The sequence below is a fragment of the Taudactylus pleione genome, unplaced genomic scaffold, assembly GCF_031769625.1.
Source record: "Taudactylus pleione unplaced genomic scaffold, aTauple2 ptg000205l, whole genome shotgun sequence".
In the NCBI taxonomy this organism is placed as follows: domain Eukaryota; kingdom Metazoa; phylum Chordata; class Amphibia; order Anura; family Myobatrachidae; genus Taudactylus; species Taudactylus pleione.
Window position 1 is genome coordinate 3442538 of NW_028284607.1, and position 144179 is coordinate 3586716.

Sequence of the window (144179 nt, forward strand, 5' to 3'; positions counted from 1 at the left end):
GGGAATGGACTCTTGGGGTAGGCCCAGGGAAGAGATAGGGGAGGCCAGGAGATGCTGGGGATGAAATAAGAGGAAGCTACAAGTGAGAATGATAATAAACAGATATTTGATAGGCCCAAACAGCGCCTCCTGACCTGTGGTGCACTGTGCGATGGCACCGGCCACACTACCCTAGCTACGGCCCTGCCTAGAGGCATCTGCTGTGCAACTCGGACACATGCACAGTTTACCAATAATCACTCCACTGCAAAAATATCTGCTTTGCGACATGTCTGAATCAGATCCAGTGAGTCTATGGGTACATGGGATGTAGTCAGGTTGCTGGCGGACGAAATGCCGACCGACGAAATCCCAACAGTGAAAACCTGGCATGGGACTAAAGATAGGCATCTAAATACCATGGCCTATCATTAGCCCCACGTTGAAATCCCGACGCCCGGCATACCGAACTAGGTAAGCCGGGCGTCAGGAGCTGTTAACTGTGGGGGGGGAGGGTTAGGTTTAGGCACTCCTGGGGAGACTTAGGGTTAGGCACCTCCCCGGTAGGGTTAGGGTTATGCTAGGGAAAGGGGGGGTTAGGGTCAGGCACCCCCCCGGGAGGGTTAAATTTAGGGTGCAGGAGGGGGGGTTAGGTTTAGGCCCCTCTGGAGGGAGGTTAGGGTTAGGCACTAGGGGGGAGGTTAAGGGTTAGGCACCACTAAGGGAGGGTTGGGGGGGAGAGCGGAGAGTTAGGGCACTTACTTACCCTAGTCGGGATCTTCATCTGCCGGCCTTCCGGCATCGGGATTTCATCTGCCGGGCTTAGGTCTGGCGGTATTACATACTGATTCCTGGTAGATAACCCCTATAAAGCTTAGAGCTGTTATTGCTGCAGAAAGTGGCTCTAGGAAATATTAAAGTGTGTACTTCTCAGTTTTTGTTTTGTCTTAAGATATGTTTGCGACATGAAACAAAATAACAGAGTAAAACAAAAATCTTCAACGATCAAAATGTGTAGACTTTGTTAATCACTAAAGCTAGAAAATTGGTCAAGAGTCTAAATAGTATCTGTAGTATACAAGACGAGTGTTTGAAATGGGAATTTAGAAGTGGCGCTATAATATGCTCCTTCCTCACTATCTAGCCCATCTGTGTCACCCCTGTTTGTCTGACCCTACCCCTTTTGAATGTAAGCTCTCGCGAGCAGGGCCCTCTTCCCTCACGTGCTTCGTCTTGCCTTACTTTTACTTTCATTTACAATGGCACCTAAAACCTGGTTACTGACACCCTGCTGCTTATTTAGGTGTTATGCAGCATTGTTTTTAAATCATGTACTTGTCCTGCATTGTCTGTACTGTTAATAACTTTTGTCTTGTGTTCTCATTTGTTTCTGTACTTTGTAAGGCGCTGCGGAACCCTTGGGGCGCCATATAAATAAAGGCTAATACTAACAATAATAGTGCATGTACCTGAATATCCAAGTGCCGCTGTGGATTCGATAGGGGTAAATACATTTTTACCCTAATTTTAAATGCTTTTTAACATTAAATAATAAAATACAAAGATACAAATAGAGGTTGATAGTACATAATGCATACTTGTCTACTTCCAGAACATTCGGGAGGCTCCCAAATTTCAAGGAACCCCAAAGATTCTCGGGAGAGCAGCTCAACCTCCTGCACCTGTCCACTCTCCAGTGAATAGGAGCGAGACAGAGGGGTATGATATAAGATTCTCAGCTAATCACGTCATTATGGACCCACCCCTCTGTGACATGACATTCGCTGCATTGCGTAATGGTGCGAGAGGACATCATGATGCAATTCTGCCAGTCCTTTGATTCCCCTGCTCCCCCTACATCTCCTCTTATTGAGCTCCTGGAGGGGAGAAAAAAAGTAAGAGTGGGGAATTAGCCACAATAACCCGTTTTCGAGTGTTAAAGTGCGTCAGAGTGAATTTCAGGTGGAAAAAAAACACCCTATTCAATTAGCCTGCAAGTTAACAGGCGATAATTCTTCATGAGATTTAACGTGAATTTCTTTTCCCCACCTCCTGAGCAGTTTAGATGATGGGGAAAATAACTATTTTAAGGTAAAAATGTCAGGTTCAGAACCACTGGGACACCCTTCTTAATGACTAATTAGGCAAAGATTTAAAAAAATGGGTTAATTGATGTGAGCCAGGTATAAGGGGGTGCTATATGAATGGGTCCAAGTGTTTTTAAGATTGCAGGTGGGCGCTATAGACGTATTTTGAAGGTTCTTTAAAAGTGTCTTTAAATGACACAAATATATACTTATTAGCATTTTTATGCACCCCCAATTTAAGTACAGTAGAACATTTATTTTGAAAAAAAACATGAGAAAAATGCATATAACAGCCATTTGATACAATTTAAGAACCCTAAATACTTTATGGCAACAAAAAGCCTTCTATACTGTTATTCTATATAAGTTTGCCTTTTGTGGGGGTACAGATTTCCCTATTTTCACCTATACTTATCCAGGATATAAAATCTGCAAGAATTCTTGTGCAAATGCCGGAAGACAACTTTTCAGATTGAATTGTGCAAAAAACAGATGATAATTATCGGGTTCAAAGGTCGATAAGTTAACGCAAAAAATGTTTACTTTTTTTCGCACCTAATTGAATTTTCCCCTAAATGTGTCTTTGTATTCTAGTAAATAGTATTAAAGGCCTATAATATGATGGCTTTGTGTCACCCACGTTTCTAATGTCTCAAACACATGGCTACAGTATATCACAAAAACAAAGACTCTAAAAACCTGGCTTCAAAAATTGGTCCTAGGCTCAAATCACATTGAAATATCATATTCACATCACATACAAGTGCTCAAACATTATAAATACGCTTTGTTCTGGAAAAGGCCTGCAAATCACACTGCCATGAACAAAGGAGCTGTTGCAATTGTTTTGTGTACTAGAAATGACAGTACTATAGTTTCTTTACATATTTTATTAAATACTTATGAATTGAAGGAGAATCTGTAATCCCCCATTACCGCATGCACTCACCAATGATATATAGGATTTTTCCCCTTCATATTCAAACAAATGTGCAAGCTTAAATTGACGTTTAAGATATAAACAATTAACTTTATTAAGCAATCCATAATAAATACCAAAAAGACAGACATATTACATATGGGTCAAATTAGTTAATCATACAAACCACAGTGTGACCATATGTAGGAAGTTGGATAAATGATGTTGAAAGTTAGGGGATGGTTTGAAATAACTTTGTATCAAAAACAGTTGTTGTGTATATCAATGCCAACATTAGAAAGAAGTACTATGGTGAAATGAAATGAGAGACCCTAGAGCACAATGTAGACATTGGGGCTGAGCTGATGCAGAGTGAGTACAGTACTATACAGTAGCATATCTTTTACGGGCTTAGGGTTTTCATTGTTTTTATTGTTTTTTCTTGAAAACATTTATATGTTGTTAAAGTGTTTCATCCTATATCTTACCTTGTTTTGCTCTAACACATGACGCCATGTGCTGATAGATGACAGAGATATGTTGTGCAACAAAACCCTGTAAAGAGGAAAACACATTTCAATTATTATGCTTCTTTATTTGAAAAAATAATTAAATAAAATTAAAATCTAAATATATTACCAGAAGCAGGAATAAAGCAACAGTAGGGGGGCTGCTGATATCGGTCTCCCGTTCCCTTCCCCTGAGGCCAACACTATGGCCCTGATTCAGAGCCAGGCGCTCTGACCAGAGCGCTCGCTCTGAATCAGGGCCCACCTCCATTAAAATGGAGCGTCCTCCTGGACGCTCGTATAGCTGTGGGTCACCACCCACAGCATATACGAGCGTGCAAAAAGATGGTCGCGATGGTCTTGACCATCGCAACCATTGGAACATGCGAGTGAAAGCCTGCGCTTGGGTTTCCCAACCGCAAGGCCAGGAGTGATTTTGGCTCTATCAGAGCCAAAATCACTCCCACTGACATCACTAGTGATGTCAGTGGGGCCGGCTTCAGACGGTAGGCGTTCCCTTGGGAACGCCTCCGTCTGGCAGGCAAACCCCCGGCACGCCCACCAAAGGGGGCGTACTGTCAGTCACCATCGACAGCACGCCCCCTTTGATGAGACACTCCGAGCAAAGGAAAGTCCTTTGCTCGCCGGGTCTCGCGCATGCGCACGATGGAGCTCCATCGACCCACTTGCGAGCGTACTGCCGCTCGCGAGTGGGTCTGAATGACCCCCTATGTTCTCAAAAGATCAGAGGCCTCTTCTAAGCATGCTCCATGCATGGCCAGATGAAGCCCTTGGGGGGCATGCTTAGTGGTGGCCCTTGGAAGCATGCTCAGAAGAGACCAGGAGGCTAGAAAGGCATCCCTGGGTTCTTCATAAAATTTTGCTATGGGATCCGGCAATGCGCTATTCTGACCCTGAATACATACAGTATATTATTTTTTTTGTGTTTGACCTGATGCTTATCTATTTTCTCATGCAGTTTTATATTTATCACATAGGTAAATTATTATTTAATATAACCTTTTATTACATGGATTCCATAGCGCTGTACCTATTATTATGTCACTTGGTCTTTGCCAGCCACTCACCATTCCCAGGACAAAAGGCAGCACCAGATGTACAAATATCTATACCATTCTACCCTATTTTGACATACAATCCAAGCTATACCTTTCCAGCATTTGCTATCTACTGATTAACAAACATCTCCGATGTGGAGGGGTCTGCACATGCACAGGACCCATTCTGCGCATGTGCAGAATGGGTTCTGTGATCTCGCTCACAGGCCCCCCCAAGCCACAGCATTATTGAATTGAGTCATTTGGGGGGCAGAGCAGGGGCATGCTTGGTCACCGTTCCCGGAAACAGGGACGTGTGGTCCCCATTTTCCAGGAGGGATGAGGTCAGGGTCTGTGTCAGTGGATGCAGATTCCTGGCCTCTCAAATGACCAGCACCCGGTCAGGCTGGAGGAAGCTTCTGCTCCCACAGCCTGACCAAAGGAGCGACCATCACGAAGAAATGTCGCAATGATTGCAATGGCGATCCCAGTCTGCAATGTCGATTGCAGCGCTGGGATCGCAAATGCAGCAAGGAGGTGTCTGACACCTCCTTCTGCATTTGTATTTGAGATGGACAGAAATGCACAACCAATCGTGTGCAGCTCTGCAATTCCATCCATCTCTGAATCAGGTGAATGAGTCACCTCTCATTTACAAGTGTATCCTGGAAACATCAAATAGAAGTGTGATCTGGTTACAGTCAGACAGAAAGCATTAAGCATTGCAATCACATACATGCTTATAGGTCAGGATAACAGGAGTTCTGAATTATTACCGTATGACTATTTCTCTCAAGCCTTTCCTCTGAAGCAATCTACTGTTGTGATATTATTATACAATACTGTTTTACTGTATCAATTGCAGCAATCTCTTGATATGTGTCAGACATGCTGAATGTGTTTTGTAAAACAATTGTTGATTATAAAATAACCCTGGAACTGTATGATACAATGTGGCCTCAGTGTTTTCCCTGTGTTTGGCAACAGACTGAGAAATTGGAGGATCACCATCCTAACAGCAACATGTTCAGACATCCCCAGAATACGGAAGCCCAAGGCAAGGGGGGGAGGGTGATATCAAGTACCATATTCATATACCTGGTCCTGGGCATAACCCAAAGCTTGCCCAGCAGGGAGCAGGACCAACACATCTGGAACAGAGAATGCCAACCTGTGACTTTTTGAAAGTTGTAGAACTACAAGTACAAGCAGGCTGTTTATTTTTCACAACATCTGGAGAGCCACAGGCTTCCGAACCCTGATCAATCGTATCTAAACCACAAACTTTCATTGGTAGTATGTTCTGCAATGATAGGATTCTTTGTTGTTTTATGAGACCAGTTTCATCTTATTAAAATTGAGAGCTGTATACAAACAGATACCTTTACTGGGAAGTTTATGGAGCTGAGTCAGTCATTTGTAAGACGTCTCAAGCCACAAAGCTGGTGCCCTTACTGAGTAATGATGTTATACAGCCTGTTTTTATACAGTGGAAACTCTATATTCAGCACTTTGTAACAAATATACAAAAAAAAAACAACAACAGTGAATAAAGAGCAGAATGTAGGGGGTAGGGACACAAGCTATCATTTCTGTTATTAAAGAGCTACATCAGGGAGAGCAGGGAAGTGCTGTATGCTTTGTATAAATAACAGCACTTTCATGTCTCAGAGCTTTCTCAGGATAATCTCTTGGCAAATCCAGCCGTTTGTCATTTTCCATAACAATTATGTTCTATGTGTTGTACTAAAAATTATATTTTTACTTTCTGTGTCTGAGCAGTCAGAAAAAGAGCTACCTAACTTGCTATATAGATTTATACAGGAGGGAGGCTGAGCTAAATGCCACAAATCGCTCCATATATATATATATATATATATATATATATATATATTTAACTAAACAAAGGTATACTATACCTCTGAAACACTGCTTGTCATCAGCTACATAGCACCTGTTGGCAAACATACCATAAGTTTATTCAGACCGAGGCCGATGTAACAAGATGGATTCCGCAGAAAAAGTATAATATAATTAATGCATTATAAATGCGATAATGTAGCATTAGTCAGATGTATTAAACAAGAAAGAAATTTGATTTTGGGGAAAATGATGGTGATAAATATCTAGTGAAGATTGCAAAACCTCTGTCTTGCATACAAATTTTATATGTATCGTTCAAATATCGGATTTTTTTTACTCCTGTTTATTGCAAGTTGGGGGGGGAATCTGAGTGCAGTGGGGGCCTGATTCAGAGCTGAACGCTCTGACCAGAGCGCTTGCTCTGAATCAGGGCCCTCCTCCATCAAAATGGAGCATCCTCCTGGACGCTCACATAGCTGTGGGTGACCACCCATAGGGAACGCCTCCGTCTGGCAGCCACGCCCCCGGCACGCCCACCAAAGGGGGCGTGCTGTCAATCAACATCGACAGCACGCCCCCTTTGGTGCGAGACCCGGAGCGACGGAGAGCCCGTCACTATCCGGGTTTCGCGCATGCGCACGACGGAGCTCCCTCCGTCGTACGCATGCGCAGTGGGGCAACATTGACCCGCTTGCGAACGTCCTGTGCTCGCGAGCGTGTCTGAATGACTCCCTGGGTTCCCTCCCCATGGTGATACCCGATATGGGGAGGGTTGTAGTGCGTGCGGCAAAGCCACACGGTGGCAAAAAGGGTCCTCGCATCCTCGCCAGCAGGTGGCGTCTCCTAGCAGCCCTAATCCCCTGTTTTTAGTCACTCCAGGGGTCCAGGAGATGCGGACTGCCCCCGGGGAAGGATCTATGTTCAGTGCAGGCTCCCTCATTGTGCCAGGAGCCGAGTGTTGCATGTAATGCTGCAGTGCAGCACCCGGCTCCTGTCACTGAGGAGGAGTCAGCACTTTGATGTCACTCCTTGGCGGGTGACACCCGGGTGCGGTCTGCACCCCCTTTGTGACGCCACTGTCTGAGAGCCCATCCGTGTGGGGGGAGACCTCTCATGTAGTGTATCTACTCCTTTTTCTTGGCCTACTCAGTCATTACTAGTGAGCAGGAGCCTTGATCACAGACCACTTCAACTGAATCTTTAATACTTATTAATTATTCTACACAGGTAAGTAAATGGATCCACAATATATTATATATTTTAATTGAGTAATTGTAATCCTATCTCATACTTGCCTACTTTTCCAGAAGGTGCGTGAGTCTCTGATTTTTTGGGTTGTCCCCACACCCCCAGAAGAGTGGTCTGATATCCCGCATACCGCCCTATTCCTACTGAGGTGGGCAGGATGGGGAGATAACTGCTGGGAATCGCGGGTTTGTAGGAAGGAAGCTGAGCCATATGCCGCAAATCACTTTCATTTAGCTTCTCCCCCTCCCTGCGGGACCCACGATTCACAGCATTTTTCCATGACATGGGTGGATCATAATGAAGTGAGAGTCTGGTCCCGCCCCTAAAGTGGTCAGCTGCGTCTGCTCTCCGGACTTCTCCCTGAGAGGAAGAACCAACAGTAGGCAAGAATGTCCTATCTTACTGGTAATGGGTAAATGAAGTATGTAGTTTGTGGTTTGGATTACTGTGCATGCTCCACTTCTAGGCACAAGCGCAATGCCTCAGATTCCAGGCTGTTGGACTACAAATTTGAAAACCCTCGAATCTCTAAACTACTTTCGCTTTCCACAGTGGTTTTCGCATTGAATCCATTTGTTACATTCCACCAATTAAATTTGTTTTCACATTGTAAAAACCACAATAATAGGCTTTTTTATGCAAAATGACCGAGGAAATGATATATTGGCCCCTTTATTACACTTCTGTTAAAGAACAAGATTACAGACAGGTACAGTAATTGTCATATCTTATTATGGGTTTTCCTTTTTTTTTTTATAAAAAATGTACTTTATTGAACAAAACATTTTAAAAGAAGGGCTGTACTGTTTTAGCCACTGATAATAGCAGAAGTGGAACATTTTATTGATTAATGCAATTGATTTTAAGTGAAAACTTTTGATATTACTGGGGTTTCTGTATTGGTGAGGTATATAGTTTGCACACTGATATTTTCTATTGTCCTGTTATCTTTATATCAATCAGTAGAGTGGTGTCAGCTTGTCACCCTTTGACTATTTTATAGTAAAGCCACCCCATGTATTTGTTTTTATTCAGTTCATGATGGGCCTGATGCAGAGTTGGAAGTAAATCAGGAGTATGTTGCTCTCAAACTGGGTACACAGTAAAAATGTATATAAATCACCCCAATGCAGAGCTGTACCCATCTTTCCGCGCACATCTAAAAAATATATATATATTTTCCCTTATTATATTAATGTTTTCCTGACCATTGAGGGAGGGGCCGGAGTGGCTGTGTATGTGGCATTGTGAGTCAGAATAAGAGGGGACCCAAAATGGGTTTGCCAGCAAGAGGCACCCTGCATAGGTCAGGCATAAAGCTGCAAGGATGGGAGTGGGCGCCATGCTTCAGAGAGGAAGGAAAGAATTATATGAGGAGGGATATCTGTGTGAGGGATGAGATCTGTGTGAAGAGGGAGATTTGTGTGAGGGGGGGAGCTGTGTGAGCATAAGCAGTGTGAGGGTTTTATATATATATATATATATATATATATATATACACACACACACATTATATATACAATATATCAGGGCCGGCCCGAGCCTTATTTCTTTGGTAAGCGAAGATCGATTTTGGCGCCCCATGGTGGACTATGGGCGTACAGAAGACACGAGCCTGAAAAAAGGAAAGGGGCATGGTCTCGTGGGAAAAGCTGCTTCTACGAGCCATACATTTAATCATTTAAACTTGGGACACAGTGCGAGCTGTCCACAAAGGGAGCATGGCCTTTCCTCAAACCACCGTTTCTTCACTCTGGGGATGTGCCCAGCACTCCCGGAGATGATGGGCTCCCCCTAGAGACACCCAAAAGCATCGGGTTTAGCCACACCTAGCGGCTAAACCCGACTAAAGTGCTGACCGCAGTGCGAAATTTGCTGTTTGGTCCTAGTGTGTGCATGTGGTAAGGCTCCACTGGGGAAGGTACTGATGCGAATGGCCAAATATTCTCTGTAAACGCGCTGTGGAACATGCATGCGCTATATAAATAATTAATATATAATTATAAATTGACCTCATAGAAAACCTCTATTTGAAGTGAAGTATTTCTATGATAGAAATACATAGCAATATGTCCACTTTAATAATAATAATAATAATAATAATAACTAACAAAAAACAGCAAGATATCAACAAACATTATCCACTTTCAAAACAAATATATATATGGTGTTGTTGGACTGATACACTTGATGCTGTGTTCGTCCACCAGGGGTTAGAGCACTGCACAGCACTAAAGGACTTGGAAATAAAGTTTTTTATATGCTTCAAAGTCCTGTAGAGCCATGCAGTCATCTAACTCCTGGTGGGCGATCACAGGGCCCTGATTCAGATCCGGACGCTCTGACCAGAGCGCTTGCTCTGAATCAGGGCCCTCCTACCTGTTTTTGGAGCGGCCTCATGGACGCTCGCACAGCTATAGCGAGCGTCCATGATGATGGTCGCGATGGTCAAGACCATCGCGACCATCGGGCTTGCGACGAGACCCTGCGGTAGGGTCTCGGTGACCGCAAGCCCTGGAGTGATTTTGGCTCTATCAGAGCCAAAATCACTCCCACTGACATCACTAGTGATGTCAGTGGGGCCGGACCCAGATGGTAGGCGTTCCCATGGGAACGCCTCCGTCTGGCAGCCACGCCCCCGGCACGCCCACCAAAGGGGGAGCTCCCTCCGTCGTGCGCATGCACACTTCGGCACCATCGATCCAATTGCGAGCGTCCTGCTCATTACACGTTGTAATGTAACAAAAAAGGTAAAAAGCCAAGGGGGTGAATACTTTAGCAAGGCACTATATATATATATATATATATATATATATATATATATATATATATTGAAACTGCTAGGATGCGGCCTGGGATCAGCCGCTACTCACCGCTGCACCAGCATCCTTGAGATTAGGTGTTCAGTTGCTGGGGGTGGAGGTGAGTGGTGGGCTGAGTATTCTCCCCGGGGTCTGCTAGGGCTTCCTTGCATGCGTCCTGGTTCCCGTGGTGGCGGGCATGGGCGCAGCCATGTTGGTCCGTATCACCTGACTAGTCTCTCCCTATGGTAGTCCTGCGGTCACTCATCTGATCCAATGACCAACTACCTAAGGGTATTTAGTCTAACTTCAGGAACAGGAAGCTGCTGTTCAACTTCGCTTTTCCAGTGACTGTGATTATTAGCTGTTGCAGCTTTCCAGGTTCCACATTATTTCCTACCAGTGTGATATCATAGTGTCTGTATTCCCTGTGACTTCTCCAGTGATTTCTTCTGTACTTGTTTGTGTACTACACTCCAGTTAAGACTTCAGCACTAATCAGCATCTGGTTCTCCTGTGTATATTTCAGCAGCTGTCTCTGTGCTGAAACTCTAGTTAGACTTCAGTCAGCATCTGGTTCTCCTGTGTCTATCGTGTGTCTGGATCACCAGCATGTGTACTCAGTAGAGCATCCGCATACTGACTCCTAGTGCCAGTCTCCTGTGTCTATCCTGTATCTGGATCACCCTCATGTGTACTCAGTACTGCATCCGTATACTTACTCCTAGTGCCATTCTCCTGTGTCTAACTTGTGTCTGGATCACCAGCATGTGTACTCAGTACAACATCTGTGTACTGACTCCTAGTGCCATTCTCCGTGTATACATTCCATATTGTTACACTGCGTATGCAGTCTCCTAGTCATCTTACTTATAGTGTCAGCTCCCGGTCCTCATCACTTCCAGATACCTAACCAGAGGGCCGCGACCTGCTCACTCGGTGTGGCATAACCCAAATCTCAATTGTAGGGGTCACTGGTGAAGACCGTCGTTTGGGTTAGACTCCACGCCTCTGGCTAGGTCTAGCCAACACCTGGGTTTGACCTTTAAGGAGGACATTATTACTATCATCCCATCTGTTGCTTCCTAGCCACCCTAACCCCCCAGCTCCTAGTCCTCCAACTGAGGAATCCCTTATACCGGATCATGACAGTATCTTGCTTAGGGCAAGTACAGGGTTGGACTGGCCCACAGGGGTACAGGGGAAATCCCCGGTGGGTCCTGATGCCAGAGGGCCCACCCCCTACTCTAGGTAACATGTTCCAGACCTCAAATCATACATTGTTACTCAATTTTATGGTCAGTTACCTGGTGGAGTAGTACCACTGATCAACATGGGTGCTTGGCTACTTTCTATAGAAACTACAACCAGATTTGCCTATTGGTTAGCCAAGCATCTCTGGTGGCTGGCCATACCCTCTCTGGGGTCTGGCCATACCCCTTAAGCATGGACCCCTACCACTGCATTCCCCCGGTGGGCCCTTTATGCCCCAGTCCGACACTGGGCAAGTATGTCTGATCGGCACCCGGAAGTGTCGGAAATTACATCTGCGGTCCAACTAACATGTGCCCGGAACTCAATCTTGCATGCCATCCTGGGCAAACAGCGATGGCCGGAAAGCTTATCACGGCCACACGCTGAAGTATACTTGCTATACTCTCTGCAAACAGACATATACAACCAAGCATTTGTTCAACTGTACATCAGCCCCAAAGTGTCCTCTTAATTAATATCAAATGTGGCTTAATTTTCTTATTTTGTAATAATCCCCAGCAACTTTCCCTTTTCTTTGGAAGCCCTTGTATGATGTAAAACAGGCTGTTCAGTTTCTGCTGTTGTGTCATTGGTGTAGAGTGTAGTGCTTTTGTGCTGGGTGCACGTTCAAAGATTGTCAGGAGGTGGAAATAATCAGTTTCATTTTTCTTTTCTTTTTTTTCTTCAATATTGAATTATTATTGCTTTTCATCACAAAATTTTACAGCAAAACATATAATAAGATAAAAATCAAATAAACCAAAAAATAATATACTATTATATAAACAACAAAAAAAGGGTAAAAAAATAATAAATAAATGGCCCTAAGGCCTGGGTACATCAAAACATAATTACCAGTAACATACCGTAAACATTCAGTATAATCATTTACAGGTAAACAATATAATGCAAAACCCATATCAAACATCAGGCATTACATTAAATATCCAACAGAGGCAAAATAGTGTTAGTAGTACTTTTATTATATTGAGATTCTGCTCGATAGTCACTCCAACTGAACCGAATCAGTAGTAGATTATTGGCCGAGGAGGAGTAAGAGACTCTTGCTTTCTCAAAATCATAATGGGCTTGAACCTTATCCTCAATATTGTCTAATTTTGGTATTACCTCTGAAAGCCAATGATATACAATAAGGGACTTCGTAGCAGTTAAAATATGCCCCATCACATACTTATCCCCAGAAGAAACATTTTCCTGGTGAACATGGAACAATGCTAAAAGAGGATCCGGATTTACAGTAATCCCCATCACTTTGGAGATTAACATAAAAACCTGGCGCCACAGCATATATAGTTTGGGACAAGCCCAAAATATATGATAGATGTCCCCAATTTGGCCGCATTTTGCCAACATTGGTTGGAAAGAGAAGGCCACATTTTATGGAGCCTATCAGGGGTTAAATACATCTTGTGAATGAGTTTATAAAACATTTCCACATTTGAGATACATTTAGAGATACAAGAACACGATCTAAAAATAGAGCTCCAATCATCCTCTGTAAAAGGACCTTGAGAGATCTGATTCCCACTTTAAAAGAGCAGGGAAAGTTACAGGTTTAGATGCACCTACCAATAAATTATACCACCAAGAAATACTATTTTTATAAACCCTTGTAGAAAATCTCTCAAAAATATACTTTGGAGTAGCTTGCAATAAATGAGAGCCAGAATGTAAACTAAGCAACCAGTGACGTAACTGTAGATATTTATAAAAATCCCTTGATTAAACAGAAAACAATTCTTGAATATGGGAAAAAGGGAGAAGTACACCATTAGACATAACATCACTCAGTGTGAGCACCCCCTGAGCCGCCCATATATCAAACTTTAAATCAGGGATCAAAACAGCTATACTGTACAAACTAAGATTAGTAGTAGGAAGTTGGAAATCATTTAATCTAGATATAGCTTTATGCCATGCAGACACAGAGGCTACTACTGCCATGGAAGAGGAGGACAACTGACTCTTGCAGACCTGTGATAACCACAATAAATCAGATAAGGGAAAGGGATGAGACATATTACGTTCCAAAATCACCCAAGGTTTAGGGGCATCTACCTCAAACGAATCTCCAAGCTGACATAAAATACATGCCCACTGGTACAATTCTAGGTCCAGAAACGCAATGCTGCCCTCCGTCTTAGGTAAAGACATAGTACGTCTAGACAATCTAGGTTTTTTAGACTTCCAGACACATTTTATAAAAACACCATCAAATTTAGTTAACAACGATAAAGGGAGTAATTTAGAAATGGTGCAAAATAAGTACATCAACTTAGGTAAATGAAGCATTTTTAAAGCGGCAAGCCGCAACACGACCCAGTCATGAAACCTCCTGTAACATCCAATCAGTTGTTAAAAGTGAAAATTTTGGCAAAAGGGGAGGTTAGTTACATGTTACAATATCAGCTACCCTCCTTGGTATCTGAACCTCTAAATAAGTAAGACTTTTAACTTGCCATATATAGTTATAACTCTCTTTAAGTCTAGTCAAAAGCTCAAAAGAAATATTTATCGGGAGTGCTTCTGTTTTAGCCATGTTTAATTTGTAATAGGACACTCTTGAGTATTCTTCTAACACTTTATGTAAAGACGATAATGAAGATTCAGGGTTAGTAAGACACATTAATACATCGTCAGCAAATAGACAGATTTTATGAGATGAGTCCCCCAACTGAGGACCCTGTATAGCGGTAGTTTTCCTAATAGTTTCCGCCAGAGCAAGGACGAAAACCAAGGGGGAAAGTGGACAACCTTGGCTAGTGCCATTTGATATAGAGAATGCCATTCGCAAAAACTTTAGCTGAAGAATTGGAATAAAGAGCCAATATAGAGGACAAAGACCCTCATTCAGAGTTGATTGCTAGATACAAGCGGTCGCTCTGAATGAGGGCGGCCGCTTGTGGTGTGAAGTGCGGCCTCCTGGTTGCTAGCAAGGCTGTGGGTTACCACCCACAGCTCTAGCGAGCGACCAGGTTGATGGTCGCAATGGTCAGGACCATCGTGACCATCAGGGCTTGCGACGAGACCCTAAGGTTGGGTCTCGGCAAGCGCAAGCCCCAGGGAGCTTCCTGCTCTGATCGAGCAGGAAGCTCCCCACTGACATAATTGCTGATGTCAGTGGGGCCGCCCCCAAATGGCAAGCGTTCCATCGGGAATGCCTCCGTTTGGCCGGCCACCCCCCCTGCCCGCCTCCCATCGACAGCTCTCCCCCTTTAGTGCAAGACCCGTAGCGACGGAGCGCCCGTCACTAGCCGGGTCTCGCGCATGTGCACGTCGGAGCCGTCTCCGACGTGTGCATGCCCAGTGGGCAAACATCGACCCAGTTGCCAGTGCTCAGCGCTTGTGACCGGGTCTGAATAAGGCCCAAAGTCCTATCTCGCAGTCCAAACCATCTCAAAACAGCAGCCAGATAGTCCCAATGCAGTCTGTCGAATGCTTTTTCGGCATCCAATGAAAGCAATAATAATGGATCTCCAGATGCAGCAAATAGGTCTACAATATTAAAAACCCATCGGGTGTTGTCTAAAGATTGTCTGCCCTCAACAAATCCAGTCTGATCTTGTTTCATTAATGAGGGTATCAACTGCCCAATCTTGTTGCTATCAATTTGGCATAGACCGTAACATCGGTATTCAAAAGTGCTATTGGTCTGTAATTAGTAACTAATGAGGGGTTCTTCCCAGGTTTGGGAAGTGCCACAATTTGTACTTCCAACATTTCTCTTGGGAAATACACTACATACGAGGCCTAGTTATACACTAATGTAAGAACTGGAGCCAATTGCTCTTTAAAGGTTTTATAGAAGGCATTAATATAGCCATCTGGACCAGGAGCCTTATCTAAAGGTAAAGATTCTATAGCTGCAGCTATTTCCTCCTCTGACCAATGATTACTAAGATATTGAATCGAATCTTCCTGTAATGATGGAAGATTAATATCATCCAAGAATTTAGCAATCTCCCCCAATCTAGGCTGATGAATTTGTGAATCACTAGATAGATTATACAATTGTGAGTAGTAATCAGCAAAAGCATTAACTATATCCAGGAGGTCTGACATCTTCGCACCAACCTTATTAAAGATCACACAAATTCTCTTTTTGGCATGTTTCCCCCTTAGCTTTCGTGCCAATATTCTGCTCTTTCACCCTGAACATAAAACTTTTGTTTTAGCCTAAATAAATTCCAAAACTATTCCATTCAGCCCTGGCCCTAAATAGGTCTTTAATTATAGTGGTATCAGAAGGAGAACATTTATGTCGCTCCTCCAATTCCTTTATTTGAGCTTCCAAATCAGAGTGAAGTTGTAAATTGGCCTTCTTAATACGTGCCGCCGATTGAACAGCCGTCCCTCGTACTACCGCTTTTAGTGCACACCAATAATTAAAAACAGAAGTGTCTGTTGGTTGATTCGTTAGTTTCCATATACAAACACAGAGTTCGGGAGTGGGCCTGTTTGGATTCCAAATCAGATAAAAGATAAGCTCCCAAATGCCAAGGTCTAGATGACTTGCAAGGTGATCCCAAAGCCCATTCCAAGCTAAGAGGTGCATGGTCTGACCATGACATATGGAGGATAACAGCCTTTCGGATCTATTGTAAAGTCCACTTATCTGCCAAAGCTAAATCAATCTGGGAATATGACCTATGGACATGTGAATAAAACGTATAATTACGTACCGTTGGGTTTTTTGCTCTCCATATATCAAACAGATCATACTCTGTTAAAAAATGTTTAAAGGCCTGAGAATGGTCATGATACGATACTTTGACCTTAAACAGGGGAGAGGACCTATCAACCTTGTGATCAAGGACCATGTTAGAATCTCCCAGTACCATAACAGCTCCCTTACAACATTTTTGCAAAGTAGTTCAGAATCGTCTACAAAATGCCAACTGTTTGGTACTAGGAACATAAATGGATACTAAAGTAACCAAATGATCATTTTGTTTGCCATTTAAGATCAGTTAACAACCATGGATATCTGCAGATTGAGAATGTAATACAAAATTACAGGAACGAGAAATCAGAATGGCTACTCCAGCCTTTTTCTCTGGCCAATTAGCAGTGTAACAATTAGGGTAATTGTGGTCAGAAAACCTAGGCGGTGAAGAAGCAGCAAAGTGTGTTTTCTGCAAGGCCACCACATGTGCCTTGGTTTTAGCAAAATATCGCAAGGCAAGGCTTCTCTTATTCGGGGAGTTTAGACCCTTTATATTCAGCGATAGAACTTTAACCATGAATAACTACAATTAAAATAAAAAACACTAGTATGTTAAGCAGTACATACAAAACACAAAAAAGTACCCAAGGGAAAAAAAACTGAAAAAAAGAAAAGGGGAATAAAAACAAACAAACAATACAAAATAAAAAGAACTGAAATAGCTCCCATTTGGAACTAGAGAAGGTCACTGACTAAAGTGACACTAACTAGGTTTAAGGGGGTAGAGGCCCCTCTCCCACCACTCTTAACATAATAACATATTTGACATTTGAATAAAATCGTGTAATGACACTATAACTCTGAAGAGAATAAAATAAAAAAAGGACTAACTGTATTCAAACAGATTGTAGTCTCTGAATCCTGGAAAAAAAAAATTGACAAGAAATACACGGTCAAAAGACTTAACTTCTATATATGCATCTTACCAGGAAAAGTCCAGAGTCCCAAAAATTACATAACCCGATAGGGTAATGTTCCAGAGAACAATAGAGGTGAAACAGCAAAAAACATATGTAATAAAATACGACAACCCGCTCACATAAGATGAAACTGAAATAAGGGATGATCAGATGGGCCCTCAATCATTAGACCCCAGAAGAGACCATTCTTTTTGAATACGAGGACTCATTGAGGTCTGTGCAAGAATATCAGATATAATGTTCTAGAAGGGAAGTAATTTAATACCGTCATCCGGCGTAGAAACTGTGACTGATGATACATTGTGAGATATAATCAGCTTTGTCGGGAAGCCCCACATATAAAGAATTTCAGCCTCCGAAGTGCACTTGTAACATGACGAAACGATCTGCGCTGAGCTAGAGTGGCTGCAGAGATATCTCCAAAGAGTTGTAGGTCTCCCAACACTTCCACAGAAGAATCAGTTGCGCGTGCAGTTTGAAGTATGGCCTCTTTAACAGGGCCGGATTAAGGCTTGAGGGGGCCCCAGGGCAACTAAGTTGTGGGGGCCCCTTCAAGCCACACAGTGGAGCCCAGCCATGCCCCCCAGTAGCAGTCTGCCCCAGCAGTGCCCCCAGTGGCAGTCCCCCCTCAACAGTAGTCCCCCCAGGAGTACTGCTAGTAGTAATCCCCCTCTATGCTGTGTCCCCCAGTAGTGGTCCCACCAGTGTGCAGTGCCCCCAGTAGTAGTACCCCCAGCAGTGCCCCTAGTAGTCCCCCCAGTAACCCCCCCAGCAGTGCCCCTAGTAATAGTAGTACCCCCCCAGCAGTGCTCCTTGTAGTACCCCCTGCAGAGCCCCTAGTAGTAGTAGTACCCCCTCCCCAGCAGTGCCCCTTGCAGTACCCCCTGCAGTGCCCCTAGTAGTAGTACCCCCCCAGCATTGCCCATTGCCCCTTGTACTGCCCCCTGCAGTGCCCCTAGTACAACCCCCCCCAGACACACACACAAAAAAAACAATTTCCACTTACCTTAATCCCCGTTGTCGTCTGCTCCTCCATCCTCCCGGGCCGGCCCGCTCTGCATGATGGGAGAGACGTCATGGCGTCTCTCCCATCAGCCACTGTGGGAGCCGGAAGATGGAGGCTCCTGCAGTGGGCCGCAGCGCAGCAGCCGATGAGAGTCTGACTGACTCTCATCGGCTGCTAAAGCAAACACACAGCTGCCAGCACCGGCGGCTGTGTGTTTGTGCTGTGTAGTGCGGATGGCACTTATGTGCCGTCCACACTACCATCCTGCCCCAAGCTGATGCAGAAACACTGACTGTGCTGCTGCATGCAGTAGAATGGGCGCAGGTGCCACGGGCAAACGCAGGAATTTTAAAGTGGGGTTTCCAAACTGTTGATTTTTTTTTCTTTTTAAAAAGCAAATATATATATGCTGTATATATTGTATCCCCAGCAGCACATAATCTGAGATAGTGGCTAACTCGGACTTCAAGCAAGAGGCTTTTATTGCACATAAACAACAAATCAATAATATTCCCCATTAATTCTTTCCTCTGTCACATACAGCAGCACACACACTGTGTCACACACGGCAGCAGCACACACCCTGTCACACACGGCAGCAGCACACACCCTGTCACACACGGCAGCAGCACACACCCTGTCACACGCGGCAGCAGCACACACCCTGTCACACGCGGCAGCAGCACACACACTGTGTCACACACGGCAACATCACACACACTATGTCACACATGGCAGCAGCACACACCCTGTCACACACAGAAGCACACACCCTGTCACACACAGCAGTGGCACACACACCCTGTCACACATAGCAGCAGCACACACTCCCTGTCACACACACAGAAGCACACACACCGTCACACATAGCAGCAGCACACACTACCTGTCACACACACAGCCACACACACAGAAGCACACACAGCCACACACACAGCCACACACACAGAAGCACACACACCCTGTCACACACAGCCACACACACAGAAGCACACAAACCCTGTCACACACACCTTGTCACTCACAGCAGCACACACACCTCTCTGTACAAGTTACTTACTTCCTGCATCCAAGGAGTTAATCATCAGGAGTCTGAGGCAGTAGAATAATATGGCACCTGCATTCAAAAAAAAAAATATTGGGACTTCTTTGAAGCCCACCAAAAGTTGTTTCATGGATCCCACTGTTAGGGGTTCACAGTCCTCTGGTATAGCGGCCGACGATAGAGCTGTAGCAACAATAGGGGAGGGGATGACTTTGCTGAAGAATTGGGCCTTTTGATCTTGGTATCCTGGTATATAGCTTCCACCGCACTTTGAGCAGGAGAACGTTGTTTAAAGACGCTCACAGGAGGGACACTAGATGCACGCTGATGTTTAGGCGCCATTGATAAAAAGAAAGTAGACTAAAGTAGTAAACACCAAGAATCCAATAAGACGGCTTGATAATAGAACGGATCCACAGATCTTGAATAGTGTCACATACAGGAGTGGTGGAAGAAAGTCATATATCGTTAAGCACTGGCCATAAGGGTGGCTAATGTGGGCATAGAATTCAACAGTAGGCACCAGCCAGAGGCTCCTAATTACTAGTAGGTGCTGGGCAGAGTCACAGAATTAGATCCATAGAAAACACCTAGGTAGTGACACAAATATAAGCAGCCAGGCACAGAAGTTATGATGCAGCAGTTGCTTCCAAAATGGCGGCTGCTCTTCTTATTACAGCTTCACACTAATCCCAGGAGCCTACATGGCACTACAAAGCCCAGCAACCAGGGGCAGGGGCTGCAGACAGTTCACCCATAGCCTGGTGACAGCAATGGGATGGCCACAAAGCAGCGATCATGCCAGCGCTGACCGCGACTGCCGCCGGCCTCCAAATTTAGCCCACAACTTCTTGCCCGGAGTAGGCCCCGATTATGGAGCATAGCCTCCTGCGACAGTCCCGGACACCAGAGGTTCCCCCAGCAAGGGCAGGTACTGCAAGGCCAGGAGTAGCTGTCCGGAGCTCCTAATTACTGGCAACAAAATGGAGCTCTCGGTGCCCACGTCCACCTCGATCTCCGGTTAGGTAACACCGAAATAACCAGTTTCTACATGTAAAGATACCGTAATCAGGGCATAACAACTCTAATTTCAGTGTGTTGTGGTGAACCTACTGATATCTTCAATAAATTAGACACACATAATTATCTAGAAGAAACTACACATGTTGTGTTATTATTGTATTTACATGTCGGGATGAACAATCAAAACAAGACAAACACAGAATATAAAATAAAATGAAAGGAATACTACAATAAAAAACAAACAGATAAGTATTTCCATTCTATCACTTGTAATTACCTACTGTACATTACCACTTGTGTGGAATTGAAGGCAGCACCATTGTTTCCTCACATTTTTTGTTCCTGTATCACATATACTGTCTAAGGCCCTCATTCAGAGCCGTACGCTCTGAGCAGAGCGCACGCTCTGAATGAGGACCGCCCTCCATAATTATGGAGCGTCCTCCTGGACGCTCGTATAGCTGTGGGTCACCACCCACAGCCTATACGAGCGTGCAGTTTGATGGCCGCGATGGTCTTGACCATCGCGACCATCGCCACTGCGAGCCGGAGCCTGCGGTTGAGTTTTTCAACCGCAAGGCCCGGAGTGATTTTGGCTCTATCAGAGCCAAAATCACTCCCATTGACATCACTAGTGATGTCAGTGGGCCGGCTTTTGACGGTTGGTGTTCCCTTGGGAACGCCCCCGTCTGGGAGGCACGCCCCCGGCACGCCCACCAAAGGGGGCGTGCTGTCAATCAATATCGACAGCACGCCCCCTTTGATCAGACACAACGAGCGAAGGAAAGTCCTTCGCTCGTCGCGTCTGGCGCATGCGCACGACGGAGCTCCCGCCGTCGTGCGCATGTGCAGTGCACACCATCGACCCACTTGCGGGCGGACAGCCGCTCGCGAGTGGGTCTGAATCAGGCCCTAAGATCTTTAGGGAAAGGTCTTTTCCAGTGAGGAAAGGCTGCTGCTTTCTTTGTGCAGCGCCATTCCATCTCCCTAAAAAAAACATTTTTTATCCTTTTGTGCTGGGTGTTTACTACACAAATTGTAGTTCAAAAACAAAATTTAGGTGGAGATGAAACATTCTGATTAGCACGCCTAATCTCAGTTTCAAGCCCCAGGTCAAAATAGCCCCAGTGACTGCCTCAATCTGTATGCATGGTACCACTGAGTAATATAACTTGGTAGATGAGTAATTATTGGCAATCCAGTTATTTTAGAAGTCTACTTATTTGATTCTTGATCTTAACAATGTTACCCAGCAATAAGAATACCTTTGATATGTAAATCTAGTTTTGAGATACACTAGATGAATGCTATATATTAATGCTACATAAACGCAATGGTTTCAAATGGACACAAACCGAGGCTTGACACATCCACAGAAGTCTCTAAATACGGATTCACACATACAGGCAGCTGTCAGGTGAACGGACACCTGGTGTTTGGTCTGTAACATGTTTTCATTCATGCTGGAGTCTTTTGACTCTGAAAGAGGGAAGTTCCTTTTTTCTTCTCTTTGAGGAATGTGTACATATGTTTGTATGAATTCCTACAGGATCAGTTTGTGTGTGAGTTTGTTTGTTTGTACGTAGAATGTACCTGCTTGTCATGTGTGATTGATGTTCTTTTAGCCATGTGTAAAAGAAAAACTTGTAGGTCACATATTCGGGCTGGTGCATAGCATGTAAGCTCTCACGAGCAGGGACCTCATCCCTCATGTGCTTCCGTTTAAATTTTCTTCTACTCCTTACTCCCCATAAGAGCACCTAACACGTGACTGCCAACCCCCTGTTGCTTATTGTGAGTGCTTTAATCGCTATTGCAGCAATGTATATAAATCGTGTTCTTGTCCTGAACTGTAATGTACTGTAAGTTACTTGTTTCTTGTTCACTTACTTGTTTTATGTACTATGTAAGGCGCTCCGGAACACTTGTGGTGCCATATAAATAAAGGATAATAATAATAATAATAATAATAATAATAATAATAATAATAGTGAGTACTACCCCAGTTTCCATAGCGTAAATTATTTGATATTCCTCTGTCCACGCCAAGAACAGTGAGTACATATATATGCGCTCATGCAAATTTGGGTGATTCTGCCACTTGTGCTGGGATAGACGGTACCGTGGTGTTTTGATGCAGTCTGAGTACAGTAAGGACGTGTTTGTGCAATTGCAAATAGATGCAAATCATAAGAAAGAGGCATATGTGCCTGAGAAAGCCCTATTTGCAGGTCGTCAGGAGCAGGTCTAAATAGCATATGATGATGCCAGTCCCAGCACTAGCAAACTACTTGTGATTGGCTGTTTCTGAATGTGTCTCTGATGCTGATTCGTGATACATTTTTGTGCATATATAATTATATTTGAGTGTGTTTTTAAAATAGATAGATAGATAGATAGATAGATAGATAGATAGATAGATAGATAGATAGATAGATAGATAGATAGAACCATCTCTGTGTATACAGAAAAAAACCAGCACAACAGTTTTGCCAAACAAAAATGATTTTTTTTATTGAAACACTGAGCAGCATGATGATAGTCACATGTCATAAAGTGCTTTTTACATAATGTTCATAGCAGCAGATTATACTTAACAAGCTCCTTTTCAGGTATCAAACTTGTATATAACAGCAAGGTTCCATTGTTAACAAGGCAGCAGCAATACTGTCATGCATCCAGACCGCCAGTGAACCAGCATTCTCTTTGTCCTCAGGAGTCTGTAAATCACAGCCCGACAGCTGTTTCGGTGCTTACTCGCACCTTCATCACGGGGCACAGAATGACGATATTGCTGCAGACACAACATTTAACAGTGCACAAAATAGGAAACACCTGTTGGGTGACTAAATAATTACTCACAAATGGTATATACCCCGATGTTGTGGCATTGCGACCCGGCGCCCTACTGATCGGCACCCGGAAGTGCCGGAAATTACGTCTGCGGTCCACCTGACAGTGCCCGAAACTCAATCTTGCGTTCCATCCTGGGCAAACAGCGCTGGCCGGAAAGCTTATCACGGCCACACGCTGAAGTATAGTTGCGATAGCATCTGGGACGCTATCATAGTAGCCAGAAAGAGGAATAAATATAGGTGTTCAGTAATACACTTACATAGAATCCCAAACAGGTAGATCCATACACATATACTGTAACTAACCCATCACCCCTAAATATAATAAAATTGCAAGTAATCCATTTAGGTTAAATAAAATAAATTGGAGAGGGAGATAATTTAAGTGAAGAGCAATATTAGAGAAAACAAGATATATTAAATTCTTCATTTAGACCACTTGGTGCCCACTAGCGCACGCAGGGCGGGTTTCTGAATACCCCCAAAAAAACCTGACAGACTGGAGTGCAGGCACCATGTCATTAGACCCCTCCCCCTAGTGACAAAATGCCGCTATTCGCTGGTCAATCGGGAGGAGGCGGAGCCAATATGAAGTGATTCCATTACAATTGCATCATTTGGCTCCACCCCCTCCCTATGGGCCGCAAATCGAGGCATTTTGACACTAGGGGGAGGGGCCTAATGACGGTGCCAGCCTGCAAGGTCCGATCCTCATCACAGGTCAATCTACAACCCGCAGCTGCTTCAAGGTAAATGCGTGTGTAATGTATGTGTGACATACAGTAGATGTGTGTATATAGAAGCAAAAAAATGGCGGCACTCAGCAGGACTTGTAGAAAAAATACCCTTTACAGCAGTAGTACATCCAACGTTTTAATCTCTTTAATAAGAGATTTTCCTCAGAGATATATATAGTGCATCCGGAAAGTATTCACAACACTTCACTTTTTCCACATTTTGTTATGTTACAGCCTTATTCCAAAATGGAATAAATTAATTTTTGTCCTCAAAATTCTACACACAAGTGACACAATACCCCATAATGACAACGTGTAAAAAGTTTTTTTGAGATTTTTGCAAATTTAATAAAAAAAAAACACCAAAAAATCACATGTACATAAGTATACACAGCCTTTGCCATGTCGAAATCAAATAATTGGTTATGATTGTTTGTAATTATTATCTGACGATCTAGTCGTTTATGGGCTGATAAAGAGTAAAATCAGACGCTACTCTGCGTTGGAAGCAAGCCGATGCGCACAAATGCGTATATATATATATATATATCATTCAAGGTTTAACCAAGTGTGTGAGAAGCAGGAGTATGTCTGAGAAAAGTAATTAAAAATATTCAAAGATACTGTGAGTGTTTTGCATATAAATTGAGAAGCTCTGCATACAGGAACAGTATATCTGTGGCATTTGAAATATAACACAGACACTGATATGCACAATTGAAGTGTTCTGAATGTAGAGTTAGAGACAATTGTCAGAAGTTTGAATATCATTAGCAATTGTTTGCCTTGTGTCCAATGCTGATGTGTTTAAGAAGAACTAACAATTGTATTCTAAATAAGCATAGGAAAGCCTTTGTTAAAATTATCAGACTTCTTGCCAAGGCCTGCTCCACCTGTGAGCAGGGCAAACTTCATTTTATATAACCTTTTGTAATTATCTTCAGATGGATATAATATAAGAAAAACAGTTACTGGATGAAGCTATATATATGTATATTAATATATATATATATATATATAGATATATATATTTATTAATACATGACACATAATCAGACACACATTAACGAATAAAATAAATACAGCACATGTTTGCATGATACACGACACATGCACGCAGCGCAGCGTTTGCGCTGCGTTCAGACGCACAACACACACTGCTGAAAACCTGTAAATATCTCACTGTTACTTATGCAAGCACATATAGAAAAGGTTCCCTAGCATTAAGAAAAGGTTTTGTTAGACAACCATTATGGTATAAAGTGTGCATATATGATATTTAAGGTATACAACATGGTAGACATGGCATGTTTGGTACTATACTGACACCCTGTTTATTTCCAGATATTCGATCAGCGAGGGAGTCGCATCTTGCGTTCGATGGTTATGGATAATAGGAAATTATTGGTAAGAATTTATACTCTGTATGTAGTGTCTTAAACCAGTTAAAGAAAGACAATGTAATCTCAAGACATTGTTGGAGAATTGGGACATACCCCTAGTGACAACATATGAACTGTCCTATGAACTACAGCGTACTACAAAGACCAACCAATGGAATTATGTTTGTCTGTATACATTGTTGTTATCTGTGATCTGTAAAGTGTATAGCCTGCTTGCTGATCCCAACATACAGCCATTCTCTTTGAATGACCACAGGCTTCTGGACTGATGACTGTATGCCGAGACCAGTGCGCATGCATATGTATTGGGCTGTATCTTATTTTCTGTATTTAATTGTCTTTGCGCTAATTGTGCTAGATCAAGGCATGTACCTTTCTTTTTGAATGCAATAAGAATTTTTGTGCTTTGGAACCACAATTATTGTCTGAACAGTGATTATTTCTCTCTAGCAATTTAGAGGTATTCATAGCCATGAAGCTCAAAATTGAGCTCAGGTGCATCTTGTTTCCACTGATCATCCTTGAGATGTTCCTACAGCTTAATTGGAGTCCACCTGTAGTAAATTCAGTTGATTGGACATGATTTTGAAAGGCATACACCCGTCTATATAAGGTCCCACACTTGACAGTGCATGTCAGAGCACATACCAAGCATGAAGTTCCAAGGAATTGTCTGTAGACCTCCGGGACAGGATTGTCTCGAGGCACAAATCTGGGGAAGGGTACAGAAAAATATCTGCTGCTTTGAGTGTCCCAATGAGCACATTGGCCTCCATCATCCGTAAATGAAAGAAGTTTGGAACCACCAGGACTCTCCTAGAGTTGGCCGGCCGTCTAAACTGAGCGATCGGGGGAGAAGGGCCCTAGTCAGGGAGGTGACCAAGAACCCGATGGTCACTCTGTCAGAGCTACAGCATTCCTCTGTGGAGAGAGGAGAACCTTCCAGAAGCACAACCATCTCTGAGCAATCCACCAATCAGGCCTGTGTTATTAGAGTGTCCAGATGGAAACCACTCCTTAGTAAAAAGCACATGGCAGCTGACCTGGAGTTTGCCAAAATGCACCTGAAGGACTCTCTGGTGTGATGAGACAAAGATTGAACTCTTTTGTGTGAATGCCATGTGTTATGTTTGGAGCAAACCAGGCACCGCTCATCACCAGTCCAATACTATCCCTACATGGTGGTGGCAGCATCATGCTGTGGGGATGTTTTTCAGCGGCAGGAACTGGGAGACTAGTCAGGATAGGGGGGAAGATGAATGTAGCAATGTACAGAGACATCCTGGTTTAAAACCTGCTCCAGAGTGCTCTTGACCTCAGACTGGGGCAACGGTTCATCTTTCAGCAGGACAACAATCCCAAGTCCTTAAGTGGCCCAGCCACAGCCCAGACTTGAATCCAATTGAACATCTCTGGAGAGATCTGAAAATGGCTGTGCACCGACGCTTCCCATCCAACCTGATGGAGCTTGAGAGGTGCTGCAAAGAAGAATGGGTGAAACTGGCCAAAGATAGGTGTGCCAAGCTTGTGGCATCATATAATTGCTGCCAAAGGTTTCATCAACAAGTATTGAGCAAAGGTTGTGAATTCTTATGTACGTGTGATTTCTTAGGTGTTTTTTTTATTAAATTTGCAAAAATCGCAAAAAAACTTTTTACACATTGTCATTATGGGGTATTGTGTGTAGAATTTTGAGGCCAAAAATGAACTTATTCCATTTTGGAATAAGGGTGTAACATAAAATGTGGAAAAAGTGAAACTTTGTGAATACTTTCCGGATGCACTGTACTGTATATATAGATATATACAGTGTGTGTGTGTGTGTGTGTGTGTGTGTGTGTGTGTGTGTGTGTGTGTGTGTGTTTGTGTGTGGGTGCGTGCGTGCGTGTGTGTGTGTGTGTGTGTGTGTGTGTGTGTGTGTGTGTGTGTGTGTGTGTGTGTGTGTGTGTGTGTGTGTAAACCCCCCTGTAAAAATCCTGCATTTGCCCCTTGTGCCATATTCTTTAGATCATATATCCATCTTGCTTCACGTTGTAGGAGTATTTTCTCCCGATTACCTACTCTTTTCAAAGGAGGGACATGGTCAATTAGAATAACTCGTAAGTCCAAAATATTGTGTTTCATTTGAATGAAGTGCCTTGCCACTGGTGGGGTATTAGAGTCCTAAGTATCAAAAGTTTTTTTAATTGATGATCTGTGAAGTGCGATTCGTTCCTTGAGCATTCTGATGGTTTTACCAATATATAAACGTTTACAAGGACATATGATGATATATATATAACATATTTACTTTCACAGGTAAGACAATGTTGAATTTTAATAACTATTCCTGAATTGGTATCCGTAAATTCTGTGCCCGTTAACATGAAGCGGCAATTTATACATCCAGAACAACTATATGCTCCATCTTTTAGGGCTTTCCAGCCTGCTTGTTTCCTCCGGCCAATATCAGACGTAGTAATCTAATATTTTATATTGTTGCTGCGTTTAAAGCAGAATATAGGCTTTTCTTGGCACAATTTCCCCTAAATTGGATCCGTTTGTATAATATGCCAATGTTTAGTAATCGCACTTTTGACAGTCTGTGACCCAAAGGAAAAGGTGGTTGCAAAGATCATGCGATCAGACTGCTCTGGACTTCTTTATTTAGTAAGTAAGTCCACTCTGTCCAGTTTATCAAAAATAAAATAATTTTTGTGTAATATTATGTTTATGAGCAAAAGTAAAAAATCAATTGATGGGCCCATGTTGTAGGGATTACAAGTGGCGATCTTTCTAATCGCCTCCATACCTGCTTAAAGAGGAATATTTGTATATAAATGTACTATGTCTAGTGTTACCAGGACTGTATCATTTTGAGGGGTGGGTAAGTCTCTCAACTTATTCAAATGTCCATATATATATATATATATATATATATATATATATATATGCACAGTACTGTGCAAAAGTTTTAGGCAAGTGTGGGAAAAATGCTGCAAGGTAAGCTTGCTTTCAAAAATGGAATTGTTAATAGTTTATTTTTATCAAATAACAAAATGCAAAGTGACTGAACAAAAGAGAAATCAAATTAATATTTGGTGTGACCACCCTTTGCCTTCGAAACAGAATTGATTCGTCTAGATACACTTGCACACAGTTTTTGAAGGAACTCGGCAGGGAGGTTGTTCCAAACATCATGGAGACCTAACCACACATCTTCTGGTGATGTAGGCTTGCTCAAATCGTTCTGTCTCTTCATGTAATCCCAGACAGACTCTATGATGTTGAGATCAGGGCTCTGTGGGGACCATACCATCACTTCCAGGACTCCTTGTTCTTCTTTACGCTGAAGATAGTTCTTAATGACATTTGCTGTATGTTTAAGGTCATTGTCCTGCTGCAGAATACATTTGGAGCCAATCAGACACCATTAATCCTAACCAAGGGCCTGATTCAGCAAGGATCGCTATTGCGATTGCGGACGCAGTTCTGCTGCGAAAGTATGTTAATAATTGCAATCGCAAAGCACTCTCACTGACAACATGTAGATGCCGACTTCCCCTCTCGCATATCCGTAAAACCTTGCAATCCAGCCAAACCATTGGTAACATCTAAGTACATCAGAGACCATCGCACATTTAAGGCAGGCCTCACCTTACAACTAAATTGCTAACTCTCCCGCATGCAGCGAGAGCTCAAGCTGCAAATGCCATCGCAGTGGCTAATTTATGCACACCCCTGCAATGGCGTACAAACGCACCGGCACACCTGCGTTTCTCAGACTATCCTCCCATCACTACCTCCAAATGGTACTTCCTGTCAATCACTCTGCGATGGGTCTACATAGTCACTGCGATCACAGACCCGATCACAGTGGTGCCTTCACGCCAGGGGTGTATCTAGGGATCCGAGCGCCCCTGGCAATGTAATGGACTGGCGCCCCCCTCCCCCCATAATTTCAGGCAGTGCCCCCAGTAGTATTCGCCCCTATGCATTGCCCCCAGTAGCGGTCACCCTCCCCATACAGTGTCCCCAGTAGAAGTCCCCCTTATGCAGTGCCCCCAGTAGAAGTCCCCCCTATGCAGTGACCCAAGTAGTAATCCCCCCTATGCATTGCCCCCAGTAGTAATCCCCCCTATGCACTGCCCCCCAGTAGTAACCCCCCCTATGCTGCATTGCCCCCAGTAGTAATCCCCCCTATGCTGCATTGCCCCCAGTAGTGACCACCCCCTTTACAGTGACCCCAGTAGCGGCCACTCCCTTTACAGTGCCCCCAGTAGCGGCCACCCCCTTTACAGTGCCCCAAGTAGCAACCACCCCCTTTACAGTGCCACAAAGTAGCAGCCACCCCCTTAACAGTGCCCCAAGTAGCGGCGCCCCCTTTACAGTGCCCCAAGTAGCGCCCCCCCCCCCCCCTCCCCTCTCCTCTCTCCCTCTGCAGTGCCAGGAAAAAAAAACATACAGAAACAGAAAAAAACACAACACAACTTACCTGACCCCGCCTCCTGCCGACGACCGCCACTGTCCACGCCTCCCGGGTCTGCTCGGCAGTATGGGAGAGATGTCATGACGTCTCTCCCATCACTCGCTGCGGGGGGAGCCGGAAGACGGAGCTCATGATTGAGCTCCAGCCGGCTCTTTCCGTGGCCGTTGCAGCCAATGAGAGTCTGTGAGACTCTCATTGGCTGGCTGCTATAACAAACACACAGTCGCCGCTGGCAGCTGTTTGTTTGTTACTGTGTAGGGCAGACCATTGTCACTGCGGTCTGCCCTATACTTGTGGGGCCCGGGGGGACTAGCGGTGGCTGCACCGCCGCTAGTTCCGGCCTGATCAACCACTTGGCTGCTGGTGGCACTGCCGGACGGCGCCCCCCTTTGGCCGGCACCCCTGGCGAGTGCCATCCTGGCCAATGGGTAGATACGCCCCTGCTTCACGCACTCACGCTGCGATGCATACACATGCGCAGTGAGAAACAATCGGCTGTCTGCGTACTCTTTAGCAGTTGCGATCCTTGCTTAATCAGGCCCCAAATCCTCAACTCAATTTGCTGAAATGCAGCCCCAAACTTGTAAGGAACCTGAACCTTGCTTCACTGCTGCCTGCGGACAGTCATTATTGTACCGCTCTCCAGCCCTTCAGTGAACAAACTACCTTCTGTTACAATCAAATATTTAAAATTTTGACTCATTAGCAGCTGCTGCCATTTTTCTGCGCCCCTGTTCCAATGTTTTCATGCATAGTTGAGTCCCATGGCCTTGTTTCCATGTTGAAGGTATGGCTTTTTGGCTGCAATTCTATGAACAGTAGATGGGTATACCTGGGTCCCACTGGTTTCTGCCAGTTCTGAGCTGATGGCACTGCTGGAACAAGTGTATATTATATTGTTGGTGACCTTCACGGCTATCTTATGATAGGTGACACTTTGCATACAGTCACAATTGTGGCTTGTTTATTGAACGCAAATTACATCAGCGATTTGGAGCCCAGTTGTGACCAACTCTGTGTCGGCCCCATTGTGTTATTTGTATGGATTGGATACCCACAGATGCATTTTAATGATAAACCATCTGTCTCTGTAAATGCTGCCTGCACTTCTTCTGCTCCTCCTGTGTATCCTTACTTCTGGCTCCATAGTTTGTAGCCCCAACCCTCGCCTGTTTTCTGACACTGAACTAGATTAGTCTGCTATGCATTTGTTCTACCTAAATGAGCAATGGCTTAATTTTGTACTAGAGATTCCCTTTAGCTGCTTCATGCTGGGACACATTTGAGGGCCACAACATGTGGGCATTTCACAGAAGATCAAGAACCCTTGTGGGGGCCTCTAGGGAGACCTGAATTGCACTTTAGCCTTTGTGCCTCAGAGGAACCAGCTACAAGTGCTAGAGCCTCAGAGAATGCATTGTTCATTAACAGTCCTACCTCTCAGAAGACTGCTTTTTAGTATTCTGATTTTAATCTGCATTCCATAAACTAAAAGTGTTTTATTATTATTAGTATGAATCATCCAGCAAACAATAGTTTTAGATATAGTTATTTACCTTTCTTCCTATTTCATCTTCTTATCTGTGCCGACAAGATGGAAGAGACCATTTCAAAAAGTTCAAAAAGAGAGTCCATATGGCTGTAAAGAAAATAACGTTATAATCAAGAAAAATAAAATAAAAAGTTAAAGCAAAGCTGTATTTGCTATTCTACACCTACTACACCGGCTTTTATTTGTTCAACAAAGCTTTATTTCTTTACCGCACTGCCTACCTATTTTAGACCAGGGTACCATTTAAAAAATATATTGTATACTGTATTTTATGTTGTGCTAATATTATTTATATAACTAGGCAGATCCTTAAGCATTGCGGTAAAGCTAATGTAAGTTGTGTGAATATTATGGGCCACCTTTGTTATGTATTTGTGATATTTTCGTTGGGTATGTGTGTCTGATTGTGTGTGTATGTGTGTGGTACTCTTTTTTGTGACTATCATACATCTGAAGTTCCCAAAATAAATTGAATGCACCAGAGTATAAACTTTCAGTAAAACTTTTAAGATTTCTTTTTTTTTTGTTTATGAGGGGGATCACCCCTCTCCCTCCTCCTCTGCAACTGTACCACTCTCCTCAGTCAAACCCTCTATCTCTCTCTCTCCCTCTCCTTCCCAAACATTTAGCACGTGATGCTGCTCAGATGTGTCACTTCAGGCCATAAAAGTGAAGAGAGAGAACAAAAGGCACAGAGGAGTATAAATCCCCAGCAGGGATCCTCTGCTCACTGACAGGCACCGGGCAGCTCCTCCACACATACACACAGAAAAAAAGAGAGAGAAAGTCGAAAGACTTAGAAAGTGGAACAAAGAGTCTCCTGCTCACACAGTAGTACTACCTCTCCCATACAACCTGTGCTCAGCCCTGAGGATGTACCTCCTCATTATCCTGCCTACTCTATGCCTATTGGGGGCACATACAGCACCTTTAACCCAGAAGACCTTCCAACATAGAACACAGGTGAGTTACAGGCATTGTAATTTCATTTGTACTGTTTTATGTCATTCTATGCAAATTCAGTATTTCTCTAATAACAGCATAAATGAATTGTTACAAAGATTTTCCTGCTTGGATACTGTCATATTTTGAATGGGGTTATGATAGCAAGCAATTTCCATTAGCTATTTACAATCATGTACTAATTATGTTCTACCTCTAGGCTTTTTCATCTCTCCTGTGACCCTCAGATTAGAGGTCCCAATGCACCCCTTAAGTAGGCTGCCCATCAATATCAGTGCTCTCTGTATGTGCATGGTGCCATCTAGGGTACACATGTATGTACTGGGCCACTTAGACACATGTTGCGACATTCCAGAAATGTTCTTTGCTCATTTATTTGTTGACCCTGTACAGATACAATGTATATGTAATACTATCTCAGAGGATTGCAAATGTGTTTGTAGTGTGTTTTTTTTAATTTTGAATTGTAAACTCTGCACCATTGGGTCCATTTCATTTTGGAGCATTAGCATATAATGGAAGTTCATAAGTTTCTCTGCAGATGTTTCCACCTGAGAGGAATGTGCTGCAGGCCTCTTGCAGTTCAGGGGTGATGATTTTCTGATTGGATGAGTGTGACAGCCACTGGATGACTCTGGCAGACCCTGTTTGTATAAGGGATGTTGTGTTTCTGTGTTGTCAGCTGCCTGGGATTTGGAATCTGCAGGCTGGCGTTTTTATATATCAGTGCTAAGCACAGTCTGACAGCTTTTCACAGGCGCACATGTACAGACACCGGCATTTCAATTTTAAACCCTTTTGCAATCATCAGGATTTTACTTGTAAGGCACTCATGTGGCTAACATGTTGGAGACTCAGTATTCTATTGTCTGACAAAGCAAGCCTATTCACTGGTACGTTTTTTATACCAAAAATAATTTATGCAATAAAGAATAATAAGATATGTACTTTTGCACATGCTCAGTATATTTACTTATAAATACATAATTGTAAAACATAATAAAGCTTTTAAATTACACAACTGTAATGTTTTGGCCTTTGACTATATAGAGGTGTAAATACAGTTGATTCTTTGTTGCATTGCATTGTCACACAATGACTTGGCTTTATGCAGACCTGTGTGCCAAAGTTCTGTATAAAACAAAGAGCGCTGTTCTCTATTTATGCATTTACTTATGAAGCACAGTGAGTAATGTAAGAAGCTTCACCAGGAGGAGTTACAATGCAGCCTGATTATAATGGGATGGGCTTATAACCAGAACAAAGAGAAAGTTTGGCTGCTAATGTGCAACACAGCAAACAGTGGTACCCAGTGCTGCCGTGTTTATGCAAGTTCTCTCATTTGGCGTCTCTATCATTGTCTAAATAGAGTAACACTAGTTGACAATGTGGTGGCATCTACAGGAGCCAATATACAACTTGCCCAGATGGATTCTGTGTTCTTGTTCAAAGTTATTTCCGATCTTTTGAAATGTTTATCCTCTATATAAACAGGATCAGAAAACATTGCACGGATTGAATGTTCAGTGAAGAAGAACAGAAAGAGAGGGTGTTGCAGGGAGTTTATGTTAAAGAGACACTGCTCTGAAAATGTCCTGATTAAAAAAAATTAATTAATGAAAATAGTTATTTTGTAAAACTCCAGGCTGTTAAATAAAAGAGTACTCAAAAATGAGATACGGATAGTTCAAAGGTTATTGCATGGTAAAGTTCAACGGTACCTATCACAATGGAGATGGATGTTTTGTTAGCTGAACCAATATTCCTGAGAATATAGCCAATTCACTAGGAACATTCTGGTTGTACCTTAATGATGGAACTACAGAAATCACATGCAGAATTCTCATTCATATTGCTTCATCCTAAACGGTTATCTCCAATATATTTAAGGGAAAAAACCACTGTAAGGATATCGTTTTATTTCTCTTGGTAAACCTGACCGATGGAAGGACTATTCCATTGGAAGCATCCTATTAAGAACATATGCCCCCATGTTGCAATGGCATAAACAGATATATATTGGTCCCAGTATCTGTAATCTATTGAGTCGAAGGAGAAAACTAATATAAGAAAAGATTGATGTGTGACAGAGCAATAAGTAAGAATAATGAAATAAAGTGCAAGTGGACTGTTAAATAGATATGATGGGAGGGTTGGAAGACATTATTAGTGCATGATATTTTTGGCAAAGTTTGTTACTGCAAAAATGTTTCATACATATGAATCATGATGCAAGTTGGGTCATTTGCAAACAAAAAGAAAAAGCTGCTCTGAAATGCTGCTCTATGTACACAAGTGTAGCTGCTTGTCTGCCTTAACCTGGCTATACTGTACACCAGACCAACTTTCCTCCAACCATCCAACTAGTTGGTTGATTAAATTGAAAATCCATTAATGCATGGAAGCAAGTAACAATCAACCATTTGCTCCCAAACACTGGAAAATGGATGAAAGCTGTTGTTCAGGCAAGTTGTTAAAAACAAACAGATTTAACCAACTTGCCTGAACGACCTTTTTTATGTTGTCTGGTGTTTGGGAGCAAATTGCTAATTGTCATTTGCTCCCATACATTACTGGATTTTCATTCCAACCAACCAACTAGTTGGATGGTTGGAGGAAAGTTGGTCTGATGTATGGCCAGCATTACTGCCATGATCTTGCAAACACGAAAAAATTATCTAGTTGGGCACAGTAAACCCATCTAATCAAAATTAAACCTTCTTTAGAAATACCCCTAAAACTTGTTTTTCAGTTACGATAGTGCTTGATTTAGCCTGATTTGTGTTACATTATTTATCACAATAAGTGCACATCGTAACAGTCATTTTTTATGAGTCAACCTTGGTGTGGTTGAAGCTTTTTTTATTACATTGTTTAGGCCCCCATACATGAGCATTCTGAAAACCACAATTGAACAATTTGAAGTTTTATTGCCCGATTTTAGGATTTCCCAATCTAGCAATTTGCGCCCATACATTACAGATCTTTTTCAGTGATTTGCAGATCATTTTCAGCAAACACAGATCTGCCAATAATGAAAGTCCCATCATTTTACTAGTAACGGTCTGCAAATCTGCTGATCATGTCCATACACTAGCAATCTACAGCCCCAATCCATCTGTGAAATCCAACATGTTGGACAATCTGATTTAACAATTCCAATCACTTTTTGGTTGCAATCTGCGATCTGTAAAGCCCATACATTGCAGATTTTTATACACAATCGATTGCAAATTGCAGAATTGCCACAATCGATTGCTGATGTAGGGGGGCCTTTAGATGTACATCAAGAACAGGGGCGTTTCTAGAGAAGAGTCGGCCCACGTGCAGTCTCCGACACGGGCCCCCTCCTCTCTGCCTGGCGGCTGGCAGCGCACAGAGCTGTGTGCGGCCAGCGCCGGAGTTATAGACTCTGGGCACTAGAGTGTGCCCAGAGTCTATACTGTCTGCACAGGTCACCGGGAAAATGGCCATGGCAGCCATTTTCCCTGTACTGCGCATGCGCAAATGATGGGAAAATGGCCGGCGCAGCCATTTTCCAGTCGTTTTACAGCAACGGACCCCCGCGCCGACGTGGGACTCCGGAGAGGTAAGTAATATTATGGGTGCAGGGTGTGCGGTGCGGGGCCCCCCTGGACCCAGGGGCCAGTGTTCCCCGCATACCCTGCACCCATTATAAATACGCCCCTGATCAAGAAATATACTTTCCAAGAAAACTGAGAGGTGCAAAATGTGTCTCATTCTGAGTATAGGAAACAGACCAGATTTCTGGCACACCATCTCAGATGTGATTAAAAACTGAAGTCCTCTGTCATGGAGAAAAAGGCTTTGCTCCCTCTCACAAAGTTGGAAAAGTCCCTGTAAAATGCACTCTCCACTTCAATAATATTATCATGTTAAAATCATGTTTTTTCACTACAGTGCAAAACTAGGCAAACTCTTTTGCCTAATCTATGCTAAGGACAAGGAAAGAACCAATCCACCCTACAACTGCCATAACTCCCAAATGTCTCATTTTCAGCTGGTCCCAATTCAAGGGCTCTTGCCCACTGTCCCATTTGGGACCGCATTGCATGTGTATCGGAAGTTATGGAGGCATGTCCCATTCACCACTACTTTGCTTATCAAAGAGAATAGGTTATCAGTGTCACACTCTGCTCAAATTATGTGACTTATATTACCATTTGCTGCAGGTCAGGATTTCTGCCTGACCTTGTTCGAAAACCATGCACTGACATCACCATCATGCACTATGTCAGCTGCTAGCATTCTACCAGTGGGAGTGCTCCTGTCTCAGCTGACCTCAGCAGCCTATCAGGGACTGGCAGCAGATTCATATCCCCTGTGAGAACTCCCACTGGTGCCAGAGCATAGAGTTACTTCCTAGTGTTAGTTTTATCCTGTGGCTCCTTTGTGCAGAAAACCATCACCTCTACCTGACTCTATATCTACAGTTCTTGTGTCCTGATTGTGTGCTGATGTATTCCAGCTCAGTGCAATCACCAGCTGCACTGATTGGAGGATTCCTGCAATCAGCCTCTGCAAACCTATTCCTGACCCTGGCTTGTTTCTGACCTGCTTCTGTCTAATCCTTGGTACTGCATTTGGTTATCTGGTTCTGACCCTGGCTAGCCTCTGCGACCTGCACATGTCTGCTCCCTGGTACCTTGTTGTCCGTTTGGTTCTGATCTGGCCTGTTGACTACACTGAGAATCTTCTCCATTACATCCAGAGTATACCAGCACCTGTATAGGGGAACCTATTCTGAGGGCCGCGACCTGTGTGTTGGACGCAGCTAAGTCCATACCCTCTTGCGAAAGTCCCTGGTGAACACCGCCGGCACATTAGACTCTGTGCCTCGGAAATAGGTCTTGTCAATTCCCAAAATACGGGCTGCGTCCATTTGTCATTCAAGAGTTGTGACAGATTGCTCTGGCCCTAAAAATATGGATGCTGCTGGTCAGACTCAAGTAGCAGACCCCAGTCTGGATCTTATGAATGTGGTGAAAAGATTTGATTTGAGATGACTACAATTTTTGGCTGATTGTTTTACCATGGCTTCTCAGTCTCAGAGAGTTTTTTCAGACTCTGTTAACCCCTGCATACCTCCACTCTCTTCTGAAGAATTTTCTGGTAACCAACTAAATAACTCGGTTAAAGGGGCCACTACTCACAATTGCTCACAGACCACCCAGTCACCAAGTTAATTGAATCCTGCACAACTTGGAATATTTCAGCAAATGCTAGAGCAGCTGCAAAAGCTTTTAACCAACATTATGCTGATTCTACCAAAATTAATTTCTTCTGATTCTGACAAAACCCCAACTCAGTATAATAAAGCCAAGGAGTTTGCTGATTTAGGAGCCTTAAAGACTGTGGCCCTCATTCAGAGGCGGTCGCAAGAAGCGATCGCTCTATCTGAATGAGGGCGGGCGCTTCTTTTTTTTCTGTGCGGCCTCCTTGTCGCTAGCTAAGCTGTGGGTTACCACCCACAGCTTAGCGACCGACCATGGTGATGGTCGCGATGGTCAAGACCATCGCGACCATCGGGGCTTGTGACGAGACCCTAAGGTTGGGTCTCGGCAACCGCAAGCCCCAGGGAGCTTCCTGCTCTGATCGAGCAGGAAACTCCCCACTGACATCACTGCTGAGGTCAGTGCGGCCGCCCAGAAAACGGCAAGCGTTCTGTATAACCACCCCCCCGCCCCGCCTACAAAACGGGGCGAGCTGTCGATCAACGACAGCCGCCCCTTTTGTAGTGAGCTCCGGAGCGAGAGAGTTCCTCTCTCGCTCTGGGCTTGCACACGTGCAGTGCGGCCGCTGTGCGTGCGCAGGACCAAAACATTGAGTCGGTTGCGAGTGCTCAGCGCTTGCGACCGACTCTGAATGAGGTCCAGTGTCCTTCTCCTCTGTACTGAAAAGGGAGAAATATCAGAGTTTTCCATGGCCCAAACTGTCAGAAGCTGAACGTAAGTGGCGCATTTCAACTTTGTCTTTACTGTGGGGGTCCTGATCATTTTATAAAAGACTGTTCTCTCTGTAAATCAAGGAAGGGTGACAAGTCTCAGTGTCACAGCATTAATGCCAACGAACTATCTAGATTGTCCCCTTCAGTTCCAGTTTCCACTACTCTAAATAGGAGTGCTACGGAATTTGCCCAAAAAGGAACTTCAGCTCAAGAGCACCCAATTCCAGCTTTGGAAATCAAGAGTGTTAAAATCTCCCAAAGTCTGGGCCTGATTCAGAGCCGGGCATTTTTTTTTTCAGAACGGCCTCCTGGTCGCTCGCATAGCTGTGGGTGACTACCTACAGCTATAGCGAGCGGCCATGATGATGGTAGCGGTGGTCAAGACCATTGCGACCATCGGGCCTGCGACGAGACCCTTGTGGTAGGGTCTCGTTGCCGCAAGCCCCAGAGAGCTTTCGGCTCTAACAGAGCCGAAAGCTCTACCACTGACATCAATTGTAATGTCAGTGGGGCCGGCCCTAGACAGTAGGCGTTCCCATGGGAACGCCTCCGTCTGGGCAGCCATGCCCCCGGCCCACCCACCAAAGGGGGCGTGCTGTCACTCAACATCGACAGCAGGCCCCCTTTGGTACGAGACCCAGAGTGCCCGTCGCTATCCGGGTCTTGCGCATGCGCACGACGGAGCCGGCTCCGACGTGCGCATGCGCACTGGCCTAGAGTCTGAATCAGGCCCTCTGTTCCTGCACTCTCAGGAGGAGTATCCGATATTCAAACTCCAACAGGAGTATCCGATGTCCAGGCCTCAGCAAGGGTATCCGATGCTTCAGTCCAAGCAGAGATATTCAGTGTTTCAGTGCCAGTGGGGGTATCCGATAATTCAATTCCAACAAGGGTATCCGATGCTCAGACTCAGAAGGATTATTGGATGTTCAGACCCTAGCAGGGATATCCGATGTTCTACCTGTAAGCAAGGTGTCCAATATTCCAACCCCAATGGGGGTATCCAATGTTTCAGATGCAAGAGAGGGATTTGATGTTCCAGCCCCAGTAGGGATATCCGATGTTTCACCTCCAATAAGGGTATCCGATGTTCCAGTACAAGCAGGAGTATCCAATGGTTTGATTCCAGCTGGGGAATCCTTTGTTTCAGCCACAAGAGACATACCCGATGTTTCACTCTCAAGAGAGGTGTTCGACTGTTCGACCCCAGGAGGGGTCTCCGATGTTCTAGTCTCAGCAATGGTATCTGATGTGTTAACCCCAGCAGGGGCAGCCGATGTTTTGACCTCAAGAGTAGTGACCGTTGTGCCAGCCTCAGAAGGGGTATTTGACTTCCCAGCCCCAGTGGGGACACCAGACTTTCCAGCCCCAGAGGGGGCATCCAATTCTCTAAGCCCCAGAGGGGGCATCTGACTTTGTTGCCCCAGAAGGGGCATCTGATTCTGTAGCCCTAGTAAGGGCATCTGACTTTGCAACCCCAGAGAAGGTGTCTGAGTTGCCAAACCCAGAGAAGGTGTCTGAGTTGCCAACCCCAGAGGTGTCTGAGTTGCCAACCCCAGAAGGGGGTTAGCCTCTGCGCCTTGGAAATAGGTCTTAATTCCCAAAATATGGGCTGCGTCCATTTGCCATCCAAGAGTTGTGAGAGTTGTGACAATCAGAGTGGGAACAGATAGGGAAAGGAGTAGCCCACTAACACTGTGATGCGGGCATGCCCCGATATTGGTGTGTCCATGCTCCCTGCCTGAATAGAAATTTACTAAACTGATATGTGAGGACATACTGTATGGGGGATACAGTGTTGTGCAGAACATCCAAATACTCTCATGTAAAAATGGGTACATTTGCACAGAACATTGTGTGACATTACTAAACAGAATTTGCCCTATGAGTTTGTACATTTTTTCATTTACTTCATTAAAGGGGTTCCTCTACCAATGCATTGGGGAACAGAGATGAAGCTAGACAATTTAGCACCATGTGCAATATATAGAGCATCGCCCACCCTCTCATCTTACAACTGAAGGATATGTTGCTAAACTACTGTGTCATAGCGACAAGTCCAAAGGCAGACAACTAAGCAGCTCTCTATCTATCTAAAACTATAAGTCCCAATATAACTCCCAGCCAGAACCTTTGACTGAGTTTCATTTCAACAGGAGAGCCTATTGCCTATTTACAGTAGGCAGAGAAATCATGCATGACATATGTACCTACATGTGGTGTACACACAAATCTGTTGATTACATGACTGTACAGCTACAGCTCAATGTGGATCCCCAGAAATAGCTGACAATCACATGACAAGAACATGGCTGGCATATTTCTTATGGGCAAAGCTTGCCATTCCCTTAACAAAGGCATGTACTACTTCAAACAGGTTGTGATCTCCTTTCATGTCTCTAAAGGCCGGTACACAATAGACGATGTCTAGTGTGTACCGACCTCGTTAGCGGCGGGGTGCCGGCATCGGCAAGTGCGTACACACTTGCCCGATGCCGGTAGCGACAAAGCGACGGTGGAGGCCATGCTGCATTCAACAGCATGGCCCTCGCTAACGATGTTGCTGCAGGCGCTCTGGAGCGTGCATTGTCAGCGACATAGTGGGTTACACCATAGACCAGTGGTTCCCAAACTGCGCCGTGGCTCGTTAAAGGGGGGTGGTCTGCCCGTTTTGAACGCAGTTTCCTGGGCGTGCATAAATTAGCCACTGAGATCACATAAGCAGCATGAGAGCTTACTGTGTGCATGTAGGCTTGCAGGCTTTGCGGCTGCTCAGACCTACTGTAAATGCTGCGTGACTGGCCGATGTGCATCGATGGTACTGAGAGCTACATTGGACGGATATGAGAAAGCAGTAGTGGACATCTTTAAGCCAGCTGAGCTTTGGCAAGCATTAGAATATTTTCGCAGCTGCGTTCCGTGTGAATAGGCAGCTGCGAACGCAATTGCAATCGGTACTGAATCAGGCCCACAGTACACAATATGGCACCGAGTGCCCCCCAGTACACAAAATGAGACACAGTGCAACTAGTACAAAATCTGTCACACACTGATCCCCAGTGCACATTATGTCACACAGTGCCATAGTATACACTACAGAGCCGTAACTAGACTTTTTGGTGCCCTGTGCCAGAAAGAGCATTGGTGCCCCCCTCATTTTTCAAAGGGACATAATGCACCCAAAGAAGGGCCATGGCTTCATGGGGAAGGGCCAGGGAAGAGATAGGAAAGGCCGGGAAATGCTGGGGATGAAATAAGAGGTAGCTACAAGCAAGAATGATAATAAACAGAAATTTGATAGGCCCAAACAGTGCCCCCTGCCCTACGGTGCCCTGTGCGATGGCACCGGCCGCACTACCCTAGCTACGGCCCTGATACACTATACAACACAGTGCCCCTATTCTATGATAGAACACAGTGACCCCCAGTACACATTATGCCGTACAGTGCAGTACACAATATGTCACACAATGCCCCTAGTACACAATATACCATAGTGCTTCCAGTTCACAATGTCACAGTGCCGCTAAATAAATATTATGTCTCGCAGAGCCCCCTGTAACCACACAGAGACCTCCTTTTAACTTCTTACTTACATAATGAATTACTTTCTTCTACACTTCTACAGATGTTACTTATACAACTTACTCCCTTGTGTGTTAAACAGCCCTTCTAGTCGCGTCGTGGCGTGACTCGGTAGCGCCAATCATCTTTTTGTGTGACTTTATACCTTCAAATGCGTCTTATTCTGCTCCACTGCGCATGCATTATCCAGGAGGGGAAACTGCAGACTCACTCTTTTCACTCCAGTACTACTGAGCTGCCTTGGGTATTTTTTTCTTTTAATAAATGGCAACAATAAGTGATTTTTAAAAATTACTACTTATCAGCAGGAATGGGGCTACAAATGATAAACATCTCCCTTAGCGTCATGCAGAACTATATGACAGTCACACAATAACTTAGCATATGCAGAAACCCATAGAACCCTGGAACCGTCTGGTATTTATCCTGTCTCTGTTTTGTATGGGAAAGGTTAATTAGCCCATACCTGTCTCCAGGTGACTTTGAATTTGAGTCAGTGATATGTTCAGTCACGGACAAAGAGAAAGGTTAGTTGGGAGCTTAGAGCATTTAATGGAGTGAACCCTTAGGCAAGATTGAAGTCTCTGGATCACATAATGCAAACACAGACTGTTTACTACAGACAAGCTGTAAAATCCAGTGACTAAGATGGAGAGTCAAGCATGACAAAGCTAATTATTCTGAAATGTGAAAGTCCATTCAGAGATTCTTTTAGCGTTCCAATGAATGAAATTGACAAATCATGATAGTACAACTAGAATTACCAGATCAAGAATGAAATACTGCATAAAAGCAATGAGCACCAAATCAAAAGGGGGTCGTGATAGTTTTGTTTCCGACCAGAAGGTTTGTTAGGTATATCGTTCACCGCACTATACAGCATGGTGACATGGTGTCCACAGCATCCGAAAGTTTCTTTTAGGTGAGGGGAAATGGCTGAGCCTGGGGCAGTCCAATGCATCAAAAGATCCCTTCTCGAGGACATTGGTCTCGATTCCCCAACCTAAAAAGGGGTTCCGGACTATAGATAGACAGTAATTAGTTGGACAATGTCTAGATAGACACCAGATGTTAGACAGTTAATAGTTAGACAAGGATAAAAGTTCAATACAGACAAAAGTCAGACACACTAAAGTTAGACATGTAAAAAGTTTGACAGGTACAAAAGGTCGACAGGGTCAAAAGTTCTACATGAAAATGATCGACAGAAAATGGTCGACTTTTTTTATTAAATTTTTTAGGATTAGGGTTCAGTTTAGGGTTAGGCACTTACTGGAGGGTTAGGGTTAGGCACTTACCCGCACGGTTAGGGTTAGGCACTTACCCAGACGGTTAGGGTTAGGCACCAGGAGGGAGGGTTAGGGTTAAGCACCATGGGTTAGGGTTAGGGTATCTAGACATTGTCTAGCTAATTACTGTCTATCTCTTATACCACACCCCCTAAAAAGTTGGGAGGTATCTGCCAGGTGCTTATAGGAGCTTATAAGAGCTGACTGCTAACAAGAAGTAGTGCTGCATTGGTTACCATGGTTGGGTTGCATTATCTCCAACCAGTCAGCACTCACTATAAGCTATACTACTGTGCAGTGAGAATATTCTTTTTTTCCCATATAACACATAGTAAGCATTAATTTTGCAGCATAATAAGAATACTCCTTTTTCAAATGCAGCTTAAGCATGTCATGACAAGTATTTACCTTTTCACTTTACTGTGTACTGTGTAACCCATGGCATACTCAGTATATTCCCTTTTCTGCATTATTAAGGAGGTGTGTGGTCCCTGTTCAATAGGAGACAGGGTTATTTGTTCCTGTCCTGTGGACAAATAAGGCCATTTATGGCATGAGGCTCTTCCCCTTGTCTTGGCTAGGGATAGCCCCTTGTCACCCCCAACCCTTGGAGCGATAGGACTTCCTGTCAAGGCCCCAGCCTTTCAACTGAGAATATAAATATGATTCTTGCCCTGGTCAAAGTCTAAGGCAAAGGAAAAATGGTGCTGCCTAAAAACTTTTAAGTTTCAGGCCCGATTCAGGCCCGATTCAGACCCGTTCGCTAGGCTGAGTGCGCTCGCAGCCGTAGCAATGCCCAATATGCAAATGCAACAAGCGCACGCTAAAGTAGAATACAAAATATGAAATACAAAGAATAAGATATCACAGCATAACCAGATCTGCAGATTGTGCATCATACCCATTAAAGTTCCAGGTGAGGCAGTTGTCTTCAGTGCACTACATAAGTTACAATGGGTGGAATAAGCAATACGTATAGATATGATTATACTTTTGGGAGATACAAAGTACAAGATATAATATACAAACAAACACAGAGAGCCTTATTCATAGTGAGATGTAAACACAGTTGTTTTGCTGCAAGTTGCATTTACCTTTAGTGCTCATGCACGTCTTTTTTGCAATGAAGACCTGCAACTGTGTATGATTACGGAGCTGGGGCTGGAATGGGTGTGCGGACGTTGCCAAAGTATACTAAGGTCGTGGTGTGGGCCTGTAGTCGCAGTCTGAGACTAAAATGATCTGCAGAAAAACACAAACACAGGGCCTGATTCAGCACGGATCGCAACTAAAATATACTTATGTCTGCCACCGCTCAGCCAGCATAGAGACGCCCATTACTGCCTTATCACATCCATAACACCTCACAGTCCTGTGTATACATCGGAGAACATCGGCCCCTCACGCACAATTACAGAAGTTCTGACCTGTCTCAGAATTTGCAAATCTCTTTGCACGCTGTGAGTACTCAAGCTGCATAGCAGGGGCGTATCTATAATGGGTGCAAAGTGTGCGGGGCACACGGGCCCCTGGATCCAGGGGGCCCCGCACCGCACACCCTGCACCCATAGTATTATTTATCTCTCCGGAGTCCCACGTCGGCGCGGGGATCCGGTCAGTAAAGACGACCGGAAAATGGCTGCCGCGGCCATTTTCCCAGTGGCCTGCGCATACCCTATAGACTCTGGGTGCACTCTAGTGCCCAGAGTCTATAACTCTGGCGCTGGCCGCGCACAGCTCAGTGCACTGCCGGCCACCGGACAGAGAGTAGGGGGACCGTGTTGGAGACTGCACACCGGCCCCCTCCTGGCAATCGCAGAGGCTAATTTATGCACGCCCATGCAACAGCATTCAAACGGACTGGCACACCTGCGTTTCTCCAACCACTCCCCCTTCACAACCTCCAAACGCTCACAGCCTGTCACTCACACCGTGCGGTGCATACGTGTGCACAGTACGCACCAATCGGCCGATCTGCGTACACGGTTGCAATTGCGATCCATGCTGAATCAGACCCATAGTCGTCTGGAGGGGTCTGACTTGCAGGTGCTATAACCCTGCAGTAAGTTGCATAATGATAATGATGATGATGACTGCATTTGGTCGCACTCATTAAAAACACACCTATATATGCAAGGGTGGTGGCTCCAGAGCTACTGAAACCATCATATGATAGATGTCCTTAGAGGTTGTTTTTTTTTAAAGCTATCAATGAATATGTGGAGATATAAGAAATATAGTGTAAATTCTACTTTTAAATTATTGGTGAGGTATATAGCACTATGTGTGCCGAAGAATGCAGAAACCTCTCGGGAACCCAAGATCTTTCTTCCGGCCCATAACCCTTCCAATCAGGGTCAGATTGGGATGGAAAACCAGCCCGGGAAATATCTGGAAGCAGCCCATATGGGGGTGGGTCTGTTGAGGGGGCAGGGTCTGTGGAGGAGGGCAGGATACTCCCTCCTGTTAGGGCCTGGAGGGGCTGTTGCAAGCCTCTGAGGGGAGAAGGGTCGGCAACAGAAATCTTGGTGAATGATACACTCTTTTTGGGGACCCCAATCCCTCTGTACTAGGTACAGGCCAGTCAGTTTGGAAGTCTTTTTTCTTACCTATGTGGTGGTTTCTCTGCAACGGGGAACCTCTGAAGAATTTGAGCCTCACTGGGCAGCGTCTACAGCCGGTGTTGACTATTCATGTAAATCACACTGGCTGGAAGATGCCTGTTTACGTAGAAATATAACCAATATCATCATCATAACCAGATAATGTATAGTAACACAAGTTTTGTGCAGGGCAAAATGTGAATTTCCCTGATCAAACTTCTGTGTCTTTCCAGGCCACCCGTGTTACTCCAAACCCCCTTACGTCTCTCCATCCTCAGGCCCCCTGTGGTTCTCCAGGCTGCCTGTGTCTCTCCATCTCCAGGCCTCCATGTCTCTCCCCAGGACCCTTTGCATCTCTCCATACCCAGTCCCACCTGTAGCTCTCAGCCTCATCCCCCAGCCCCAGTGTGTCTCATCCCCATTCTCCCAGACCCAGTGTGTCTCTCTACCCCTTTCCCTCAAACCCAGTGTGTCTCTCAGACCCATTCCCCCCAGACCCAGTGTGTGTCTCAACCCCAATCCCCAGCCCCAGTGTGTGTCCGCCTCATTCACCCCCAGCCCCCTAGCCCCAGTGTGTGTCTCAACCCCATTCCCCAGCCCCAGTGTGTCCCCGCATCATTCCTCCCAGCCCCAGTGTCTCAACCCCATTGTCAAGCCCCAGTGTGTGTCTCAGCTCAAGTGTGTGTCAACCTCATTCCCCACCAGCCCCAGTGTGTGACAGCCTCATTCCTCCCAGCCCCAGTGAGTTTCAGCCCCAGTGTGTCAGCCCCATTCCCCCCAGCCCCAGTGTGTCTCAGCTTCTGTGTGTGTCAGCCTCATTCCCCCCAGCCCGTGTACCCCAGCCCCTGTATGTCAGCCTCATTCCCCCCAGCCCGTGTATCCCAGCCCCTGTGTGTCAGCCTCATTCCCCCCAGCCCATGTATCCCAGCCCCTGTGTGTCAGCCTCATTCCCCCCAGCCCGTGTACCCCAGCCCCTGTGTCAGCCTCATTCCCCCCAGCCCCTGTGTGCCCTAGCCCCAATGTGTGTCAGCCTCATTCCCACCAGCCCCTGTGTGCCCCAGCCCCTGTGTGTCAGCCTCATTCCCCCCAGCCTGTGTACCCAAGGTCCTGTGTCAGCCTCAATCCCCCCAGCCATTGTGTGCCCTAGCCCCAATGTATGTCAGCCTCATTCCCCCCAGCCCCTGTGTGCCAGCCTCATTCCCACCAGCCCATGTGTCTCAGCAGCCCCTGTGTATCCCAGCCCCAATTGTGTCAGCCTCATTCCCATCATCCCCTGTGTGTCTCAGCAGCCCCTGTGTACCACAGCCCCAATGTGTGTCAGCCTCATTCCCACCAGCTCTTGTTTGTGTCAACCTTGCCCCCACCTCTGTGCAGCCACCAACACTTACTTGCAGCTCCGCTGCTTGTCTCAGCTGCTGCTGTCTTGGAAGTAGGGACCGGGAGTCGGGCCGAGCTGGCAGAGAGGCTGGACGGAGGCTGAGCCATCAGTGGTGACTGCTGGCTCCGTAAAGGCTTATGAGAAGAGCCAGCAGCTCCCCCATCAGCCTTTTTTTTGGCCAGCAGCGTTTGCGCATGCCCAGCATAAGTTGTAGAGCTGCGGCAGTGGGGTGGGAAAGTGCAGGGTCCCCTGGTGGGGGTTGGGAAAGTGCAGGGTCATCACTGGTGGGGGTGGGGCCTAACAACACAATTCAATGATAACTGCAGGAACCGGCCCAATCCGCCCCTACTTCCAATGGACCAGAAACTGTAAGTGTCCGCGCACAAACTTGTCCAAGTTCTTTTCGATTACATTCTCCTGTCGACCCTGAATAACCACAGGAGCAGACCTTCTAGGGCGTCTGAGTCAAATTCTGCTTGAGAATATAGCCGGCTTAAGCAGGGAACAATATAAGGTATAAGTTTGATGTTTTTGGTGGAGGTAGATCCTGCGGCCGAAGGATACGGCGTGATGGTAACTAGCCACAACGGCGACTTGGGACAGATAGACTGTGTGGCAGGTCAGCGCCTCAGTGGAGAGTGGCTGTCTGGGCCTCAGTAAATGTTGTACATTACACTTGTACTAAAGTTAACTTTTGTTCTCTCAACAACTCAACCTTCTGGCAATAAGAGAAATATGACTTACACAATCAGTCACTACCTCACCTGAAGCACTTTCACATGGTGGTCTCCACTTCACCCACACCTCCAGGCCTGAATGCAGTAAGGGATATGAGATTGGAATACTCTTTTGCTACAAAATGTTTTATCACTCACATTCACATCTTTTGCAGTACATGCTTTCAGGATATTCAACCCAATCTCTCTTCATGTTGTTGTGATCTATCTTCTGGACGACAACAACAGTTTCTTGAACATTTTTCTGCCTTGTTTCCTCATTTCTTATGCTGTAACATTGTTAATATCATCATGGGTGATTTCAACATCTCTATTATCACCTGTAAGCTCTCTTCCATTACTTCAACTTCTGTTATTGTACTCTAGAAAGCCTCCTCACACCTGCAGAAATATTAACTTTCCAAAAAATTTCAATAACTTTCCACCTCTGTGAAATAACTTCGCTCACCATTTTCTACATTCTTGTATCCTGATATTGTTGTACCACATGTTAACCAAACCCTAGAAGCACAACTTGATGAAGTTGCTCCAGCTAATCTTCACAATCCACGTTGACGTCAGTGTCTGCATGGGACTCTATAGTAACACAATATGTTAAAAAAAAAATGTATTAAAAAGAATGCAGTTGGTGTAAATCTCATACACCTAATGACTTCCTCACCTATAATCAAGGCTGCTGACCAGCTTCTGCCTTCAATACAAAAGCAAAAATGTGGGGATTACATCTCTCCCTATGGCAACCTTTCTCTCTCTCTCTCTCCTTTGCGTGACTGGCAGGTGGCGCATCGAAGCCAGGAGTCACATCGAAGCCAGTGCAGTCATGGACTGCAACTGGCTCATTGAAGTAGCGGATTTTACTGGGGGTGCTGTAGCCCCACAGCTCCTAGGTAAAATCCACCATTGATTGTAAATAAATATTAATTGGGTGAATCATGTATTTAGTCCATTATTGCCTACCTTATTAATTTACACTTCGGGAGAAGCCCAGAGTGGAGATGCAGGTGAGTGGTGATGGGGACGGGGCTGGGCTATTCACATAATTAGGCCCCGCTCCTAATGGCGGAATGTCGCAAATTGTGGATATTTAGAAATAGGTAGGGGACAAATTACGCAGTTATCATAGAATTGTGTTGTAAGGCCCCACCCCCCGCCTCATGGATCTACCCATAAAATCGTGAGCCTCCTGTAGGTTCCGAGAGAGTAGGCAGCTATGGTTTAGTCTCTTGTTTAAAACAATGATGTGGGTAGAAGATATAACATAAAAACAATTCTGAAACATGTACCATCATCATTACTATGTTTACTTTAAAAAAAAAAAAAAATTATTTTGAATCCAAAAAAAACAGGAGAGGTGCAGAAATGACCAATGTAGAACGCACAAAGCCAGCAAACGAACACACAAGTCCAGTGAATGAACAATGTGACTTACTTTAATAGCATAAAATGAGACACTTTTGTGATTGGATTAAACTTGAAACAGATTAAAACCTGAAACACCTGCCCAGAGTACAATTACCAATTAATCTGTAGTTCCGGTGAAAACAGGGCAAAATCCTTTGAGACGCCCATCACTAATGGTAATGAGGTGCCTATGCTCCCAAGTTGAAAAGAAATATGATTGTAATTGATGAAAAATAGCTAATCATAAAACCAATCTGAATGTTAAATACCATGAGGTCTCAGCACAAACAAATTGAATTGTGGGCATCAGATTTGTACCCAATGTAATGCTTGTATGCTTCAGACTTCCATTGTCCAAGCACTTTAATCTCAGAAACCGAAACACCTATGGAAGCGGCAGTAGTAGCATGCCCATTCCGAATGGAATTAGTGCCATACTTACTGAGGGGCAAGTCAGGATACTGTATAATGCTAGAAAGCCCATTAAAATTGATACTCTGTCAACAGAGAACTATAAAAAAACATAAGACTTCAATAAAGAGCATAGGGCAACCTTGGATGAAGTAACCAATTCGCCAATCTGATAGGCCTCTTGAAAGGTTATCGCAAAAGTGAGCTAAAATAAAAGAATCTGATGAGAGGCACAAACAACAGACACTGAAGACATAAATCACACAAATAAACTAACAGTCATGGGGTGCCTGCAATCATCTGGGAAAGGGGCCAAATGGGCCTAGTGAAATCCCATCGACCTAGAAAGCACAGAAAGAACGTACTGCAGATGATCTTGTTCGCAACTACAGCTTTAGACTTACTGGCAGTATAGAGGCCCTAAATAAAGACAAATATATGATACAGGGTCTTACCTCTTTCCTGTTTACAAATAAAATAACACAAATAAAAAGTATGGCGCTACAAGCATCATATAAGACCCATAAAATGACAGAAAATAATCTACTTATTAATAGTAATAAAGTGGATTCAACCTCTGCAGCTGTGTTCAAGATAAGATTGCTAATTCCTCGTAAAAAAAATCTAGAATTTGTGGAGAAATGTAGAAATTACATCAAAATGTCAAAAGAAAAAGTGGGGGAGGGGATTTAATGACAAATACATGTATTACAATTGCAAACACAATAAAAACAATAATATAACTGAAATTTAAATAAATGGATCCAATATAAATATAAGTACAAGTCAATAAGTCTAGATAAAAAATCCAAATGAACAATCTCGCTATTGAATACAAAGAGAATATTACCACTATATCACGCTGGCAGGAACATGACATATGCAATAAAAATTAAAAAAATAGAGAGAGAAATATGACGAAAAGGAGAATATGGTGAGAGAAGAAATAGAAGGAAAGAATAGGAGAAATTAAGAGAAAGCTATTAAACAGGGCCGCAACAGAGCTTTTCTGCGCCCTGTGCCGGCATTGCTCCTCGAGCTCATGAATTATATGCTCCTTGTGGAAACTCAATTGTGAGAACATAGTACTTATCCCACCACCAATAGAGCCCATTGTTAATCTAGCACACCCATTAGCCATAACATTAAAACCACCTGTCTAATATTGTATACTGTAATTCCCCCTCGTGACCCGCCAAAACAGCTCTGACCCGCCAAGGCATGAACTCCCCCAGATCTCTGAAGGTGTCCTGTAGTATTTGGCATCAAGATGTTAGCAACAAATCCTTTAAATTCTGTAAATTCTGAGGTGGGGCCACCATGACTTGGATTGATGTCTGGGCAACTTGGAAGCCAAGTTAACGCCTTGAATTCTTTGTCATGTTCCTCAAACCATTGCTGAACAATTTTTGCAGTGTGGCAGGGTGCATTTTGTAGTTTATAGAGGTCACTGCCATCAGGGATTACCATTGCCATGAAGGGGTGTACTTAGTCTGCAACAATGTTTAGGTACAGTAGGTAGTAGGTGCCAAAGTATCCACATGAAGAACTCAAGGCTTCCCAGCAGAACATTGCCCAGAGCACCACACTGTCTCTGCCAGTTTGCCATTTTCCCATCCTGGGGACATCTTTCCCCAGGTAAATGACGCACATGCACCTGGCCATCCACATGAAGTAAAAGAAAACGTGATTCATCAGAACAGGCCACCTTCTTCCATTGTAGGCACTTTCGGTGGTGGTAAGGGGTTAGCATGGGCACTATGACCGGTCTGCAGGTACACAGCCCCATACGTAGCAAGCTGTGATGTACTGTGTGTTCTGACACCTTACTATTGTAGACAGCATTACCTTTTTTAGCAATTTGTGTTACAATAGCTGTTTTGTGGGATCAAATCGGATGGGCTAGCATTCACTCCCCATGTGCATTAATGAGCCTTGAACACCCACGCCCCTAACACTGGCTCACCGGTTGTCCTTCCTTAGACTACTTTTAGTGGGTACTAACTACTGTATGCCAGGAAAAAACCCACAATACATGCCGTCACAATTTGCCCATTGTCAAAGTCGCTCAGATCCTTATGCTTGCCCATATTTCCTGCTTCTAACAAATCAAATTCAAGAACTGACAGTTTACTTGCTGCCTAATATATCCCACCCATTGCCAGGTGGCATTTTAATGAGATAATCACTTTATTCACTTAATTTTCTCTTGTATCCAGCTCTTTCATTGTAGTGTTTGCTGCTTGAAAATGACACTGTTGACCAAAAAAGTTTGCAACATTGCACTGCAGTGAGAAAATAGCCAATGATGACAGTAATATACCTGCTTACTCTTCCGGAATGAACAGGGTGCCCCAAAATTTTGTGGAGTTCTCACTGACTAAGATAAAAGCAAGGCACCCTCCAAATTTTCTTAATCTTGCTGCACACCCTGCTCAGTGATCTTCGATTTGCAGCAGGTGAGGGGCCATAATGACAATAATCATGTTGCCATTCCCCCTGCACTGGCCTTTTTTACCTCCACTGAGATTTCCCAGATAGGAGTACCAGAAAGTCTGAAAATATGGAAGAGAATCTCTGATGCTACAAAGAACACAGGGATTATTATGAGTTCCAGCATTTTACTATGCTACCTACAGCACCTACCTACTGCTTTAATTTTAGCTGCGAAAACCCTTTAATCTGTGAGGAAACCAGTTCAGTTTACTGGGTAAATAGAGGGGAAGGAGTATCAGCAGGGGAGCTATGAATCCGAGGAGCAGGGGGTCAGTATAGAGGGCAGTCAGCAGGGCAGGCTCCAGGGGTCGGAGCACCCTATGCCGGCCCCCTCCAGAGCGCTCTATCTTCGCTGCGTGCGGCAGAAAATGGGGGTGTGAACTAATTACCATAGGCCACGCCCCCTATGTGACATTAGTAGGAGGCGTGTCTGCCTCCAAATAATGTCAGGCTGGGGGGAGCCTCACTAGCTGGGCTTCCCCCAGCCCTCTCTCGTCACTGAAAGGATGCCACGCGCGTGCGCACAGCATCCATTCAGAGTCTCCGGGGTCCGGCACCACCACACAGCTGCGACAGTGGGGGGTCCAACCTCCTGATTTAACCTCCTGATTTAACCACTTCGGCCCACGGGTGGAACAGCAGGACAGTAATGTCCTGCTGTAATCGGGATGTTGGGGAGGGGTCGAACACCCCTAGAGCCAGCCCTGGCAGTCAGTATACAGTTATCACCTCACAAGGGGCATGCATTGCAACAATAGGCTGCACGGTCCCCTGTTTGTTTCTTCATGGCCACGCCTCTTTCTCACTGACAGCCTTTGGATCTGTCTGACAGAGTGATGCCTCTTGAATGCTGTGTGGCTGCAACAGATGAGATCTCCAACAGGTAAGTTATGCTATAGGGGGATGGCAGTGGGTATAGCATATGGTATTAATAGTAATAATATTAATAAAGGGGTAATGGGCTAATTCTTTAATGGGGTTTTTAGGATGAAGGTTTTTTTTTACGAGACTGAGGGATGTAATTAGTGGTTTAATGTACATAAATGTAATTATTTGATGATGTTGGGGCAAATTAATAGTTGGGATTATGATGGTAATAATTTTAAAGGGACTAATTATATTAATTACACATACATCTATCTAACGCGTAAGCGCCGTGTGATTCGGCCATATATATCTGCATGCAAAATGCTACGTTACAGTGTCAGCAGATTTGACACAGATTTGATACAGCCGCAGTCGCACACAGAATATAGGCGTGCCTGTGCGTCCTATTCGCATAATTTTGTGGATAAGATGCATTTTAATGGAAAAATTGCATGCAAAGAGGCTCTGCACTACTGAGTCATGCCAACTAGAAAGGCTGTTTAACACACAAGGAGGCTAGATGTATGTGAACACATCTATACATGCAATGGGGTAAGTTACTATGAAACTGAAGTAGTTAATGATTTTGAGGAGAGGTTGATTATTGATGAAGGAATGATATTGTGAAGCAATCAAAAATATTCTTTATATTGTATGGTGGTCACTGATGCTCTCTGTATTATATTGTGGTCACTGATACTCTCTGTATTATATGGCAGACATTGATGATCTCTGCATTATATGGTGGTCCCCAGGATGTTATCTGCATTATATGACAGTCACTGTGATGTCATCTGCATTTTATGGTTATCCTATGTATTGTATAGTGGTCAGTGATCCGATATGCATTACATAACCATCACTGCAATGCTCTCTGTATTATGTGGCATTCACTTTGATGTTCTCTGTATTACATGGCGTTACTGCAATGTTCTCTGTATTATATGGCGGTCACTGTGTTGCTCTCTGCATTATATGGTGGTCACTGTGATGTCCCTGAATTATATGGTAGTCAGTGCAATACTCTCTGCATTATATGACGGTCACTTTGATGCTCTCTGCATTATCAGATGGTCTGTATGATGTTTACTGCATTATATGGTGCTCACTGCAGTGCTCTATGGTGGTCACTGATGCTCTTTGTATTATATGATGGTCACTGATACTCCCTGTTTATCTGGCAGCTACTGTAAGGTTCTCTGCATTATATGTTGATCATTGTAATGTTCTCTGTATTTAATGGTGGTCACTGATGCTCTCTGCATTATATTCTGGTAACTGTGATGCTCTCTGTATTGTCCACTGCAATGCTTTGTGGTGGAAGAGGTAGTGTAGTGAAGGCAGTGATACTTAGCCATTGAGTATTAAGATAGAGGAGCATACATGCAGCATTCAAAGGTGAAGACACCCGAGAACCACAAAATAAATCCAGCAGGCAACTTAATGTAATTGGACAACAAAATGGGTTTTGCCTTCACCCTATATCCATTTCAGTCTTTACAATGTTGACAGCTGTATCCAAGCAAGTCAAGAGTGAGTATTATCTACATGGGGAGGGTTGTCGGGTATTTTTATTGTAAGCTGGCAACTTTTAGCCTGGGGATCAACTTTCAGCCTGGTGGCAGAAACACAAACATGTGTCCCTGGCTTTTCTACCGGCAAACTGTGACAGAAAAATGAATGCATCAAAAATCTTTCAGGAGTGGTTTATCTAATGCGGGTGTGGTTTAAGTAGCCATTTAAATTTATAAAAATTGTTATATCAAAGAGCTTTAAGCAAATACAAAACCTATTAGCCCCAACTGACAAAGCAGTATCTATTCAAATGTCCTCTGTTTAATACAGAGAGCATAACAATGACCTCTATACAATAAATACATTTAAAGTCAGACTCCAAATATGACCGCCTCTACTTGCTCTTTAAAAATCATATTCCTAGTCTAACTCCCCTTTGTTTAAAATCAGACCCCAGATTTCACTGAATCAAACTTCCCTTATTAAATATGGTACCCCAGATATGACAACCCACATACTTGATTAAAAACTATGGGGTAAATATGATAGGCTGCAGCTTTGAGACATCGGCAACTCCCGTGCGAGACTGCCAGATGTTTTAAAGTAGCAGTCTTTTAATTGACAAAGGCACATACGGGCATACCTCCCAACTGTCCCGCTTCCAGCAGGACAGTCCCGTTTCTCCAGGACTGTCTCGCTGTCCCACCCGCAGGCCGCATTGTCCAGTAGTGGGGGAGGGGAAGTTGGGGAGAGCACAAACCGCTGCTCTGCAAAGCAGAGCAGTGGGTGTGCAGGAGGAGAACAGATGCCGTGCGCATCTGTTCTCTTGTGTACGGAGAGCCTGGGGGCTGGCCAGCATCTCGGAGAGTGCTGGGCACACCCCCAAAGTGACGAAAATGGGGGAACCCACGGGGCTCCGCCTCATTTTCCGTAGACTCTGCCCCTTTTTACTCAAGCCACACCCCTTTTCGGACGCATGCTCGTGGTAGTAGGCGCGTTTCGCCTCGGCTTGTTCACCTACAACCACGAGCCCCTGCATCAATATACAGGGGCACCACTTTTCACTGTCAAGGGGGTCTCCGTTTAGCCACTACGATACAGGTATCTTCTTTCTATAGGTGTGACACTCCCGCAGCGCATTTGCCCTCTGCAATGCCTCCGGCAACAGAGACCATCTAACACCTTGCACGGGATCTCTCATACCTATCTTTATCTTTCTTTCCATCGGCATCACCGGAGTCCCTCTCTCATCTGGTGTCCTCCTTGCAATGACACTTGACAGCAGAGGGGACGGAGGTTGCATAGTCACGTACTATCTATATTAGTCAAGAACATATATTGTCTTATAGCATACCCTGCACGGACAACAATTCACAGCAGCCTCCATTTGATATTGATGCATTGTTTTCATGTTTTTTGTTTAGTGTTTTGTAACACATTCGTGAATGATACAACATGTGTTGACTAAATAATAATATGAACTATATGGTTTACTATATACATATATGTTGGATATATTTGTTTCATTATTTGTTCCTGTTTATGCATCATATGCACTAGAAATAGAACACTGGGAGTGACCTGGGTATTATACCCTTATTGTGTTAAAGTACTCTCAGTGCCACTGAGATTGGTATACGGAGTGATTAATCCCTGAGTAGTGTAATACCATTGTGTATAGACTTTTTTACTTTATTTTCACCGTCCTACTAATTGTTTTCGGTGTTTTGATTTATTTATTTGACATCTATCTAACACCGCATGTTTTCCTCACAGAGGGGCAGACTAGTCCATCATTATAATCTAGTCTTGTTATTACAACCCTATTTTTTTAAACATAATCATTAAAGGTTATATTTTAATGTTATCAATTCTCCATTACAATATACTTACATAATGAGAGCCCCAAGAAGGAAATTCTCTGTATAGCATTCTTGCTATTTTGTCTATAGTTCTGTGGATCATTCACATTTTTCCTAAGGAGCACCGCCAACTATTTAAATGTGTTGATCTATTTAAATCTATACTGTCTTATAAGTTGGTTTTTCATATATGCTGTTACATTTGAGTCTAGTGCAGGATCACCTTTATATAGATTGGCATTAATACTTAGGATGACGTTCTTGAATGGGTTCCATGAATGTCCATAGTCTGAGATGAGATAAAGAGGGTGGAATAGCATAGTTTATTAATTCTCTCTTATCTACAGGACGAGAAGCATCCATCCTTGAAATCACGATCATGGACACGTCACCCAAATACAAATGGAATGCTCAGACCTCATAATTCATGGAACCCTCCTCGCTGTGGAGTACCTGATATTCCTGCCCCTGCAGATTCCTCAAATGGACGAAATAGACAAAAGCGATATGTGCTCTCTGGAGGACGTTTGGACAAGACAAACCTTACCTACAAGTAAGACCTCATGCACATGTCAATAATAATACATTTTATTGCAATAAGCTTAAATATGTGGTGTCTTAGAGCAATTGAAGTGAAACAGTATATGGTATAAAGAAGAATTTAAGATTGCTTTGAATGACACAAGGTATAGGTCTCATAATATGTGGTCCCAGCAGAAGTTTCACCACCTATATCACAATGCACCTGGATTACATTTAATTCCTTGCTCTAATCTGTTCAGAAATTGTTTTGCTGTGATGGTAAAATAATCAATTGCAAAACATAGCATACAGAAATCATAATGTGTTACATCCAGAATAAGAAAACATATTGGGGTCTGTTTATGATGTTTCTTAGCTTCTCGTAGGTTAAGAAGAGATTTACTTTGTAGAAATCAGAGATTTTTCCGGTGCTAACCTATTTTACGCCCCTTACAGCGGTCATCATAAACCACTATAGCGAGTTAGTGATGGAGGCTTAACGCAAATTACCAAACCATGAAAAGCATCTTGAGATGGCATTACTCTATACACGGTAATGGGGGATCTGTAAGCCAAAAAAGGTTTTGCTTGATCCCCACAATGGCCATGCATGAGCATTTGACCCTTAGGCTACCAAGGAAGGAGAGGAAATCCTTGCAGAGGTTTTGAGTTTTAGCTGACCCCCAAAAAGAGCCCCAGATCGGTAAATTATGGTGCAACTAAAATCTGTATCACTGCAATATGAGATACAGGACCTCATTCAGAGTCGGTCGAAGCGGCCGCACGGTCGTATAGATAAAGGGGCCGGATATGCAAATGATGCACACGCATGTTGCGTCCCTAAGGTCGGATCGTTAGCTGGCCGACCAAGGGGTGGATGCGGTCGGACCGCTAAAAATACTCCCACATCTCGTACGCATAGTGCGTCATCTCCGGCTACATAAGGATTAATCGCGAGCATCGTATGCCATCGGAACTGGTCGTAGAGCTAAAGGTTGACCTGACCCTCTCTTAAGCTCTACGATCATGTCAGTGTAAAACCTCCCCTGTCACGTGTGCCATGACACTACTTTGTTAATTATGCACTCCCATAAAACGCCGTTCGCATAATGAGGCACGCCTGCGTTCGGATCTCCACACCCCCGTTTTCAAGCACCTTCCCATGTTACCACCCACAAACGCCGCAATCTGTCACTCAAACTACCGACCTGGCGGTGTTCAAGGAGAGAGAAATTTCTGATCGTAGACCCTAGTTTGCGCACACGCATTGCGAACTGTACGCATGCGCAGATCAGCGAACATCGGCTGCGTACGACCGTGCGGCCGCTTCGACCGACTCTGAATGAAGTCCACAGAGTGTACAGATTGTTAGATAGTTCTGACTCTACAAATCTTCAGTACCTTACAAGCCCCGTTACATAAAAAAAATAATTAAAAGGCTTTAACCCAGTGGCGTATCTATAATGGGTGCACCCTGCACCCATATTTTCTAATACTCACCTTTCCGAGGTCCCGCATCGGGTCTCTCAGCCTTGCACAAAACACTGTGGCCATTTTCCCAGCGTTTTGCGCATGCACGGTTTGGAAATCACCAGGAAAATGGCTGCTGCGCCATTTCCTCAGCGACCTGCCCATGTGCAGTAGACTCTGGGCACACACTAGTGCCCAGAGTCTACTGATGCTGCGGCCGCCGGAGGTCAGCCTTCAGTCTGCCCCCTCCTCTCTTAATACGCCCCTGCTTTAACCACTTGCCTGGCCGTGGTCACAGTCCCTAAAACACCCACCAGCAGCTGCTGGAAGGTGATCTTCCAGTAGCCTCTGGGCTCAGGAGGCATTGCTGGCCTCTCTGCTCCCCGTGAACCCCAGGGCTCACCCTTTCCTCCCTGGGCACAGTGAAGGGTGATCCTCACAGGATTGCCCAGCCGCAGCTGTGTCCAGTCCACGCATAATTTTATAATTAGAGATGAGCGGTTCGTTTCTACTCGGTTACATTCAGATCTGAAAAACGGCATCTTATTGGCTGCCTGGCTCTAACGTATTTTAGAGAGCCACTAAGATGAATCTGAACTTTTGCTAATTTGTCAAAAAGAACAGAGTAGAAACGAGCAGGTTAAGCAGGTTTAAAATGCTATATTCTCATATTGTACTATTAAAATTTCCATCCTTACTTAAAACATTGTTGCTGAGCATTGTTGCCAGTATCGGACTGGGGCATGAAGGGCCCACCGAGAGAAGGCAGTGGTAGGGGCCCATGCTTAAAGAGTGTGGCCAGCTTCCAGAGGGATGTGGCCAGCCACCACAGAGACTTGGCTAACCATTATAAAGGACGGGATCAGTATCTAATACATGGAAGCCTGGCAGGGGTGAAAATGCTGAAGCTAATAAGGTAAGTAAAACTAACCCTATTCTACCCGCTAACCCTAACCTCCCCCCCCAGTGCCTAACCCTAACCCCCCCTAAGTACCTAAGCCTTACCCCCCCCCCTTCCCCGCAGCCTAAACCTAAGTCTCCCGGGGGGATGCCTAACCATAACCTCCCCCCGGGGGTGCCTAACCCTATCCCCCCCTTCCCCTAGCCTAACTCTAACCCTCCTGGTGGGCTGCCTAACCCTAAGTTCCCCCAGGGAGCCCCTAACCTAACCCTCCCCTCCCCCCCACAGTTAACATCTTCCGACGCCTGGCTTATCGATCGAAGGTGTCGGGCTCCATGCGTAGGTCTAATGACAGGCGTAGGGATTACGACACCTGTCATTAGTACTTTGCCGGGATTTGGCAGTAGGGAAGCCGGCGGTCGGCATTGCAAACGTCGGCTTCCTGACTGCATCCCTCGAGGACATAGCTTGCAGACAACATGGATAGTACACTGCATGGTCTGTTCATTTATGTTCCTGCTCTGCCAGGTAACTGACTCGGTAATAGAGTAAATATGTATAAATCTAGTGTACTGTCTGAAGCCTGACATTAGAAGAGGAGATGGGACCCTCAGACAGTGGGGCCCACCAGGAATTTCCTTTGGGCCAGTCCAACCCTGATTGTTGCTTACGAAATGTAATGTCAGTTAGGAATATACTGAATTCACTTTAGAATACGCATTATGTACAAATGATTTACTACAGCAGCAAAGACGCTTCTGTACATAGCTGGAGGTCAAATGCAATTTGTCTGCTTAATGTTAAGGATTCATTTTCATGAGGTTAGATATAAATCATATGTTTATGTAAAGAAATTTTAAGTGTTGCTGGACCTTTAAATCTATCAAAGAAATTAAGTGTTTTTCTGTTCTGTGTACAGTACCCTTATGGCCTGATTCAGCTTCAGACGGAATAGCAAAGTTGCTCGCAATCAGTTTAGCTATTCCATCTGTGCTGATATGCTAATGCAGCAGGATGCTGGGCCGTAGCTAGGGTAGTAGCCATTGCCATTGCACAGGGCACTACAGGTCAGGGGGCGCTGTTTGGGCCTGTCAAATTTCTGTTTATTATCATTCTCACTTGCAGCTTCCTCTTATTTCATCCCCATCATCTCCTGGCCTCCCCTATCTCTTCCCTGGCCCTTCCCCATGAGTCCATTCCCCTTTTTTTGGTGCATTATTGCCCCTCGAAAATGCTCTTTCTGGCACAGGGCACAAGAAAGTCTAGTTACGGCTCTGGCAGGAGGCATCATGCTTCCTGCTGCATTATGCATCCGAGTTGTGTTGTCCAAAGCAGCATCGGATACTCTGTGCACCATCGGCCGGCTAAGGTGTCCCATGGGGTCACGCAGCCGGCCTTTGCAGCGGCGAGGAAGAGGCCAGAAAATCTCTGTCAGCCGAGGCTGTCGCCGCCCCCTACCCACCCCCAAATGGCAGCAGACTGTCAATCACTGATAGTCTGCTGACAGTTTACGTGCGGGCTCGCAGACCCGTTCTGCACATGCATAGAATGGGTCTGGTGCCTGCGCAGATTCCCGATCTCGGAAATCTGCGTTCAGCAGTGCACGCTGAATTAGGTCCTACACTGCCAGATACATAGGGGTCTGTTTATTAAGATATGGTGAAGGGGCTGATTTTCTATTGCCACTTATTGCAGCCATATAAAATCACTTTTCACTGCAGTTTATACATAAAACATTGTGAGTTGCCTTGATGCAAACAAAAGCAAGTACAAACAGTGTATCTTGTCAAAAAAAGAATAATAACAATGATAATAGTTATCATAAAAACTTCTAGTTGCATACAATGCAATTTGTGTTGACACAATGTGATACAATCCAAATTAATGTATATATATTGAATTAACGCATAGGTCAGATTTATGGTAGTATGCGTACCAGCAGGGCCGGATTAAGGGGGGTCGACAAGGGTGGTCGTCCCTGGGCCCCCACACACGGAGGGGCCCTCAATAGTTGCCGCTGTCTGCACCTGCCGCTAGTGTCCCCTCCGCTAGTGTAGTGTAGACTGCAGGGAGCGCGGCCACACTACACAGTGACATACACACCCACCACCAGCGGTGGCTGTGTGTGTATGTTACAGCAGCCGATGAGAGTCAGACAGACTGTCATTGGCTGCTGCATCATGAGCTCCGCCTTCCGGCTCCCCCGCAGCGGGTGATGGTAGACGTCTCTCCCATACTTTAGTGCAGGAGAAGAGCCGGGACTCTGAGCGGACAGCGGCGGTCTCGTCAGGAGCAGGGATTCAGGTAAGATTTTGTGTGTGTGTGTGTGTGTGTGTGTGTGTGTGTGTGTGTGTGTGTGTGTGTGAAATAAGGGGCACTGTCACTGCATAGGGGGCGAGTGCTACAGGCATCACTGTATAGGGTGGCCGCTACAGGGGTCACTGTATAGGGGGGCCACTTCATGAGGGCACTGTTTAGGTGGGGTGTGCTACTAGGGGCAATGCATAAGGGGGTCTACTACTGGGGGCACTGTATAGAGGGGGGACTACTACTGGGGGCAGAGAATGGTTGGACTACTACTGGGGGCACTGTATAGGAGGGACAACTACTGGGGGCAATGCATGGGGGGACTACTACTGGGTGCAGTGCATAGGGGGAAAACTACTGGGGGTACTATATAAGGGGCACTATATAGGGGGGACTACTACTGGGGGCAATGCATGGGGGGACTACTACTGGGGGCATTGTATAGGGGGACTACTACTGGGGGCAATGTATAGGGGGGGCTACTACTGAGGGCAATGCATGGGGGGAACTAATACTGAGAGAAATGCATAGGAAGGACTACTACTGGGGGCAATGCCTAGGGGGGACAACTACTGGGAGCAAAGCATAGGGGGGATAACTACTGGGGGTAATGCATAGGGGGGACCACTACTGGGGGAAATGCATAGGGGGGGCCACTACTGGGGGCATTATATAAGGGGCACTGCATAGGGTGGACCACTACTGGGGGCCACTGCATAAGGGGCACTACTACAGGGGCACTCCATAGTGGGGACTACTACAGGGGGCACTGCATAAGTAGCACTGCATAGGGGGGACCATTACTGGGGACGTTGCATAAGGGACACTTCTACAGTGGGCATTGCAAGAGGGGCATTAGTACTGGGGGCATTAAGGTGGATAGAAAGAAAAAAAAATGCTAGGGTGACAAGAAACTGTGGTATATAGGGGCCCCCACAAGTCTGTTGCCCAGGGGCCCCCACAGACCTTAATCCAGCCCTGTGTACCAGATGCCAGATTCTTGACATGTACAGTAAATAATATCAAAGTTCAAAACTTCTCAGCCAATAGTCACCAAGATCTCTTCCCAGAGGGTGAGTCACCTCAGAGAAAATGGATAGAAACACATATAGGGTAGTACAGCAGGTAGTAAATTTCAGGAGCAAAATCTCCCTTCAAAAATCCTTATGCCTTAAATTGGTACAAAGCTTGTATATCTGGTGTATCTTTATTGGAATCCAGTGACACTCCCTCTGGAGTTCTCAAGGTTCTTACAGGGCATTAGAATAACCTCAAGAGTAGGTATAAAAAGCGGCACATAGAGTAGAATTGTTTACATAAAATAATCGTCTATCTGTATCAGTTAAGTCCAAGGATTCTAGGGTGCACAGATAGGCTTCCAAATGTAAAAATGTTTTATTGTAGTAATAAAGCATTTTTATATTCATTATCTTCTGTTGTAACCATCCTAAGATGATAACAGAAGAAAAATTGCAGCGGTACTTTATGGAAAAGTTTTCATTGGCAAATGTTTAAGAGATACAATATTGATGATAACTTCCTGTGCAAAATGCTTTTGGCACTCTTCACTTTTGCTAACATTGTAATCTTCATGTTTAAGAGATACAATATTGATGATAACTTCCTGTACAAAATGCTTTTGGCACTCTTCACTTTTGCTAACATTGTAATCTTCATGTTTTAGGATTATCCGCTTCCCATGGCAGCTTAGCAAGGTAAAGGTGAGAAGGACTCTTGCTGAAGCACTTAGAGTATGGAGTGAGGTGACCCCTTTGACATTCACAGAGGTGCAAGAAGGGCGTGCTGACATCATTATTGATTTCACACGGTAGGTTTGTAAATTAGTATTGAATACTTCTATGAGGCTGTATCTAAGCCTAACAAGACCAGGGCTATTTCAGGGTCGGATTTAGGGCCATATGGGCCTGAAATTTATCAAAGGCCCATACTGAGAAGGGGAGGAGCTGTGACCAGTGCTGTGTGAGTGTGACCAGAGCCAAGTGGGCATGTACACCCCTACACTATCAGCACCGCTGTCTCCCTAAATACATTAAACTTGAAAAATTGAAGAATTGTGTGGGAAAATTAAAAATACAATTTTAATATTTATGATTTATGGTCAACTGTGTGGTCAGCTAGGCAGCTGGTCATCATCGTGCTGCCATGATGATGGGCCTATTTATATGTGGAGGCCTGGAGCTGTAGCTCCATCCAACCCATTGTTAATCTGGCCCTAGACGGGACAGAGATTGTGGGAATAGGTACAAAGCACCAGAAAAGGATCTTCCAATTGTCATTAAATTTGTAGCAGGAGAATGACAGTAATACATATGACTATACAGGGCAGGCTTGGCAGTGGTTGACAACAGGTAGGCTTTATATAGCCCTATATCATTGTTCTAGCCAACAACCTGTAAGGGTGACGTTTATTCACCGTTTGTGAACTAATCAAATACATGTTTGCATAATCATTTCAAAGGCAGATTATCTAAAAAATGTGTATACAAAAGTTCTTTGGTGTATAGTTCAATTAAATAAATAGAACCCCAAATGTCAATATGGCATATATTTCAAGTAACCCAACCTTATTATAGTACATATTTTTGATAAATATTTCATCTCAAGGTCCCAAACAAAAACAGTAAAATTATTCATTTTAAAACCAAAAATATTGTAAAACAATATGTTTATAAAGAACACCAAGTATGTAATATATTAAAATATATATATATATATATACAGGGAGGAGAGTGGGTCCAATATTTCTTACAATTCAACACTTTAAACTTCTAAAATTAAATTTGTTTATCAGGTGGTGCATTGGCGTATCTATAATGGGTGCAGGGTGTGTGGTGTCCATGGGCTCACACCGCACACCCTGCACCCTAAATTATACTTATTGCTCCGGAGTCCTGAATCGGTCGGCACTGCAGTAGAGCAGAAATCATTGGGAAATTGGCATGGCGGCTATTTTCCCTGTGTTTCACGCATGTGCAACAGAGAAGTCTCCGGGAACGTGGCACGAGCGCCAGAGACATGCACATGCTTAATAGACTGTCACAAAACCAGAGTATACTGCTCTGCCAGAGAGAAGGGGGCCCGCATGGAATCTGCATATGGGCCCTCTACTCTCTTAAACCGCCTCTGAAGTGGGATGGATAGATAGATCGATAGATAGATAGACAGACAGACAGACAGACAGACAGACTGGGACCAGTAATACGTAACACTGGAACTGGGCTGGGACCAGTAATGCGTAACACTGGAATCAAACTAGACCCGGTAATGCATAATATTGGAACCAGGCTGAGACTGGTAATGCGTATCTCTGGAACCAGTAATGCATATCACTGGAACCAGGCTGGGACCGGTAATGCATATTTCTGGAACCGGGTCAAGATCGGTAATGCGTATCTCTGGAACTGGGACCGGTAATGCGTATCACTGAAACTGGGCTGGGACCAGTAATGCGTAACCCTGAATGCTGAATGGAGAACTGGATCAGCTGTTCCTGGGCATCCTCTCCATTGGTGGTGCGTGCGGCGGTCACATGACCAAAAATAAGATGGCGGCACCCAAAAGACATAGTCGGCAGGAACTGAACAGGGGAAGATGATGAGCAGTCCGTGGCATTACAGAACAGGCTCCGACAGTGAGAAGGTATCGACCGGCAGACTGCACAGTCTAAAAGACCCCCGAAGTAGACGTGACTAGCACCTTAGCGGTAAGTGCCGAGCAGGATGGGCAGTAGCCGTGACATCATCAGCATGGGGTCTCAAGGTACATAGGAAAAGAATCAGCCCTAAACCACCCTAGATGATAAGGGCCACCAATCCTAGATGCCAAGAGGACTGACTACCCCATTGATACCCAAAACCCAATACCATGGAAAAAAGAGTGTAAATAAGTGGGGCCCAGGATCAGTCAAGAGAGTTGTCACCTCACAGAGATGGCTGGAGTAGCTGCTTTCATTAGAGTGTCCGGAAGTAAAGTTTCTGGAGAGTCATCACCAAATGGGATTCTTTAACAGACTTCAATACCTTCATTGATTCTTCTTCTTCTGTGTGTACATCAAAAGTGAATTGACCTTCTGTGTGGGTCACTGCCTACCTGGAAAAAGAAAATGGTACTATCACAACCTGAGTCAGAAAGTATGCTCATTATGTTGTATTATTTTTCCCCCTAAATGTTATATTATGAGACACAATGTGTAAAAGGAGTAGTAAAGGACTTCTTTAAACTCTTGTAGCAGTACGGTGATTGTTTATAATAATACTTTAAGTATAAGATATTTTCAAACATGTGAATCTTGTACCCATGCCAGCAGAATAAGCCCATTGGTGCTATGCAGCTGCTGGAGTTAGTATTGGTTGAAACACTTTTCTCTTATTGGCACTTCTAGTAAGCCAGCAATGAGCCTTGTGCTGTGACATTCTGCCAACCACTCATCTCTCCCCAGCAGTTCACATACCAGTACAGACTGGGGTTCTTCTTCTCTTGGAAGAAAAGCTACCCATTTAAGCATCATGGACATAATGACAGTGACCCTTTTTTTAAATATTGCTTTGGGTCTGTGATATTATCTTCATAGTGGCTGAGGAAAAAAAGCATTTGCAACTCCTTTAACTGCTCTGGAAAAGGTTTTGTTGCTGTTTATACTATGGAGAATAGGTGTTTGGTTGGAATGATCTTAATCCATCTTGAGGTTCTTTTAACTGAAGGTCTTTTCTTCTAATTAATCACATTGGTCAAACTGAATTATTTATAAAATAAATCCCTACGCTTTTGCTCATTTTTATGTTGTTGCTGAATTCTAATTGACTGTTGCTCATGCCTACCAGAAGTTTTTCCTTTGCATGATCTTACCACTTGGCACGCTTTTCTTTTGGAGCACTGACATAGACCTTGTCCCAAATATACTAATATGTTGCAGCTCAGGTCTCTGTTGTTGTGATTGTATGGAGATTTCTCGGTTGCCTTTCTGAGTAAATGTTTTTGTTGATAGCACACTGTCACAATTGCTTCAACCCAATATGCTGTTGGCATATCTGAACCAAAGAGCATATTTTGGGGCAGACTAGCCATTCATACCTTGAGTCTGGACACCCCTAATTTTTAATTAGCTAAAATAAAGGTTATGTTTTATGATATATAATTTTTTCATTTCTGGAATCTGGATTCCAGATTAACGAGTGCCCCATGTAAGGAATTTCTTTGCTAAATGTTTCTTTTTTAGTTGTGTATTCATTTACATTTCCTGGGGAGCACCGCCAACTATAAATAATAAATATATATTTTTCGAATTTATACACTGATTGCTCTAGAATAAATTGGCTGTTGATATAGTGTCTCATCTTAGTCCGGTGCAGGATTATTTCTAAACCTTGTACATGGATGGACGACAGTCAGCAGCCTCTTACCTTTGGGAGTGCCGACTGCTGCTCCACCTACCTGTTGGTTATGGGTTGAGGGCCTGATTCAGAGATTATTAATTAATGAAGTGGTGGTTGAACTACTGTCTTGTGCGGCCACATTACATGCTTGGAAATAACTGTATATCTCTGCGCACCAATCCTATCCATCCACTTTTGAAAATAACCACCACCACTTGCCATCATTTGCATCAGATCGATTCTTGGTGCAAGAAAGAGCTGTTTGAAATCAGATGGATCTCTGCATGCCCACTATTCTGGATAGCATGAAATTCTGACTACATCCCCACAACACACCCACAGAACACTTCTCCTGTGTACAAATGCAAAATTCAACTTTGATCAGCCCCATAGGCCAGTATATGTATACCAACCACCTGTACTCTAGTTTATATAGGGACAATAATCTGACATTTCTGGACAGAGAATAGGTAACCATTCACATCAGTTCCTGTCCCAATAGAGCTTACAAGCACACAACCCATACACACACAGTGAAAACAAACAAACTCCACACATATAGATCCCTGTTTGGAATCAAACCCATGTCACCAGCATTGTCAGGCAGCTAACCACTATTATAATGTCCTTACAGTATACCACTTTATGATCAGCACAGATGTGAGGAAAGTCAGAAAAGCCAGAACAAAAGGGGAAGTCTGTCAACGTCTGTAATGATAGTTGCTTATATCCAGAACGTCAGAGCTCTGCGGAGCCTGCGGCTATAGCAGTCACCACTGAATAGCTGTTATAAGTATGGCTTGTGTGTATATTATTTAAACAATCCTGAATAGGACATACATCTCTCAGTTATTCAAGAATCTATTATGATGATCCTGTACAGGATCTCTGACCTCTGATTCCCAAGTATACAGCATCACAATCACAGTAATATTTAGGGATTTTGAAAATTCAGAGGCATATTTCTACACCACTGACCTCCATTACATTATAGTATGTGTTCTGATATCTGCTAATAATTATTTTGCATATAGAGAATCTTTAACAGCAATTTTCAAAGCTTTATTATTGGGAGTAGAGTTCTTTATAACTGTGGTTATTCTCCCTCAATCTCAGTGGCTTGTCACAATTCACTGTGCTAAAAAGATTAGGTGCCTCTGTATTACCACTTTGATGTGTTTCTACACTACAATCAGTGGTGTATCTATAATGGATGCAGAGAGTGCACACTGGGCCTGATTCAGAGCCGGACGCTCTGGCAGAGCGCTCACTCTGAATCAGGGCCGTCCCTGCTCCTTTCTGGAGCGGCCTCCTGCAGCTATAGCAAGCGGCCAAAATGATGGTCGCGATGGTCTTGACCATCGGGCTTGCGACGAGGCCCTGCGGTAGGGTCTCGCTGCCGCAAGCCTAGGAGTGCTTTTGGCTCTATCAGAGCCAAAAGCACTCCCACTGACATCACTAGTGATGTCAGTGGGGCCGGACCCAGATGGTAGGCGTTCCCATGGGAACGCCTCCGTCTGGGCAGCCATGCCTCCGGCATGCCCACCAAAGGGGGCTTGCTGTCAATCACCATCGACAGCACGCCGCCTTTGGTGCGAGACCCTTAACGACGGCTTGGCCATCGTTATTCGGGTTTCGCGCATGCACATGACAGAGGCGCCTCCGTCGTGCACATGCGCACTTGAGCACCATCGACCCACTTGCGAGCGCTCAGCGCTCGCGAGCGGGTCTGAATCAGGCCCACTGTTCACCGATGTAATACTTACCTATCCGGAGTCCCTCATCGGCAGCTGCAGCACTGCACAAATCACCGGGAAAAGGCAAGGTGGCCATTTTCCCGGTGATTTGCGAATGCGCAGTAGAAAAATAGCTTAGAATATGGCAGCCACTCCATTTCCCCCGAGTTTCGCATATGTCCAGTAGACTCTGGTGCAGCGCCAGAGTCTACTTCGTGCGCTGCCAGCTAGAGAGGTGGGGACCCAGACAGAGATTGCACAAGGGCCCTGTCCTCTCTTAATGCACCCCTGACTAGTGTTCACTCTAGCTCCGGCGGCAGGCAGGGTGTCGGAGCTAGAGAGGGCAACCTTGCGCCCGAAAAGGGGGCATGGTCATGAAAAGGGGGCATGTCTATAAGACGCGTCCCCTTTTCGTCATACTTGGGGGCGTGCCCAGCGCTTACGGACATGCCGGGCAGCCCCCAAGCACTGCAGAAAGGGAGAATAGATGCCGGGTCACCGCATGTTTCTCCACCCGCGGGACACTGCGTCCCGCGGGTGAGAACGCACCCGCAGGCTGTGAGGGCAGGGTGCTTTTTGCCCTCCTCCTGGAGGGCAGGGTGCTTTTTGCCCTCCCTCCAGAATTGACTGCACATCGTAGTGTAGAAAAGGCCTTTGGTCGGGATATATGAAATGTTGCAGTGGAGGCAGTAAATATGGTCAAGTGATGACCACATCTGACTGCTCACACCATCATCGTCCTATGCTACTATGCAAAGTTTGCCCTGTCTGATCCCAACAATTTTTAGATTTATTACTATCTTTTATATAGTACTAGAACAGTTACATAGCACTGTACATAGTAGATGGAGCATACAGCAAAATTACTTAGTACATGGCTGATCAGACAGGACAGTTATAGACATACTTGGTCACATGACTGCTGTGCAAATCTCTTCGCGGGGCACAATGGACCTGCAGACACAATAAACCCAAATTAGTAAAACAGAAAAATATTATCTTGCAGTTTAATTGACCATAGGACATACCATATATTTACAACTGAATGCAATTATTTTTTCCCGACAGGTTCCTTTTTTTAACATTTACATTAATTTTTCCCAGTTGATCTATGTTTTTACTGTGCTTGTTTTTAGTACTGTATTGCATTACATCTAAAGCATCTTATTCTTTAGGCTACTCTCTGTTGTTTTTGCAAAATAATTATGTGTAGAGTCAGATAAAGTGTTAGAGACATGTAGAAGCAGATCCTCAGATAAGAGTAGAGATAAAAGTCAGCTGGGGCACCAGTAGAATCATAACAATGTTGCCATAACATAGAATATTACACCTTACAGGTACTGGCACGGAGACAACTTGCCTTTTGATGGTCCTGGGGGCATCCTTGCACATGCTTTCTTTCCAAAAACACACCGTGAAGGGGATGTACATTTTGACTATGATGAAGCTTGGACCATTGGTAATAGTTTAGGTAGGTCCATGATGAGAAGAAAACTTATTGCTGCACACTAGCACACTAGTAGCAGCAACTTGTCTGTTTGGTTTAGACAGAAGATGTATCAAGATTTATGATATATATGTATATCTCACTACCATTGTAGGAACAGATCTTCTGCAAGTAGCTGCTCATGAGTTTGGCCATGTACTAGGTTTGCAACATTCTTCAGTGTCAAAGTCTCTGATGTCTCCATTTTACACCTTCCGCTATCCACTCAGTCTTAGTGCAGACGATAAACAAGGTATCCAGTATTTGTACGGAGTTCCTCAGCCTCCGACCACAGCTCCAACCCTGAGACCAGAAAACCGCCAGCCAGAACCTGAAAGTAATGAGATACCATATTCAGAGGTTAGTAGAATGCTGCCATCTGTATCAGTAAATTGTGTATCCCCACTATAGAGGAAAAGCATGCAGTACATCAATGAGAATGTGTCTAATGCAATACACTTCTCCTAAGGGAATTGAAGAGCTCTACAGTATAGGTAATAATGGGCAAAAGTGTCTCAATTAATTTCTGGTGGGTAATTGAAATAATAGAAATATTAAGTGCTTATCATTTTGGAATTACTGGAATAGGACATATTGCGTGGTAGGTGAAAGTGGATTATGAGAGAGATAGCAGCAGGAGAAATGGTATACGCATGCTGGGGGAAATGTATCAAATCTTCTAAAGAGTGGAGAAGTTTCAAATAGCAACCAATCAGCTTCTAGCTAGCAGTTAACAAGTACAATCTATAAAATGATAGGTAGAAGCTGATTGGTTGTTATAGGCAACTTCTCTACTTGTCCACTCTTTAAAAGGTTTGATACATAGCCATACAAATACAGCAGCTTAAGTCCCTCAATAACACAAATGCAGATTTATTATTATTATTATTATTTATTTATTATCAGTTATTTATATAGCGCACACATATTCCGCAGCACTTTACAGAGAATATTTGGCCATTCAGATCAGTCCCTGCCTCAGTTGAGCTTACAATCTATGTTGCCTATCACATACACACCAGGGTTAATTTGTGTTGGGAGCCAATTAACCTACCAGTATATTATTGGAGTGTGGGAGGTACCCGGAGGAAACCCACACAAGCACAGGGAGAATATATAAACTCCGCACAGGTAGGGCGTCGAACCCATGACCTCAGTGCTGTGCTGCAGATGCCATCAATCGTACAATGCTTTGCTTTTGCCTTTCCTACTTGTTTTATCAATTTAAAAATATTGAGTTAAATAATTGATGTTAAACATGTAATGTAGTTAAGAACAAATTATTCCAATTAGAAAATAGGTGAAATTGCAAACCTTGAACAGCATGTAAATACAGTATATATTCGCTTGGCACATCTCAAATGCCAACCACTAGCACGGCACATACAGTACTGTAGACAGACTTTTCCTACTAGTGATCCCAGGAAAACAAATTAATATATTAATAATGTAGGAAAATCACTTTTTTGCCGAAAATATTAAATTATGGTCTGCAAGTTATATTAATCAGCCCAGGGTTTGCAATCCCTTGTACAGGATGCTTATTTATTTCCTGCCTCGCCCTCTTTAGCACACTGCATCAACTACTGTACTTCCCCAATCCCTGCTTGGGACTACTAGTGCACTAGTTGAGCCAAGGCCTAAATTAAATAAAGTCCCATTATTGTCAATGGCTGTAGGCAAGCAGAAGGAGGTGTTCATACTAATTTAGTCAGTGTTATGGACCTGACAACGGTACATTCTGCAGGATAAGTTACCCTGGCCATTTAGTAATACTTGCAGCTCTACCAAAATGTACCCTGATGCTTGGGCCTACTCTCATTCCATGCAAATAGGCTGCAGTTGCAGTCTAAATTTAATAAAACAAGCATCCCATATTTGTGTTAGGTTTCAATACTAAGTTATCACACAGCCTTAACATTACTGTCACAAGTAGGCAGACCCCATAGCAAAAAAAGGATCAACAGTACCTAATGCACTTAACAACCCACGTGACCAGGGGGTAGAATCGAACTGTTTGCAGCTTGCAACTACTTGCAGTGGATGCAGGTATACCTAAAGTGCATTCTAAATTACTAATAGGGTCACAGGGTACCAGCAGTAGGTGGAATGGGAATGTTAAATTATGGGTGTGTTGATGAAGAATAGTGTGAAGATAGAGTACTTGGAATGAGCAGTAGGGTTACTAGGAATACAGGGAATTGAAGAACAGAAAATATCAGGGGGAGCTCAGGATATGGGCCTGTCTGATATTTCCATAGCCCCACATTAAAATTACCACTTCGACCACTGCTTGAAGGGGTTTATAGCATAATTTGGCCAATAAAGACATGTCAGTTTTCAGGTACTTCTTTCTAAAAAGCTCAATAATGTGTTAAATGATATGGGACAGGTATGTGGAGGTGTAAATTATATGGGACAGGTATATAGAGGTGTACATGATGTGGGGCAGGTATGTGAAGGTGTAAATTATGTGGGACAGGTTTGTGGAGGGGTAAATGATATGGGACAGGTATGTGGAGGTGTAAATGATGTGGGGACAGGTATGTGGGGGTGTAAATTATGTGGGGGCAGGTATGTGGAGGTGTAAATGATGTGGGACACATACGTGGAGGTGTAAATGATGTGGGACAGGTATGTGGAGGTGTAAATTATGTGGGGACATGTATGTGGGGACAGGTATGTGGAGGTGTAAGTGATGTGGGGACAGGTATGTGGAGGTGTAAATGATGTGGGACAGATATGTGGAGGTGTAAATGACGTGGGACAGGGATGTGGAGGTGTAAATTATGTGGGATAGGTATGTGGAGGTGTAAATGGTGTGGGACAGGTATGTGGAGGTGTAAATGATGTGGGACAGGTATGTGGAGGTGTAAATGATGTGGGACAGGTATGTGGAGGTGTAAATGATGTGGGGACAGGGATGTGGAGGTGTAAATGATGTGGGACAGGTATGTGGAGGTGTAAATGATGTGGGACAGGTATGTGGAAGTGTAAATGATGTGGGGACAGGTATGTGGAGGTGTAAATGATGTGGGGACAGGTATGTGGAGGTGTAAATGATGTGGGGACAGGTATGTGGAGGTGTAAATGATTTGGAATACGTAAGTGGAGGTGTAAATTATATGGGATATGTATGTGGAGGGATAAATGATTTGAGACAGGGATGTAGAGCTGTAAATGATGTGGGAAAGGGAATTGGAGGTGTACTGATGGGAGATGCATTTTAGAACTTGCAAATGAGAGGTAAAAGTGTTTATTCCAACTTTTTACAAACTAGTATAAAATATTTTTTAAAAATTACTATACAGACATATTTCTGTACCCCACGATGCTGGAAAGATTTTAATTTGCAGAAAAACACATGCTTGCTATAATTGTTCAACCGTTAATAAAAAGTGCAAAAATCAGTCATTTGACACCTTTTAAGAACCTCCACTACTTTCCTTATGGCCACTAACAGCCTTCTATTTGGTCTGGCTATCTCAGTTGTCACTTTTTGGGGGTCCAGGATGATTCCCCACTTTTTCATGCACTTCTCTGAGTTCACTGTTTTTGGAAAAGTTGCAAAACCTCACTGCGTGTAGCACAAATTGGCATTTCTAATTGGATCTCACATTTCTCGGGTGCGCGCATTCGTGCAATGTTTATGAGTTTCATGATGCGAACTTGCACCTAATTGGATTGACCCCTAAGAAAGACTGATCTAATCTCTCCCCACTCTTCTATTAGCTGTATGTGTGCATTGCACGACAGTCTTATCTTTATAGTCAGGTACCCGTGGTACTGACTATACATCGTATTTCCATGGACAAACAATCTCCCTTACTTTTATATACAGTTATATGCTTCAAAAATACATTTACAGTATATGGGGAATTAAATTTCATGCCATGTGCTGTATGCCTAGCTGTGCACATATCAGCACTTATGGTAGTACTGACATTGCAAGTTTCCCTGTGCACCTCTATAGTGGACGTGATGTGCCCTTCAGAAATGGCACACTCTGTCAATGCCAATGAATTGGATTCCCTCCTAGGGGGAAGATTCAATTAAGCGCTATGAAGGCAATTTACCATTTCAAAACGGCAAATCCCATCCATCTACATTTCATGTTTTGTCTTGCACTCCACATGTTAAATGTCGACCATTTAACTCTGTCGACCTAAATACATACTTACAGAATGATGGTCAACCTAATTACCATCTCGACTATTGACTGTCGACATTCAGAACCAGTCGACCTTTTGGTGTTAACCTTCTGAATATCGACCTTTTTACTGTTGATCTTTCATACCACACCTTTTTAAAATATGAATTGCTGTCCCTGATGACTTTAACAATTGTTGTTTTTTGGTTTCTGCAGCCAGACGCCTGTTCCACAGATTTTGATGCAGTATCCACAATCCGTGGGGAGCTGTTCTTCTTCAGATTAGGTTATGTCTGGCGTCTGAGAGGAGGAAAACTACAGAGTGGCTATCCAGCCTTGGCATCACGGCACTGGAAAGGGATACCAGACTCTGTGGATGCTGCTTTGGAAGATTCTGTTGGGAATATCTGGTTCTTCCATGGTAAATACAATAGGGAACTGTCCTAAGAATTTAGATGTCAGTCGACAATCTTACTCACATCTACAGAACTCAGCTCTCCAGCTATTATACACCTAGAATAATGGCAATCATAAGCACTGCCAAGTTGACTTTAGAATGATTGTTAAACGATGAAGTGTCTTTGAAAAAATTATTTATTATAAATCAATTGGGGCACATCCACAGGAGACGCTGATACACCTGTCAGTAGCTGTATTACTTGCAGGTGCCTGAAGGCTGGTGGTAATAAACACTGATGATGGTGACATTACTAGCACTAGCCAGCCACTTCTTGATGGCTGGCTCTGGATTGACTTCTGAAAGTGATAGTGATTTAATCAATGGTGTAGTAATGGTGGTGGCAAGTTGGCGGCTCGCCAACCCCCAAAGCGGTGACTTTGGGGGGGGGGGGCGCAAAAAATTAACTATATATTGCCCCCCCATAAATAAAATCGTTCCGACGCACCTGGATTTAATCATTGCTCATGCATATATTATGTGATTATATGGGGGTATTTTAGGTTAAATAGTTTTTATTTTATTATACCTTCTGTATTAGAGAGGTTGTTATGTTAGTCAAACCTAATAGCAAGTGTATATTATGTAATATGCATTCAGAAAAATTATTATGTACTATGGAAATGTGAAAATGTTTCCTGTGTTTAGGATTTGGTTGGGTGTAAAGCTGGCCACACATCTAAAGATTATCTGTCCAACCAGCCAACTAGTTGATTGGTTGGAATGAAAATCTGGTAACATATGGGAGTAACTGATGATCAGCAATTTGCTCCCAAACGCCGGAAAATGGCCAAAAACTGTTGTTTGTTAAATGTTTGATCTAAACAATTTGTTCAAACTTGTCTGAACGACCATTTTCATCTGTTTTCTTGCATTTAGGAACAAAAAATTGATAATCAGTTACTCCCATATGTTACCAGATTTTCATTCCAACCAGACAACTAGTTGGATGGTTGGATGAAAGTTGGTCTAATGTGTGGCCAGCTTAAGTGTATCTGGATCTAAGTAACTGAACCTGTCACATATACTACTGGTACAGAGCTGGACATATGATGTGATTTTGTCCAACTTTGCAAATATACTAATTGCATATTTGAACCAAAATTAACTACTTTTGAAAAATACTTTCAGTTAGATCAACTAATTTTAATTTAATTTTGAGTTAATTATAGAAGAGTGGGTGTGAAATACCTATTACTGCCCAACATAATAGATTTTTATGTTTAATTAGAATTATTTTTTATCATATGCTGACAAATGTATTGATTTACTGTTTCTGATTGACTTTTTATGATTATTTTACTTATTGGTGCAGACAGATATACAGATGTGTTCTACTGAACAATTGTAGAACAGGGTATAAACTTTTCCATTTCATAGGGGTATAGTTCCCCTTGCTGCTTGAGCATTATGTGAGACTTAGCTGATTAATAAAGATATGCTAATACACTCACTGCATATATAGAGGGAAGGAAGCCATCAGAGAGATCTCTGTGATTGTCTGTGACAGATGGCCTGTATTGGAGCTCCTTCACTCTGTGACAATATCAAACCTGTCATCTGACTCACACATACACAGTCCTGGGCTTCAATCAGTCTGTACACTTTCCATGCACAGGAGGGCATCCATTATTCTGGGAGTCTCCCAAATGTTCCAAGAGGGTATGCAAGTATATTTTGGACACAAATGCATTCAACCTCAGTATCTTTTCATGTGACAAACAGTGGCACTATTGAGGACTTCTAGATTTTAGAAGCTAAGAGCAGATGGAGACATTACTATATAAACAGAGGTGATTTTAGCCTTTGTGATTAGTTCTTTCTGTGGATATTAGTATGAGGATACAAGCTAGGGCAGGTCTGTGGATCTACGTGCATTCTTAGCTCTGTGCTTTGTGTCTGCACACTGGAGCCTCAGTGTGTTATATTAGCCCTGAGGCGCTGCAGATATTGAAGCATCTTTCAACTCCAGCTACAACTAACTCCCTGCACTTAACTGCCCCATGAAGCAGCAAACCTCAGGGCACAATATTTCATATGTAGTAGCACAAGATACGGGCACTGACAGTCAGGTAGCAGACACAGGGTGCTCAAGGTGCAGAGGGAAAGACAGTCACAATATATATATATATATTTTTTTTAAATAAACTGAACGATTGTATTCTGTTGATATTATCCAGATGTACTGTACATGAATTAAACCAAATTAAAAAGAACATTTTTAATACATGCCTCCATTTTGACAATATACTGTTGGTGGACACTCATAGTTGACCTCTATATTTCTAGAATAGAAGGGGGGGGGGGGGGAATATTGTGCACTGGACTGGAGCTAGATGTGCGGGGTAGGCTGCACTTATAGAAGGGTGTCTAACCTTCTAAGATATATAGAAATACAGTAGTTAGTATAACAGTTAAATGCGCTCTATGGCCCTCATTCAGAGCCGTTCGCTATTTGTGGTCGTTCGTTTAAAAACAAGGGGTGGCTATTCAAATGATCCGTACGCACATTGTAGTCTGTTCACACCTCTAAGTCTGAACGAGCGAGCAAAACATACGCTCGTTTATTTGTTAAAAACGCCCCCTGGCCGCTCGCATCCTACGTCATGTCCGCTATTTATTAGATTAATCGAGTACATCGACCAGCGTATGAACTGCTCGCTATTCTTGTGGTTGGTGTTTGCTACCACAAATTTGCGAGCAGTTCTGGCTATAAAATAACCCAGTGACGTGGTCACTGACGCTGCTGTTTTAAATATGCACACCCATAAAACGCCCGTTTTGACCTTTAAGCACGCCTGCGTTCGGATCTCCACTCCCCATTTTCAAGCACCTTCCCCTGTTACCACCCACATACGCCTCATTCTGTCACTCAAAATAGCAGGCACTCGCTTTATTGCGTACCAACGATTTTCGGCCGCACTGACTGGTTCGCGCATGCGTACTAAAAACCGTACGCATGCGCAGATGTGCAAACATCGCTCGGAACGAGCGTACTGCCGCTAACGAGCGGCTCTGAATGAGGGCCTATATCCCTAATAGTGATGGTGTGTGCCAGATGTCGGTAAGAGTGCTGGCTATAGTGGTAGTTGGAGTAAATAGAGAACAACTCGTGAATAATTGAATGAAGGCAATACTTTACTGATTGATACTAAGCATATGGACATATATGACACTGAGGGTAGTTAATCTATGCCAGTGAGTCCAGTGTGGTAATCTGTACTCAATTGGAGATATAGATTGTAAAACAAAAATAAAAATAAAACAAAAGTAAAAAGTTAGATAAATAGAGCAGGATGCTGCAATAAAATAAAGTCCAAAGTAAATGTCCAAAAAGGGGGGGATGAACTGAGTCCAAACACTGGAGTCCGCTCCTGATAATGAATGAGGACCTAATTCAGACCCACTCGTTAGATGCGTTCGCTCGCCCGATGCGTATGCAAATTCAGCATGGCAAGGCATTAGCACGCCCACTATGTCTTGGCGTGCGATCGCTTTGTGTATGCCCACCAGCCAGTCTAAAGATGCCCACTTGCAGACGTCATCTCCAGAAACTGTATGCAACCATCGGATGCAATCGCAGCGCTTGTGGCTGACCATACCCTACCGCAAGCACTACGAGCACTTCCATGTAAAAACCAGCCAGGTGAGGTGTACTATGACGCTGCCTATAATTTATGCACACCTCTGAAACGGCATTGAGACGCTCAGGCACCCCCCCGTTTATAGTGGCCAGAAACTGTAACCACCCACAAATTGCTTCTCCCGTCACTCACTCTGCAGGGCTGTCAATGTGCAGCGAGCGAACGCTTCACGATATCTCGCACTAGTTCGCGCAGGGGCACTGCAATGCATACGCATGCGCAGAATGCAAACAATCACTGGCTGCGAGTTAACGCATCCTAGTGAATGGGTCTGAATCAGGTCCTGAGTCCAAAAAGAGGAACAACAGAGGGCCTTTACTAGATTTCCACTGAGGCTTCGGAGCTGCAAGGAAGGAGATTTCTGGTCAGACAAAGGGGCCTATTTATCATATAGGCCCGGTAACCATGCGGAAATGGTAGTTTCCGCATATTTAGGTTACCCGGTTAGTCATCATCAGGGGTCCGATAGGACCCCCTGATTTTCAGCAAATTAAAAAAAAATTTACATTTTCGGAGTTTGCTTCCGAGGACAAGCGTCATCTTCAGATGGCGCTTGTTCTCGGATCCCAGCTCCTTCCTATGGGAAGAAGTTCCGGGCATGCGAAGAGGGATCCAAGCGGATCCCTCCGGCCCCTCTTCACTACCTCCCTGGCGGCTTTTGCATGCGTGACCCGAGGTCACACGTGAGTAGCCGGGACATCGGGGAGCAGGTAAGTAACCACGGGGACAACTGCTTTTCGGAGCAACTGTCCCCTCACCGGAGCAATGATGAATTGGTCAGGTGTCATGTTCCCCCTCTGCGAGCTGGATACTTAAATATCCCTCGCAGCAAGTTCAATACTTCATCATTGGAGGCCATACAGCCTTCAATGATGAATAGGTCCCAAAGAGAGAAAGTTAAGGTTTATCAAATTAGCCCCCTTTGAGAACTGCTCAGTTTCAAAGGCTTCACTTACAAAAATCAGTCTAAAGCTTAACAGTTAATCCTTATTGGACGATGACCTTTAAAAAGTTTCACATATTAAACCAGAATTGTCACTTGAGGATTAAAGAGGAACCTCTACCTTTAAAGAATATATTATACACCTTTTTTGAGAGGCCTGAACCACTGAATCCAAGCACCCATGAAGAAGTCACGATTTACGAAACATGTTGGGTGATACCCCATTTGTCACTTACAGTGTTTCGAACTGGTCGACATCAGAACCTTACCCCAATGAGGAACTAACAACAGTAAAATCTGTACCTTACAAGGGTGATGTTAATTCTGTACTATGTGAAAATGTTTTAATACATTTTGCTTTTAATGCAATTAAATTGGTTTTAAAAATATTTTATTGAATTTAGAAAAATTGTTTAGGATGTACTCTGTAGATGTTAAAATTACATACTAATCATATCTTCACACACATGACATTACACAGCTGATTGCATAAATAAGTTTATTCATTTACAACCACTCAAAACCATTGCAGAAGAAAGAGCTTGATCTCTTTGGACCGGTATTCTTCACAATATAGTAGTTTGCAATAATATAGAGATGTATTTTCGGATCATGAGACATGTGAATACATAAATATATAATAGTGCTACCAGTTCACATCTACTATGAATTCATAAAGCAGATATTGCATCAATGCAATATAATTAGCAATGTAATAACAAATACATTTAATGAAATGAATGTTATAGCAAATACTAACACGATGTCTCTTATAATGATAAGCAATAATCACAGTAGGTTAAAAAATTGGATACATTTAATGAAGATAAAATCCAAGACGCACAATCCATGTATTAAAAGTATCAGATGTTTTACAGCTGGTACATCCAAATAAATAATGATGAGGGTGGCTTTCCTACCAGAATAAGGAAGAGCAAGTGCATGTAGAAACCAAGTAGATGTTCCAATGCTTGTAAGGGATCCTGGTTCCAGATGGAAAAACGCCTCCTCCTGGTCTGGTCAGACTGCCAATCTCCCTTCCTTAGCCAACGCGTTTCAATTAGGGGTGTGCACCGGCCACTTTTTGTGTTTTGTGTTTTGGTTTTGGATCTGGATCTTTCTTCGTGTTTTGGATCTGGATTGGTTTTGCCAAAACCACCCTTCCATGTTTTGGGTTCTGGGTTTTGTGTTTTGGATCTGTATTTTTTTTTAAAAAAGCATAAAAACAGCTAAAATCACAGAATTTGTAGGTTTTTCTGCTCCTATGCTATTATTAACCTCAATAACCTTAATTTCCACTCATTTCCAGTCTATTATGAACACCTCACACCTCACAATAGTGTTTTTATGTCCAAAAGGTTGCACCGAGGTAGCTGGATGACTATGCTAAGCGACACGAGTGGGCGGCACAAACACGTGACCCATCTAGGCGTGAAACTGCAGTGGCAGACAGGATGGCAGTTTGAAAAACTAGGCCCCAAACTGTACATAATGCAAAGAAAAAAAAGAGGTGCAAGATGGAATTGTCCTTGGGCCCTCCCACCCACCCTTATGTTGTATAAACAGGACATGCACACTTTAACAAACCAATCATTTCAGCGCCAGGGTCTGCCACACAACTGTGGCTGAAATGATTGGTTCATTTAGGCCCCCACAAAACAAGCTGGCAATTAATCTGTCCCTGCACAAACTGGCTCTACGGAGGCAAGATGTCATCCTCATCCTCCTCATCCACCGATTCCTCACCCTCTTCAGTGTGTACATCCTCATCCTCACAGAGTATTAATTCGTCCCCTCTGGAACCACTGGTCCCTCTGTACGTTCTGGAGGCTGGTCTCCCTGGAAGAGTTGATCATTCATTTTATGAACATCATCTTCTCCACATTTTGTGGAAGCAACCTCCTACGCCTTTCGCTGACAAGGTTCCCGGCTGCACTAAACACTCTTTCGGAGTACACACTGGAGGGGGGGCAACTCAGGTAAAATAGAGCCAGTTTGTACAGGGACCTCCAAATTGCTTCTTTTTCCTGCCAGTACAGGTACGGACTGTCTGACATGCCTACTTGGATGCTGTCACCGATGTAATCCTTTAACAGACAGACGCACGCTTGTTGCTGCTGCTTTGAGGATGCAAGTGCGGCTACAGCCCACACAATTCACAAAGACAGAAAAAAAAAAAAGAATATTTTTATTGTTTGTGGAGCGCACTTTGAGGGTTACACCACCCTTTAACAGACAGACGCACGCTTGTCGCTGCTGCTTTGAGGATGCAAGTGCGGCTACAGCCCACACAATTCACAAAGACAGAAAAAAGAAGAAGAATATTTTTATTGTTTGTGTAGCACACTTTGAGGGTGTCACCACCCTTTAACAGACAGACGCACGCTTGTCGCTGCTGCTTTAAGGATGCAGGTGCGGCTACAGCCCACACAATTCACAAAGACCGAAAAAAAAAGAACAATATTTTAATTGTTTGTGTAGCACACTTTGAGGGTGTCACCACCCTTTAACAGACAGACGCACGCTTGTCGCTGCTGCTTTGAGGATGCAAGAGCGGCTACAGCCCACACAATTCACAAAGACAGAAAAAAAAAGAAGAATATTTTAATTGTTTGTGTAGCACACTTTGAGGGTGTCACCACCCTTTAACAGACAGACGCACGCTTGTCGCTGCTGCTTTAAGGATGCAGGTGCGGCTACAGCCCACACATTTCACAAAGACAGAAAAAAAAAGAACAATATTTTAATTGTATGTGTAGCACACTTTGAGGGTGTCACCACCCTTTAACAGACAGATGCACGCTTGTCGCTGCTGCTTTAAGGATGCAGGTGCTGCTACAGCCCACACATTTCACAAAGACCGAAAAAAAAAGAACAATATTTTAATTGTTTGTGTAGCACACTTTGAGGGTGTCACCACCCTTTAACAGACAGACGCACGCTTGTCGCTGCTGCTTTAAGGATGCAGGTGCTGCTACAGCCCACACATTTCACAAAGACAGAAAAAAAAAGAACAATATTTTAATTGTTTGTGTAGCACACTTTGAGGGTGTCACCACCCTTTAACAGACAGACGCACGCTTGTCGCTGCTGCTTTAAGGATGCAGGTGCGGCTACAGCCCACACATTTCACAAAGACAGAAAAAAAAAGAACAATATTTTAATTGTTTGTGTATCACACTTTGAGGGTGTCACCACCCTTTAACAGACAGACGCATGCTTGTCGCTGCTGCTTTGAGGATGCAGGTGGAATCTAGACGGGATTTGGAACCGGGGACACACTACCTCCATCAATTGTCTAAATCCCACTGCACTAATGGCGGATACCGGACGCACGTCTAACACCGACATAGCAGTCAAGGCCTCAGTTATATGTTTTGCTTCAGGATGACTGCTGTCGTACTTCATCCTCATCGCTAGGGACTGTTGGAGGGTCAATTGTTTAGTAAAAGTAGTGATGTTCCTACTTCCTCTCTGGGATGATGAACAATTCCAAGCAGCAGCAATAGCACTAGGAGGAAGTGGTTCTTGATCTTTCCCTATTTTATTTTTATCGGAGAAAGTTTGGTCCTCCATTTATGTTATATTGATATATACGTGCGGCTAAAGTGCACACAAACACAGAAAATATTTTTTTATTTTTGCTGGAGAGTAGTGCACTTTGTGGGTTACACCACCCTTTAAGAAATGAGCCAGCCGGCTCTTTACTTATGGGACACAGGCGCACGCTTGGCGCTGCTCCTTTGTTGATGCACGTGCAGCCACAGTGCACACAAGGCACAAACACGGAAAATATATATTTTTTTGGTTTGGAGTGTACTTTGGGGGTTACAGCACCCTTTAACGGTCAAGCCAGCCAGCCCTTTACTTATGACACAGGCGCACGCTTGGCACTACTTTGTTGATGCACGTGCGGCTACTGCGCACACAATTCACAAACACAGAAAATATTTTTTTTTGTTGGTTTGGACTGGAGTGTACTTTGGGGGTTACAGCACCCTTTAACGGTCAAGCCAGCCGGCCCTTTACTTATGACACAGGCGCACGCTTGGCACTACTTTGTTGATGCACGTGCGGCTACTGCACACACAATTCACAAACACAGAAAATATTTTTTTTTTGGTTTGGAGTGTACTTTGGGGGTTACAGCACCCTTTAACGGTCAAGCCAGCTGGCCCTTTACTTATGACACAGGCGCACGCTTGGCACTACTTTGTTGATGCACGTGCGGCTACTGCGCACACAATTCACAAACACAGAAAATAATTTTTTTTTTGGTTTGGACTGGAGTGTACTTTGGGGGTTACAGAACCCTTTAACGGTCAAGCCAGCTGGCCCTTTACTTATGACACAGGCGCACGCTTGGCACTACTTTGTTGATGCACGTGCGGCTCCTGCGCACACAATTCACAAACACACAAAAAATATTATTTTTTTAGCACTTGGGGGGAGCACCCCTGATGGACAGAGCACCCCCTGGACAACACTACAGCACCCCTTTAGGACTGGGACACTGCACAGGACTTTGGAGTGGACACAGCCCCTATGGAGAACTGACTGCACAACACAATCCAGCCAGCCCCTATGGACTTTGAAGTAGTGGACACAGCCCCTATTAACAACAGCAGCACAGCACAACACAGCCAGCCCCTATGGACTTTGAAGTAGTGGACAACAGCAGCACAGCGCAGCACAGCACAGCACAACACTACTCTGCACTACACTTCACTACACAGCCCAGCCAGCCCTAACTCCCACCCTCCCTCTTCACTGTCCACAGCCGAGTGAGAAAATGGCACCGACGCGGGTACCTTATATAGGATCCAAAACCCGCAAGACTCGTAAGGCGGGATGATGACGTTTTGCCTCGATTTCAGATCCGAGTCAGGCGGGAAAAGTCGAGCCTGACTCGGATCGGCCTCGGATCGGGGGGGCTCGGGGGGGTTCGGATTTCAGAAATCCGAACCCGCTCACCCCTAGTTTCAATCAGTTCTCTGATCTTTATCAAGGCATATGCATATTGCTTATCATTATAAGAGACATCGTGTCAGTATTTGCTATAACATTCATTTCATTGAATGTATTTGTTATTACATTGCTAATTACATTGCATTGATGCAATATCTGCTTTATAAATTCATAGTGGATGTGAGCTGGTTGCACTAGATCTTATATGTTTATGTCTTCACATGTCTCATGAAACGAAAATAGATCTATTGTGAAGAACACCAGTCCAAAGAGATCAAGCTCTTTCTTTTGCAATAAGATAAGTGTTACTGTTTAAGTGTTAATTAAGGCGTAGGGGATATGTCATCCTATTTAACTGTTTATAAATGTTCATCCTGGTGAGGATAACACTGGGTGGATGCACAACCTCTGGTTGCCTTTAGGCGCAAACTAGCAAGTACCAATTTTATATATTTTTGTACGCATAACCATTGAATATTGGAAAATTCTCTCTCTCTCTCTCTCTCTCTATATATATATATATATATTAAAATACCCTCAATGTTTCCAACTGAGGAAAAGGCTAGCACTCCAGTTCCATGATGAAATTGAGTATTTCATGAAACGTTGAGCTTACTCGGTAGTCCGGGTCATGTTTTTCTATTATTGGATTTCTTTATGCAATCTCCTGGAGTGCCTGCCACTGACTGTATATATATATATATATATATATTTATATATATATAATATATATATATATATATATATATATTAGGGGTGAGCGGGTTCGGATTTCTGAAATCCGAACCCCCCCGAGCCCCCCCGATCCGAGTCCGATCCGAGTCAGGCTCGACTTTTCCCGCCTGACTCGGATCTGAAATCGAGGCAAAACGTCATCATCCCGCCTTCCGAGTCTCGCGGGTTTTGGATCCTATATAAGGTACCCGCGTCGGCGCCATTTTCTCACTCGGCTGTGGACAGTGAAGAGGGAGGGTGGGAGTTAGGGCTGTGTAGTGTAGTGTAGTGTAGTGTAGTGCTGCTGTTGTCCACTACTTCAAAGTCCATAGGGGCTGGCTGTGTTGTGCTGTGCTGCTGTTGTTAATAGGGGCTGTGTCCACTACTTCAAAGTCCATAGGGGCTGGCTGGACTGTGTTGTGCAGTCAGTTCTCCATAGGGGCTGTGTCCACTCCAAAGTCCTGTGCAGTGTCCCAGTCCTAAAGGGGTGCTGTAGTGTTGTCCAGGGGGTGCTCTGTCCACCAGGGGTGCTCCCCCCAAGTGCTAAAAAAATAATATATTTTCTGTGTTTGTGAATTGTGTGCGCAGTAGCCGCACGTGCATCAACAAAGTAGTGCCAAGCGTGCGCCTGTGTCATAAGTAAAGGGCCGGCTGGCTTGACCGTTAAAGGGTGCTGTAACCCCCGAAAGTACACTCCAGTCCAAACAAAAAAAAAAATGTTCCTGTGTTTGTGAATTGTGTGCGCAGTAGCCGCATGTGCATCAACAAAGTAGTGCCAAGCGTGCGCCTGTGTCATAAGTAAAGGGCCGGCTGGCTTGACCGTTAAAGGGTGCTGTAACCCCCGAAAGTACACTCCAGTCCAAACCAAAAAAAAAATTATTTTCTGTGTTTGTGAATTGTGTGCGCAGTAGCCGCACGTGCATCAACAAAGTAGTGCCAAGCGTGCGCCTGTGTCATAAGTAAAGGGCCGGCTGGCTTGACCGTTAAAGGGTGCTGTAACCCCCGAAAGTACACTCCAGTCCAAACCAAAAAAAAATTATTTTCTGTGTTTGTGAATTGTGTGCGCAGTAGCCGCACGTGCATCAACAAAGTAGTGCCAAGCGTGCGCCTGTGTCATAAGTAAAGGGCCGGCTGGCTTGACCGTTAAAGGGTGCTGTAACCCCCGAAAGTACACTCCAGTCCAAACCAAAAAAAAAATTATTTTCTGTGTTTGTGAATTGTGTGCGCAGTAGCCGCACGTGCATCAACAAAGTAGTGCCAAGCGTGCGCCTGTGTCATAAGTAAAGGGCCGGCTGGCTTGACCGTTAAAGGGTGCTGTAACCCCCGAAAATACACTCCAGTCCAAACCAAAAAAAAAATTATTTTCTGTGTTTGTGAATTGTGTGCGCAGTAGCCGCACGTGCATCAACAAAGTAGTGCCAAGCGTGCGCCTGTGTCATAAGTAAAGGGCCGGCTGGCTTGACCGTTAAAGGGTTCTGTAACCCCCAAAGTACACTCCAAACCAAAAAATATATATTTTCTGTGTTTGTCACTTGTGTGCACTGTGGCTGCACGTGCATCAACAAAGGAGCAGCGCCAAGCGTGCGCCTGTGTCCCATAAGTAAAGAGCCGGCTGGCTCATTTCTTAAAGGGTGGTGTAACCCACAAAGTGCACTACTCTCCAGCAAAAATAAAAAAATATTTTCTGTGTTTGTGTGCGCTTTAGCCGCACGTATATATCAATATAACATAAATGGAGGACCAAACTTTCTCCGATAAAAATAAAATAGGGAAAGATCAAGAACCACTTCCTCCTAGTGCTGTTGCTGCTGCTGGGAGTTGTTCATCATCCCAGAGAGGAAGTAGGAACATCACTACTTTTACTAAACAATTGACCCTCCAACAGTCCCTAGCGATGAGGATGAAGTACGACAGCAGTCATCCTGAAGCAAAACGTATAACTGAGGCCTTGACTGCTATGTTGGTGTTAGACGTGCGTCCGGTATCCGCCATTAGTGCAGTGGGATTTAGACAATTGATGGAGGTAGTGTGTCCTCGGTTCCAAATCCCGTCTAGATTCCACCTGCATCCTCAAAGCAGCAGCGACAAGCGTGCGTCTGTCTGTTAAAGGGTGGTGACACCCTCAAAGTGTGCTACACAAACAATTAAAATATTGTTCTTTTTTTTTCTGTCTTTGTGAAATGTGTGGGCTGTAGCCGCACCTGCATCCTTAAAGCAGCAGCGACAAGCGTGCGTCTGTCTGTTAAAGGGTGGTGACACCCTCAAAGTGTGCTACACAAACAATTAAAATATTGTTCTTTTTTTTTCTGTCTTTGTGAATTGTGTGGGCTGTAGCCGCACTTGCATCCTCAAAGCAGCAGCAACAAGCATGCGTCTGTCTGTTAAAGGGTGTTGTAACTCTCAAAGTGCTCCAAAAAAAAAAAAAAAATTTAATGTTTGTGACTTGTGTGCGATGTAGCCGCACTTGCATCCTCAAAGCAGCAGCAACAAGCGTGCGTCTGTCTGTTAAAGGGTGGAGACACCCTCAAAGTGTGCTACACAAACAATAAAAGTATTCTTCTTCTTTTTTCTGTCTTTGTGAATTGTGTGGGCTGTAGCCGCACCTGCATCCTTAAAGCAGCAGCGACAAGCGTGCGTCTGTCTGTTAAAGGGTGGTGACACCCTCAAAGTGTGCTACACAAACAATTAAAATATTGTTCTTTTTTTTTTGGTCTTTGTGAAATGTGTGGGCTGTAGCCGCACCTGCATCCTTAAAGCAGCAGCGACAAGCGTGCGTCTGTCTGTTAAAGGGTGGTGTAACTCTCAAAGTGCTCCAAAAAGTAAAAAATGATTTTTTTAATGTGTTTGTGACTTGTGTGCGATGTAGCCGCACTTGCATCCTCAAAGCAGCAGCGACAAGCGTGCGTCTGTCTGTTAAAGGGTGGTGACACCCTCAAAGTGTGCTACACAAACAATAAAAATATTCTTCTTTTTTCTGTCTTTGTGAATTGTGTGGGCTGTAGCCGCACCTGCATCCTTAAAGCAGCAGCGACAAGCGTGCATCTGTCTGTTAAAGGGTGGTGACACCCTCAAAGTGTGCTACACAAACAATAAAAATATTCTTCTTTTTTCTGTCTTTGTGAATTGTGTGGGCTGTAGCCGCACCTGCATCCTTAAAGCAGCAGCGACAAGCGTGCGTCTGTCTGTTAAAGGGTGGTGACACCCTCAAAGTGTGCTACACAAACAATTAAAATATGATTCTTTTTTTTTTGGTCTTTGTGAAATGTGTGGGCTGTAGCCGCACCTGCATCCTTAAAGCAGCAGCGACAAGCGTGCGTCTGTCTGTTAAAGGGTGGTGACACCCACAAAGTGTGCTACACAAACAATTAAAATATTGTTCTTTTTTTTTCTGTCTTTGTGAATTGTGTGGGCTGTAGCCGCACTTGCATCCTCAAAGCAGCAGCGACAAGCATGCGTCTGTCTGTTAAAGGGTGTTGTAACTCTCAAAGTGCTCCAAAAAATAAAACATTTTTTTTAATGTGTTTGTGACTTGTGTGCGATGTAGCCGCATTTGCATCCTCAAAGCAGCAGCGACAAGCGTGCGTCTGTCTGTTAAAGGGTGGTGACACCCTCAAAGTGTGCTACACAAACAATAAAAATATTCTTCTTTTTTCTGTCTTTGTGAATTGTGTGGGCTGTAGCCGCACCTGCATCCTTAAAGCAGCAGCGACAAGCGTGCGTCTGTCTGTTAAAGGGTGGTGACACCCTCAAAGTGTGCTACACAAACAATAAAAATATTCTTCTTTTTTCTGTCTTTGTGAATTGTGTGGGCTGTAGCCGCACCTGCATCCTTAAAGCAGCAGCGACAAGCGTGCGTCTGTCTGTTAAAGGGTGGTGACACCCTCAAAGTGTGCTACACAAACAATTAAAATATTATTCTTTTTTTTTCGGTCTTTGTGAAATGTGTGGGCTGTAGCCGCACCTGCATCCTTAAAGCAGCAGCGACAAGCGTGCGTCTGTCTGTTAAAGGGTGGTGACACCTCAAAGTGTGCTACACAAACAATAAAAATATTCTTCTTCTTTTTTCTGTCTTTGTGAATTGTGTGGGCTGTAGCCGCACTTGCATCCTCAAAGCAGCAGCGACAAGCGTGCGTCTGTCTGTTAAAGGGTGGTGTAACCCTCAAAGTGCGCTCCACAAACAATAAAAATATTCTTTTTTTTTTTCTGTCTTTGTGAATTGTGTGGGCTGTAGCCGCACTTGCATCCTCAAAGCAGCAGCGACAAGTGTGCGTCTGTCTGTTAAAGGATTACATCGGTGACAGCATCCAAGTAGGCATGTCAGACAGTCCGTACCTGTACTGGCAGGAAAAAGAAGCAATTTGGAGGTCCCTGTACAAACTGGCTCTATTTTACCTGAGTTGCCCCTCCAGTGTGTACTCCGAAAGAGTGTTTAGTGCAGCCGGGAACCTTGTCAGCGAAAGGCGTAGGAGGTTGCTTCCACAAAATGTGGAGAAGATGATGTTCATAAAATAAATTATCAACTCTTCCAGGGAGACCAGCCTCCAGAACGTACAGAGGGACCTGTGGTTCCAGCAGGGACGAATTAATACTCTGTGAGGATGAGGATGTACACACTGAAGAGGGTGAGGAATCGGTGGATGAGGAGGATGAGGATGACATCTTGCCTCCGTAGAGCCAGTTTGTGCAGGGACAGATTAATTGCCAGCTTGTTTTGTGGGGGCCCAAACGAACCAATCATTTCAGCCACAGTTGTGTGGCAGACCCTGGCGCTGAAATGATTGGTTTGTTAAAGTGTGCATGTCCTGTTTATACAACATAAGGGTGGGTGGGAGGGCCCAAGGATAATTCCATCTTGCACCTCTTTTTTTTCTTTGCATTATGTACAGTTTGGGGCCTAGTTTTTCAAACTGCCATCCTGTCTGCCACTGCAGTTTCACGCCTAGATGGGTCACGCGTTTGTGCCGCCCACTCGTGTCGCTTAGCATAGTCATCCAGCTACCTCGGTGCAACCTTTTGGACATAAAAACACTATTGTGAGGTGTGAGGTGTTCAGAATAGACTGGAAATGAGTGGAAATTAAGGTTATTGAGGTTAATAATAGCATAGGAGCAGAAAAACCTACAAATTCTGTGATTTTAGCTGTTTTTATGCTTTTTTTCAATAAAATACAGATCCAAAACACAAAACCCAGAACCCAAAACACGGAAGGGTGGTTTTGGCAAAACCAATCCAGATCCAAAACACGAAGAAAGATCCAGATCCAAAACCAAAACACAAAACACGAAAAGTGGCCGGTGCACACCCCTAATATATATATATATATACATATAAATGGCTGTAAATGCGAAAATATATAAAAGCAGTACATGCAGCTTTGTTTTTGACAGTATGACAATATTGTAATATTCCTGTATATTGTCTCCTAGGCTCGCAGTATTGGGTTTTTGATGGAAAGCTACAAGCCACAGGTCCTTTCCAGATCTCAGACCTTGGATTGTCTGTGCCAAATATTGATGCTACCTTTTTGTGGGGCACTGATAAGAACAAAAAAACTTACTTATTTAGAGGAGCAGAATATTGGCGTCTCAACACCGAAGCGCGTCGAGTAGATAGTGGACACTCACGCAGTATGGGCGACTGGAGAGGGGTGCCTACAGGCATCAATGCTGCCTTCCAGGATGAGCAGGGTAAGACTACCTAACCTATTGTTACTATGGTAATAATAATGGCTCTTAATAGAATTTCTCAAGAGGTCAGATGAATATTCTACTGATGCCATTGCACAAGTAACATTTTTCACTATGAGTTTTACAATCCATCAAAATGTATTCCTAGTATTACAAACGTCACCAATTTGTTTATAATATTTGAATGATTTCTCTTTATCTCCTAGCAACTGTAAACAAGGATACAGATACTATACATAATTTTTTTTTTTAATGAGTTACAAACAGTCCCATATCAACAATATTGATAATTAGTTTCCATGATTATCATATTTACCTTCAATACTAATGTAATATTATCATATATCATGTTTGAAATGTTTCAGAGGTATTACTTTTATATAAATGTTTGACTTTTGCTCTCTGTAGGTTTTGCTTACTTTTTGCGGGGACGATACTACTGGAAGTTTGATCCAGTACAGGTGCGAGTACTAGAGGGTTATCCACGTCTCGTCAGTCGGGATTTCTTCAACTGCCCAGAGATGTCTTCATCTGTCAACTCATTACAATAAAGTTGGGCAAACGTCTGAAAAATTTTATGTTTTCACCAACAGACTTCCCAAGCAACACTCCCTTACCTCTATGTCCACGCATTCTGGCAGAGCCTTGAGGTAACTCCCCGACATCCCAGGTTTCATACTACACTGCAAAAAGGAGAATTTTTCCATTAGATTTTAGCCCGACGATACTTTTCGGATAGTAACAACGTTCTCGCAGTGTCACTTCATACACCCAGTTTATTAAGCAACCTTACTGCAAGGCATTGACATGGCAGAAGGCAAAACACCTACTGTAACATGACGTGTCTGTGAGTTAAGCATTTGGAGGTTTGGTCAAGTTGAGGGTATAAATGTGGTTACTTTTTGCTGGGAAGCAGTGAATGGTTCATGTGAACCTGTACATCATCTTGTGATTTCAGCCTTCCAACAAGAGAAGAGAACAAGAGTGCATTCAGTCTTGTGGCATACAGCCCACTGCATTTTCCAGAAGTCTGTTTTACACTGTGTCCATGATGCTGGCAACATCTAGTGGTCACTGAACTAATAAGACACTGTTAGAGCATTATGGAGCGCTTCATGAGTCAGTGGACAAATCTAACAGAGCTCTGAACAGCATGACCATGAAGCATACATTCAGCCATTCATTGCTATAAAAAGAGAAAAACATTCGACCTTGCTAACAATGAAAATGATAATACAATTTACAACAAAAGGATCTTTTTATTTTATTTAACGTCTGTATCGATACAATGCCTCTGTCAGTGCTGGACACTGACTTTGTGAGTTTGTGGAACGGGATTGCTAATATGTTTTACTGTCTGGAAACAGCAGCTGTTACCATGTGATCCTCACTAATTGCATTTTTACTAATTGTATTGTTATATTATGTGATGTAAACTAAAACTGCCAGATGAATTTCATATCAGTATAAAGCCATGGTGTGATACTGTATTTTACCAATGGTTATTCCATATCTCAGCTTGTACATTGAAGTAAATCAATGATATAATGATATCCTCTGCCTAATGTTGGCCACTGGTTGTTTGTCTCAATCCCGGAACCACTGGATTGGTGACCAATATGGCTACAAATATAGTGGCTCATTGTGCAGTTTAGCTGTTCAGGTGACAGAGAGCTAAAGACAGTGCAGTCAGACACTGACCGCTCACACCTGACAACAGAATCATCGCCTGGGTGTGTTTACGTGTAAAGCAGTATACTTCCCAGCTGATTTTGTTTAGCTCATGTGCACATCCTTTACAAGTGCAATGTCAGGTCAAAATCATTTTGGCTGGCTAAGTGTAGATCCAGGTGTATAATGCTAGAAGCAGTCAGGCTACAATTATTTAGAAGAATATTGCTTCAAATACACTGCATGCTTCTACTATAGTTGTCAACAATCAGACAGATGGATACTCAGGGCCTGATTCAGACCCGCTCGCAAGCGCATTGCACTCGCAAGCGGGTCGATGGGGGCCCAGTGCGCGTGCGCAGTGTGTGCACTGCGTATGTGCGAGCCCCGGAGCGAGCGCAGAAGCACTCGCTATGGGACTCACTACAAAAGGGGCGGCTGTCGATGTTGATCGACAGCTTGCCCCATTTTGTAGGCGTGGCGGGGGGGTGGCTTCACAAACGGAGGCGTTCCCTTGCGAACGCCTGCCGATTGTGGGCGGCCCCACTGACATCACCAGAAGCTCTCTGGGGCTTGAAGCTCTCTGCGGCTTGCGGCCACGAGACCCTACCACAAGGGTCTCGTCGCAAGCCCGATGGTCACGATGGTCTTGACCATCATGGCCGCTCGCAATAGCTGCCACAGCTATGCGAGCGGCCAAGAGGCCGTAACTAAAAAAACCTGCGCCCGCCCTGATTCAGAGCAAGCGCTCGCTTTTTGCGAGCGCCTCTGAATCAGGCCCTCAGTCCCTTATATTGTTCCTCTTTTAAAAAAATTAGGGGTATATTTACTAAAGTGCGGGTTTTTAGAAGTGGAGATGTTGCCCATAGCAACCATTCAGATTCTACTTATCATTTATTTAACACCTTCTAGAAGATAATAGCTAGAATCCCATTGGTTGCTATGGGCAACAACTCCACTTCTAAAAACCCGCATTTTAATAAATATACCCCTAAGAGTACACTCTGATTTAAGCATTTTTACAAAGTTGCTATTGTTTTAAAGTACTTTAGTGTTGACTTTAACAGGTAAGTTCTCTGCCTTGTAGTTTTATATCTCCTTCCTGTTGAGGATCATAATGGGACCTGTGGATTCATAATGGGTGGGATATGGTTATTTGAATGAAAGCAGTTGACTAAAGTCTCAGTGTTGAGGATGGGATGCCGACCCTCTGGATCCTGGCGGTCAGAATCCCGACCTTGGCATCCTGACAGGATTAGGATACTGATACCTGTCGGTAAGTGTCCTAACCCTACCTCTAACCCTAGCTTTCCCTCCCCGCACCCTAAACCTAACCTCTCCACTAGAGCCTATACCTAACCCTCCCTCCAAGTTCCTAACCCTAACACTCCCCCTTGTGCCTAACCCTACTTACCATCGTGATCCCGGCGGTCAGGATGCTGCCGTTGGGAATCTGACTGGTGTCAGGTTTCCAACGCTGGCATTCTGAGCACCGGCATCCTGACAGCTGGGATTTCAGCTACATCTCAAGTCTCATGACCCAAAGATCATGAATCAACTAAATAAGCGATGGGCACAGGCAGCTTTAGGGCAGCATGTCACCCTCCAAGCCTTCACCTGCGGCCCTTAGTACTTTCCGGCTTTATTGTCGGATTTCATTGTTATTGCTTATGACACTTGTTTAAAATGCCTGCTTATATGTTATTACAGAGAGGTGCCTCTGTCTATGTTTTAGCCAGTAGTTTTTTTCCCATGATAGTGGCACCCAGTACTCTCCTAAAGTTATAAGTTGATAAAAGATTTATAATAGATCCCATACACGTCTTCAGATGTTATTTTAGCCATTTCTTAAATTATTACACTGATTTCTTCCTGTTTCCAGAACTAGTTATACGAATTAAAAATGTTGGTAAAAAAGTAACACTGACTTAAGAAATAAAGCACAGGTTTTTATTACTATAATCAAAAGTAATATGCAGCCGTTTTAAAGGTCAGAAGCTGCCGATGTTACCCTTGTAATGTGTCATTTTAAAGCCATGAGCAATGTTGCCTATCACACTGAATGACACTGCCCTCTTGGGGTAAATCTAGCTCCATGATTTGCAACCAGTGTGCCAAGAATGTTTTTCTGTGTCACAATGCCAGGACAAATGTCACACAACTTTATGACCAAAAAGGGAAAACTTTTAAAATAAGCTAACGCTGAGCAATTGTGATTATTTGTATTATTGGATGTAATTCAATTTGCTCTGCAAACATATTCATTTGATTTATGATTCTGCTTATACTGAATACTTTTATGAGTCTTGTAGAAATAAATTGTGGCATCCGCATTAGCAGCTGGGAGCCACTGTTCTAGATGACTAATCTGTTCAGAAAACAAACATTACTTAGGTAAAAAAGCAATAGCTTTCATCAAATGGCATCTGATTATTATAGTTAAACTTCCATTGAGGAAAAAAAAAAGCAGGACATGGTATTTGCAGAAAATTAACAAACATACAGGGGCCTATTTATCAAATAATATTTGCGGGATATTCCATGAAAACGTTTTCGGGGGATACCCATAAATATTAAGTATTCCCCGAATGTACCATGGGAGGGCCACAGCAGATATCTCCATATCTGCTGCGGTCCCGTCACTCTGACAGAAGCCGCAGCCCCCCGTTGATTTATATGGGGGCTGCGAAGCTGTCAGATGTATCAGGCCTCCACAGCTAACATCATCTTAAGATGGCGTTAGCCCGTTGTAGCCTATGTGGTACAGTCTGCAAACAACTACCAGGAGAGGGTTCCGGCTGAACACTAGACCTTTAGGAGCCCCTGTCCCTGCGTGTACTTTTTAATACATTCCGACGGTATATAATTTCTTATTGCCGTGAACAGCAGCGATAAGAAATTACAATTATTGGGTGTGAAACCCGATAATTGATAAATATGCCGCTTAGATATTTTGAGGTATTGCTAACAGCACTGTGGGCCTGATTCAGAGCCGGACGCTATTTGCGCTCGCTCGTTCAGAAAAAGGGGCCGGCTATTTAAATTGAGCGGTCTGTTGACGCCTCTATGTCTGAGCGAGCGAACGAAACATGCGCTCGCTATTTTGTAAAGACGCCCCCTGGCCGCTTGCATCCTACGTCATCTCCGCTATTTATTTGATTAATCGAGTACATCGAAAGGCGTCTGAACTGCTCGCAGTGCTTGTGGTAGGATTTTCCTACCGCAATCATGCGAACAGTTCAGGCTAAGAAACAACCAAGTGACGTGGTCGATGACGCTGCTTTGTTAATTATGCACACCCTTAAAACGCCCGTTTTGACCTTTTGGCACGCCTGCGTTCGGATCTCCACTCCCCGTTTTCAAGCACCTTCCCCTGTTACCACCCACAAACGCCTCATCCTGTCACTCAAATTAGCAGGCACTCGCTATTTTGCGAGCGCTCGATTTCCGACCGCAATGACTGGTTGGCGCATGCGCATTACGATCCATACGCATGCACAGATGTGCGAACATCGCTCGGAGCGAACGAGCGGCCGCTTACGAGCGGCTCTGAATCAGGCCCTGTGTTCATTGAAGGGGTCACATACCACTCATACCTTTACCAAATACATTCCCTTCCAAATTTTATAATGATAATAATCCACCCAGTAACCTTAATAATTGTGGTATGTGCCTGGGGAATAATCTCTAGCAGATCATTTCTGCATCACCTGTTAGCACTGCATATCAGAAAATCTGCACACAGGTATTTGAAATAAGTCATGAAGATGCAACCTCTAATGTTATCAATGAGAAAAGTGACCAACATACAGTAGCAAACATTGGGCCGAATTCAGTTCAGTGCGATGTTGACTAGCCACTGGAGGGAGCTCCAGCAGCTATTCAATTCAATGCGCTTAGCGTTGTCGGGAATGGGATAAGTCTGAGAATGCCGGTTATCGCAACATAACCTGGGTGTTAAGGCGCGGTAACCAGAATTCTGTGACTAAAGTGCCGGGCGCACGGCTGTTAGCGCCGTGCTAAGTCGGCAAACAGCTGCGGCCCCGGCACTTTTGTCGGATTTCTCCTCGCATCCCCAGGGGGTGTGAGAAGAAATCCTTTAGCTGCCCAAACAGCGCAGTGTATTGAATAGCTGCGGGAGCTCCCTCCCGCGGCTATTCAACATCGCACTGAATTGAATTTGGCCCATTTCTAGTTTTCTAAACCCCTATCCCTCATTGATATTTATTCTTACAAACACAAACAAAATAGTAGGAGGCGCCATTTTGCTGGAGTTTACACCTCAATTGAAGAGATTGTTAAGACAAACTAAATAAATGTGCACGCAACGAAGAAATCAGTTACTAAAAGGCCAACATTCTCATTATTTCAGAAATATAAAATTTCCATTATTTTTTCCATTCACATGACAAACAGAAGGCATCCATGTTGCTTGAATGTAAATCTAGATTACCTTGAAATGACAAATATAATTGAATTGCTTCTCTGATGACATAGGGGATATTTATCAAATCTTGGAGAGAGATAAAAAGGAGAGAGATAAATTACCAACCAATCAGCTCCTGTCATTTTTCAAACACAGCCTGTAGAATGACAGGAGCTGATTGGTTGGTACTTTATCTCCATCCACTTTATCTCTCTCCAAGCTTTGACAAATATCCCACTGCCTCTTAATGGTGTCAGTTAAAGAGTAAATTTGGGCACAGATGCTGAGCTAAATGTAAGTCTATTGGCCAGTGTGTGGAGAGGCGGAAAAACGTGCAAATATCAAATCAAAGTCCAACCTCCGACCACTATAGAACCTGACTATTTATTAAATTTTTATGTTTTTCTCCTAAACTGATGCTCGGTTTTGCCTCATTTATGACAAAGGCAATTCACTGCATGTAGCTATTTTGTGAAGCTTTTTATTGCTCAGCATGTATCAAGAACTGTGCTTTTCCGCTGAATATGCATCTCATTAAACTTGCAGAAAGAGACACAAAGGATCTCAGGATTTAGTCAAAATCCCATCTAACTTAATCCCGGCAGACATAATTCTAACATGAAAATCCCTACATCCAAAATACCGGCATGGACAAAATATAGACAACCATAATATATTACCAACGGACAAAATACACACATGAAAATCCCAACACATCCAGAGTTAAAATTCCCGACACATCAAAATCCCATCAAGGACAAAATTCTGACACATCAAAATACCAGCAACGACAAAATACGACACATGAAAATCCCGACAATGGCCCGTATTCAATTTGTAGCGAAAAGCCGGGATCGCCGAAAAAGTTTTGCTGTTTCGCCAGGCAGAAAAGTTTTGCCATATTCCATTTCAAACACTTTCCACCTAGGCGGAAAGTCAATGCAATGTACTAGGCGAAAAAGTTTCGCTTATGAATAGCAGGCGGAAAAAAAGTGCAGAATTGGGGTTTTGGGGTGCAACATTGGGGGAACCCCCGTGCAGCCATAAGACAGTCCCCCAAAGGTAAACTGCATCAAAAAATTCTTAAAAAACACTTAAGAACACCCTAAAAACTTACTTTTACTTTGGGGGCAAAAAAAAATAAAAGTTGGGGGACAAAGTTAAAAACTAGCGAAATAGACTCCAGGGGGGGTCCCCAAGTATACCCCAGGTGTTTGTTTGATTGCAGGTGTTTTTGGCAGGTGGATTTTTTACGTATTTTTAAACTATACTTTAGTAACTTTAAAATATGCTACCCCTATTTTCAGGTACCCAAAATTTGCATGGGCTAGTTATTTTCTCCATAAAACAAAACAAAATGCTATTCTTCACCACTTATGCAAATACGCAAAACAGCGCCTATTGAGACCATTTAAAAACACCAAATACCTTCAGCAGGCCAATTCGGGGGTATCCATAGTGATCCCCATGTCAGTGCATCTTTTGGGGGGTGCCAGGCTGATTACCCCATTTTGGAGAGGACTTTCCGCCTGTTCAAGTATCGCCGGGTGCCGTTTTCACATACTTTCATATTGAATACGAGGAATCGCGGGGATGCGCGCGAAAAGTTTCCGCACCCAAAACATATAGGTGAAAAATCCACCAGGCGAAAAAGTATCGCGGGTGCAAAACATATTGAATACGGGCCAATGACTCCATATGTGTGGCAATTGGGCAATAAAAGAAAAAAAAGTGACCTATTAACCCATATTTACAATAATTGACGCTATCTGCTAAAAAGTTGTCCACCCAGTGTTTAATAATAAGAAGTATTTCCATATGGGTGGCAATTGTGCAACAAAAGAAATAAAAATACCTACAGTACAGATGTGTCCTCATAAACCCATATTCACAGTAATTGACACTATCGGCTATCAAGTCGCACACCCGCAGTAATTGACGCTATCAAGTCGCACACCCACAGTAATTGACGCTATCTGTTATCAAGTCGCCACCCGCAGTAATTGATGCTATCAAGTCGCACACCCGCAGTAATTGACGCTATCAAGTCGCACACCCACAGTAATTGACGCTATCTGTTATCAAGTCGCCACCCACAGTAATTGACGCTATCAAGTCGCACACCCGCAGTAATTGATGCTATCAAGTCGCACACCCGCAGTAATTCACGCTCTCTGTTATCTGCTAAAATATGGGTTTGTGAGGATAGATCTGTAGGTATTTTGATTTCTTTTGTTGCACAATTGCCACCCATATGGAGTGTAAATTCTCCTACATTGTCAGGATTGTGATGTGTCAGGATTCTGCTGCTGCTTAGGGGTGGAGATGGTGCGTTTGGAGGTGTGGGTATTCCTGGTTGAATACGCACCTTTTTATACCCACAAACTTATTTTATATTTACACATTTTCAAAGGTGCCAGATATTTGTTTTTGTATGTCACTTCTATCGAGATTCCTTTTGCACCATCCAGGCACAGGAAACACATTTGTTTGTGTGCAAAAAACAATGTAAAGACAAATTTAACAAATGTGTCAAATGAAATAAAGGCAACCTGGAGTTAACTCTGAAGGACAATTTGCTATTTATTTGAGGCTTAAACAAGCAGTATTATAATAAACAAATTAAAAAGGTGTAATACATGGTTCCAAAAGCATTTTGAAGCCATGTTTTTACTTTTGCCAGCATATGTATTCTTGTAGTAGATGTAATCTTGCAACTAGCTGTGTGGTTGTTCAAAAGATCTGCATGGAGGCACTTCAAAAAAAGTGGAATGGGGCCTATACTTGTGAATGCTCTTTGCAGCCGAATGGGTGGCTCTTTTTTTTTTTTTTCTTAAAAACTAGAAACAGAAAATTAATACTGTAATACATTTTTGTCTTACAAAGCAAATATACTTTTGGTTGTCCCAATAGGCACAGCATGGGTCACAAGAAAGTGGCATGGTCACGCTATACAGGGTGTGGCCATGTCACATTTGGGTGTGCCACCAGCCTCTTTCCCATCTGCCAAAAACACCCTTTCAAAGCCATGCACATGATACGAATGTACTTCATACTTGATGACTTTTGAAAAAGCATTTCAGGGAGATTGTGACAGCACCACCTATGACAGTGATTTCCAACCTCGGTCCTCAAGGCACACTAACAGTCCTGGTGTTAGTGATATCCATGATTGTGCACAAATGGTTAAATCAAAATAACTGAGGTACTAATTAAGTGACTTGTGCTCAAGTATGGTTATCCCCAAAACCAGACTGTTAGTGTGCCTTGAGGACCATGGTTGGGTACCCCTGACCTATGACATCGGTGTTAAAGTGGACGTCTACTGCTATATCTGAAAGGCGTGTCATAAAATTGACTTACATCCAAATGTGAACGTGCCCCAAAGCTGTTAGTAAGATGTACTTGTTGATGAAAACACACTGATACTTTTTAGGGCTTGTTCATGTACTGGTTTTTACAAGGGGTTCCATATAAGTGTCCAAGAGAAACCTTGTATGAAAATGCATGTAGCCTCAGGGAGATTACTAGACTCAGGGAGACAGGGAGATTGCTACTGTTTCAGGGAGTCTCCCTGACAATCAGGGAGAGTTGGCAAGTATGTTTATGTACAGCACCATCTACTAAATCTCCTGAAGTATGGAAAAAAGTCCTCATCTGTGGCACAGTTGGGTGTATCATATAATGGCATTCATTGCACTTTTCATTTGTATAGAGACCACAGCCATTACAGAATATCTGCTGCTTGCAAATGGTAACTGCACAAAGATAAATAATAAAAACATCAAGCATTCCTGGAAAAATAGCAAATATGACAGAACTTACAGCAGGGTGCAGCAAACATCATCAGGTATTACTAATGTGTCTCAGCTGCAATTCATTTATTCTGGTATTGTTATGTCTGAAATATACAAGTGTAAAATGTGTTCATCATTTCATATGTCTGGAGCATCAGTCTAACCTTGCTATTGGTTAAATAAGGATCATTCACTTAAAGGACAGAGCACTGATATTCAGATAGTAGCCTCTTATTGTAGCCCTCTCAAAAAATCGAGCCATTATGCAGTGTTATTTTTGTACATTGTTACTTAAATAAGCAATGTGAATTTATTATGCTTAAGTGTTGTATATAAACTTTTTATATGATCTGTAATAAACATTGTTTTTTAGAACTCTTACGTACTTATTTTCATTTATTAATTTTAGCTACTGTGATGACTAGGTGTCACTCATTCTATAGCAGTATTCTAAATATTGATTATCTTGTTCTCATTAAGGGCTCCTATTTATACAATCCGCATTTAAAATGCAGTTGTACTGTGATATTCCGACTAAATTCGCATTGCTATATCACATGAATATACTAACATCCACATGCAGGGACAGTTGGCGATAAAGCTCTGTCCCTGCGAATCCCGTTCGCACACTTCTCCCTGTATTTTTCTGAAAAAATACAGGGAGAATGTGTCTGCACATGCGCTACAGCCGGATCCCGCAACCCTCACGGCACCCCACCCCCGCTCAGATTACACTTACCTCGGTGATCGGTGCTCTGGTGATGTCCTCTGGGGCTCCGGACAGGTGGGCTCCTGCACTGTGACCCCGGTCAGCTGCTCTATGCAGAAGCTGACCAGGGTCACAGTGCAGGAGCCCGGAGACCAGCTGACCGGTGCCCCAGAGGACATCACTGAAGCATCGAACATGGCCCCTGGATACAGGTAAGTGTTTTATAGGGAGCCGGCTCCTGGCTTTGCTTTGCCTTTCAGGGCAGAGTAGGAGTCGAGGAACCCCTGGATAATGCCATTTCCAGCTGGCGTTATTATCACAGGACTTCCCCCGGTATTTTTTCACAATATGTGTGTAGTAAATCTGGGCAGAGCACATTTCCCATTACAAGTATGGGAAAAGCGATCTGCTTACTAAAAATATGTGATAATTAGGGTTTGGAGTAGAAGTTTGCGAATTCTACTCCAATTGACCTTTAGTAAATGCATGTGACACTGAAATAATGTGAAAACACCCATTTTTACATTATTGTAGTAAAAATAATGTTAATAAATAGGTTCCTCAGTCTTGTCAATATGTTTCTTCCATGTACCATCAGAGCCGTAACTAGACTTGTTTGTGCCCTGTGCCAGAAAGAGCATTGGCGCCCCACCTCATTTTTCAAAGGGACATGGCTTCATGGGGAAGGGCCAGGGAAGAGATAGGAGAGGCCGTGAGATGCTGGGGATGACATACGAGGAAGCTACAAGCAAGAATGATAATAAACAGAAATTTGACAGGCCCAAACAGCGCCCCCTGACCTGTGGTGCTCTGTGAGATGGCACCGGCCGCACTACCCTAGCTACGGTCCTGTGTACCATTATTTATTTTTAACATACCAACACCACCATAACACACTGGAGACATGTATTGAATGGTGTAAGAAAGTTTCAAAAACATTCATGACATTTTTTCAGATCTTTGACAGGGCAGGAGGCAAAACATAACCTAGTGTCCCAACATTCATCTTGGTCTTTTATAAAAGTCTTCCAGTGATCAATTAGAGTCACAACAAAAAGATCAAATAAAAACATAATCTAACCTGTTGAAATCTTTTCAGCTAGGTTCTAATATAGAAACAATCAGGCTAGGAAACACAATTAGAAAGCAGAGTGCATTCTAGTTGCTAATATACAACACTGAAGTATAAACAAGGTTACAAGGACAGTAAATTACAGAGAGAGTGGGATAACAAGCTGTAATTTTGTCAAATCCCAGATTTTTCCGGCATTTTGTTTAGTTTTAAAACCCTGAGATATATTAAAGGTCAAACTGCAGGAAAATCAAACAAAACGTCCATGTTGCAAATTGACATCCTGATTTTTATAGAAGGTGAATCTTGAAATGTATGGAAAACTGGCTGGAAAAAAATGCCTGTAAAATGAAGATGGTTGTGACAGGTGAAACAGCTCAAGCCACAGGCAGTTCGAGCAATCTGCTCTGTCAACATATAACAGGCTATGCTACTTAGATGGGCCCCGATCCTCTGGCTAAATACAAGATCAGCATCTTACCACCCATGGCACTTAAGACCCCTTCCCCTGGCCCTTCCCTCTAGTCACCACCGTCCCAACTCATCATCTGGCCCATCCCCACTTGTCGTCCGCCAGCCCCCTCTATGGGACTGCACAGGTGCTCCGGCCGGGAGGGGGAGGCCTGAGCATTCGTCCAGCATCCTCTTATAATCCCACTTGCAACAAATAGTCACCAGTTATTGTGACTCACAGTAGCTTATAATATCTGTAGTCATACCATACCCAACACCAGGGCTATAACTAGTGGCGTGCGGGTGGTGCGGCCGCACGGAGTGTAGGGCTGTATAGGTGGCACCTTAGCCACCCCATGGCCCTTTATTCAGCTTAGTAGGGTGCCTGGAACAGCAGCCAGGATCATTGCTGCGGTACCGCCAAAGTGTCCTGTAGACGCTCTTGGCAGGGGCTCTTCAGTCTGTGCCGCTGATTAGAGAGTCCTCAGGACACTACAATCAGCGCTGCACTTACTGTGGCTGACTGCCCCTCCGCACAACATAACGCCCGATGTCATGATGTAAGGCGCTAAGGGGGCAGGCCAGCACAGGGCGCTATTTAGCCCTGTGACAACACTGCCCAACACATTCTACATGTTAAATACTCATAAATTACAGCACTACACTTATTATAGCAACATAAGGCACAGGATGGCTTATATTAGATTTAAAGCAATGGTTTAATAATGCCTGCATACTGTTTATGGTTCCACATAATCGAGAGACAACTATTTATACAATGTAAACAGCTCTAGAATACACATATAAAAATAATATATCAACTATCATGCAAGAATAGAAGCCTATATTACACACTAGTCATACTGTAGGTAAAACTAAACATTTGGTAATGGGTAGTCTCAGTTCCAACCCCTCACCAGAACTTGTGTTACCTTGACAGATTGCCACTCTGTCTCGTGACCATTAGTTAGGCAGTAAAGTTTTCTAACATCATCTCTTTTCATAGGTCATGGTTTTCGTTCAATCAGTTTTTTTCCCATCAAATCAACCTCGAATGGCATCCAGGTCAATTTAAAAAATTGGATTTTTTTATTTATTATTCTTATACTGGTACTCAAATACACACTGGAAATGGAAGTCTGAGTGTTAGGCAAGGCATCAATATAACAGCAAAGAATACCTAGTGCACGCAAATAAACACACACACACTCATACTATTCTTTCATGGATAGTTCTTTAAGCAAACTTTCTAGGTACTGAGAGACCCCTAGAACCCAGAAACTTTAGGGATTTTGATTGTCTTAAATTAATTAACCGCTAGACCACTTAAAATGAAATATAGCTATCTGATTTTATTATTCTATTACTCTCTTTAAAGAGCAAAGAAGGCATATTTACTAACCAGGAGCCAATGATCAGAAGCTCTAACAACCCATTGATTAGTAAATATACCTCAAAGTGTCTGTCACTCTCTTCAATGGACAAAGGCCCTCATTCAGAGCCGCTCGTAAGCGGCCGTACGCTCGTAGTCATCCGATGTTATCCAACCACGCATGCGTCGGTGTAACAGTGCGCATGTGCGTACAGCTGATTGCGATCATTTTTTCAGTCGTTCGTCGAATACCGAACAGGAAGTGACATGTCAAATGTGATTGACAAAACTGTCCGTTTTTGGGCGGTGACGGGGGTGGAGATGGGAAAACACAGGCGTGTCGAGGCGTTTTTTTGGCGTACATAAATTATCTGATGCGAACGGCCAATGTGAACGGAAAAAGTGTTACATCACTGTCTGATCCACTTTCCATTCAAACTGCTCGCTCAGCTTGTGGTCTGGTATTCTCTACCACAATGACGATGGTCTCTTCGTCCTTCCCAAGCCACATCGATGGCATTCCGATTTATCAATTGCGGCCACAAAAACAATCAACTTTGAATTGCAAACAAGCTTGTAAGGTGTTCAGCAAATAGCCTTTTTTTAGTAGCACAAAACCGTACGCAGGTGAACTACTCAGATGCTAATTTCTGTATTAGACAATCAATTAGCTTCCAAATTTGTTGTAAAATTATGTGTTTTTGCATTTTTGTTTAGTTCTTTTTTTAGTGCAACAATATTGTCAGCATGTTTGTTATTTTGCCTCATTTTTAAGGGGCCAAGAAAACACTCGTCCTTTTGTTTTTTGCGAAGTGTTAATTAAAACTCATAAATGGATTTTAACCCTTGGGTTTTTGAATCAAAAATAATGTTTAGATTTCCGTTGTAATGTTTGGACATTTGTTTGCGGGATTACCTTTTAACCAGTTTTGGAAGAAATTCACAATACAATTGAGCAGATTTTCAAGATTTGTTTTTTATTTTACCCTTTTTTTATTTTCTGGGTTTTTTCAAAATTAAAATCTGGATAACGTCAAAGTAAAAAAATATGAATTCAAAAACATACAAATACAAATAGTGGCATTTGCCAAACACAAACAAACACAATTCACAAGAAAGGAGAGGGATGTTTGGGCCATTAAGGAATATGGGGCAAACACTGAAGGATTGTGGGAAAATTAGCCAGTGCTGCCATCGCCTTTTGCCACGTTTGGCCGGGGTAGGGAGGGAGCCTGAATGTGTCCGGGAGGGCCTTCGGCTGGCCTGTCCAGAGGCAGATGTTGTGGCCTCTGGACTAGGCATAGGGCTAGGCACATTTGGAGGGATGGCTGTTGTTGTGCCAGAGGTGGAGGGTCCTGATGTTCCGGCAGCAAGGGAGGCCGGCTCCAACATGTGCTGGCGAACGAGCTGCTCCAGGGCATTTGCTATTCGCACGTTGGCCCCAGTATTTTCCGCCAGGGCCTTAGCAATGGTCACGTTGACTGCAGCACTTTGCTCCAGGGCGTCCGCCACCCGTAGCAGATTGGCGTCCATCCTCAGCAGAATCTCGGTCTGCTGATCCGTTCTAATATTGAGATCACTGAGGAGGCCCACTGCCTGCGAGGGGGAATGCCCAGGACTGTCTGCCACAGGGTCCGCAGCCGGATCTACTGCTTCCTCCCTGCAGAGTCAGCAGAAATTCTGCGGCCAAAGCTCCCCTCTGGAGCAGACTCATCCGCCTGTGTCTCTGTGAGAAAAAAGAGAAAAGAGTAACATTAGAATCTAGATATTGTCCCAAACACATTTCTGAGTTGTTAACATTACAACATTTACCTGGGGCAACATGAGGAGCCGCAAAGTCTGGCATGTCGGTATCCATGTTCGACACGCCAAACACCTCCTCATCCTGCACACACCCCTGGGCCAGCTCCTCCAAATCTGTGAGCTCCAGTGCCACAAGGGTGGGACCCCCACCTGCCTCCCCTGCATGCCTAGCCCTATCAGCCAGTTTTTGCTTAAGCCAATATTTGAAGTCGCTCCATCTGTGGGGTAAAAAGTTTGCATTATTCCAGCAGTATTTGGACCTGTAAACACTTTTTACTAAAATGTAGTTTTTACGTACCGGCGTTTGACCTCCCGGGTTGAACGTTCACAATCACCCACCCTATTGACAGCACTGGCTATGTCATCCCACATTTTCCATTTCTGGCTTGCACCCATATTCCTTGGTGCCTGTGGCAGGTTGTCATTGCACATTTGCACCAAAACCTCCATCTCCTTTCTTGTGAATTGTGGCTGCCTTTTTTGGGGGGGTTTAGTTGGCCTACTAGGCCCAGCAGCCTCTGACATGGCATCCTCCACTCCTTTTTTTAAAAAGATTGAATAAATTATAATGTCAAACGTTACCCAAATTATTGTTAAACATAATCCTTTAGTCCCAAAAAGACAAATACTTACCTGGTGCCTCTTGGCCAGTGCTTTGCTGCTCTGTAGCCATTTTTGACTTTCAGGTCTCACTACAGCAGACCGTTTGGGGTTTTCAGTGACGTTTTTATACATGCGTCAGCATTATTCGGCCGCATCATTGATTGTGCGCTCCTATTGTCCGTCCTTAATTTGAGCGGGAAAATAAAGACTATTTATGGCTTGGTGTGACTCGAGTCGAGGTGGCGGGTGATGAATGTTGGAGGTTTGACGTAGGAGTTGTTTGTTGGCGGTTTTTGGAGTTTGGAGTTTTCTAGTGTGATCTTTTTGTTTGTTTTCTTACTTATTTATTTTCCGTTCGCTTTTTTTTTATTGTTTAGCTTTTTTTGGGGGAGTTTTTGAGTAAGTCTTTTTAAACACCACCGTAAACAATAAGAGTAAATAGTTTAAAAATGTTAGTACTTATGTGTATTTATTTTATTTTTACAGTTATTTTGGCCTTGCCCCATTGACGTTTTTGGACTTTGGGTTATTTGTCTGTTTTTGGTAAGTGTTTTTAGTTTCCTGAAGTTACAATTTCGATGTGTTGGTCTTCGCATATGTTTCGCTAAGTAATCTTGTTTTTTTTTCTTGGACCAATCATGTCTTACCACTAAATATAGCGTACTCTTTTGCGAACTAATGTTTGAGTTGTTTTTAATTTAAAATGAACATACTATTTAGCGCACTAATGTCTCCTTATTGAACTGTACAAAAATGCGTACTATTTAGCGCACTAATGTCTCCTTATTGAACTGTAAAAGTAGCGTAATATTTAGCGAACTAATGTGTCTTGGTTTAACTGTACAAAAATGCATACTATTTAGCGCAGTAATGTCTCCTTATTGAACTGTACAAAAATGCGTACTATTTAGCACACTAATGTCTCCTTATTGAACTGTAAAAGTAGCGTAATATTTAGCGAACTAATGTGTCTTGTTTTAACTGTAAAAAATGCGTACTATTTAGCGCACTAATGTCTTCTTATTGAACTGTACAAAAATGCATACTATTTAGCGCACTAATGTCTCCTTATTGAACTGTAAAAGTAGCGTAATATTTAGCGAACTAATGTGTCTTGTTTTAACTGTACAAAAATGCGTACTATTTAGCGCACTAATGTCTCTTTATTGAACTGTACAAAAATGCGTACTATTTAGCGCACTAATGAGTTTTTATTTTTTCAGTGTAAAATCATGTTTTACCACTAAATGTAGCGTGCGATTTTCCGAACTAATGTGTGCTCCCTTCTCTTTTTTTTAACCCTAAAAAATGTGTTTACAATCCAAGTTTTCCCAATAATAAATAAATATATTTTCAACTTTTGAAATGTAGGTTGTTCTACTCATGACAAGACCCCGGCCTGTAAGCATCTTTGGATTTCTTAAAAAAGATAAGTATATTTTTCTTTACACATTTGTCTAAAACAATAACTACCTGGCTTCCCATTTCAGGTTGATGCTGGTCGTATTATCTTGGCCATGGTTTCAGAACCCGACCAACCTCAACTTCGTCCCAGGCATAGGCCTCGTAGGCGTGCAAGGCCCCAGATATATAGAACACGTGTCACCCTTTTTGGAATGCCAGATGATGAGGTATTAAGACGATACTGTCTTCCTCCACAAATCATCCTAGACACTCTCTCATTAATAGAGAGTGATCTTGAACGGCAAATTGACAGTCCTACAGCAATACCACCACTTACGCAATTAATGTCGGTGTTACATTTCTGTGCCTCAGGATCCTTTCAAACCACGGTGGGAATAGTTGCCGGAATCTCCCAATCCTCCTTTAAAAGGATCCTGAGGGCAGTGATGGAGGCCATTTTTAAACACCTCCATCATTTTATTAAAATGCCAGTGGATATGGGTTCCCTTAATGTGGCGAAGGCCAATTTTTACCAAATAGCTGGCTTCCCACACATCATAGGGCTTGTGGATGGCACTCACATACCACTTCAGCCTCCAGCAAGGCTGGAGGCTATTTTTAGGAACCGCAAACACTTTCATTCACTGAATGTAATGGTGGTATGTGATGCCTCCCTCCAGATCCTGTCCCTGAATGCCAAATTCCCCGGGAGTGCACATGATTCCTTCGTCATCCGGCAATCAGGGATTTGCCACAAATTAGACAACCTACAAGCTGGTGATGCGTGGCTTCTGGGTAAGTTGACACCTTCTGTTGCAACCACTGCAAAGCTTGTTACACAATGGTCCTGATGTTTGTTTTTTTATTTTCACAGGATACAGTGGTTACCCTTGCATGCCCTGGCTGCTCACTCCTTATTTGGCTCCCACACCAGGGCCACAAAGTGAGTATAATTCCGCACTTACAGCCACCAGGCAGGTGGTGGAGCACTGTATCGGCTTTTTAAAAGGCCGATTCAGATGCCTCCACTGCTCTGGTGGCGACCTCATGTATTTGCCGGATATGGTTTCGAAAATTGTGGTCCTGTGTGGGATATTTCACAACATCGCCATAAGGAGTTGTGTCCCAATGCAGCCAGAGGATGCCTTGCCTGAGGATGCCCCCCCCCCGAGGTTGGTCGGAGGTCAGTATGTGGGGGGGCCATACACGATGATGTGGTGGCCAGATATTTTAGGTAATTATTGTAAAACATTTAGTTAATTGACACAATGTAGACATGTAAGATTGTAATGGCCAATTTTAAGTATTTTTTATTTTTTTTTGTCTTTTAGTCCCTAAAATTACACGAAAAAACGATGCCTACTACCTGATCCCAAAAATTGTCTTCATGTGGCCACATTGGATATAACTTCTGGAACAATTATTTCTTCGCCTCATTTGTGGATTCATGTTGGCCTGCTACTTCTTCAAACAGTTCTTGATTGTTGTTGTTGTTATTGTTTTTTGGTGTTGGATGTTTTTTGGAGTGTGTTTTCACTGTGTGAATTGATTGTCACAATTCACTTTCTGTTTATTATTTGTGTGTATTAAATTTTTGCTTTACGTTAAAAAGACTTTTCCTTGGTAAATTACAAGCAAGTGTAACCTGGTCCAAAAAAGGCAAACTTTCTTAATGGCTAATCCTGTAATGTGTTAAATTGTAAAGTATTTTAACATGCTTTGTGGCTAAAAACAATCACAAAAGGTATTATGGTAAATCAGTATGTTTTCTAATCTAGGCCTAAGCAGGTTGGAATTAATATTTACATTACCCACCAAAAAAAAAATGCTGGTAATTCTACAAACCTATTGGTATTGTTAGGTGTTTAATGTGCCTGCTTACATACTTACTTGAGCTTTCAACAATTAATTTACCTTACTTTAAAAAACATGCTCCAATAGTCGACTTATGGAAGGTTAAACAATCTAATATTTACAGACAAGGAATGAGACTTTAATAATTCAAAATATATTTTATTTGTAACAAAATTTTTATGGGTAAAAAAAAAAAAATTTAGTGGCGCAGGACCGCCAACATGTGATCAAGGACCACAAGCATCCCTATGACATGGCCCCTCAATGTGTGCAAGCCCGCCTGCATTGCTTGCATCCGCCTCTGGTCCTCTGTGGGTAAAAAAAATGTGTTGATTACTAAAGTGACACCTTAAATTATATGTTACCAAACAACTTAAAAATCAGACTATACTTTAAACAAAGAGATTAAATTAAAAAAAAAACAAAGTAATGGCAAACACAAAGATTGTATAAATACAAACTATAAAAATTACACATAAAAAGCCAAGCAAAAAAAGGGCGAAGTACGCAAAAACACTACATTTGTTGGTACCGTAAACTAGAAAGACACAAGTATGAGTGTTTGGATATGTGTGATATGTGTAAGGGGAAAACATCCTAGACATTGTTTAGCAAAGATATATATCCAAAACATTAGAAATACTTAACAAATTGGAAATGCACAGGCAAAAGGACAACATCACCCAAAAACAAAAAAATGCCAAAGCAACCATAGTTTAAAAGGGAAACATACCGGTCATATTGATGCCTGGTCATGGAGCCCCGACATCGTCCTCCTCTGAGGTGGGCCAGTGCTGGTCCGATGGAGGAGGGGATATTTGGGTAGGTGTGGAGGGGGATGAAAAGAGAGGGGGGGTGGAGGGGAGGGTGAATTTTGAGGGATGGGACTATTCGGAGAGGGAGGGGCCTCACGGACTGGCCGGTCTGGGGTGGAGGGGGAATTTGGGGAAGGTTGGGGAGAGGAGGTTTGGCTGGGAGTGGGGGATAGGGGACGAGGCCGACGTCATGTTCGGATTCGACGTCGGAGTCTGCGCTCAGCCCCTAAATGATGGATGAAAAGTTTTTAGCTCATTTTTTTGGGGGGGGTTTGGTTAAAAATTTACACCACCCAAAATTAAAAAAAAAATAAAAAAACGGAAAAAATGCACACGCAGGTATGTCCTAAATAAACAAACAGGGCAATACAGAAAACATACACATGCAGGTAGGTTCTAAATACACAAACAGGGCTATACTGGAAACATGCACACGCAGGTAAGTCCTAAATACACAAACAGGGCTATACTGGAAACATGCACACGCATGTAGGTCCTAAATACACAAACAGGGCTATACTGGAAACATGCACACGCATGTAGGTCCTAAATACACAAACAGGGCTATACTGGAAACATGCACACGCAGGTAGGTCCTAAATACACAAACAGGGCTATACTGGAAACATGCACACACAGGTAGGTCCTAAATACACAAACAGGGCTATACTGGAAACATGCACACGCAGGTAGGTCCTAAATACACAAACAGGGCTATACTGGAAACATGCACACGCAGGTAGGTCCTAAATCCTCAAACAGGGCTATACTGGAAACATGCACACGCAGGTAGGTCCGCAAAAAACAAACAAACACAGAAACACTTTCCTGAATCTGGAGCCGCAAACATGCAAGCAGGCGTGGGGTTCGGCGGCGCAAATCCGACCACCTACGCTCCAGTTGGCCGATATTTCGGTGATAGCCGAAGGAGCGCAGGCAGCGGCGCACCTCCGTGTACGCCATACGCTTGCGGCAGTTTGTGATGGGGGGAGGATGATGCGTGATCCTGTGGTCCATGACCTCTGTGAGGACCAGGAGCTCACACCTACAAAACGCGGAGGCTCTCATGATGGCAATGATTTTTTTAACACAAAACAGTTTTAATAAAGGCCCTAGAAAAAATTTGATTGGCTAATGTACTTTGAAAATTAACAGGAACCATTATATTGGTTATTGTATGAGTCATGTGACCTACAGCCTCACAAATATAATGTGAGTTATGATAGGTTTGATGCAGTGACATGCGTAAGCTAATTTAAATAAACAAATTAAAGTACTAAAATATGCCTATAAAATACAACGGAAAACAATAGTATCATTACTAAAAACATTTAATTTGGAAAAACAAGACCATTGGTGAAACCGTACGTATTCTGCGGTACAAATAACACACACTGACAAGAATAAAGTTTATTGTCAATGAAAGAAAAAAAAGGATTGAAAACATGTGAATAGCAATTAAGGTAATTAATATATTGATTGCCATGAAACGATTAAAGTATGTTTGCAGAATGAAATAGCAGGCAATCGAAAACTGACAGGGCCACTTCCGGAATTGAATTCTGTGAGTGTTCCCTGCAACCAAAGAGGAGACGGACGGTCGCTATTTTGAACGCTCGCTAGCTAGAGGAGGGGTTGGGAGACTATGGGGCGGAAACTTAGCAACGAGCGAACTTAAGAGCGAGTGCTTGAATTTAAATATTTCCGCTCGTACGGCGGCCGAGCGAACGGCCACTTGCGTCCGGGTCTGGGTCAGGCCCAAAGTGTGCTGATCTAACCCTGGTCAGCAACTTTCCAGCCCCAGTGCCACTAATATGGTATTAGTGGGGGTTTTAATCCCAAATATGTTGGGAGTCTTGCCTGTATGTGGTCAACACAGCAAGACAAGATATTTTCCCCCGGCAGAGCAAATGAGAAAATCTGTCTAAACATCAGAGAGAAGAGCAAACATTACAATTCATGTTACCTTTCAATAATATAAATTACATCACATAGTCACACATTGTTCCTGAGCAGAAATATATACCATTTACATTATAGAATGAGCAGTAGTAGCTAATTAAATAATGTCAATACTCTAATTTTTAATTTTAAGAAACACGCAGAATTATAATCACAACTCATGGATGGATAATGGATGCTAGCCTGTACTCTGGGACTGGCGAGACCTAATACTGAGACGCAGAGTCTAATGTGCCGGCGATATTCACCATGACCCTGCAAGGAGGTTTGGCCTTAGCTGCATCTGACAAGCAGGTCGTGGCCCTCAGACTTGGTTCCCTTATACAGGTGCTGGTGTTCTTCTGGATTACAGTGGCGTTCTAGCAGGCGTACTTTGTAGTCGACAAGCCAGTTCAGAACTAAATGGATAAGAGGGTACCAGGGAGCAGACGTAAACAGGTCACAGAGGGAAACCAAGGTCGAAACCGGGAAACCAAGCACAGTACCAGAACGGAGACGGAGTCAGGTCATAAACAAAGCCAAGATCAGCAACAAACAAATGTAATCACTCTGATGCTGGAGTAAGGTTTGGGAGCCTACACTCTGGCACCTGCCTAGTGCCCAGGGACTCCCTTATACAGGGAGGAGTTCGATTCTTGTGCCAAACGTGACGTCATGTTTGGCGCGCCTGTCTCTATAAATTACTTCCAGGCCGGCACATGCACCCCTATGGGGAGCCATGGGAGCCTGCACTACAGCCGCAGGGAAGAAAGGGGAGGAGATACCGGACTTAATATACAGTGTAGTGTCCATAGTACAATGAAGAACATACAATATAGAGTTCTCATATATACTTCTCTTACACACCAGCTACACTCTACAACTCCTTCTTGGCCTCTCAGTCCCAAGACTCCACTCCTTTATTGTTTTAATTTCATCAGGTGACCCAGACCTGTAATCTGCACCCACGCTAATTGGTACAGGGTTCAGCTTAATATTTCCTTTTCACCACTTGCATCTGTGGCTGTGTTGAGAATTGTAGTGCTACTTGTTACTTGTCTACTGTAGTGTTCTCTGTACTGTTTTACTCTGTACTATCTCATTGTCTTATTCTTTTGTCCTCTATACGGACCACTTGTGGCACCCTATAAATAAAGTTTATTATTATTATTATAATTATTATTATTAATAATAATAATAATAATAATAATGTTCAGAACCACTGACACAGTTGCACAATCAACGGACACTGAAAGTGGGTGTCTCAGCGCTTGAGCTCTCTGTCGCACGTTGGTGCACAAGGGGAAGGCAGAAAACTGCATTTGCATATTACCACAACCATGAATCAGAAAAAAAAAAAGTAATAGCAAATGCAACTGGATTCACCTCTGAATCAGGCCCATAATCATATTTTATATATGTACATACAACTTGTGATAGAAAATATTTGTTAAAAAATGTGTAGTTATTTATTATTTTTAAACTGAGGGTGCTGTTTAAAAAAAAATGCTTTTACCTAGCCAATGAAATGTATGGAGAAAAAAAAAATTCAAAGAGCCATACAGTATACATCTGACAAGTATCTTATATATAAAATTAGTAGGATTGTTTGTTTGTCTGGTTATGTATTCGGACACTCTATATATAAAATTCATTAGTATAATTGTTTGTTTGTTTGGATGAAAACATCACAGAGTGATAACACTGGATCCCAGAAGACATACTTGGGGGTTTAGGTCCCGGTCGGACCTCCGGTTGGAGTATGCTGGGCAAAACTTTGACTCAGGGAGCCTGTTCTGAGCCTTCTACTGGATGGATTTGGGACGAACACTTCACAGAGTGGTAACATTGGATCCCAGAAGACATAATAGAGGGTTGAGATCCCAATCGCAGGCAGCTCGCAGGGTCTGTGGGTGTTTTTTGGGGGGTTTTTGTCTCCAGGCCGCTCGCAAAGCTGTAGGTGTCCACCCACAGCTTGTGCGAGCGGGCTGTCGACCGTCACGATTATCGCGACCATCATGTTTGCGACGAGACCCTGGGGTAGGGTCTCAGCAGCCGCAAGCCCGAGTGGACTCCCTGCTCTAATAGAGCAGGAAGTCCACTAGTGATGTCAGTAGGTCCTCCCACAAACGCCAGGCGTTACTAAGGGAACGCCTGCGTTTGTGCAGCCACACCCCCAACCCGCCTACAAAACGGGGCGACCTGTCACTCACCATCGACAGCCGCCCCGTCTTGTAGCGAGCGCCGGAGCGACTGAAGTTCAGTCGCTCGGCGCGGCGCATGTGCAGCGGCCAAACATCGAGCGCGGCTCTGAATCAGGCCCAATATACCTCAAGTGTTTAACCATATATGCAACATAAGCCTGCCTACTCCCTAGAAAGCTATTAGTTGCTATAGAGATTATGGGTATCAGGGCATATTGCAAATTATGTTCTTTTGTTTTTCTGTTACAATTCTGCCCACACAGATCAATAGGTGTTTAATGACACTCAAGAAGCCTGCGAGGAGGCGTGTGTAGTTTCATTAGTATGTACATTCAATTATGGAATCCAGTGAGCAGGAAAAGTAATTACCTGGAGAGGAGAGTAGTAAACATAAGGCCTTTGTCTATAGGCGCATATCCACTACACTATAAATGGGCGATTGAACGATTATGACATCATTATCGTTCATCATAATGTGCAGTGGTTATTGTGCCCACACTGAACTATATGTCGCTCAGTGCAGGCATCCTCTCTCATCCCCGAACATGCACAACGACCAACGGGAGCGCATATCGCTGCTCGTTGCCGGCATATTCATTGCACGATAAATGAACGATCGTCCATTTATATGGTGTAGTGGATATGCACCGTATGACTGCATATAGAGTACATGAAGATACACAGCTGGCACCAAAAACAGCATGAGTAATCAAACAGCCATCTGACCAAAATGTGTGAGTGAACTGTCAGGGACTCTAAGCAATTTGATACCCTAGGCAAGATTTTTGTTGGTGCCCCCTAACAAATATTCGCACCACCAAAATTTAGTGTTTATACACTGACACCAAAAATAACACATTGGTTTCTGGCTTATTTTTTATTGTTAAAGAAACACGGGATCAGGTCGGTGCAATGTACTGGCTGCAGTGCCGCTAGTTCTGCCTCTGAACCAGCACCCCTCTCCCTGTCTCACAGCACAGCACCCATCACCCAGCAGCACAGAGGCAGCAAACAACACCTATCACCCCTCTGCCACACAGCAATCCTTATCCAGCATCCCTCACTCAGCACAGCATCCCTCATACAGAACACCCATGCCCTCTCCCAGCACAGAACCCTTCACACAGCAGCACAGATCACAGCCACAGCCAACACCCATCACCAATCATTCCTCACCTGGCCAGCACACAGAACCCCTCATAGCTGTCAGCTCAGCACCCCTCACCTCATGCTGAGCTGACTTTATTCAAAACATTTTTATAACATAGTAATTTACTTTGCAGCTCCTGGTGAATCCTTCTCACTGCGCTTTGTGGGGTGGCTTTGTAGGGGTAGGGCTGGCAGGCTACAGGGAGTCAGTGCAGGCTCAGTGTGCCAGACTCTGCAAAGACCCATGAGAGGAGGAGCTGCTGTGGCTGGGCATGAGCAGCAGCTCTTCTCCAGAGACCAGCGGCCATTTTTATTGATGCCCAGTGCCCACTGGCCCCACTGTGCAGAGTATGCTACTCTGCTTTAGCCTCCCTGGACCTGCTTGCTCTCGCAGCGGCAGCCCGTTGTTGCTGGCTGTGAGCTGCCTGCTGCCCGATCTAAGCTGAGAGCTCAGATCACGGGTGCCTAACCACTAGCAGAGCCCCTGCAACCACCACCAGCTATTCCTCCACTTTGTGGCCGCTCACTGTTTGCTGCTGCCGGGCCGAATCGGAGCTCAGCTGACAGCTCCGATCGGGCCCGGCAGCAGCAAATAGTGGACACTTCGCAGCGGCAGTGGCAGGTGCCCTGTGCCTCAGTCGCTGTCCCAAACTTACACCAACCACTGGCTCTCAGTGGGTTTGGATGCCCTTAGGTATTCCAAATGCCCTAGGCATTTGCTTAGTTTGCCTATGCCTAGGGCCGGCTTTGAGGGAACCCAATAAGTATCCCTGACAATTTGAACTTCTATGGCCAGAGGCCGTAATTTGAATCACCTTGTGTGCATCAGCCTAGTGCCAGGATTGCAATCTCGCAGATCCCCAAGTCCTGATGCTGTGAGGGCAAAGCCAAATATAATATTCACACTAGTCTATTTCTCTGCCCATTGTACCATACACTTATCTTTTCTGTCACCACCTGTGGTAAATAAAGAAGCCACAGGTCCTCCCAACACTCTATCACAATTCCGTAGACTCAGCAACACAAACTACCTCGCAGTTAGTTGGTCTTCCCCTGTTTTTAGCAACATATAACAGATATAGGGTGACCTTAGTGATCCAGTAACTTCCTCAAAGGCTGGTTTCTGGGGTATGACATACTGCCGGACATAAGCACGGTGGATGTAATACCAACGCCGGAAGGCAGAAGACTGAAGATCCCGACAGGGTAAGTATTTTAACTATCCCTAACCCTCTTCCCCCCAACCCTCATTTAGGGGTGCCTAACCCTAACCTCCCTCCAGGGGTCCCTAAACCTAACCCCCCACCCCGCACCCTAAACCTAACCCTCCCGGGGGGGTGCCTAAGCCTAACCTCTCACCGGGGGTGCCTAACCCTAACCCTCCCTTCCCCTAGCCTAACCCTAACCCTCCCAGGGGATGCCTAACCCTAAATACCCCCGGGAGCCCCTAAACCCAACCCTCCCCCCCCCCGTGGCTGTCCGCTCCCGATGCCCGGCTTACCGCATTCGGAATGTCGGGCGTCAGGATTTCGGTGGGTGGGTAATGATAGGCGTCGGGATTTCGACGCATATCATTAGTCCCATGCCGGGATTTCACAATCGGAAGTCCTGACCGCATACCGTTTCTGGAGCGTATACGAAATAAACTAATAAAAAAAAAAAAACACTTTATTTACAAAAGAAGTACATTGCTTAGTTACAGAAATGTTATAAAGAAAAACGGTTACATAAATGTGTTGCAATTTCAAATAAAAAGGAGAAATTACACAGAATGACATGCAGCTAATCTGGCCTGGCGGAACAACAGGAAATGCAGATACAGGGCAAAATGTACTAAGTGGCGGGTTCTAAACCCCGGCGGTTTGATGGCGGTTTTGCTATCCGCAGGTTTACTAAGGCCAAAACCACTGCAAAACCACCGTCAAAACTAATTTTAGAATAGAATAGAACAGGGCTGTCATTTAGAAACTGCTACCAAACACCTGGGGTTTAGAAACCGACACCAAACTGCAAGGGTTTAGAACCCACCGCTTAGTACATTTTGCCCACAGGTTTCAATTTAGTAATTGATCCTCCAGTCTGAACCTAGAACAAAGAGTGCCCATACCTTTTATCAGTTGATCACTCCACCCCCATGGATGATGTCACCCAAGTTTCTTGACTGGCTGACATGATAATTAAATCTGGAACCATCCCAAAATGGCCCACATTTTGATTGCCTGGAAAACACCTCCCCAGTCATTACAATGACCACAATAACAGTATATAATTAAATTTTCCTAGAGCTGCATGTTTTAAAGATCTCAGTATCACAACTAAATAGTTACCACAACCAGTAAAGATTACACATGTGCACCAACTAGGAGATCTGGAAAAAATGCACTGTTAGGGGTGCACTACTATAGACCATCTACAGGGATAATTATTAATACTGTATAACATGCACTATCCAGTGCACAAGGAAACCAATGTGTATATATATATCCAGAGCAGTGCTAGGTTCTTCTACCGCTACCCAAACTCCTGGACTTGCTACAATGCTCTGGCAGTGTTTACATTTGAAATAAAAACATTCAGCTCAGACAGGATGGCCCTACTGCCGTATCTAATGGGTTAACTATGTTTGCTGGCCCTGTTTATGTCAGAATTATGACATACACTGCACTTTGTATGACACATATTATAGCTGTTTAAGTGCTAATTATGCCCTCTACATGGACTGGCCACCCTCGCTTTAAAATCAAGCATTTGGAAACCCTCTTCTAGAAATCCTTTGTTTGCCCCTGCTCCAGCCCGTAATCTGTGCAGCTCGAGCCAACTTGGTCTCTGCAAGGTTTTCCTCCTGTTGCTGCATGTGAATCTGACTCATCCACTCTGCAACATATGGTTATTGTTTGTATCCAGTTTTGCATACCTTCAAATTTCTGTTCACCACTGGTTCCAGTCTGGTTCAAGCTTCTGATTCTAGTCGGTTCAAGTTTCACTCCTGGTTTTCCTGCTTTACCTGGACTTTGTTTTTGTTTCAATAAACAGTATATATTTCACTATGCACCTGACTCCACAGCTTTTACTACAAGTATCCAGTTACATAACAAACCCTAGTGATTTCCAGATAGCACCTAACCTGCGCATAGACTACAGATATTTTTATATGATTTTGGAAGCTCCTGGTGGTCAAAGAAACAAAAATTTGACATCAAAAACAGATCACATATGGTTTGTCTTTGATCGGCTATGTGTAGTCACATCTGGTGCCTAGACTCCTGAGTGCTTGCCCCCCTCCTGTGCTTGATGCCAGCTTCCGCTCTCTATATTCGGCTCACAGACAATAGGCCTGGTTTATGAAACCCTGCTCAATTACGTAATTATGTTTCCTGGCCACAGGATGTCCTTAGAGAGATGCATTCTAATGAATTACATCAACTTCCTCTCCTGAGTGGAATTAACCTACTAATGAAAAACCTTCCATGGGCTAGCAAAAGGCCTCCATATACCTGTCCTTAATTACTTTTAATTAACAAAACTATTATCAGAAGAAAACCATAACTCACAATATGTCCTAGAATACTTATAATCTCTATATGAACATAAGCAGGGCGCAAATGAATCACCATATTCTACCCATTTTTGACTAAACATTGATATTTTTTACCACAGCTAGGGGTTTCCAAATTCATAAAAATGTAGCTGAAGTTTATATGCTGGACTGGTGTGATTTGAGAGTTCCTGGGACATATGGTTTGGGAGATATGAGGTATATACAGGGATAAAATGAAAGGGGCTGTTGCAACACCGGTGCTACAATTGGGGAGCCAAATAACACTATAACACTAACTGTACCTGCAAACTCGGGGGGAATGGTAAGCTCACCGTGGATCAGCTGCGTGTATCACAGTTGCAATAGATTAGCCCAATTAATACATGGTGAATAGCCTTACCTCATATAATATGTTTTATATATTACTACCTAGCAGGGACATGTGGTGAGGTAAGTGGAAGGGAAGGCACTGGTTAGTATCAGAGCCAGATTTAAAAACACATATATGAACCTGCCCCTCTTGCACAGATCTCCACACACACACACAGATTCCCCGTAGCACAGAACCCTGTCACACATATCTCCCACTAGCACAGAAGATCCCCCCTAGCACAAAAAATTTCCCACACACACCCACAGATCTCCCCCTAGCTGCGGACCCTCCTCACCTTTTTCTCCTTTGTGTGCTTCCTCTGTCTGTTTATTCTAGAGATGAGCTGGTCCGGTTCTCAGAGAACCGGATCCACCCGAACTTGCAGATCCGAGGCGAGAACCTAGTCCGGCTCGGGTTTTCCCACCTGACTCGGATTTCAAAGCGATGCAAAACGTCATCCTTCCTCTGTCGGATTGTCGCGGATTTTGAATTATATAATTATTAAAATCCCCACGATTGGAAACATTTTCACTCTGGCTGTGGAGAGTCTAGTGAACGGATGTGCTGTGTCCATCCAAGAGCAGAGCTGATGTATCTGTCCAGGGCAGGGGCTGCTGTGTCCATCCAGGGGTGGGGTTGCTGTGTCCATCCAGGGGCAGTGGCTGCTGTGTCCATTCAGGGGCTGTTGTGTCCATCAAGGGCAGGGGCTTCTGGGTCCATCCAGGGTCTGCTGTGCCCATCCAGGTGTTGTTGTGTCCATCCAGGGGCAGTGGCTGCTGTGTCCATCCAGGGGTTGTTGTGTCCATCTAGGGCAGGGGCTTCTGTGTCCATCCAGGGGCTGCTGTGTCCATTCAGGGATTTTTGTGTCAATCCAGGGGCAGGGGCTGCTGTATCCAACCAGGGGCTGCTGTGTCCATCCAGGGGTTGTTGTGTCCATCTAGGGCAGGCTTTGCAGTGTCCATCTAGGGGCTTCTGTGTCCATCCAGGAGCTGCTGTGTCCATCCAGGGCAGGGGTTGCTGTGTCCATCCAGGGGTTTCTGTGTCCAACCAGGAGTGCTCTGTCTATCCAAGGGTTCTCAGTGTATAAAAAAATAGAAGCTAATAATAATATAATTAATAAAGAAATAATAATTTTTTTGTGCTGTACCCGTGTACTATATATATATATATATATATATATATATATTATTATTTTTTTATTATTTATTTATTTATTTATTTTCTGTGATGCTGCCTGACTGCAATGTACTAGTCATACACGTATTGTTTGTGACACTGTAAATGGTAGCACAGTGTATAATAAATATTGTGACAATGTAAATGGAAAACAGTGTATTAGTAAAAAATATTGTGACAATGTAAGTGAAAAACACAGTGTATTCGTAAAAATATTGTGACACTGTAAGTGGAAAACGCAGTGTATTCGTAAAAAATATTGACACTGTTAGTGGAAGCGCAGTGCATTCATAAAAAATATTGTGACACTGTAAGTGAAAAATGCAGGGTATATGTAAAAAATATTGTGACACTGTTAGTGGAAACGCAGTGTATTTGTAAAAAATATTGTGACACTATAAGTGGAAAACACTGTGTATTTGTAAAAAATATTGTGACACTGTTCGTGGAAAATGTAATGTATTTGTAAAAAATATCGTGACACTGTTAGTGGAAACGCAGTGTATTTGTAAAAAATATTGTGACACTTAGTGGAAATGCATTGTATTTGTTAAAAATATTGAGACACTGTAAGTGGAAAACACAGTTTTTCGGCAAAAAATATTGTGACACTTAGTGGAAAACACAGTGCGTTCGTTTAAAATATTGTGACATTGTAAGTGGGCCTGACTCAGAGGCGCTAATAAGCGGCCGCTCGTTCACTCCGAGCGATGTTTGCCCAACTGCGCATGCGTACGGATCGTAATACGCATGCGCGAACCAGTCAGTGCGGCCGAAAATCGTTTGTTCGCTAAATAGCGAATGCCTGCTATTTTGAGTGACAGAATGAGGCGTATGTGGGTGGTAACAGGGGAAGGTGCTTGAAAACGGGGAGTGGAGATCCGAACGCAGGCGTGCTTAAAGGTCAAAATGGGCGTTTTAAGGGTGTGCATAATTAATACAGCAGCGTCATTGACCACGTCACTGGGTTATTTTATAGCCAGAACTGCTCGCAAGATTGTGGTAGCAAAAACCAACCACAAGAATAGCGAGCAGTTCATACGCTGGTCGATGTACTAGATTAATCTAATAAATAGCGGACATGACGTAGGATGCGAGCGGCCAGGGGGCGTATTTTTTAAAAAAATGACCGGAAGTTTTGTTCGCTCGTTCAGACATAGAGGCGTGAACAGACCGCAAAGAACGAACGGTTCATTTGAATAGCCACCCCTATTTTCTGGACGAACGACCGCAAATAGCGTCCGGCTCTGAATCAGGCCCACAGTGTGTTATTCTTTTCTTATTCATAAAAAAATATTGTGACACTGTATTTCATTGATACCGCAGTGTGATATTTAAAATTGGTACAAATTGAGGTGTGTGCTGTTCCCACTTCATTCATGTTTGCTGATATGGAGAACGATCAGTTGAGAGGAAAGCAGGAACCACATACTAGTGCTGGAGCTGCTGACGTAGAAATCGAGGATGCTTCTGTGGAATTGCACCAGGAGGATGAGGAGGATAATCCTGTAGTTGGCTCTAACAAGGATGATGATTATGAGGATGATGAGGATGTTGATGCCAAGGATGTTGTTTGTGTAAATCAGGCAACAGTTGTTGCCCATGGTAGGAAAAAAGCAAAGCCCATTGTTGTCATGCCGGGGCAAAAGACAAAAAAATCCACTACTCATGTGTGGAATTATTTCCACCCAAATCCGGACAACAGTTGTCAAGCCATCTGTAACCTTTGTAAAGCAAGAGTGTGTAGAGTAAGGATCTTAACCATCTAAGAACCTCCTCTCTGTTACGTCACTTGCAACGCATTCATCAAATTGAAAAGTGTTTTTCAAATTCAGAAACTATGGCTAAAAAAAAATTTAACAATCAGTTCAGTGTCACCTAGCTGCTCCCTTCTCTCTGTTAGATCCAAGCGCCTGCAATCTCCACCACCATCATCATCAACATCCTCAATCGTGATCGGAAGTAGTCCTGCATCCAATTTCATAAGAATGACTGACTCCTCTCCTATCCGTGATTCCTCAGAAGGATCCTTGAGTGCTACGCCTGTTGCTGCTGCTGTTGTGAGTGGATCTTCATTCCAGAAGGGGACCAGGAAGAACACTACTTTTAGTAGTTTAGCAAAACAATTGACTGTCAAACAATCCTTTGCAATGGGGAACAAGTATGACAGCAGACACCCAGTTGCACACGGATTACTGACGCCATAACAGCTATGCCGGTATTAGATGTGTGTCCAGTATCCGCCATTAATGCAGTGGGTTTTAGACAGTTAATTAAGGTCCTGTGTCCCCGCTACCATTTCCCTTCTAGATTCCACTTCACTACAATAGCAATTCCCAGTCTGTACAAGGACATTAAAAAAAACTTATTAGTGTCCTCTGAAATGCCATTGTGCCCACTGTCCACTTAACCACAGATATGTGGACAAGTGGGACAGGGCAAACTAAAGATTACATGACTGTGACAGCCCACTGGGTAGGTGTATTGCCTCTAACAGTGCAAACAGCAACAGCAGCAGCATCTAACAAATGCCAGCTCATTCAGAGGCAGGCTACTCTGTGTATCACCGGTTTCACTAAGAGGCATACCACTGAGAACCTCTTAGAAAAACTCAGGGAAATCATTGCCAAATAGTTTACCCCACTTGGACTCTGATTTGTGATTTCTGACAATGCCACCAATATTGTGCGAGCACTACATTTGGGCGAATTCTAACATGTCCCATGTTTTGCAACATTTTTTTAAAAATGACAGGGGCGTGCAGGAGATGCTCTCGGTGGCCCGAAAGATTTCAGGACATTTTCGGCATTCAGCAACTGTGTGTCGAAGATTGCAGCACCAACAAGTACTGTTGAATTTGCCCTGCCATCAGCTGAAGCAAGAGGTAGTAACTAGGTGGAATTCTATCCTCTATGTGCTTCAGCGGACGGAGGAGCAGCAAAAGGCCATCCAAGGCTACACTACGGCCTATGAAATAGGAAAAGGAGCGAGAATGCACCTTAGTCAAGTGCAGTGGAGAATAATTTCTGTGTTGTGCAAGGTTCTCAAACCCTTTGAACTTGCCACATGTGAAGTTGGTTCAGACACTGCCAGCTTGAGGTCATTCCCCTAATCAGACTTTGCAAAAGCAGCTGGAGAAGCTGAAGGAGGAGCTGAAACAGAGTGATTCCGCTAAGTATGTCGGACTTGTAGATCAAGTCCTTCATTTGCTTTGCCAGGATCCAAGGGTCGCCAATCTCTTGAAATCAGATCACTATAGTTTGGCAACCATACTTGATCCTAGGTTTAAGTCATACCTTGTGTCTTTCTTTCCAACGGACATAAATCTGAAAAGATGCAAAGAGTTGTTGGTGAAAAAATTGTCAGCTCAAGCGGCAAGTGACATGGCATCTTCTCCTCCTTCAGTTTCTGCGGCTGCCAGGAAAAAACTAAATTTTCCTAAGAGACCCACTGCTGGTGGTGATGCAGCAAAACCTAATGACATCTGGTTGTGTCTGAAAGAACTGCCTACAATTAGTGACATGTCTACCGTGACTTTGTATATGGTCACCATTCAGAGAATGGTGGATGATTATTTTAGGAATAATATCCAAATAGGCATGTCAGACAGTCCGCTTCACTATTTACAGGAAAAAGAGGCAATTTGGAGTCCCTTACACAAACTGGCGTTGCTTTACTTAAGTTGCCCACCCTCCAGTGTGTACTCTGAAAGAGTTTCAGCACAGCAGGGAACATTGTCAGTGATTGGCGTAGGAGGCTACTTCCTCAAAATGTGGAAAAGATGATGTTCATCAAAATGAATTACAAATTCCACGAGGAAGACCTTTACCAGCAATTAAGTAAAAAAAATACAGAGGCGCCTATAATCATGGATTCCAGCGGGGACAAATTAATATTGTGTGAAGAAGAGGATGTACACACTGATGTGGATCATGATGATGATGACGATGATGACATCTGATCTTACCTAAATATAAAGCCAGTTTGTGTATGGGACCATTGCCATCAATGTCCACTGCGCATTGGCAGCTTGTTTTGTGGGGGTCCAAACAAACCAATCATTTCAGCCACAAGTGGCAGTCCCTGTTGCTGAAGTGATTTGTCCTGTTTCATATATACAACATAAGGGTGGGTGGGAGGGCCCAAAGACAATTCCATCTTGCACCTCTTTTCTTTACATTCTGGGCCTGATTCAGAGACGGATGCTCTGAACGAGCGCTCACTCTGAATCAGGGTGTTTTTTTTTTTTGTTCGGCCTCCTGGCCGCTCGCATAGCTGTGACCACCCACAGCTTTTGCGAGCGTCCAGGTTGATGGGCTTGCTCTAATTGAGCCGAAGCTCTCACACTGACAGCACTGGTGATGTCAGTGGGGCCGCCCCCAAGCGGCAGGCATTCCTTCGGTAACGCCTCCGTTTGGCCAGCCACCGTCCCTGCCTGCCTACCAAATGGGGCGAGCTGTCAATCACCATCAACAGCTCGCCCCCTTTGGTGTGAGACCCGGTGCGACGGAGCACCCGTCGTTAGCCGAGTCTCACGCATGCGGCCGACGGAGCCAGCTCCATCGTGCGCATGCCCAGTGGGCAAACATCGACCCAGTTGCGAGCGCTCAGCGCTTGCGACCGGTTCTGAATCAGGCCCTATGTGCTATTTGGGGCATTGTTGCCTGATATTTTTAATTTTATGGTTTATGAATGTCCAGAAATTGTAATGACCACAGACAGCATCTCCTGCATGCCCCTTTAATTTTTTTAAGAAAATTCTGTACCATCAAGTTGATGGGGTGGGCAAATAGAGCAGCAGCACAGAGCATCTTCCTGCCAGGATGTGTGCATTAAAGTGCAAATACGTTTAATACAAAAATTAGTTGTGTATATTGTTCACATACATACATATTTACATGGTACATACAGTGCTTAAAGCAGGCTGAGGTAACCTGAAGCATGCCACCTCACAAATATCACAGATGCTGGGAGTTCTAGTTCAGCCGGAGAACTACAGGCTGCTTTTCTCTGATGTAAACAGCAAATCTTGGTCAGATTATCCCTAACAACCTCCCTGAGTACAACTACAAACTACAAGAAACAACAAAAAGTAATCCCCCAGCACACTGAATGAAATCAGCAATAAGATTTGAAAAACTACATGGTGGTAGATAATTCAGAGATCTCAGTTGCATGTATTTGCAAAGATATGGCTAAGCCTCCGGGCCGCGTCACGGCGTCTGATACCGGAGGTCCCTATCACTTGGTCAGAATCTGGAGTGCAGAACCCCAAAAAAGCCGGCGATTGCCAGCCACCCCAGTGAAGCACACCAGTGAGAGACTAAAGTGTTAGTACAAGATTAAAGCAAAGACTATGGGCCTGATTCAGACCCACTCGCGAGCGGCTGTCCACTCGCAAGTGGGTCGATGTTCTGGACTGAGCATGCGCACGACGGAGGGAGCTCCATCGTGCGCATGCGCCAGACGCGACGAGCGAAGGAAAGTCCTTCGCTCGTTGTGTCCGATCAAAGGGGGCGTGCTGTCATTGTTGATTGACAGCACGCCCCCTTTGGTAGGCGTGCCGGGGGCATGCCTCCCTGACGGGGGCGTTCCCACGGGAACGCCTCCCGTCAAAAGCCGTCCCACTGACATCACTAGTGATGTCAGTGGGAGTGATTTTGGCTCTGATAGAGCCAAAATCACTCCGGAGCTTGCGGTTGAAAACCTCAACCGCAGGCTCCAGCTCGCAATTTCGATGGTCGCGATGGTCTCGACCATCGCGGCCATCAAAATGCACGCTCGTATAGCCTGTGGGTGGTGACCCACAGCTATACGAGCGTCCAGAAGGACGCTCCATTTTCATGGAGGCCGGCCCTCATTCAGAGCGTGCGCTCTGCTCAGAGCGTACGGCTCTGAATGAGGGCCTATGTGTTAATAAGTGAAAGGTGTAATTATTGTGTATATATATTCTTCTTAGCATTTTAATTACACTTTTCACTTATTAACACATAGTCTTTGCTTGTTCTAAGTATTAAAAAGTGAAAGTTAGATTTAGGATTGTTTAGTTTGTCCCATTACTTTTCACCCCTTAAAAAGTGGGAGGCACATATAGAAACCGTTGTAATTCCTACACCGTTCACCTGATTTGGATGTAATTACCCTCAAATTAAATCTGAAAGTCTGCAGTTAAAGCACATCTTGTTTGTTTCATTTCAAAGCCATTGTGGTGGTGAATAGTCGCCAAAATATGAAAATTCTGTCAATGTCCCAATATTTATGCACCTGACTGTATATATAAACTAGGGGTGTGCACCGACCACTTTTCGTGTTTTGTGTTTTGGTTTTGGATTTGGATCTTTCTTTTTGGATCTGGATTGGTTTTGCCAAAACCACCCTTCCGTGTTTTGGGTTCTGGGTTTTGTGTTTTGGATCTGTATTTTTTTTTTAAAAAGCATAAAAACAGCTAAAATCACAGAATTTGTGGGTTTTTCTGCTCCTATGCTATTATTAACCTCAATAACCTTAATTTCCACTCATTTCCAGTTTATTCTGAACACCTCACACCTCACAATAGTGTTTTTATGTCCAAAATCTTGCACCGAGGTAGCTGGATGACTATGCTAAGCGATACGAGTGGGCGGCACAAACACGTGGCCCATCTAGGAGTGACACTGCAGTGGCAGACAGGATGGCAGTTTGAAAAACTAGGCCCCAAACAGTACATAATGCAAAGAAAAAAAAAGGTGCAAGATGGAATTGTCCTTGGGCCCTCCCACCCACCCTTATGTTGTATAAACAGGACATGCACACTTTGTAAAAACCTATCGTTTCAGCGCCAGGGTCTGCCACAAGACTGTGGCTGAAATGATTGGTCCGTTTGGGCCCCTACAAAACAAGCTGGCAATTAATCTGTCCCTGCACAAACTAGCTCTACGGAGGCAAGATGTCGTCCTCATCCTCCTCATCCACCGATTCCTCACCCTCTTCAGTGTTGTGTACATCCTCATCCTCACAGACTATTAACTCGTCCCCGCTGGAATCCACCACCACAGGTCTCTCTGTATGTTCTGGAGGCTGGTCTCCCTGGAAGAGTTGATAATTCATTTGAGCCAGTTTGTACAGGGGCCTCCAAAAAGCCTCTTTTTCCTGCCAGTACAGGTACGGACTGTCTGACATGCCTACTTGGATGCTGTCACCGATGTAATCCTCCACCATTCTGTCAATGGTGACAGTATCATATGCAGTGACAGTAGGTAGCGTTCCCGTTAGGGTGTTTTAGCGGGGCGCGGTGCCCTGCCCTCTTTCTGGAAGGCAAAAAGCACCCTGCCCTCACAGCCTGCGGGTGCCATTCTCACCCGCGGGACGCAGTGTCCCACGGGTGGAGAAACATGCTGTGACCCGGTCACCGCAGGAGAATAGACGCCGGGCGAAGGCGCCCGGCATCTGTTCTCCCTTTCTGCAGCGCTTGGGGGCTGCCCGGCATGTCCGTAAGCGCCGGGCACGCCCCCAAGTATGACGAAAAGGGGACGAGTCTTGTAGACATGCCCCCTTTTCATGACCACACCTCCTTTTCGGACGCGCGCGCACCTTCATCGCGCGCACAAGGTTACCCTCTCTAGCTCCAGCTCCCTGCCTGCCGCCGGAGCTAGAGTGAACACTAGTAGACATGTCAAAATTGTTGCCAGGTCCTTCAGTCCAGACCAGATGTCCAAACTTGGTCCTGCCTGCCCTGCATCACCGCCAGCGGGTTGCTTAGGGTACCTAAGTTTTTTCCTGGCAGCCCCAGTTGCGGGAGAAAATGAAGAAGGAGCTGTTGACGTGTCACGTTCCGCTTCAGCTGACAGTGTTTTCACCAGCAGGTCTTTGCACCTCTGCAGGCTTGTGTCAGCCGGAAAGAGAGACACCACATAGGCTTTAAACCTAGGATCGAGCACGGTGGCCAAAATGTAGTGGTCTGATTTCAACAGATTGACCACCCTGGAATCCTGGCGAAGTGAATGAAGGGCTTCATCCACAAGTCCCACATGCCGAGCGGAACCGCTCCGTCTTAGCTCCTCCTTCACTTTCTCCAGCTGCTTCAGCAAAAGCCTGATGAGGGGAATGACCTGACTCAAGCTGGCAGTGTCTGAACTGACTTCACGTGTGGCAAGTTCGAAGGGCTGGAGAACCTTGCACAACACAGAAATCATTCTCCACTGTGCTTGAGTCAGGTGCATACCCCCTCCTTTGCCTATGTCATAGGTGGATGTATAGGCTTGAATGGCCTTTTGCTGCTCCTCCATCCTCTGAAGCATATAGAGGGTTGAGTTCCACCGCGTCACAACCTCTTGCTTCAGGTGATGGCGGGGCAGGTTCAAGAGGGTTTGCTGGCGCTCCAGTCTTCGGCACGCAGTCGCTGAATGGCGAAAGTGGCCAGAATTTTTTTGGGCCACCCAAAGCGTCTCCTGCACGCCCCTGTTGCTTTTCAGAAAATTCTGCATCACCAAGTTTATTGTGTGAGTAAAACATGCTGTATGTTCTGGAATTTGCCCAGATGTAATGCCCGCACAATATTGGTGGTGTTGTCAGATATCACAAATCCCCAGGAGAGTCTAAGTGGGGTAAGCCACTGGGCGATGAGCCTCTTACTGAAACCGGTGATACACAGTGTAGCCTGCCTTGGAACGAGCTGGCGTTTCTGAGATGCTGCTACTGGTGATGCTGCTGTTGTTGCTGCGTAAGGTGATACATCTACCCAGTGGGCTGTCACAGTCATATAGCCCTAAGTCTGCCCTGTTCCACTTGTCCACATGTCCATGGTTAAGTGGACATTGGGTACAACCGCATTTTTCAGTACACTGAGGACACTTTTTTTGACGTTTCTGTACAGTCTCGGTATCGCCTGCCTAGTGAAGTGGAATCTAGATGGGATTTGGAACCGGGGACACACTACCTCCATCAATTGTCTAAATCCCACAACACTAATGGCGGATACCGGACGCACGTCTAACACCAACATAGCAGTCAAGGCCTCAGTTATACGTTTTGCAACAGGATGACTGCTGTCGTACTTCATCCTCCTCGCTAAGGACTGTTGGAGGGTCAATTGTTTAGTAAAAGTAGTGGTGTTCCTACTTCCTCTCTGGGATGATGAATGACTCCCAGCAGCAGCTGCAGCAGGAGGCGTAGCAATGCAGGATCCTCCAGAGGAATCCCGATTAGGAGATTCAGTCATGCCAGTGACATGGCCTGCAGGACTACTTCCGATCCTGACTAAGGAGGAAATTGACGAGGAGGGAGTTGACGGTGTGGTTTGCAGGCGCTTGGATACAACAGGACAACGGGATTTAGGTGTGCCTGGACTGCTTACGGTCTTAGCCAAAGTTTCTGAACTTCACAGTAACTTTTTATGAACGCGCTGCAGGTGCCATATAAGGGAGGATGTTCCTAGGTGGTTAACATCCCTACCCCTACTTATTTCACCTTTACATATGGTACATATGGCAAGACAGTTGTACGGATTTGGATAGAAATATTGCCAGACCAAAGAGATGGAATGTTTGGTCTTCTGCCCAGGCATGACCGTGATGGGCTTTTTCATCCCACAGACAACAACTGTCTCCCCCGAAGCCTGACTTAAACAAACCATATCACCATCAGAATCCTCCTCGCCAACTTCCTCCTCAGCGCTAGCTACACCAGTATCCTCATCCTGTTGTACTTCAACAGTGACATCTTCAATTTGCATATCAGCAAGTGGACTGTGGGTGCTCCTTTCAGCACTTGCAGGGGGCGTGCAAATGGTGAAAAGAGCCACCTCTTCCCGTCCAGTGCTGGGAAGGTCAGGCATCGCAACCGCCACCACACTTGGACTCTCCTTGGTGATTTGTGATATCTTCTTAGAATGCACAGTTCTTCGCTGTGCTTTTGCCAGCTTAACTCGTTTGATTTTTTAAGCGGGAGGAGGGCTTCCATCATCATGTGAAGCTGAACCACTAGTCATGAACATAGGGAAAGACCTTATCCGTTCCTTGCCACTCTGTGTCGTAAATGGCATATTGGCAAGTTTTCGTTTCTCTTCAGATGATTTAAATGTTTTTTTCTAGGTCATTTTCCTGAACTTTGTCATTTGGGATTGTATGTGCCCTCTACTATGACATTGGGCATCGGCCTTGGCAGACGACGTTGATGGCATGTTATCGTCTATGTCATGACTAGTGGCAGCAGCTTCAGCACTAGGAGGAAGTGGTTCTTGATCTTTCCCTATTTTATTTTTATCGGAGAAAGTTTGGTCCTCCATTTATGTTATATTGATATATACGTGTGGCTAAGGCGCACACAAACACAGAAAATAATTTTTTATTTTTGTTGGAGACTAGTGCACTTTGTGGGTTACACCACCCTTTAAGAAATGAGCCAGCCGGCTCTTTACTTATGGGACACAGGTGCATGCTTGGCACTGCTCCTTTGTTGATGCAGCTACAGTCCACACAATTCACAAAGACAGAAAAAAAAAGAATTTTTTATTCTTTGTGGAGCGCACTTTGGGGGTTACACCACCCTTTCACAGACAGACGCACGCTTGGCGCTGCTGCTTTGAGGATGCACGTACAGTGCAGACAATTCACAAACACAGAAGAAAATGTTTTATTTTTGTTGGAGTGCACTTTGGGGGTTACACCACCCTTTAACAGACAGACGCACGCTTGGCGCTGCTCCTTTGTTGATGCACGTGCAGCCACAGTGCACACAATTCACAAACACAGAAAATATTTTTTTATTTTGTTTGGAGTGCACTTTGGGGGTTACAGCACCCTTTAATGTTCAAGCCAGCTGGCCCTTTACCTATGACACAGGAGCATGCTTGGCGCTACTTTGTTGATGCACGTGCGGCTACTGCGCACACAATTCACAAACACAAAAAAATATATTTATTTTTTTTGGAGTGCACTTTGGGGGTTACAGCACCCTTTAATGGTCAAGCCAGCCGGCCCTTTACCTATGACACAGGTGCATGCATGGCGCTACTTTGTTGATGCACGTGCAGCTACTGCGCACACAATTCACAAACACAAAAAAAAAAAAATTTTATTTTGTTTGGAGTGCCCTTTGGGGGTTACAGCACCCTTTAATGGACAAGCCAGCCGACCCTTTACTTATGGGACACAGGCGCATGCTTGGCGCTGCTCCTTTGTTGATGCACGTGCAGCCACAGTGCACACAATTCACAAACACAGAAAATATAAATTTTTTTTGTTTGGAGTGCACTTTGGGGGTTACAGCACCCTTTAACGGTCCAGCCAGCTGGCCCTTTACTTATGACACAGGCGCACGCTTGGCAGTACTTTGTTGATGCACGTGCGGCTACTGCGCACACAATTCACAAACACAAAAAAATATTTTTTTTTATTTTGTTTGGAGTGCACTTTGGGGGTTACAGCACCCTTTAACGGTCAAGCCAGCCGGCCCTTTACTTATGACACAGGCGCACGCTTGGCACTACTTTGTTGATGCATGTGCTGCTACTGTGCACACAATTCATAAACACAAAAAAATATATTTTTTTATTATTTTTGGAGTGCACTTTGGGGGTTACAGCACCCTTTAACGGTAAAGCCAGCCGGCCCTTTACCTATGACACAGGCGCATGCTTGGTGCTACTTTGTTGATGCACGTGCGGCTACTACGCACACAATTCACAAACACAAAAAAAATATTATTTTTTTTTGCACTTGGGGGGAGCACCCCTGATGGACACAGCACCCCCTGGACAACACTACAGCACCCCTTTAGGACTGGGACACTGCACAGGACTTTGGAGTGGACACAGCCCCTATGGACAACTGACTGCACAACACAGTCCAGCCAGCCCCTATGGACTTTGGAGGAGTGGACACAGCCCCTATGGACAACAGCAGCACAGCACAACACAGCCAGCCCCTATGGACTTTGGAGGAGTGGACACAGCCCCTATGGACAACAGCAGCACAGCACAACACAGCCAGCACCTATGGACTTTGGAGGAGTGGACACAGCCCCTATGGACAACAGCAGCACAGCACAGCACAACACTACACTACACTACACAGCCCAGCCAGCCCTAACTCCCACCCTCCCTCTTCACTGTCCACAGCCGAGTGTGAAAATGGCGACGACGCGGGTACCTTATATAGAATCCAAAACCCGCGAGACCCGGAAGGCGGGATGATGACGTTTTGCCTCGATTTCAGATCCGAGTCAGGTGGGAAAAGTCGAGCCTGACTCGGATCGGCCACGGATCGGGGGGGCTCGGGGGGGTTCGGATTTCAGAAATCCGAACCCGCTCACCCCTAATATAAACCCACAATGTATATAATCACCCTTGGTGCCAATCCTATGAATGGAAATGGAAAGAACAAGGATTTGGTTTGTATAAAAAAAACACATCAAGTAAGGCACTCATAGGATTTTAAATAAATGTGTTAGGAATTAACTACTGCCATCAATGTTTCTGGGCTACTCAGAGCCCTGTCTTCAGGATATGAGAGATGTTAGTAGTGATAAAATTAATGTCATCATAATGCCAAAACATGTACGGCACGTGCTTGCTGCCGAGTTAAAAAAAAACAAAACCTCTTGCACACCCTGCTCACACAACCGCATATATCACTGAGACACAGTTTAGCTAAGGAACATGGAACAAACTCTGAATTATACATTGACCACCAGGGAATATTGGCCCTGATTCAGACCCGGACGCAAGTGGCCGTTCGTACATTCGGCGTACGTGCCGAAATATGTTAATTTAAGCGCTCGCTCGTAATTTCGTATGCAGCTAAACTTCCTCCCCAAATTCTCCCAACCCCTCCTCTAGCTAACGAGCGAGCCAAATAGCGAGCGTACATCCCCAATGTGGCTTGCAGGGAACGCTCGCACAAGTACAAACCGGAAGTGGGCCTGTCAGATTTCGATTACCTGCTCGTTCATTCTGCCTACCTACTTCAATCGTATCATGCCAATCAATATATCAATTAGGTTAATTGCTCTTCACATGTGTTCCAAACCTTTTTTTTTCATTTTCAATAAACTTTACTCTTGTCCGTGTTTTTGTTTACCCGCAGAATACGTACGGTTTAAACAATGGTTTTGTTTATCCAAAATACATGTTTGATCCAATTATCAAATTGTTTTCCGTGTTTTTACCCACGCATATTTTACTGGTTTCATTTCTTTATTTAAATTAGCTTACGCATGTCACTGCATCAAGCCTATCATAACTCACAATAGATTTTTTGGCCTGTAGAACACATGACTCATACACTAACTAATAGAATGGTTCCTGTTAATTTCCCAACTACATTAGCCAAACAAAATTATTTTCTGGTCTTTATTAAAACTGTTTTATTAAAAATACACCATTGCCATTATGAGAGCCTCTGCATTCACCAAGCGGGAGCTTATTGTCCTGACAGAGGTGATGGACCGGCGTATCACCAGCCAGCCTCCCCCCATCAGCAATCGGGAGAAGCATGCCGCCTATGCGGAGGTTCGCCGCCGCCTGCGTTCCTTTGGCTCACGCCGACAGATCGGCCAGCTGGAGCGCAGGTGGTCCGACCTTCAACAGCGGACGCCCCGCTTGCTGGCATGTTTTCGCCAGCGTATAGCGGAAAGTTATGTTTTGTTTGGTTTTCATGTTTTTATTTGCGGCCCTATCTGCGTGTGCATGTTTTCTTGTGTGGCCTGTTTCTTGTTTTCACACATATCTGCGTGTGCATGTTTTCTTGCTTGGCCTGTTTCTTGTTTTCACACATATCTGCGTGTGCATGTTTTCTTGCTTGGCCTGTTTCTTGTTTTCACACATATCTTGCTGTGCATGTTTTCTTGTGTGGCCTGTTTCTTGTTTTCACACATATCTGCATGTGCATGTTTTCTTGCTTGGCCTGTTTCTTGTTTTCACACATATCTGCGTGTGCATGTTTTCTTGTGTGGCCTGTTTCTTGTTTTCACACATATCTGCGTGTGCATGTTTTCTTGCTTGGCCTGTTTCTTGTTTTCACACATATCTGCGTGTGCATGTTTTCTTCCTTGGCCTGTTTGTTGTTTTCACACATATCTGCGTGTGCATGTTTTCTTGTGTGGCCTATTTCTTGTTTTCACACATATCTGCGTGTGCATGTTTTCTTGCTTGGCCTGTTTCTTGTTTTCACACATATCTGCGTGTGCATGTTTTCTTGTGTGGCCTGTTTCTTGTTTTCACACATATCTGCGTTTGCATGTTTTCTTGCTCGGCCTGTTTCTTGTTTTCACACATATCTGTGTGTGCATGTTTTCTCGCTTGGCCTGTTTCTTGTTTTCACACATATCTGTGTGTGCATGTTTTCTTGTGTGGCCTGTTTCTTGTTTTCACACATATCTGCATGTGCATGTTTTCTTGCTTGGCCTGTTTCTTGTTTTCACACATATCTGCATGTGCATGTTTTCTTGTGTGGCCTGTTTCTTGTTTTCACACATATCTGCGTGTGCATGTTTTCTTGCTTGGCCTGTTTCTTGTTTTCACACATATCTGCGTGTGCATGTTTTCCTTTTTGTTTGTTAACCAATTAGCGTTTAGAAAGGTGAATTTAAAAACTAACCTCAATTTGTTATCCATCATTTTGGGGCCGAGCGAAGATTACGGTGTCATCGCCTACGAAGACGTCGCCCTCGTCCCCTCTCCCCAACTCCTAGCCAAACCTCCTCTCCCCAAAATTCCCCAAATTCCCCCTCCACCCCAGCCTGCCCAGACCCTGACGCCCCTCCCTCTTGGAGAATTCTCATCCCTCCAAATTCCCCCTCCCCTCAACCCACCCCTCTCTTGACCACCCCATCACCACTGTCAGAAATAACCCCGCCGACCTCCTTAGTCAATTGTCCCACCTCCGAGGAGGACGATGGTGTGGTTCCTGGTCCAGGCGTCATTCTGAACGGTATGTTTCCCTTTTAACCATTTTTTTTTTTTTTTTTTTTTTAATGTGTTGATGTAATCCTTTGTCTGTGCCTTTTCCATTTTTTAGTATTTTAAAAGGTTGGTTATATATATCTTTGTTTATAAATTTCTCAGATGATTTCCCCATACACATATCACACATGTCCAAACACTCATACTTGTATCTCTTGTTTACGGTAGCAAGAAAGTTTTTCTTTTTTTTTTTGTTGTTTTTTTTGGGGGGGGGGGTTTAGTTTTTGATTTGAAAAATGAATTTGTGTTTTTTTGGTTTTTGTAAAACAATTGTCACTTTTTGCTAAGTCGATTTTGCTTTTGAAGTTTTTTAGAATCATAAATTAAGGATTCATTTTAGTAAGCACCACAATTTTATAACCCACAGAGGACCAGAGGTGGTTGGCGGAGCTAGCCGGGTGTGTCCAGATGTTGAGGGGGCATGTTATCGGCCTGCTGGTGGTCCTGGATAGAATGACGGGGATCCTGCGCCACTAATTTTGTTTTTTGTTTGCAAAATATTTTTAAACAATAAACATTTAAATTTTGAATACAGTCTCATTCCTTGTCTGTAAATCTTAGATTGTTTAAACTTACATAAGTAGACTATTGCAGCAAGTATTTGAAAGTAATGTAACTAAGATTGTGTAAAGCTGATTTTTTTAAGCAGGCACATGAAACACCTAACACTAACAATAGGTTTGGAGAGTTACCAGCATTTGTGTTTTTAAATTTTTGTTGGGTTCGGTAAATATTTTTTTAAACCTGCTTAGGCCGAGATTATAAAACATACTGATTCTACATAATACCTTTTGGTGTTGGTTTTAACCCACAAAGCATAGTAAAATACTGAGCAATTTGACACATTACAGGATTAGCCATTAAGCAACTTTTCCTTGGGTGAACCAGCTTACACTTGCTTGTAATGTCGAAAAGAAATGCTGTTTTTAAAATAAGCGAAAATTTATTAAACATAAATAATAAACACAAAGTGTTGGGTCACAATCAATACACACAGTGAAAACAATCTCAAAAATCCAGCCTACACCATAATAAAAAAGGCAAAAAACAATCACGAACTGGTTGACGAATTAGAATGCCAACATGATTCCACAAATGTGGCGTTGCAAAATTGGGTCCAGAAGATATATCCAATGTGGCCACATGAAGTAATTTTTTGGGAGCAGGAAGTAGTCATCGTTTCAGTCCAAAATATTATGAAATAAAACACAAGATGGGAAATAAATAACCGATTAATTTGATTTAAAAATAATTACCTTTCTACATTGTGTCAAATAACTTATTTTGTGTCAATAATTACCTAAAGAATCTGGCCACCACATCATCGCGTATGGCCCCCCCACATACTGACCTCCGAACAACCTCGGGGGGGCCATCCTCAGGCAAGGCATCCTCTGGCTGCATTGGGACACCACTCCTTATGGCGATGTTGTGAAATATCCCACACAGGACCACAATTTTCGAAACCATATCCGGCAAATACATGAGCTCGCCACCAGAGCGGTGGAGGCATCTGAATCGGCCTTTTAAAAGGCTGATACAGCACTCCACCACTTGCCTGGTGGCTGTAAGTGCGGAATTAAAATCACTTTGTGGGCCTGGTGTGGGAGCCAAATAAGGAGTGAGCAGCCAGGGCGTGCAAGGGTAGCCACTGTCTCCTGTGAAAAAGAAGTGACAACATCAGGATCACTGTGTATCAAGCTTTGCATTGGTATCTACTAAAGGTCTCCACTTACCCAGAAGCCACGCATCACCAGCTTGTAGGTTGTTTAATTTTTGCCAAATCCCTGATTGCCGGATGACGAATGAGTCATGTGCACTCCCGGGTAATTTTGCATTCAGGGACAGGATCTGGAGGGAGGCATCACATACCACCATTACATTCAGTGAGTGATAGTGTTTTCGGTTCCTAAAAATGGCCTCCAGCCGTGCTGGAGGCTGAAGTGGTATGTGAGTACCATCCACAACCCCTATGATGTGTGGGAAGCCAGCTATTTGGTAAAAATTGGCCTTGGCCACACTAAGGGAACCCATATCCAAAGGCATTTTAATAAAATGATGGAGGTGCTTGAAAAGGGCCTCCATCACTGCCCTCAGGATCCTTGAAAAGGAGGATTGGGATATTCCCGCAACTATTTCCACCGTGGTTTGAAAGGATCCTGAGGCACAGAAATGTAACACCACCATAAATTGCGTAAGTGGTGGTATTGCTGTAGGACTGTCAATTTGCCGCTCCAGATCACTCTCTATTAATGAGAGAGTGTCTATGATGATTTGGGGCGGAAGACGGTAGCGCCTTAACACCTCATCATCGGGCATTCCAAAAAGGGTGACACATGTTCTATATATCTGGGGCCTTGCACGCCTACGATGCCTACGCCTGGGACGAGATTGAGGTTGGTCGGCTTCCGGTAGCATGGCCATAATAATACGACCAACATCAACCTGAAATGGTAAGAATTGTAGTTAAGGTATGTTGCCCCCAAAAAAGACTGAAAAATACTTATCTTTACGATACAATCCAAAGATGCTTACATGCCGGGGTATTGTCATGATTTCCAAAACCTACATTTCAACAGACCATAAAAAGTAAAGATTTTGGGGTGTCCATTTTGTAAGCTTGATTTTTGAAAAGGCACAAAAATAAAGGGGGTAAACACACATTTCTACAAAGAGCAAACCGACATTGCGACTTCTTCCACAATTTGGCCCCCAAAAAACAACCCAGATTGTGAACGCTAAAGAGTTCGCATTTTAACAAGGGGAATTAAGCCTACAAAAGTGCGCTAAAGAGTTCGCAGTTTAACAAGGGGAATCAAGCCTACAAAAGTGCGCTAAAGAGTTTGCAGTTAACAAGGGGAATCAAGCCTACAAAAGTGCGCTAAAGAGTTCGCAGTTTTCACATCCCCAAAAACCCGGAAGAAATCCGTAATGTCCCCAAAAGATGCGAAAAACAAGTCATGAACATTTAACAAACAAGTTAAAATCCAAACTTACCAATACACGATAAAGAAGTCACAGAACAAAAAGGTCGTTGGGGCAGAGCCAACATAAACCTACAAAAGAAAAAAAACAATAAAAATTATTTTTGGGCCAAAACCAAACAAAAAGGAGAGCCATATTTTAAAAAAGGATGACGGGAAAAAACTTACACAAAAAATACACCACAACTAAAAGAACCACACCAAAAAATGCGAACGGAAAGTTAAACACAAAAAAAAGCCTCTAACAAGTTCCAAAACACCTCCAAACACAACTCCCGCCAACAATCCACTCCGACCAACGTAACCTCCAACAAACAACACCCGCCACCTCAACTCGAGTCGCCAAAAGCCATAAATAGTGTTTCTTTTCCCGCTCAAATTAAGGACGGATCATAGGAACGCACAATCAATGATGCGGCCGAATAACAAGGACGCATGTATAAATACGTCACGGCAAAAAACAAACGGTCTGGTGTAGTTCTTGTTTTTGCTTGAAAAATGGCTACAGACCAGCCAAACAATGGCCAAGAGGCGGCTGGTAAGTATTTCTCACATTTCTAATAAAGGCTTATTTAGAAGCAGAATATAGTGAAAGATTGACATCTAACTTAACAATAATTTAATGTAAATAGGTGTTGAGGATGACATGGAAGAGGCTGCTGGGCCCAGTATTCCGGCCAAAGCTGGCAAAAAGAAAAGGCAGCCACAATTCACAAGAAAGGAGATGGAGGTTTTGGTTCAGAAGTGTGTGGACATCCTGCCACAGGCAGACAGGAATATGGGTGTAAGCCAGAAGTGGAGAATGTGGGAGGAGATAGCCAGTGCTGTCAATAGGGTGGGTGATTATGTACGTCTAGCCCGGGATGTCAAACGCCGGTAAGTAAAAACTTGACCCACAAAAATAAAAAGGGTCAAATAATGCAGGAATAATGCCTACTGTTTCACCCACAGATGGCAAGACTTCAAATATTGCCTGAAGCAAAAAATGGCTGACAGGGCTAGGCATGCAAGGGGGACAGGTGGGGGTCCCACCCCTGTGTCATTGGAGTTTAATGATTTGGAAGAGCTGGCACAGGGGTGTGTGCAGGATGTGGAGGTGTTTGGTGTGTCCAACATGGATACGGACATGCCAGACTTTGCGGCTCCTCATGTTGTCCCAGGTAAATGTTGTGATGTAACCAACTCTGAAATGTTATTGTGACAATATGTAGATTGTAATGTTCCTCTTTTCTCTTTTTTCTCACAGAGACACAGGCGGATGAGTCTGCTCCAGAGGGGAGCCTTGGCCGCAGAATTTCTGCTGGCTCTGCAGGGGAGGAACCAGTACATCCGGCTGAGGACCCTGCAGAAGCCAGTCCTGGGCAATCCCCCTCGCAGGCCGTGGCACTCCTCACAGAACTCAATTTTAAATCGGATTACCATACGGAGATTCTGCAGAGGATGGACGCCAGTCTGCTACGAGTGGCTGAGGCCCTGGAGCAAAATGCTGCGGCCAACGTGACCATTGGTCAGGCCCTGGCTGAAAATACCAGGGCCAACATCCGAATCGCCAATGCCCTGGAGCAGCTCATTTGCCAGCACATGGTGGAGCCGACCTCCCTTCCTGCCGGAACATCTGGATCCTCCACCTCTGGCACAACAACAACCATTCCTCCAAATGTGCCTAGCCCTGTGCCTAGTCCAGAGGCCACAACATCTGCCTCTGGACAGGCCAGACAGAGGACATCCCGGACCCGGTCTGGCGCCCACCCTACCCCAGCCAAACGGGGAAAGAAACGATGACAGCACTGGCTACTTTTCCCACACTCCTTCTGTGCTTGCCCCATATTCCTTAAGGGCCAAAACTTCCCTCTCCTTTCTTGTGAATTGATTTTAATTTGTTGTTTTTTTTAGGCCAAAATTGGCTTGTTTTTAAAGACAAATGTAAAAAATATTAGTGGGTAACAATGACCCCAAACTTTTAAGGCAAAATGCACATGATTTGTTCCAAAATGTGTTGAGAAAAAAAAAATAAAAAAATGTTCTCAACTGTATTGTGACATTATTTGAAAAATGGTTTAGAGTTAATCCTGTACCACAAGGCAAAAACGAAATCTTAGCTTTAAAAAAAACCATTAAAAAAAAGGGTTAAAAAAAAATGTTTCTTTAAGGAACACTTTGTTAAAAAAAAAAAAAAAAATCTCCAGGCCAATGCAAAAGGTTACAATACACACAAATATGATGACAATATTGTTACAATATCACAAAACCCTAACAAAATTGTAATCCTGAAATTAGCAGCTGAGATTTTCAGCTGCGTACGGTTTTGTGCTAACCCAAAGAAAAAAAAAAAAAACACATTTAAAGCTGGTTTTCAATCCAAAGTTGATTGTTTTTCTGAGAAGCCGTGATAAATCGATGAAACATCGAGGAGGCCCGGACCAGAGGACAAGGCCATCGCCATTGTGGTCGAGTAATCCAGACCCCAAGCTGTGCGAGCAGTTTGAACGGAAAGAGGATCAGCCAGTGACGTATGACTTGGTACGAACACATTTGACGTTCGCATGAGCTAATTTATATACGCCCAAAAAACGCCTCGCCACGCCTGCGTTTTCCCATCTCCACCCCCGTCAACGCCCAAAAACGGCCTGTTCTGTCAATCACATTTGACATGTCACTTCCTGTTCGCAATTTGCCGAACAAGTGAAAAAAAGCTCGCAAACTGCCGTACGCACATGCGCAGTGTTACACCGACGCATGCACGGTTTCTCAACATCGGAACGCAACGAGCGTACTGCTGCTAACGAGCGGCTCTGAATGAGGGCCATACTTCTTTCACCAGGAACCATATGGTAAACTGCTCACAAGAAAATTAACCTTATTTTATACATTAGCCACCAAGGTCTGCATGTTACACTGACCATCAGGGACAGGGCTTTGCATACTACACTAGACATTTCATGGTGGCATCTGTATTGAACAGTAGTCACCAGGTATTCAGCTCTTCATTGTATGTTAGCTGACATGGAACAGGATCTAAATAACTGGGTAATGGGAAAAGCGGGATCGTAATATGCCGCACAGAGGAGGTAACAGTATAGCATAAATACTACGCTAGAATTATGAATTCCTGCAGTAAGATTCTGGAGAGGGTGCACCCTAGGAGCAAAGAACTAAGGCCCTCATTCAGAGCCGCTCTTTATTTGCGGTCGTTCGTTTTCTAAAAAGGGGTGGCTATTCAAATGAACCGTTCGCACTTTGCGGTCTGTTCACGCCTCTAAGTCTGAACGAGCGAGCAAAACATGCGAACGTAAATTTGAAAAAGACGCCCCCTGGCCGCTCGCACCATACGTCATGTCCGCTATTTATTAGATTAATCGAGTACATCGACCAGCGTATGAACTGCTCGCTATACTTGTGGTTGGTTTTTTCAACCACTATTTTGCGAGCAGTTCTGAGTTAAAAAAAATCAAGTGACGTGGTCAATGACGCTGCTGGATTAATTATGCACTACCTTAAAACGCCCGTTTTGACCTTTAAGCACGCCTGCGATCGGATTTCCACTCCCCGTTTTCAAGCACCTTCCCCTGTTACCACCCACATACGCCTCATTCTGTCACTCAAATTAGCAGGCATTCGCTATTTTGCGAGCACATGAATTTCGGCCGCAGTGACTGGTTCGCGCATGCGTATAACGATCCGTACGCATGCGCAGTTGGGCAAACATCGCTCGGAGCGAACGAGCTTCCGCTTACGAGTGGCTCTGAATCAGGCCCTAAGGCAATATACCGAAGAACAAAAAACAAAAAGTACTCCTGATTCACAGGGGCACACCTCAACAAAATATACCCTTTAATAGATAAATCGATATAAAATCACGGGATCAGTACCACAAGGTCTTAAGGACACGTATGAGTTCTGAATGATAATACAAATATGACGTATAAATCTATAATGACAACATATGTTGGCAGAATGCAAAAAATTCTAACAAAGGAAAGAAAAATAATAATAAGACTAGGGGTGTGCACCGGCCACTTTTCGTGTTTTGGACCTGATTCAGACCCGCACGCTAAGGCGCGATCGCTCGCAGCTGCTACTAGCAAGAAAATCCGAAACGAGTGACCGCTCGCAATGCACAGCGCAAGCGGGAAAACACCCATCACAATGAAAACACACCTACCGTAACAGAACGAGCGACGACTACACTCGCAGTAGTCTGACAGAGGCAGCCGTCACTCTACGCGGCTATCGCGATTACTTGGCAGAGTCATGTGTTCTCATCAGAGCTATCGATGTACCCTTTAATTGCTTATGATACGATTGCAATCAGTGTAAAACTGCACCTTTTTTTTCTTTTCAAATTTCTGAGGCTGGACTTGCCAAATGTATGTCTACTTACCTAATCGCTATCTCTAGAGAGAAATATTTAGAAATATAAAAAAATATATTATATATATATATATATATATATATATATATATAGTAGGGATGTGCAGGCTCGGATAGGTTCGAGTTTGCACGTGGAGTTCGGATTTTTCCCTCCAAAAAAACGGAACTCAAAACGAGGCAAAACGTCATCTTACATGGACGAACATCATCATTCCTGGTCTTTTGTCCAGGAATGATGATGTTCGTCCATGTAAGATGACGTTTTGCCTCGTTCTGAGTTCCGTTTTTTTGGAGGGAAAAATCCGAACTCCACGTGCAAACTCGAACCTATCCGAGCCTGCACATCCCTAATATATAGTGCAATATAAATCTATATGCCAACAAAATTTTAAAGATAAATTTCTCAATATATCAAAATATATATATAGATACATATATTTTTTATTATATATAAATATATATATACATATACACATTTAAATATACATATACAGAAAGATAAAATTAGATAGATACAGCCCCGGAGCCAGCGCAAAAAGCACTCGCTCTGGCGCTCGCATCCAAAAGGGGCAGCGGTCGATGTTAATTGACAGCTCGCC

At 44.0% G+C, this 144179-nt stretch overlaps 1 protein-coding gene across 1 annotated transcript; it reads left to right on the plus strand.

The window, feature by feature from the left end:
• Positions 1–32347: 32347 nt before the first annotated feature.
• Positions 32348–92024, plus strand: MMP11 (matrix metallopeptidase 11). The gene is given in 11 exon segments (XM_088477954.1): positions 32348–32437; positions 56897–57102; positions 63434–63577; positions 70216–70349; positions 70480–70724; positions 74731–74935; positions 90667–90927; positions 91336–91388; positions 91521–91577; positions 91886–91996; positions 91998–92024. Coding segments are annotated over 11 exon segments (1533 nt in total).
• Positions 92025–144179: the final 52155 nt, after the last annotated feature.